Source organism: Pleurodeles waltl, chromosome 4_1, assembly GCF_031143425.1.
Source record: "Pleurodeles waltl isolate 20211129_DDA chromosome 4_1, aPleWal1.hap1.20221129, whole genome shotgun sequence".
In the NCBI taxonomy this organism is placed as follows: Eukaryota; Metazoa; Chordata; class Amphibia; order Caudata; family Salamandridae; genus Pleurodeles; species Pleurodeles waltl.
In genome coordinates this window covers 28,226,253-28,361,806 of record NC_090442.1, presented here as the reverse complement: position 1 = coordinate 28,361,806, position 135,554 = coordinate 28,226,253, and the positions used below count along the sequence as shown (strand labels likewise).

General features: G+C 49.1%; 1 pseudogene; it reads left to right on the top strand.

The window, feature by feature from the left end:
- The first annotated feature begins 35,656 nt into the window (after positions 1-35,656).
- On the top strand, positions 35,657-117,254 carry LOC138286945 (zinc finger protein 845-like; annotated as a pseudogene).
- Positions 117,255-135,554: the final 18,300 nt, after the last annotated feature.

Below are 135,554 nucleotides of genomic sequence, written 5' to 3'. Positions count from 1 at the left end.
ACAAATAACGGGGGAAGAGCACATGCTTCTTGTGTGTAGGACAGAGGCCGTAGCCTAGGACATTTCACCAGTTTCCTTGTCTGGCCAGTCACTGGTGTCACTCAGTCCACTCTATAGAAACAATGTAGTTTTAAGATGGCAAACTTGAACTGGGTGCGCACACAGAATACCATAGACATAGGGCTGATCTTGGTATGTATCTGCTTAGGTTGCAATTATCACGCAGAAACCTAGGTGGAAACAGATACAGAGTAAGGGAAGAAGCTAAGATACCAACCTCCAGCCAAGGGCTAAGATACCAAGCTACAGACTGGTTACAATATGGTCCGAGCTATAGGTTCTAAAGACCTTCTGGCAGCACAGATCGAGGCAACATGCTAAAATAACAATAGAGAACTAGGTGAACAGTAAACCACAAAGCCCCTTTATTTCCTTTAGGGTGCCATTCTGATTTTCTGAAATACATGAAGTAGTTGTCCACAAAACCATGCTTGGTGCCCTTGATAGCCCAACAGGAGTTCTAAGTTGCAATAAGATTCATAATTAGTAGGTAAAGCAGCGCTCTGTATGTACAAACATTTTCTGTGTTTGGGTCTACAGGACTGAAGTGTAGACATGAGTGACACATATAGTCTCCTCCTATGTTGAGGGCACCCCTCGCCATAAGGTTTGTGTTACTGGTGCTCTAAAGTTTACTGCTAAAGGGATATGTTGTGCCGTTACAGATCTAATTGAACCAGACAATGGACTAGGGAATAACTTTTACTATTCAAGTGCCTGGCAAACCCAAAGTGAAGGAGCTTCTAGCTGAACTGAGGGAGGAAACCAATCAATCATTGGTAAAATATTTTGTGGGTGTCATCCAAGATTACTAAAAGACCTGGGCACGGAGAGTCTGGTATCCCGAACTTTTGAGCATGAACATGTGTCCTCCAGACAGGCTGACTTTTTGGGAGGATCTTCTGATGCAACATCAGAGAAGGATCCCGCACCCAAACCTGTGCACCCTCCACCTTCATGTGTGGAGATTGAATGGCAACAGTTGACAGCTTTCGATCTTCCTCCTGAAGCTTGTGATGTTATTCTGGCAGCCAGTTGTCCCTCCACTAAAACTGTATACACCTTTCAGTGGGATAAGTTTATAGTGTGGTGATCATCCAGATATATTGACACTCTGTCTGCACCTCTCTCCCAGGTTCTACTTTTTGTTCTTTCTTTGGCCCACCAGGGCTCCTCTCCCAGCACAGTTACGGTTACCTCTCAGCCACTTCTGCATTCTTGCAGTTGGCAGACCAACCTTTTGTGTTTGTCACCCATTGCGGCTTGGGTCATAAAAGGTATGCAACACGTTTCCTCCTCAATCAATCAGCAGACTTGCAGAGTGCTTCTTATCACCCATGAGGGTATGTGGGCACTGGCAGGATCCAGTTGATTAGCCAGAAAGTCAGGTCTTCAGGGACTTTCTGGTAGAGATGGTGAGATCTGGAGATAAAAGGGTAGCTTGTTCCATTTCTTCACTGCTAGGTAGGAGAAGGAGGGACCTCTGCATCTGCTACATTGGATGCTGGTGGTGAGGGCCAGAGAAGGGTAAGCAGAGTGAAAGTGTCAGGTAGGCTCATGGACGTTCAGCTGGTGGCTCAAATAGGCTTGTCCGAGTTCTATGGGGCAACATATGTGTGGATCAGGAGCTTGAACTGGTATCTTTTGTGTACAGGGAGCCGTTGGTAATGAGTGATGTGGGTTCTTTTATGCAGATCCAGGAATACTCTGGCTGCAGTGTTCTGTAAGGTCTGTTGTCACCGGAGGTGAGCTGCGATCCCTGCATTAAGAGGGTTGCCGTAGTCCAATTGGCTGGAGATGAGAGCCTGGGGGATGGTGTGTCTTGACCTTTGTGGTAGCCATTGAATATTGTACAAAGCATGAGGAGGAAGAAGAAGCAGAAGGCGAGACTGAGTTGACCTGAGTTGTCGTGGTTAGCTTGTCCAGAATGGAGCTAGTTTCTTAGTGTTGGGGTAGGAGTAGGTTCGAGTTTTGAGGTCCACAAAGATGTGTCCTATAGGGAGCATTTGTTTCAGAAAATCAGTACCTTTGTCTTTTCCATATTGAACTTCGAGCAGTTGTCCTTCATCCAGCTGGTGACATCTGTCATACAGTTGTGGAACTTGGTCTTGGTGTTGGTGGTGGCTTCGGAGAGGGATCCATATGAGAGTGACTCCTTTGATGCCTATGTTGTGTAGCCTTGTGATGAGTATGTGGTGAGAGACCAAATCAAAGGCAGCCGAGAGGTCTAGGACAATCAGAGCCGCAGTCTCTCCTCCGGCGAGTAGGGCTCGGATCTCATCTATAGCCGCAAAGGCTGCCTCAGTGCTGTGGTTGCTGCGGAACCCAAATTGGGAGAAGTCATGTAGGAGGTTCTGGTCCAGATGTGAGGCCACTAGTCATGCCTCAATGGGCTTTGAACACTGTACTCACATTTCTGATGTGCATGCCCATTGAGATGCTGCACAACTGCCCTCTCAGGCTGATAACCATCAAGACCGGCCAGGCGTAAGTAATACCTTATTTGTTATAATTAGTTAAAATTGTTACAAAAGTCATGATATGTGAGAGTACAGATAAAACAACATTCATCGGCCAATAGAACAGTAGAATGCTATGCAGTGTTATTTGTCAGTTTGGAGGGGCTCTAAAAGAACAATGAGGAATAAAAGAAAAAATGTGTCTATTCAGCCTAATCCCAGACCGTTAAACCGTCAGCAATAAGCAGAACAACACTGAAGTGAAATGTGCTGGCAGGGCAATCAGAGGTGCTAGTGTGTCAAGAGTGGCAGGCAAGGACGAAAATGACAAAGGAGCCTGCCAGACGGAGCATGTGCACATAACAGTTTTGAGCATCTGAAAGGGATGACAAGTCAAAGGTGCCAATAGTGGAGCCATTAACTTTGTATTTGGATCTTACAATCAAGCAGCAAGGGTGCACAGACACTGCAGTGCTTAGTGCTAATTGTAGACATAGGCCCTCACTATGAATATGGTGGTCTTCGGAATGCCACACTCGTGGTGGTGGTCTTACCACCGCGGGCCTGGTGGTGGAGACCGCCATATTACGAGTGTCGCGGTTTGGCTCCTGCCAAAATGCCACAATGCCTTCGGTACTGCCAGGGCGGTCCGACCACCGGGGCCAGAGGTGAGCAGTGTTTTCACAGCAGTCACACCGCCGCAAAAAACCCTGGCGGAAACGCTGCCGGAGACAGGAAAATCTTTTCCTGTCGCCAGCACACGCACCCTTGCTGAATCCCCTCCCGTTCCAGGGCACCACCCCCCGCTTCCAGTACTCACTCCCTGCACCCCACCTTCCCGTACTCACTTTCCTCACCCCGCCTTCCTGCATACACACGCACCCCCTTCACATTGCATACACTCCCTCTTCAAATACACTCCCCCTTCACCTCGCACACACGTCCCCCTCCACACCTACATGCACGCACACTACTTACACACGCACTCACACCTACATTCACGCACCCCCCTCACACACGCACAAACATACATGCACTTACACATGCACACACACAACACCCCCATCCTCCTCCCCTGTCAGCCGATCACTTACCTCGTCCGTTAAGGGGGTCATGTGGGAGGAGATTGGTCCTGGCACTTCCACTGCCGGCAGGACACCGCCATGTGTATTATTGGTTGGAATACGGCGGGCGGCATCCTTTTGGCAGGCGGTGCCAGCGGTGAAACCGCCAGCACGACTGCTGATGGATTTCTGCCATTGTTTTAGGAGGCTGTAAACGTGCTCATTGCAAGTCTTCCTGTTTTTTTATACTGCCATGCAAACCGTTGTGTAATTTTCTGGCTATTACGCTTTTATGGCGAAGCTCCTCAGTCCCAATTCCTTTGTAGGGGCGAGTGGCCTACCTCAAAGTTCTTTTGCTCTCTTTCACCTATGCACTGTAGGGTTGTCGCATGCAGCACTCCTTTTCCTTGAGAGCCGGATGCGAGCTGGTTGATCTTCTTTGAAGCAGTTGATACAATGCTGCTGCTATTGATGGCCAGTGTGAGAATATGTCCGCACCAGAACGATTGGTGTTTTCTGACTGCCAGTTGCTTTTCCATTCTGCCAAGTGCGAGGTGTCTATTTTGTTCCATTACACTCTTCATGAGAGTGTGCACATTCCTTTTGCGGTAGGAAGGGTACTGGGGCTGAGTGACTGCAGAGATATCACAGTTATTTGTGAAAAATGAGCAGTTCCAAGGCCAGCTCTGACCTGCTGCCGCACTGCTCCCTCCTGTTTGCTGCCTCGTTCTCACTGCCTTCTCCTCCTCTCCCACAGTTTTTTCTTTGTGCTTCCTCCTGCTTTCTGCCTTGTTTTCACTTCTTTCTCGCTCCTTTTCCACCTGTTTGCTCTGAGTGTTTTCTCCTGCTTTCTGTCTCATTTTCACTGCTTTCGCCCCCGTTTTTCTGAGTCCTTTCTCCTGCTATCTGACTTGTTATCACTGTTTATCTGAGTGCTTTCTCATTGTTTTTGCCTTGTTTTCACTTCCCCCTCCTTTCCACTGTTTTTCTGAGTACTTTCTCCCCCTTCTCCCTCCTTTCTTTCTCCGTTCATTCCCTTTTTCCCCCATTGTCGCCCATTGTTGCCCATTTTCACGCCTCCCACTGCCTCCCTGAGCCTCTCCCTTCTCCCAGGACCTGCCGAATGGAGGCTGCAGCGTGGCCATGCATTGTATGCACTCAGCTAGGGCGTCAAATGCAAGCCAATTGGTGCCCTTCCACACCTGGACCACACCCAGTGCCACAAAGATACACCGCCACTAACCTGTGATCCCTGGATATGTTGAACAAGTGGATACAGACACCCCCAGTGACACTTCATCTGTTGCTTCAGAGTAGACCTGCACCCCTACTGTGCCTACAGCCTTCCATTGCAGTGGTTTGAAAGGAGGGATGAGGCGCAATGATGAGTAGGGCCTGTGTGCGTTGAACAGGTCACCACGGAAACAGCTGCCGTGCTGCAGCGTGGAATTTGCTTGATGCATTAGCTGAAAGAGGTCCCCAGCGGTTCAGGCTGTGCCATGACGTGGACATTTTGTTCCAGGAGTAGTTCCCGGGTTAGTACTACTAGGTTGGCCTCTTCATCCGAGATAATTGGTATTTGTTGATTCTTCTGGGTTCTCATGGTGCGTTCCCTGTCTGATGTAGGTGCTTTCATAAAGTATGCTTATGGAGATGGGGCTGGGGCTAAGGCAGTCCCAGGGTCATTTAACTTTTGAATATAGTTGGCAGGTCTTCTTACGGCTGAGCTCTTAGAGGGACTTCTATTAGGCCCGACTCTTTTTTTGATCCTTGCGTTGCCTGTCTCAGACTGCTCAGACTGTACAGGTTGTGCACCAAGTAGGGTAGCTCGTAGTGTAGCTTCCATCTGACTTGAAGGTGCCTGCTTGCCTTACATTGAATATTTGGGTCTTCTCTGGGCCCTCTGAGAGTGTTGGGTGTTGTGCCGGTGGTAGTTAGCATTGAGTTAGGTACCATTGACTGTGGGAGGGGAGACTACGGTGCCTCACTTCCTCCACTCTTTTCCTCACTTGGGCCTTAGCTTTGCCCTGGAACTGAGGTGAAGAGCCGGGTTGAGGGGAATCCACACAGTTTCCTTTTACTCAGGCCGCTCCCTGCAGTGTACTGAGTGTTGCTTATGATGTGCTCCCCCATGGCAAATAACCTGACGTTCGTCTCTCTGGGATAGAGGTGGTAGTTGCAGGGATGAAAAGGCTGTGGTGGAGCAAAGCAAGTACTCGGTATGAGGTTATAGGGGAGCAAATATAGCGTCCCTTAGGTGCTTCTGGGGTGGGTAGTCTGTGCCGGCTGACAGGTCGGCCAAGGCAGGGGAGCAGACCCGGGCCTCAAGCTGCACCAAAACCTAGTTGGGCCACCTCCACGAGCCGGGGCTGTACCCGTGCTCCAGCATCTATTCCCTCATGTGGTCCTTACTGAGGTCCTGATCCTGGTGTTGGTTTGTCCTGCAATGTGTTACAGCACCACACTGCTCCACTCTGGGCTCTGTGCCTAGCCCTGATCTCACAATTGATGTAACAGGGATGGTGTCCGGTGCGGTGGGAGCAGCGCACAGGCAAGTACTCCGTGATGATTGTCCCACTCAGGGGCACCTGAGCCACACCACCAGATACTGCCAGGCCACTTAGCACTCACTCCCTGGCTCAGGCGGATGATTGTCGGGCACAGGGGCTCTGGGGAATGAGTGGCAGCCTGAGTGTCAGGGAAAGCCTGGCCACCACCCCGCCAAACACAGTGAGCCGCGAGACACTTTCATCCAGCACCACCTAGTTGGTCTGCTTCTCCTAGCCACATGCGTGCTGCATCTGCTCCCTTCCTCAGAACATCCGGCAGAAGGGATTGCGAACTGTGATCTCTCTCTGCACCTTTCTAATACCACCTTTTATCCAGACAAGCCCTTTCTTCAAACATGTGCCTCCTTCCTTCTGAAGGTTGTGGCAACCTTCCACATAGGCCAGAGCATCACCCTGTCTACCTTCTGCCTCACCCTTCCAAACAAGAAGGAAGAATCCACCCCCTCAGCCTGAAAAAGAGCATTGTTGTTCTACCATGTTCACACAAAAGGGTGGACGATCAACTCTTTGTAGGGTATGTTGGGTGCCAAGAAAGGGAAGGTTGTGCATAAACAGACCATCTCAAGATGGATAGTGCTCTGTATTAAGATCTGCTGTGCATCAGCTAGTAGCAACGACTTGAGGGTCTATGTGCTCATTCCGCCAGAGCCAAGGCTGTGACCACCTCATCAGCACGCAAAGTCCTCCCCTGTACAGCAATGAAGCAGCAACATGGACATCTTTTGCACATGTGTATGAAGCACTTCTGCCTGGATAGCCCGGACCGTCGCAATGGGCATTTCACCTGTTCGGTTTTGCAGGACTTTTTGGTCTAAACATTCTGTTCCGTGGGCCATTCTCCAGGAAGGATCTTTTCTAAGGTAAGGAGTCCACGACTAGAAGTCTCTATCACATGAACACGTTACTTACATTCGGTAACACCTTTTCTGGTAAAGACTCTATCAAGCTGCATATTTTTTATAGACCCTCCCATCCTCCGTGCTCTGCAAACTGATTTAAGTGTATGGGCCAATCTTCCCTGGGCCTTAGACATGCAAACTAGTCTGTGTTCATCGTGGCTCCACAATTATGACATGGAATGCTGCAACAAGAAACCGATCTCAGCACGCCGGTGTGGCACCTATATAGGTACAGTGCACATCGCTTCCGGCACAAACTACGCCTATGGGGAGCTGAATGATGCCAACTACTGGCGCGCAGGGGTACTGCTAAAAATGGCCAGTTACAGTCTGACGCCTGGGGAAAAAATAGCACATCCAAATCTGTACCCTATTGTCAATTTGATGTACTTTCTGTACTAAACCAGCTACTGAGACAGAGAAAACTTAAAAGCAAACAACAGGGCACACCCAAAATGTGTGTTAATCAGTTAGAAAGTTAATTATTATACATATAGTCATAGTTTTTTCTTAATTTCTCTTTATTCGGTTCCAAAAACATCTTATAAAATTGATACACCCATCCAATGTGTTTCATTCTTTTGAACTTCTTTAGGCTATGACTAATATCACAGAATCTGTGTTTCTCAAGATCTTGGAACCAAAGGTTAAAAGGATGTTATAGGAGTTAGCTGCGATATTGAGGACTCGAATACCAGAGGACCCCAAGTATATCCTGCTTGGAATCTCCAATGATATAGACTTACCCTGCCACAAGCTGATATTCTGCAATCTAGGACTAATATTGGCCACAAGAGACTTAGGGCCTTATTTAAACTTTTTGGGGCAAAACTGCACTAACGCAGACCTTAACTCCATATTTATACTCCCATGTAAAAATGGTGCAAGGGAGGGAGGAGGGGTCAAAAAGAAAGCTTTGCCCCATTTTTTAAAGCCTGTCAGGGCAGGCGTTAGGGGACCTGTGGGCCTATTTCCATGGTGGAACACCATAGAATAAGCCCACAGGTGCCCTCCCCAGTCCCCAGGGGCACCCCAACCCACACCAGAGGGACTACGGAGGATGGGGGAGCCCATCCCAGGTAAGTACAGGTAAGATTGCATTTTATTTTTGAAAGTGCCATATGGGGCCCTGAAATGGGCCCCCATACATGGCACAGGTTGCAATGGCCATGCCCAGGGGACCCTTGTCCTCTGTGCTGGCCATTGGGGTGGTGGGCGTGACTCCTGCCTTTTCTAAGGCAGGAGTCATGTGGCATGCTAGGGTTAGCACCATAAAATGATGCTAATCTGGTTAGAGTCACTTGTTTTACTCAAACCTGCCTAAAGTCATTTTTTGGTGCTAAACCCTCTTCTTCTATACTGCCAGCCCCACCGGACCAAAGTCATTTCTTTTTTACTCTAGCCTACCCTTTGCACCGGCTTGCACCATTCCATAAATATGGTGCCCGGCTGGTGCACAGAAATGGTGCAAGCCGGTGCTAAACTTTTTGGTGCAAAACTGAGTTAGTGCAGTTTTGCAGCAAAAAGTATAAATAAGTGCCAATATTTCGTAAGTTTGCACCAATTTTGCGTCAAAAAATTACGTTAATGCGGCGCAAAAAAAGTATAAATCAGGGCCTTGGTGCTAGACGGGTCTAGCACCAAAGTATAAATATGGAGTTAGTTTTGCACCGAATTAGAGTTAAAAAAAATGACGCTAATTCGGTGCAAACAGAGTATAAATATGCCTCTTAGCGAAGCATTGGATTGCCCCGGAGACACCGACACTGCTGGAATGGGAATGGGAAAGGGGTATGGACCTTTATATGACAGCGGAGAGGGTCATATATAAGATTAGAAGCTGAACACGCAAATGAAAAAAATATGGGGCACCTGGATGGAATATTATGGCCTAGACACGCAAGATGGAACTCAAGAAGAGGGGTCTGATTGGGACACTTGATCGACTAGGTTGGACCCCACACCCGTTCATCCCCCACGACGATGTCAAGTGATTATTTATTGTCAACAGTGTGTAAGACCTCTGATGGTACAAATGTTCTACCGCTGTTTCCGAAATTTTATTATGAACACCTGTTGGTGCACTGTCTGTTACAACTTAAAAAATGCAATAACATATATTTTTTTAAAGGATGTTATAGGATTCGCGCCCCTGCCAGGCACAGAATTGTTGTCAATGATGCCGTTTCATATGTTGCAGTGATGTTATCAATGATGTCATAGAACATGGCAAAGGGGCGGATTACAGTCCCTTTAGGGCACAAGTTATTGTTAATTGTGCTAACAAAAGTCGTGAATTTCAGTGGCTTTCTTAGTATAAAACAGTGGCCCTCATTCTGACCCTGGCGGTCGGCGGAGAGACGGCGGTCGGACCGCGAACAGACCGGCGGTATTAAAAATGGCATTCTGACCGCGGCGGTCCCCGCCGCGACCGACCGCTACTTCTCCACTCCGACCGCCGCGGCGGTCATGACCGCGGGGCTGGAGTTTGCGCACTCCGGCCCGGCGGTCGTCCCAAGACCGCCAAGGGTATTATGACCCTGCCTACCGCCGCGGTTTCTTGCGGGCGGGAACCGCCGTGCGAACCATGGCGGTAAGCACTATCGGGGCCAGGGAATTCCTTCCCTGGCACTGATAGGGGTCTCCCCCACCCCCCACTACCCACCCGAGTCCTCCCCCCACACCCTCCACCCCCCTGCCACCCCCCAGAGGTGGTACGAACCCCCTCCCCACCCCCACCCCGACATGCACATACATGTACCCCGACATGCACACACCCCCAACATGCACATATACACACCCCCTACACACACATACACAACGGGGACACATACCCGCACACATACATGCCGACATGCGCACCTGCCGAACAGCACACATTACCCATAGACACAGCAGCACCCCCCGCCCGCATACACGCACTCACACACCCCCTCTACACACTCACACGCACACCCCCATGCACGCCCACATCACACAACACCCCCCCACCCCCTCCCCTCACGGACGATCAACTTACCTTGTGCGTTGGTCCTCCGGGAGGCGACGGGAGCCATAGGGACGTGACCGCCAACAGAAGACCGCCAACAGAAGACCGCCACACAGAAATGTGGGTCGTAATTCTGTGGGCGGTGTTCTGCTGGCGTGGCGGTGGAGGTTGACCAGTCTCCACTTTCCCGCCGACCGCCAGTGTGGCTGCTGGCGGTTTTCCGGCGGAACGCTCCCAGCGGTCAGAATGCGCACAGCGGCACACCGCCGCGGTCGGCGGTCTTCACCGCGGCGGTAACTCAGCGGTCTTGCGAAAAGACCGCCAAGGTCAGAATGAGGGCCAGTATGTCTTAACTGACGTAATGTAAAGCAGAGTACAGTAAGATATTATTACAATTCCTAACTATAACGTCTATTTTTTTTGCAGTAAATATCAACTTTGTATTTTTACAGAGTAAGATGTCGATCGCCGTTAGCCAGACCCTGGGCCTCACCCCCCGGGGTGCACCGAGGGCGCCGAATCCTCTGCCAAGCACAGCTGACTGTGTCACAGAACTAACAAAAAGTGTAATTTTAAGTCGGGCAGACATACGGGCTTTGTCAAAGGGTCAGCACACCCTAAAAATATAAAGCGGCAGGCCTATTGGCTTTCTCAATAAGATACCAGTCACTATAATGAAATGGATATTTTATAAATCCAACCATTGCAGTGTTTAGTGATTGTATTTTCAATAAAGCATTAAATGAATGTGTCTTTAAGCCTTTTTTAAACATTTTTCAGGCCACAAAGTTTAGGCGTAGAACTAACCACAAGGGGTTCCCACACTCCGGCTGAGGACCACGCAGCTTCAAGTCAGAGTCCTTTAAAACTATGGCGTGCTGTCCTGGGGTCGTGGATTCAATGACCCAGGAGACCTGCTGTGGGCTTTTCTTAATGTTACTGGAGTTTGGGGGGGGTGGGACTGCTTGCGTCCTGCAGCCCTCCAGGACATTACAAACAATGCTTCATGGGGCACTGCCAGGGTCCAGCAGTAGCTGTTGCCGGGCATCATGGTGTGCTTCTTGCCTGGGGCAGTGAATAATAAAATGGTGTCTCCTGCTCCTAAATTATAATATTCTTTTCGAGGGGGAGGTGCCACGGTCCCACCCAAGACACACACACTTTATTTTAACTTTGAGGCCGTGGAGCGCACCCCAAAGCCCCACACTCTCTACTGACTCTCCAGCCAGCACTTATACAGGCATCCCCCCATTATTGTACCGCAGGAGCCCATCCGGTGCCCCCTCACCATTAGTAGGTGTTGGGGGCCCCAGGGAGTGCCCCATGACTCCTGTGGCCCTGCTGATTCCCCGTCCTGGGTACCGATAGGAGACATTTTTCTTTTCCCTGGGTGCCTTTGTGTTGAGGGGGGGCACGCACACCTTTTTTTACACCTGAGGTAGCAGCTCTCTGGTCTTCATGCTCAGCGCGCAGGAAGGCGTCACTCACTGCAGGGCGAGGCAGCAGCTCCCTTCATGCTCAGTGCGCAGGAAGGTGTCACTCACTGCAGGGTGAGGCAGCAGCTCTCTGGTCTTCATACTCAGTGCGCAGGAAGGTGTCACTCACTGCAGGGTGAGGCAGCAGCTCTCTGGTCTTCATGCTCAGCGCGCAGGAAGGTGTCACTCACTGCAAGGCGAGGCAGCAGCTCCCTTCATGCTCAGTGCGCAGGAAGGTGTCACTCACTGCAGGGTGACTCACTGCAGGGTGAGGCAGCAGCTCTGGTCTTCATGCTCAGCGCACAGGAAGGTGTCACTGCAGGGCGCAGGAAGGAGTCACTCGCTGCAGGGTGAGACAGCAGCTCTGGTCTTCATGCTCAGTGCTTAGGAAGGTGTCACTCACTGCAGGGCGAGGCAGCAGCTCTCTGGTCTTCATGCTCAGCGCGCAGGACAAGGTAGCAGCTCTCTGGTCTTCATGCTCAGCGCGCAGGAAGGTGTCACTCACTGCAGGGCGTGGCAGCAGCTCTCTGGTCTTAATGCTCAGCGTGCAGGAAGGTGTCACTCACTGCAGGGTGAGGCAGCAGCTCTCTGGTCTCCATGCTCAGCGCGCAGGAAGGTGTCACTCACTGCAGGGTGAGGCAGCAGCTCTCTGGTCTTCATGCTCAGCGCGCAGGAAGGTGTTACTCACTGCAGGGCGAGGCAGCAGCTCTGGTCTTCATGGTCAGTGCGGAGGAAGGTGTCACTCACTGCAGAGTGAGGCAGCAGCTCTTTGGTCTTCATGCTTAGCGCGCAGGAAGGTGTCACTCACTGCAGGGTGACGTAGCAGCTCTCTGGTCTTCATGCTCAGCGCGCAGGAAGGTGTCACTCACTGCAGGGCGAGGCAGCAGCTCTGGTTTCATGGTCAGTGCGCAGGAAGGTGTCACTCACTGCAGGGCGCAGGAAGGAGTCACTTGCTGCAGGGTGAGACAGCAGCTCTGGTCTTCATGCTCAGTGCTTAGGAAGGTGTCACTCACTGCAGGGTGAGGCAGCAGCTCTGGTCTTCATGCTCAGTCTGGTCTTCCTTCTCAGCGCGCAGGAAGGTGTCACTCACTGCAGGGTGAGGCAGCAGCTCTCTGGTCTTCATGGTCAGTGCGCAGGAAGGTGTCACTCACTGCAGGGTGAGGCAGCAGCTCTCTGGTCTTCATGGTCAGTGCGCAGGAAGGTGTCACTCATTGCAGGGTGAGGCAGCAGCTCTCTGGTCTTCATGGTCAGTGCGCAGGAAGGTGTCACTCACTGCAGGGTGAGGCAGCAGCTCTGGTCTTCATGCTCAGTGCGCAGATAGGTGTCACTCACTGCAGGGTCAGGCAGCAGCTCTCTGGTCTTCATGCTCAGTGCGCAGGAAGTTGTCACTCACTGCAGGGTGAGGCAGCAGCTCTCTGGTCTTCATGGTCAGTGCGCAGGAAGGTGTCACTCACTGCAGGGTGAGGCAGCAGCTCTCTGGTCTTCATGCTCAGTGCGCAGGAATGTGTCACTCACTGCAGGGTGAGGCAGCAGCTCTCTGGTCTTCATGCTCAGTGCGCAGGAAGGTGTCACTCACTGCAGGGTGAGGCAGCAGCTCTCTAGTCTTCATGCTCAGTGCGCAGGAAGGTGTCACTCACTGCAGGTGAGGCAGAAGCTCTCTGGTCTTCATGCTCAGTGCGCAGGAATGTGTCACTGAAGGGCGAGGCAGCAGCTCTCTGGTCTTCATGCTCAGGAAGGTGTCACTCACTGCAGGGTGAGGCAGCAGCTCTCTAGTCTCCATGCTCAGTGCGCAGGAAGGTGTCACTCACTGCAGGGTGAGGCAGCAGCTCTCTAGTCTCCATGCTCAGTGCGCAGGAAGGTGTCACTCACTGCAGGGTGAGGCAGCAGCTCTCTAGTCTCCATGCTCAGTGCGCAGTAAGGTGTCACTCACTGCAGGGTGAGGAAGCAGCTCTCTAGTCTCCAAGGTCAGCGCAGAGGAAGGTGTCACTCACTGCAGGGTGAGGCAGCCGCTCTGGTCTTCATGCTCAGTGCGCAGGAAGGTGTCACTCACTGCAGGGTGAGGCAGCAGCTCTCTGGCCTTCATGCTTAGTGCGCAGGAAGGTGTCACTCACTGCAGGGCGAGGCAGCAGCTCTCTGGTCTTCATGCTCAGCGCGCAGGGCGAGGCAGCAGCTCTCTGGTCTTCATGCTCAGCGCGCAGGAAGGTGTCACTCATTGCAGGGCGAGGCAGCCGCTCTGGTCTTCATGCTCAGTGCGCAGGAAGGTGTCACTCACTGCAGGGCGAGACAGGAGCTCTGGTCTTCATGCTCAGTGCGCAGGAAGGTGTCACTCACTGCAGGGTGAGGTAGCAGCTCTCTGGTCTTCATGTTCAGCGCGCAGGAAGGTGTCACTCACTGCAGGGTGAGGCAGCAGCTCTGGTTTCATGGTCAGTGCGCAGGAAGGTGTCACTCACTGCAGGGTGAGGCAGCAGCTCTTTGGTCTTCATGCTTAGCGCTCAGGAAGGTGTCACTCACTGCAGGGTGAGGTAGCAGCTCTCTGGTCTTCATGTTCAGCGCGCAGGAAGGTGTCACTCACTGCAGGGTGAGGCAGCAGCTCTGGTCTTCATGCTCAGTCTGGTCTTCCTTCTCAGCGCGCAGGAAGGTGTCACTCACTGCAGGGTGAGGCAGCAGCTCTCTGGTCTTCATGGTCAGTGCGCAGGAAGGTGTTACTCACTGCAGGGTGAGGCAGCAGCTCTCTGGTCTTCATGGTCAGTGCGCAGGAAGGTGTCACTCATTGCAGGGTGAGGCAGCAGCTCTCTGGCCTTCATGGTCAGTGCGCAGGAAGGTGTCACTCACTGCAGGGTCAGGCAGCAGCTCTCTGGTCTTCATGCTCAGTGCGCAGGAAGTTGTCACTCACTGCAGGGTGAGGCAGCAGCTCTCTGGTCTTCATGGTCAGTGCGCAGGAAGGTGTCACTCACTGCAGGGTGAGGCAGCAGCTCTCTGGTCTTCATGCTCAGTGCGCAGGAATGTGTCACTCACTGCAGGGTGAGGCAGCAGCTCTCTGGTCTTCATGCTCAGTGCGCAGGAAGGTGTCACTCACTGCAGGGTGAGGCAGCAGCTCTCTAGTCTTCATGCTCAGTGCGCAGGAAGGTGTCACTCACTGCAGGTGAGGCAGAAGCTCTCTGGTCTTCATGCTCAGTGCGCAGGAATGTGTCACTGAAGGGCGAGGCAGCAGCTCTCTGGTCTTCATGCTCAGGAAGGTGTCACTCACTGCAGGGTGAGGCAGCAGCTCTCTAGTCTCCATGCTCAGTGCGCAGGAAGGTGTCACTCACTGCAGGGTGAGGCAGCAGCTCTCTAGTCTCCATGCTCAGTGCGCAGGAAGGTGTCACTCACTACAGGGTGAGGCAGCAGTTCTCTAGTCTCCATGCTCAGTGCGCAGTAAGGTGTCACTCACTGCAGGGTGAGGAAGCAGCTCTCTAGTCTCCAAGGTCAGCGCAGAGGAAGGTGTCACTCACTGCAGGGTGAGGCAGCCGCTCTGGTCTTCATGCTCAGTGCGCAGGAAGGTGTCACTCACTGCAGGGTGAGGCAGCAGCTCTCTGGCCTTCATGCTTAGTGCGCAGGAAGGTGTCACTCACTGCAGGGCGAGGCAGCAGCTCTCTGGTCTTCATGCTCAGCGCGCAGGGCGAGGCAGCAGCTCTCTGGTCTTCATGCTCAGCGCGCAGGAAGGTGTCACTCATTGCAGGGCGAGGCAGCCGCTCTGGTCTTCATGCTCAGCGCACAGGAAGGTGTCACTCACTGCAGGGTGAGACAGCAGCTCTGGTCTTCATGCTAAGTGCGCAGGAAGGTGTCACTCACTGCAGGGCGAGACAGGAGCTCTGGTCTTCATGCTCAGTGCGCAGGAAGGTGTCACTCACTGCAGGATGAGGCAGCAGCTCTCTGGTCTCCATGCTCAGCACACAGGAAGGTGTCACTCACTGCAGGGTGAGGTAGCATCTCTCTGGTCTTCATGCTCAGTGCGCAGGAAGGTGTCCCTCACTGCAGGGTGAGGCAGAAGCTCTGGTCTTCATGCTCCTCTCTGGTCTTCATGCTCAGCGCGCAGGAAGGTGTCACTCACTGCAGGGTCAGGCAGCAGCTGTCTAGTCTCCATGCTCAGTGCGCAGGAAGGTGTCACTTACTGCAGGGTGAGGCAGCAGCTCTCTAGTCTCCATGCTCAGCGCGCAGGAAGATGTCACTCACTGCAGGGTGAGGCAGCCGCTCTCTGGTCTTCATGCTCAGCGCGCAGGAAGGTGTCACTCACTGCAGGGCGAGGCAGCAGCTCCCTTCATGCTCAGTGCGCAGGAAGGTGTCACTCACTGCAGGGTGAGGTAGCAGCTCCCTTCATGCTCAGTGCGCAGGAAGGTGTCACTCACTGCAGGGTGAGGCAGCAGCTCTGGTCTTCATGCTCAGCGCGCAGGAATGTGTCACTCACTGTAGGGTCAGGCAGCAGCTCTCTAGTCTTCATGCTCAGCGCACAGGAAGGTGTCACTCACTGCAGGGTGAGGCAGCAGCTCTCTAGTCTCCATGCTCAGTGCGCAGTAAGGTGTCACTCACTGCAGGGTGAGGAAGCAGCTCTCTAGTCTCCAAGGTCAGCGCAGAGGAAGGTGTCACTCACTGCAGGGTGAGGCAGCCGCTCTGGTCTTCATGCTCAGTGCGCAGGAAGGTGTCACTCACTGCAGGGTGAGGCAGCAGCTCTCTGGCCTTCATGCTTAGTGCGCAGGAAGGTGTCACTCACTGCAGGGCGAGGCAGCAGCTCTCTGGCCTTCATGCTCAGCGCGCAGGGCGAGGCAGCAGCTCTCTGGTCTTCATGCTCAGCGCGCAGGAAGGTGTCACTCATTGCAGGGCGAGGCAGCCGCTCTGGTCTTCATGCTCAGCGCACAGGAAGGTGTCACTCACTGCAGGGTGAGACAGCAGCTCTGGTCTTCATGCTAAGTGCGCAGGAAGGTGTCACTCACTGCAGGGCGAGACAGGAGCTCTGGTCTTCATGCTCAGTGCGCAGGAAGGTGTCACTCACTGCAGGATGAGGCAGCAGCTCTCTCGTCTCCATGCTCAGCACACAGGAAGGTGTCACTCACTGCAGGGTGAGGTAGCAGCTCTCTGGTCTTCATGCTCAGTGCGCCTGAAGGTGTCCCTCACTGCAGGGTGAGGCAGAAGCTCTGGTCTTCGTGCTCCTCTCTGGTCTTCATGCTCAGCGCGCAGGAAGGTGTCACTCACTGCAGGGTCAGGCAGCAGCTCTCTAGTCTCCATGCTCAGTGCGCAGGAAGGTGTCACTTACTGCAGGGTGAGGCAGCAGCTCTCTAGTCTCCATGCTCAGCGCGCAGGAAGGTGTCACTCACTGCAGGGTGAGGCAGCCGCTCTCTGGTCTTCATGCTCAGCGCGCAGGAAGGTGTCACTCACTGCAGGGCGAGGCAGCAGCTCCCTTCATGCTCAGTGCGCAGGAAGGTGTCACTCACTGCAGGGTGAGGCAGCAGCTCTATGGTCTCCATGCTCAGCACACAGGAAGGTGTCACTCAGTGCAGGGTGAGGTAGCAGCTCTCTGGTCTTCATGCTCAGTGCGCAGGAAGGTGTCCCTCACTGCAGGGTGAGGCAGAAGCTCTGGTCTTCATGCTCCTCTCTGGTCTTCATGCTCAGCGCGCAGGAAGGTGTCACTCACTGCAGGGTGAGGCAGCAGCTCTCTAGTCTCCATGCTCAGTGCGCAGTAAGGTGTCACTCACTGCAGGGTGAGGAAGCAGCTCTCTAGTCTCCAAGGTCAGCGCAGAGGAAGGTGTCACTCACTGCAGGGTGAGGCAGCCGCTCTCTGGCCTTCATGCTTAGTGCGCAGGAAGGTGTCACTCACTGCAGGTGAGGCAGAAGCTCTCTGGTCTTCATGCTCAGTGCGCAGGAATGTGTCACTGAAGGGCGAGGCAGCAGCTCTCTGGTCTTCATGCTCAGGAAGGTGTCACTCACTGCAGGGTGAGGCAGCAGCTCTCTAGTCTCCATGCTCAGTGCGCAGGAAGGTGTCACTCACTGCAGGGTGAGGCAGCAGCTCTCTAGTCTCCATGCTCAGTGCGCAGGAAGGTGTCACTCACTGCAGGGTGAGGCAGCAGCTCTCTAGTCTCCATGCTCAGTGCGCAGTAAGGTGTCACTCACTGCAGGGTGAGGAAGCAGCTCTCTAGTCTCCAAGGTTAGCGCAGAGGAAGGTGTCACTCACTGCAGGGTGAGGCAGCCGCTCTGGTCTTCATGCTCAGTGCGCAGGAAGGTGTCACTCACTGCAGGGTGAGGCAGCAGCTCTCTGGCCTTCATGCTTAGTGCGCAGGAAGGTGTCACTCACTGCAGTGCGAGGCAGCAGCTCTCTGGTCTTCATGCTCAGCGCGCAGGGCGAGGCAGCAGCTCTCTACTCTTCATGCTCAGCGCGCAGGAAGGTGTCACTCATTGCAGGGCGAGGCAGCCGCTCTGGTCTTCATGCTCAGCGCACAGGAAGCTGTCACTCAGTGCAGGGTGAGACAGCAGCTCTGGTCTTCATGCTCAGTGCGCAGGAAGGTGTCACTCACTGCAGGGCGAGACAGGAGCTCTGGTCTTCATGCTGAGTGCGCAGGAAGGTGTCACTCACTGCAGGATGAGGCAGCAGCTCTCTGGTCTCCATGCTCAGCACACAGGAAGGTGTCACTCACTGCAGGGTGAGGTAGCAGCTCTCTGGTCTTCATGCTCAGTGCGCAGGAAGGTGTCCCTCACTGCAGGGTGAGGCAGAAGCTCTGGTCTTCATGCTCCTCTCTGGTCTTCATGCTCAGCGCGCAGGAAGGTATCACTCACTGCAGGGTCAGGCAGCAGCTGTCTAGTCTCCATGCTCAGTGCGCAGGAAGGTGTCACTTACTGCAGGGTGATGCAGCAGCTCTCTAGTCTCCATGCTCAGCGCGCAGGAAGGTGTCACTCACTGCAGGGTGAGGCAGCCGCTCTCTGGTCTTCATGCTCAGCGCGCAGGAAGGTGTCACTCACTGCAGGGCGAGGCAGCAGCTCCCTTCATGCTCAGTGCGCAGGAAGGTGTCACTCACTGCAGGGTGAGGTAGCAGCTCCCTTCATGCTCAGTGCGCAGGAAGGTGTCACTCACTGCAGGGTGAGGCAGCAGCTCTGGTCTTCATGCTCAGCGCGCAGGAATGTGTCACTCACTGCAGGGTCAGGCAGCAGCTCTCTAGTCTTCATGCTCAGCGCACAGGAAGGTGTCACTCACTGCAGGGTGAGGCAGCAGCTCTCTGGTCTTCATGCTCAGCGCGCAGGAAGGTGTCACTCACTGCAGGGTGAGGTAGCAGCTCTCTGGTCTTCATGCTCAGCGCACAGGAAGGTGTCACTCGCTGCAGGGTGAGGTAGCAGCTCTCTGGTCTTCATGCTCAGCGCGCAGGAAGGCGTCACTCACTGCAGGGCGAGGCAGCATCTCCCTTCATGCTCAGTGCGCAGGAAGGTGTCACTCACTGCAGGGTGAGGCAGCAGCTCTCTGGTCTTCATGCTCAGTGCGCAGGAAGGTGTCACTCACTGCAGGGTGAGGCAGCAGCTCTCTGGTCTTCATGCTCAGCGCGCAGGAAGGTGTCACTCACTGCAAGGCGAGGCAGCAGCTCCCTTCATGCTCAGTGCGCAGGAAGGTGTCACTCACTGCAGGGTGACTCACTGCAGGGTGAGGCAGCAGCTCTGGTCTTCATGCTCAGGGCGCAGGAAGGTGTCACTGCAGGGCGAGGCAGCAGCTCTCTGGTCTTCATGCTCAGCGCACAGGAAGGTGTCACTCACTGCAGGGCGCAGGAAGGAGTCACTCACTGCAGGGTGACTCACTGCAGGGTGAGACAGCAGCTCTGGTCTTCATGCTCAGTGCTTAGGAAGGTGTCACTCACTGCAGGGCGAGGCAGCAGCTCTCTGGTCTTCATGCTCAGCGCGCAGGACAAGGTAGCAGCTCTCTGGTCTTCAAGCTCAGCGCGTAGGAAGGTGTCACTCACTGCAGGGCGTGGCAGCAGCTCTCTGGTTTTAATGCTCAGTGTGCAGGAAGGTGTCACTCACTGCAGGTTGAGGCAGCAGCTCTCTGGTCTCCATGCTCAGCGCGCAGGAAGGTGTCACTCACTGCAGGGTGAGGCAGCAACTCTCTGGTCTTCATGCTCAGCGCGCAGGAAGGTGTTACTCACTGCAGGGCGAGGCAGCAGCTCTGGTCTTCATGGTCAGTGCGCAGGAAGGTGTCACTCACTGCAGAGTGAGGCAGCAGCTCTTTGGGCTTCATGCTTAGCGCGCAGGAAGGTGTCACTCACTGCAGGGTGAGGCAGCAGCTCTCTAGTCTCCATGCTCAGCGCGCAGGAAGGTGTCACTCACTGCAGGGTGAGGCAGCCGCTCTCTGGTCTTCATGCTCAGCGCGCAGGAAGGTGTCACTCACTGCAGGGTGAGGCAGCAGCTCTCTAGTCTTCATGCTCAGTGTGCAGGAAGGTGTCACTCACTGCAGGTGAGGCAGAAGCTCTCTGGTCTTCATGCTCAGTGCGCAGGAATGTGTCACTGAAGGGCGAGGCAGCAGCTCTCTGGTCTTCATGCTCAGGAAGGTGTCACTCACTGCAGGGTGAGGCAGCAGCTCTCTAGTCTCCATGCTCAGTGCGCAGGAAGGTGTCACTCACTGCAGGGTGAGGCAGCAGCTCTCTAGTCTCCATGCTCAGTGCGCAGGAAGGTGTCACTCACTGCAGGGTGAGGCAGCAGGTCTCTAGTCTCCATGCTCAGTGCGCAGTAAGGTGTCACTCACTGCAGGGTGAGGAAGCAGCTCTCTAGTCTCCAAGGTCAGCGCAGAGGAAGGTGTCACTCACTGCAGGGTGAGGCAGCCGCTCTGGTCTTCATTCTCAGTGCGCAGGAAGGTGTCACTCACTGCAGGGTGAGGCAGCAGCTCTCTGGCCTTCATGCTTAGTGCGCAGGAAGGTGTCACTCACTGCAGTGCGAGGCAGCAGCTCTCTGGTCTTCATGCTCAGCGCGCAGGGCGAGGCAGCAGCTCTCTACTCTTCATGCTCAGCACGCAGGAAGGTGTCACTCATTGCAGGGCGAGGCAGCCGCTCTGGTCTTCATGCTCAGCGCACAGGAAGCTGTCACTCAGTGCAGGGTGAGACAGCAGCTCTGGTCTTCATCCTCAGTGCGCAGGAAGGTGTCACTCACTGCAGGGCGAGACAGGAGCTCTGGTCTTCATGCTGAGTGCGCAGGAAGGTGTCACTCACTGCAGGATGAGGCAGCAGCTCTCTGGTCTCCATGCTCAGCACACAGGAAGGTGTCACTCACTGCAGGGTGAGGTAGCAGCTCTCTGGTCTTCATGCTCAGTGCGCAGGAAGGTGTCCCTCACTGCAGGGTGAGACAGAAGCTCTGGTCTTCATGCTCCTCTCTGGTCTTCATGCTCAGCGCGCAGGAAGGTGTCACTCACTGCAGGGTCAGGCAGCAGCTGTCTAGTCTCCATGCTCAGTGCGCAGGAAGGTGTCACTTACTGCAGGGTGAGGCAGCAGCTCTCTAGTCTCCATGCTCAGCGCGCAGGAAGGTGTCACTCACTGCAGGGTGAGGCAGCCGCTCTCTGGTCTTCATGCTCAGCGCGCAGGAAGGTGTCACTCACTGCAGGGCGAGGCAGCAGCTCCCTTCATGCTCAGTGCGCAGGAAGGTGTCACTCACTGCAGGGTGAGGTAGCAGCTCCCTTCATGCTCAGTGCGCAGGAAGGTGTCACTCACTGCAGGGTGAGGCAGCAGCTCTGGTCTTCATGCTCAGCGCGCAGGAATGTGTCACTCACTGCAGGGTCAGGCAGCAGCTCTCTAGTCTTCATGCTCAGCGCACAGGAAGGTGTCACTCACTGCAGGGTGAGGCAGCAGCTCTCTGGTCTTCATGCTCAGCGCGCAGGAAGGTGTCACTCACTGCAGGGTGAGGTAGCAGCTCTCTGGTCTTCATGCTCAGCGCACAGGAAGGTGTCACTCGCTGCAGGGTGAGGTAGCAGCTCTCTGGTCTTCATGCTCAGCGCGCAGGAAGGCGTCACTCACTGCAGGGCGAGGCAGCAGCTCCCTTCATGCTCAGTGCGCAGGAAGGTGTCACTCACTGCAGGGTGAGGCAGCAGCTCTCTGGTCTTCATGCTCAGTGCGCAGGAAGGTGTCACTCACTGCAGGGTGAGGCAGCAGCTCTCTGGTCTTCATGCTCAGCGCGCAGGAAGGTGTCACTCACTGCAAGGCGAGGCAGCAGCTCCCTTCATGCTCAGTGCGCAGGAAGGTGTCACTCACTGCAGGGTGACTCACTGCAGGGTGAGGCAGCAGCTCTGGTCTTCATGCTCAGGGCGCAGGAAGGTGTCACTGCAGGGCGAGGCAGCAGCTCTCTGGTCTTCATGCTCAGCGCACAGGAAGGTGTCACTCACTGCAGGGCGCAGGAAGGAGTCACTCACTGCAGGGTGACTCACTGCAGGGTGAGACAGCAGCTCTGGTCTTCATGCTCAGTGCTTAGGAAGGTGTCACTCACTGCAGGGCGAGGCAGCAGCTCTCTGGTCTTCATGCTCAGCGCGCAGGACAAGGTAGCAGCTCTCTGGTCTTCATGCTCAGCGCGCAGGAAGGTGTCACTCACTGCAGGGCGTGGCAGCAGCTCTCTGGTCTTAATGCTCAGTGTGCAGGAAGGTGTCACTCACTGCAGGGTGAGGCAGCAGCTCTCTGGTCTCCATGCTCAGCGCGCAGGAAGGTGTCACTCACTGCAGGGTGAGGCAGCAGCTCTCTGGTCTTCATGCTCAGCGCGCAGGAAGGTGTTACTCACTGCAGGGCGAGGCAGCAGCTCTGGTCTTCATGGTCAGTGCGCAGGAAGGTGTCACTCACTGCAGAGTGAGGCAGCAGCTCTTTGGTCTTCATGCTTAGCGCGCAGGAAGGTGTCACTCACTGCAGGGTGAGGCAGCAGCTCTCTAGTCTCCATGCTCAGCGCGCAGGAAGGTGTCACTCACTGCAGGGTGAGGCAGCCGCTCACTGGTCTTCATGCTCAGCGCCCAGGAAGGTGTCACTCACTGCAGGGCGAGGCAGCAGCTCCCTTCATGCTCAGTGCGCAGGAAGGTGTCACTCACTGCAGGGTGAGGTAGCAGCTCCCTTCATGCTCAGCGCGCAGGAAGGTGTCACTCACTGCAGGGTGAGGTAGCAGCTCTCTGGTCTTCATGCTCAGCGCACAGGAAGGTGTCACTCACTGCAGGGTGAGGTAGCAGCTCTCTGGTCTTCATGCTCAGCGCGCAGGAAGGCGTCACTCACTGCAGGGCGAGGCAGCAGCTCTCTGGTCTTCATGGTCAGTGCGCAGGAATGTGTCACTCACTGCAGGGTGAGGCAGCAGCTCTCTGGTCTTCATGCTCAGTGCGCAGGAAGGTGTCACTCACTGCAGGGTGCGGCAGCAGCTCTCTAGTCTTCATGCTCAGCGCGCAGGAAGGTGTCACACTGCAGGTGAGGCAGAAGCTCTCTGGTCTTCATGCTCAGTGCCCACGAATGTGTCACTGCAGGGCGAGGCAGCAGCTCTCTGGTCTTCATGCTCAGGAAGGTGTCACTCACTGCAGGGTGAGGCAGCAGCTCTCTAGTCTCCATGCTCAGTGCGCAGGAAGGTGTCACTCACTGCAGGGTGAGGCAGCAGCTCTCTAGTCTCCATGCTCAGTGCGCAGGAAGGTGTCACTCACTGCAGGGTGATGCAGCAGCTCTCTAGTCTCCATGCTCAATGCGCAGCAAGGTGTCACTCACTGCAGGGTGAGGCAGCAGCTCTCTAGTCTCCATGGTCAGCGCGCAGGAAGGTGTCACTCACTGCAGGGTGAGGCAGCCGCTCTGGTCTTCATGCTCAGTGCGCAGGAAGGTGTCACTCACTGCAGGGTGGGGCAGCAGCTCTCTGGTCTTCATGCTTAGTGCGCAGGAAGGTGTCACTCACTGCAGAGCGAGGCAGCAGCTCTCTGGTCTTCATGCTCAGCGCGCAGGGCGAGGCAGCAGCTCTCTGGTCTTCATGCTCAGTGCGCAGGAAGGTGTCACTCATTGCAGGGCGAGGCAGCAGCTCTCTGGTCTTCATGCTCAGCGCGCAGGGCGAGGCAGCAGCTCTGGTCTTCATGCTCAGTGCGCAGGAAGGTGTCACTCATTGCAGGGCGAGACAGGAGCTCTGGTCTTCTTGCTCAGTTCGCAGGAAGGTGTCACTCACTGCAGGGTGAGGCAGCAGCTCTCTGGTCTCCATGCTCAGCGCACAGGAAGGTGTCACTCACTGCAGGGTGAGGTAGCAGCTCTCTGGTCTTCATGCTCAGTGCGCAAGAAGGTGTCCCTCACTGCAGGGTGAGGCAGAAGCTCTGGTCTTCATGCTCCTCTCTGGTCTTCATGCTCAGCGCGCAGGAAGGTGTCACTCACTGCAGGGTCAGGCAGCAGCTCTCTAGTCTCCATGCTCAGTGCGCAGGAAGGTGTCACTCACTGCATAGTGAGGCAGCAGCTCTCTAGTCTCCATGCTCAGCGCGCAGGAAGGTGTCACTCACTGCAGGGTGAGGCAGCCGCTCTCTGGTCTTCATGCTCAGCGCGCAGGAAGGTGTCACTCACTGCAGGGCGAGGCAGCAGCTCCCTTCATGCTCAGTGCGCAGGAAGGTGTCACTCACTGCAGGGCGAGGCAGCAGCTCTCTGGTCTTCATGCTTAGTGCGCAGGAAGATATCATTCACTGCAGGGCGAGGCAGCAGCTCTCTGGTCTCCATGCTCAGCGCGCAGGAAGGTGTCACTCACTGCAGGGTGAGGCAGCCGCTCTGGTCTTCATGCTTAGAGCGCAGGAAGGTGTCACTCACTGCAGGGCGAGGCAGCAGCTCTCTGGTCTTCATGCTTAGTGCGCAGGAAGGTGTCACTCACTGCAGGGCGAGGCAGCAGCTCTCTGGTCTTCATGCTCAGCGCGCAGGGCGAGGCAGCAGCTCTCTGGTCTTCATGCTCAGCGAGCAGGAAGGTGTCACTCATTGCAGGGCGAGGCAGCTGCTCTGGTCTTCATGCTCAGCGCGCAGGAAGGTGTCACTCACTGCAGGGCGAGACAGCAGCTCTGGTCTTCATGCTCAGTGCGCAGGAAGGTGGCACTCACTGCAGGGTGAGGCAGCAGCTCTCTGGTCTCCATGCTCAGCGCGCATGAAGGTGTCACTCACTGCAGGGTCAGGCAGCAGCTCTCTGGTCTTCATGGTCAGCGCGCAGGAAGCTGTCACTCACTGCAGGTCAGGCAGCAGCTCTCTGGTCTTCATGGTCAGCGCGCAGGAAGGTGTCACTCACTGCAGGGTCAGGCAGCAGCTCTCTGGTCTTCATGCTCAGTGCGCAGGAATGTGTCACTGCAGGGCGAGGCAGGAGCTTTCTGGTCTTCATGCTCAGGAAGGTGTCACTCACTGCAGGGTGAGGCAGCAGCTCTCTAGTCTCCATGGTCAGCGCGCAGGAAGGTGTCACTCACTGCAGGGTGAGGCAGCCGCTCTGGTCTTCATGCTCAGTGCGCAGGAAGGTGTCACTCACTGCAGGGCGAGGCAGCAGCTCTCTGGTCTTCATGCTTAGTGCGCAGGAAGGTGTCACTCACTGCAGTGCGAGGCAGCAGCTCTCTGGTCTTCATGCTCAGCGCGCAGGGCGAGGCAGCAGCTCTCTAGTCTTCATGCTCAGCGCGCAGGAAGGTGTCACTCATTGCAGGGCGAGGCAGCAGCTCTCTGGTCTTCATGCTTAGTGCGCAGGAAGATATCATTCACTGCAGGGCGAGGCAGCAGCTCTCTGGTCTCCATGCTCAGCGCGCAGGAAGGTGTCACTCACTGCAGGGTGAGGCAGCCGCTCTGGTCTTCATGCTTGGAGCGCAGGAAGGTGTCACTCACTGCAGGGCGAGGCAGCAGCTCTCTGGTCTTCATGCTTAGTGCGCAGGAAGGTGTCACTCACTGCAGGGCGAGGCAGCAGCTCTCTGGTCTTCATGCTCAGCGCGCAGGGCGAGGCAGCAGCTCTCTGGTCTTCATGCTCAGCGAGCAGGAAGGTGTCACTCATTGCAGGGCGAGGCAGCTGCTCTGGTCTTCATGCTCAGCGCGCAGGAAGGTGTCACTCACTGCAGGGCGAGACAGCAGCTCTGGTCTTCATGCTCAGTGCGCAGGAAGGTGGCACTCACTGCAGGGTGAGGCAGCAGCTCTCTGGTCTCCATGCTCAGCGCGCATGAAGGTGTCACTCACTGCAGGGTCAGGCAGCAGCTCTCTGGTCTTCATGGTCAGCGCGCAGGAAGCTGTCACTCACTGCAGGTCAGGCAGCAGCTCTCTGGTCTTCATGGTCAGCGCGCAGGAAGGTGTCACTCACTGCAGGGTCAGGCAGCAGCTCTCTGGTCTTCATGCTCAGTGCGCAGGAATGTGTCACTGCAGGGCGAGGCAGGAGCTTTCTGGTCTTCATGCTCAGGAAGGTGTCACTCACTGCAGGGTGAGGCAGCAGCTCTCTAGTCTCCATGGTCAGCGCGCAGGAAGGTGTCACTCACTGCAGGGTGAGGCAGCCGCTCTGGTCTTCATGCTCAGTGCGCAGGAAGGTGTCACTCACTGCAGGGCGAGGCAGCAGCTCTCTGGTCTTCATGCTTAGTGCGCAGGAAGGTGTCACTCACTGCAGGGCGAGGCAGCAGCTCTCTGGTCTTCATGCTCAGCGCGCAGGGCGAGGCAGCAGCTCTCTAGTCTTCATGCTCAGCGCGCAGGAAGGTGTCACTCATTGCAGGGCGAGGCAGCCGCTCTGGTCTTCATGCTCAGCGTGCAGGAAGGTGTCACTCACTGCAGGGTGAGGCAGCAGCTCTCTGGTCTTCATGCTCAGCGCACAGGAAGGTGTCACTCACTGCAGGGTCAGGCAGCAGCTCTCTGGTCTTCATGGTCAGCGCGCAGGAAGGTGTCACTCACTGCAGGGTTAGGCAGCAGCTCTCTAGTCTTCATGCTCAGTGCGCAGGAATGTGTCACTGCAGGGCGAGGCAGCAGCTCTCTGGTCTTCATGCTCAGGAATGTGTCACTCACTGCAGGGTGAGGTAGCAGCTCTCTGGTCTTCATGCTCAGTGCGCAGGAAGCTGTCGCTCACTGCAGGGTCAGGCAGCAGCTCTCTGGTCTTCATGCTCAGCGCGCAGGAAGGTGTCACTCACTGTAGGGTGAGGCAGCAGCTCTCTGGTCTTCATGCTCAGCGCGCAGGAAGGTGTCACTCACTGCAGGGTGAGGCAGCAGCTCTGGTCTTCATGCTCCTCTCTGGTCTTCATGCTCAGTGTGTAGGAAGGTGTCACTCACTGCAGGGTGAGGCAGCAGCTCTCTGGTCTTCATGCTCAGCGCGCAGGAAGGTGTCACTCACTGCAGGGTGAGGCAGCAGCTCTCTGGACTTCATGCTCAGTGCGCAGGAAGGTGTCACTCACTGCAGGGTGAGGCAGCAGCTCAATGGTCTTCATGCTCAGTGCGCAGGAAGGTGTCACTCACTGCAGGGCGAGGCAGCAGTTCTGGTCTTCATGCTCAGTGCGCAGGAAGGTATCACTCACTGCAGGGTCAGGCAGCAGCTGTCTGGTCTTCATGCTCAGCGCGCAGGAAGGTGTCACACACTGCAGGGTGAGGCAGCAGCTCTCTGGTCTTCATGCTCAGCGCGCAGGAAGGCAGTGCGCAGGAAGGTGTCACTCACTGCAGGGTGAGGCAGCAGCTCTCTGGTCTTCATGCTCAGTGCGCAGGAAGGTGTCACTCACTGCAGGGTGAGGCAGCAGCTCTCTGGTCTTTATGCTCAGTGCGCAGGAAGGTGTCTGTCCCCATGTGGTCCAGACCCTGGTTACGTGGAGTGGTGTTCTGTGGGTTGCGCAGAGCACCTTGTTTGAGAGGCAGCAGTCGGGACATGGAAGGTTGCATAGGAAGAAGGATGTCAAGGTGTGTGCATCTGTGAGATGCATGTTCAAAGACCACCTTCTCTCTGAAGATATAGTTGCAGCTAGCCTTATACATACCCCTTCCCAAGATGGTGCCTTTTCCAGGATATATCTCACTTGCCATGATTTCTGTCCCTCATGTTTTTCTCTGCTCTGCAAGTAATTTCATAATACTCTGATCCTGGGAATATACTCTCCTGAATATTAATTATTTGGAGAGTCTGGAACACTGACTCAATCTTATGAAGACCTGAAACCTTTTCATGTATATAAAATATATTGGATCGAGAAAGTCAGGAAGAAACCAAGGAAAAAGCAGCTGTGATAGAAATGGAAAGGAGAATGAAAACCTGAAGTGGACCAGCTCTGGAGCAGGTTTGAAAGGTGGCTGCTGACCCTTGGGTGGGTGATTGCTATTTTGAAGCAGGAGGAGTGAGGAGCAGCTGCCAGGAGCCCAGATGCTGTCGAGAAAGCAGCCCCAGGTGAGAGTGACTCACAGCTTGCACCTGCGGACCTTCGCATGGTCTTCTGAAAGCCAGGAAATGTGGAACCGCAGACACCTCACACTGTTGTCTTCACACCGGCGGTGTCTCCTCCTCCCTGTAAGCTGGTATGCTTACAGGGAAATACACTCTGCTCAGCTCCCCCATCCTGTTCGAGGTGGCCCATCATGCCAACTCCTAGTCCCTCTACTGTGTAGCCGTCTGGGAGGAACACACAAAAGCCAACTGCCAGCTATCATGTCACCCAGGAAACAAGCGGCAGGCACCAAATGGTTAGAACATGAAAATTACTTTCTAAGCGTGTCATTTTCAGAATGGTAACTTAAAATCTAACTTTGCCATTAAAGAGGATTTTAAATTACAACTTCTTAGACACCAAAGATAACATTTCTACCCACTCACAAGCAAAAGTACCACTTATTAAATGTAATAAGGTAACCCTGTATTATCCTACGGGAGAAGAAAGCTCACAAGAGTGAAAAACAAATTTGTGAGTTTTCCACTACCTGGACATGTAAAATTTAAACATACATGCCAAATTCTGAAATACAATGAACCTGCCATATGGGCTGTTTAGGCCATATCCTAGGGGTGATGTTATATCAAATGCAATTTAAGCTTGGAAAAGGGGTTATTTTGCCAAGTTGAATTGGCAGCCCTTTAAATCATCTCTCAGACTTGCAATGGTAGGCCTGAGAGATGTTTTAAAGGGCTACTTTAGTGAGTGGCATAACAAGTGCTACAGGCCCACTAGTACAATTTAATTTACAGGCTCTGAGTACATATAGCACCACTTTAATTGGGACTTATAAGTAAATAAGATGTGCTATTTTGGTATAATCCCCAAAACTGCACAAGCAGTTTGGCACTGGTTAGCCATAGTAAATTGCACAGAGACCTAAGGCCAATAAAAACAAATTCAGAAAACTAGGTGGGATGAAGGCAAAACATTTGCCTTCCATCACTTTCCTTGTTCACCTTGATCCTCCTGCGTTGTTGCGTATCCTGTCCTCCCACTTCACCTTCAGCGTTATGTTGCTTGCCCGGGCCCCATCTGCATTGATGCTTGCTGCATCGTTGTGGCCTGTCATGTTATTGTTGTTTGCCCCTTCCCCCTGCCCTCCTCCTGCATTGTGTTGCTTACCTTGGTATTGCTGTTCGCCTTGTGGAGGCTGCTTGCCCCATAATTGTTGCGTGCCCCATTGTTATTGGTTGCTCCATCATTGTTGCTTGCCCCATGATTGTTGCTTGCCCTGTTGTTTGACCTGCCCCCTGCTCCCCTCCCGTGTTTTGTTGCTTGGCCTGTCCCCCCACTTTGTACTGCTTGCCCAGTCTTCTCACCCTATCTTCTGCATTGTTGTTGCACGCCCCATTGTTGATGTTTGGCCTGTTGCTTTTGCTTGACCCGTTGTTGTGCGTCTATTTGTTGTTGTTTGCCTTGTTCCTCCTGCTCCCGGGTTGTGTTGCTTGCCCCGTCCCCCTGCCCACTCCCTGCATTGCGTAGTTTCCCCCATTCACCTCCTGGCACCTTCCCGCCCCCACCCGCGCTGTTGATGTTTGCCCTGCCCACCTGCATTGTGTTGCTTGGCTGTGTTGTGTCCTTCACGATTTCCCCCTTCCGGTGTTGGGCTGCTTACCTCTCGTTCCCCCGCCAGAAAAAAAGCATGGTGTGTCATGCCACTTTTTCCTTACTTTTAGGTGTGCTGTGCGGCAGCTGTCTGCTGTACAACATAGCTCAAAGATGTTGAGAAAGTCAATGGATCTTGCATAGAAAGAGCTGTTAGCTTTGCCAGTGCTTGTTGACTATTAAGGCTAAAGCCTCATACTTTGCCTAGTTCATTTCTTTTGTTAGGTGGCTCAAAACACCAAGATGTTGTCCGCGGATGGGGCACATTTGTGGTTATTCCTGATAAATGTTATTCCTGTATAGTGAGTGTGGCACCTCACTCTGTCTGCCTTCGGCTCTATATACAGTGTGAAAATGATAGTAGAGAGGGGGCCGCCCTGTTTTACGCCCCGGAGTATGTTTAGTGGTGGCGGCATTGCTCCATGTATGCTCAGTACTGTTTGTGGATTGGCGTAGCTGTTAAAGACCCATCTAACCAAGGTTCGGCCAAATTCAATCAAGTTTTTCTCATGGGCTAGTATGTTTGTGAATATATTGCCATCCACATTCAGGAGATTGCCATTGACAGAAATGCACCATATTTACAAGATACAGCGCAGTTTTGCCCTTTTCCCCTGTGCTGGTGCACAAATTGCTGCCTAGCACCAGCGCAGCAGGCCTCGAAAAATCATAAAAATGTTACTAGACCAGCAGGTCGAGTAAATTGAATAATCTACTTGATGTAACTGTAATGTACTTGACCTATAAACAGGTCTCAAATTGTGTGATCCTGGGCAAATAGTTTACAGAGTTGCCTTTATCTTCATTCTCACACATGGTTGCACCTTCAAATATGTGAGCTCAGCATTCCTGCAGTACAGAAAAACCTCTTTTGTTTGATTAAGTAGACCAAAGAGTTTGCTTCATATTTCACAAGAATCTAGCCCACATATAGGGGACACATGAACCATGATTTGCTTTTAGTTTACTTATAGCATTACCATCAGGGCAGGAGTGTTTCCCAGTTTGTTTAAACACTCACTTAAAAAAAAATATTACTAAACCATGATGTGGTAGCATACTGTCATCTAGTGTTTTGAACCCCTCACAGGTGAGTAGTTGCGCTCTACAAAAACTGACTGACTAACCTACACATAGTGAATTACCAAGAAATGTCCAAAAACCTTTCCACTAACTTGCAGATTTACTGATAAAACTACATACTGTATTAACAATCTGTGAAAATTGGGTTTCAGAAAATATACCCCTTGCACATCAACACTTATGTATTCTGATTTGTTTTCATCCTATTACAATATTTTTTCATCATGCAGAAATACAAAAAAAATTCCTTTCACAACTACTGATATATTTTTTTTAATGTTTGTACAGTTGACTTAGTCATTTTAAATGTTGTGTGTTAAGAAAAACCTGGCACCCTGTAGCCTGTTATTTCACACCCTAAACAGCAGGTCAGACAGATCACCTTTCAAAATCCTGCTACCCTGCAGTCAGAAAGAAAATTAATTACAAGACAAACTGACTCTTGACCTCTGTCTGTGAACACAGAGCAGATGTGAGATGCAAGAACATGATTTAAAAGCTTCTTTTATTGCACCTCTACTGTCCGAAGGAACAGAACACTTGTTCTTTGTCAACTTGCCAGAAGGGGCGAGTAAATCCTAAAAATAGCTCGACCTGATCAAATATGACTCGCCATAGCGAGTGGTCAAGTAGATTTTTTGAGCCCTGTGCAGTACACTTGAAAAGAGGAAACAACGTGGATAATTAAAATAAAAATAAGAGTTATTTCTCCTTGTTGCGCCTGCTGCGCACTGGGAAGTACAGTTTTGACGCATTCCCAGGTTTAGATTCTTGTCAATTTCAGAATGCGTCAATACCCATGAGTCATCAATCAATCAATTCCCTTTTTGTATTGGGCTGCACTGTCACCCCTAGGGGTATCTGGGCACTGAACACTCACGCCACCACCCATGGTACACCTCCCTTACACAGTGTTAGGCAACGCAGCAACTTGTGCTGCACTGCCTTACACAATACCTACAAGGCAATGAGAAGCCACGCAAAGTGGCTTTGCGTGGCCTTGTAGATATGGGTCTGCGCTATGTGCCGCTGGTGCGTCACCAAAAGTGATGTACCAGCGGCATACGGGGCTTGTAAATAAGCCCCTTGGTGTCCAAACTTTGGAACTTCCCTTTCCATTCATCTTAGGAGAAATGGAAACTTATCAAGTTGTAGGAAGCAGCTGAAAACGTATCTCTTCAGTTAAACAGTGTATTTCCTGACCAATTCTGTCAGTGCTGGATTGCCCGACTTGGGTAGCCAAGTGCTCTACAAAACCCTGTTAATAATAATAATTCACGACACATCAATGATCATAGTTTGCGATAACCCGGGGCCTGGTATTGCAATAAAGAACTGAGAGCATTTACATGCCCCAGATCTCGTGGAGACGTACAGATAGTCACAGTGTGAAAATAATTAAGACCTAAGGAATGATACATAAAGGCAGAGCATCAGACAGGAGAACATGAGACTGCGTCTGTCAAGCGGTGAGCAGGGATAATCCTTGGGTAAATAATGCTGTTATTGTGTTAATTGTTTTGAAGTGCAATTTTTAAGAAACTGAACCATAACATTGGGGCTGTAGGGCGATAAAGTGTTCTGTATAACCGTATGGAGGAGCTATCCGAGCCTGGTGCATTATTTATTTATTTGGAGCTTGGCTATACTTGCTATGACTTCCTCTGTCCGTATAGAGCAGTCAGGCTCTTCTGCATGTGACACACTGAGTGATGTTAAATTGGTTGATGCTCAACAGTTGTGTATAAGTTCCAGGGGCTTGGCCTCAGCTGTATACAGCATATGATAGCTCCTGAATGCATTTGAGATGCCCGACCCATCTGTTATTTTGAGTCCTCTCGTCTCCTTCCCCCTAGATTTGCAAGGTATAATCTTGCCTGCTTTATTCCCACCCATTCTTTGGTGCATCATAATTCGTAGTGTGGTTTGTTTGTGTCTATCATTTCCATATGGGCTCTGATGACTAGAACTGTATGCCATTTTTTTAAGCTGCTGGTTCTCTTATGAATTACCTGTAATTCTTCAATTTTTTGTTTCAGTTTGTCTCTTTTGTTGTTGTATAATCTTATTTTGCCTGGTTTCTATCGCAGCCAAGTTGTCCTTTATAACCTCACCTCATGGGTTTTCCAGAAAGTGAAGATGTCCTGGGAGTCGCTGTCCCTGATATAAAGGCTGTCTGTTCTTGGATCTCTTCTCTTATAGGTTTGCTTTGTACCCTGTTATCCCGTAGTCGCTACAGTTCTTGAATGCAGTTATGTAGTGGGATGTTGACGTTATGGGTACTTGCTCTGCCAGAGACATTGGGCCTATCTCTAAGAAGGCCTATGGTGCTGATGTAATAGTCTAGTCATGAGTAGGTTGGATGTAACGCAGAGAAGAAAGTATAATCTCTCTTGGCAGGTGTAATGCTTGATGTAAGTCCACTTCAACGAACCATTGTGCCCCTTCTCGTGTAAATGTGTGTTGGAAACTGACTTCTTTGCAGATGTCTTCCCACTTTTTGCACCCATTTGAAATGCTGATGTTGGTTTTCGACTCTGACAGTGCACTGAAGCCTGCTAAACCAGCTCCTGTGCCAGCGTTCTTTGCCCTAAAACCAACCTACTCAATTATGAAACAATTGGCAGGACTTTAGTACTCCCGTAAGTCCCTAGTAAATGGTGCCCCTGGTACCTAGGGCATGGGTACTAAAGAGGGTCCCTAAGGGCTGCAGCATGTATTGTGCCCCCTAAGCGGCCTCCATAAAAATTACACACAGCCAGCTATTGCCAACTGCGTGTCATGGTGCAAGCCAAGAGTGCAAACACAGCATGGCACGCTCATTGTGTGCCATGCCAAGCGTCACTGCATTTTTATATGTAAGTCACCCCTACAGCAGGCCTTAGGAGCCCTAGGGCAGGGTGCATTATAATACATGTGAAGGCCTGTCTGTGTGAGCAGATCTGACCCTGTGATGTCCAGTTCAATCGCTAGATATTTCAAGTGAACAAGGAAGCCATCTTAAGGTATCTACTGAGCATTGGTCATAATGAGTTACCCAACTATATAATGGCTTCACCGAAACCTATGGTGTTTGGTATCAAACACCTCATCTTAATAAATCCTGACTGATGCCAGTATTGGATTTATTATGACATGCACCCAGAGGCACTTTAGAAGTGCCCCCTGAAACCTTCTGGTCCTCTAGTGTGCTGGTTTCAATCAGCCTGCCACCACTGATGACGTTCTGACCCCCCTGGAGGTGAGAGCCCACATTCTCAGAGGCCAGAAACAATGCCTGCTCCATAGGAAGGTGCTATCACCTCCTCCAGCATGATGGCTGTTAAAGCTGCATACCAAGGCCAGGGACTTCAAAGTACCTGCCGCCATTGCTATGCGATCCCGGCTTCCTGCAGACCTGGGAGAGGGAACCCTCTTCTGTGAAGCCCATTTGGCACCAGAGGCCCATTTGGCACCAGGACAGGCAGTAAATTAGCTCTGCAGGTAGGCTTGTTGCACTACCAGGCTAGTCACACCCCTAGGTGAGCTGCCTGATGTGGTCCACGAAGGAAGGGTTCCACCAACTTGTTTTTGGTAGAGCTAGGAATTCTAGAACAGTTCTGTAGTGTAGGGAATACCCACACACAGTTCCATAATTAGTGGTAGACATAAATTTAGTTGTTGGTAGGGAACCAGATCATTGTTTTCTGTACTTCCCCCTTTTTATTCTAACTTTGGTAGGGGTGCCATGTTGTATTAAAGATAGTTTTCTTGGGCACCTTGAGACACTTTTAGCAGTTTTGCCTGCCCCGCTCACATCCGCTTAAAAAAAGATCTCTGGCAAAGAGCCCTCTAGTAGGGACCGTCAGTCATTGCAGTGCCACCTGGACGAGGAGCATGGTCCGATAATGAAGCATGTCACCCAGTGGTGATTGAGGGCTACTGTTCCTGTAAGACTAATGCATGTGGTCCCTGAAAAGTACCCCTACCCTAATTGGCGGAATGGAGTCCATTCTTTTGGAACACTGTACCTCATAAGCACCACCTATGCACTGCCTCTGTTTGTACCTCATAAGCACCTACCTGTGCACCGCCTCTGTTTGTACCTTTCAGACGAGCTTCTAAAAATAAAGCTTGTGATCCCCGATCTGCCAGCCATGGCCATTTGATTATCAGGCTGTTACCTGTTTTCTGCTATGTACATGTTCCAGTTGCTCCCCATGTTTTGACTAACAATGAGCTCTGTAGAGTGAGTATGCAGATATAGGGGCGTGGGAGGCAGGTGATGAAAAGGAAATGAAGTAAACCTAGCAATAAGAAATTCCCAAAGGTAGAAATGCTCCATTGACCTGCGGCCAACAGACGCCTCCTCCAGCTCAGCCAAAGGCCCATCTGGCTGCAAAGTAGCCTCCTCGGCACCACACAGACAACACTGAGTCAGATACCCTTGAAAGGAACAAAAAGCAACAGTAGTTTAATATGAACACATCTGTTGGCTGCAGGGACATGTCAGGTCAATTACTGATTGTGATGGATTCACTCTATTAACAGCTAAATGACTGATATTGCTGCTGTTTGTGTGCCTTGTCTGCGCGTATGATGTCTAGGTAGGTATTCCAATGAATCCCTCATTCTGTTTTACAAAAATCCCTGGAAGAAGCTGAAAGTGCAACAGAATCTGAACTTTATCTGCTTTAGGAGGAACTAAAGAAACTCTTGTTTGTGTAAAGTGTCAGGGCCAGAACAAGGTTGTGTCAGCTGCACTAGTTTCAGGGAGATGGAGGGATATTATGGTGATAGAAAATCCACCTCAACTCACGATAATGCTTTAATCTTCCAGGTTTGGAGAAACCAGAAATGCTTGATCCACCCCCAGGGGGCTATGGAAGTGGCAAAGATAACTTAACAAACAACAAGGTAAAGACCGGAGTTGGCAACCTAAAACGACATCAGCGCAAACACACAGGGGAAAAACCAACATTAAGGAAACTTCAAAGAACACACACGGGAAAAACCATTCAAATGTAGCGAATGTGTGTTGCGGTATTGTTCTTTATCGAGCCTAAAACAACATCAGCGAAGGCATACAGGGGAAAAACCTTTCAAGTGCAGTGAATGTATGAAGAGCTTCAGTTTTTTATCAAAACTAAAATGGCATCAGTGCAAACACACAGGGGAAAAACCATTCAAGTGCAGTGAACAGGGGAAGCGCTTTAGTTTTTTATCAAAACTAAAACAACATCAAAGCAAACACATAGGAGAAAAACCATTCAAGTGCAGTGAATGTATCAAGAGCTTTTATCAATCATCAGAGCTCCAAAAACATCTGCGAAAACACACAGGGGAAAAACCGTACCACTGCAGTGAATGCACAAGTAGTTTTAATTGTTCCTCAACATTAAGGAAACTTCAAAGAACACACACATGGGAAAAACCATTCAAATGTAGCGAATGTGTGTTGCGGTATAGTTCTTTATCGAGCCTAAAACATCAGTGAAGGCATACAGGGGAAAAACCTTTCAAGTGCAGTGAATGTATGAAGAGCTTCAGTTTTTTATCAAAACTAAAACGACATCAACACAAACACATAGAAGAAAAACCATTCAAGTGCAGTGAATGTATCAAGAGCTTTTGTCAATCATCAGAGCTCCAAAGACATCAGCGAACACACACAGGGGAAAAACCATACCATTGTAGTGAATGTGTGAAGAGCTTCAGTCAGTTATCAAACCTCCAAAAACATCTGCGAACACACACAGGGGGAAAAACCATTTAGCTGCAGTGAATGTGTGAAGAGCTTTAGTCAGTTACCAGCCCTAAAAACACATCAGCGATCACACACAGGAAAAAAAAACATTCAAATGTGCAATTCTCCAACCTACAAACAGCAGCTAACACACACCATCACTAAACAAACAGAAATAATTATAGAAATGCAGCACATTTGGCAGTAATGTAAGTATTACAATAATACTAACCCATCTGTGAACACACACAGGTGCAAAAAAGTGCAGTTACTGTGAGATGAAGGAATTACCGAAAAAGATACAATTACAAATATGTGGAACTTTCAAATACCAGATGATAAAAAGCAGATGATGGAAACCCTGACTAGTCTGAGTGAAGAAAAGAAGAGATATTTGTAGGATTATAAAAGTGTCTGTATGAAACTGGATTATTGGTTGAAGGGAGTGAGAACCCTGTTCGAATATTAATCACAGTCCTTGTCAGGGTGAACTACAAATGTCACTAAATAAACTTGAGATTAACCCTCTGGTTAAGCAGTCAGGCTTAACGTATGGGCAATGTGTAAAGTATTCCAGTAGCACTCTATAAGTAATAAAGTGAAACACAACACAAAAAGAATAAGAGTCCCAAACCAATTAGAAAAATAGAAGATATTTCAATAAATAAAGTGGAACCATGACAACAAAAATCCAATCAGTAGAATCGGTTTTATGTTTTTACAGTTTTAGTAAAAATAGCATCAAATGGCGCGAAGCACCAATTATGGGTATCGGATTGCACAGGAACAGGACACCCTCAGGGTGACCGCAGTGAAGCACGGGTGGATCATGGACCAGGTTTAATTAGTGCCTTTGGTGCGAAGACGCTGTGTTGGACCTGGTGAAGCCACCGTTAAAGGGTTGTGTGGTGCTGTCATGTGAGATTGCATCACCCCGCACCGGGTCTGGTGAAGCGCCGATCGGGAGTGGCGTAGTGCTGCTATGTGAAGCGCTGCGTCTGGCCCGGTGGAGCTCAAGATTGGGAGCTGCAGGGTTCTGCGATGCAAGTCTCTGCGTCAGGTCCGATAAATCTGCTGACCAGGAGCTGGGTGGTGCTGTTCTGTGAGGCGCTGTGCCATTGTGCGCTGCGTTCAGTGAAACCTTCAGTTGAGCAGTTAGAAGTACACTCTGGCTCTAGCCAAGGGTCCATGATGTGGAGGACAACACTTGGGGGAGGTCAGGACTCGGTCCCACAGAGGGCAGCAGTGTTTAATCTATGGCCAGTGGGGCTATTGCTTCTTTTCCACTTTTGATACTTGATCCTTCCCCCATGAGTCTGAACACAATCAAATCCCATCTAATGTAAAAACTTGCTAAACGTGCCACTTTCAAAATAGTAAGCTGAAATATCATTTTACTATTAAAGAAGATTTTAAATTACAATTCAAATGAGTGGAAGAAGTATTTCTCTATCTGTTCTCAAACTGAAGTTATCACTTATTAAATGTAATAATGTAACCCAATGTTAATATAGGGAAGGCGAGCCTTGCCACAGCGGAAAACGACTTTGGGGGGTTTCGCTGCCAAGACATGGAAGCCATAAGTACCCATGTCCTACTTTTTACATATCATGCTCCCGGCCCTATGAAACGTTATTTTGCCAGGTTGAAATGGCCGTTTAAAACTGCATTACAGGCTGCAGTGTCGGGCCAGAGACAGGTTTATTGGCCTACTTTAGAGAATGTCACAATGAGTGCTCCTGCCCGCTAGTAGTATTTCATTTACAAGCCCTGGGGATATGCAGCACCATTTACTAGGAACCTATAAGTAATTTACATTTGCTAATTAGGTATATACCAATTTTACCATGTTTGTAAGGAAGAGCATAAGCACTTTATCACTAGGTAGAAGGAGTAAAGTCCTAAGGCCTCCAAAATGGGTTCAGAAAAAATCCCAGGGATGCCTTGCAAAAGATGGACATTTCCAACAGTGTCTTCTTCCACATTGCAGGAAGAAACGCGAAAACCAGGACAATACGTTTCGCCAATGCAATTTCTAATGACTTTGTCAATGTTTTTTTTTTACATATTGCAGAACATTTGAGCTGCTGTGCAATATCGCTTAAAGCTAAGAAAAGCGCTGTGACACAGACAGTGCTGGCTGCTTCACAGTGCTTTTTTTATTTTAAGCCTTGTTGCACAGCAGCTCAACTGCTGTGAGACATGTAAAAAAACATTGACAAAGCCAATAGATTTTCCATAGGTGAAACTTATTGACTTTGCAAATGCTTGTTCTATTCTTTAATGAGCTTTTGGTTTGCCTGGCAATAGTTAGTTTGTTGGAATGTTGGTAGCATAATTATATGCATGCGACAAGATATAGATAGTTTAGAAGTATCCATTTCTTGTCTTAAATGACCATAGTTTATAAAGAGTTGATTTGTATTTCTGATGTCCTTGGCCCCTTCTGATATCTAATGAAGATCCCTCTCTGCTGGGGTACAGGGGTTGGGAAAGAAGGTTGGTAAAATAATGGTCTGAAAGATGTGAAATCCTGAGACAACTTTGGTCAGGAATAAAGGGAGCGTTCCTAAAACCACCTTATTCAATTGAAAAACAATGAATGTTTTATTGAAGATAAAACATGGAACTCATTGACTCTTCTAGCTGAAGTAACAGATATTCAAAGGCAGTTTTCCATTAAAGATGCTACAAAGTAGCTCTATGAATATGTTCAAAAGTAGAAGCCATTAATTCTGACAGTACCAGATTTAGCTCCCAAGTTGGAGATGCAATTTTATTAGGAGGGAACACTTTTTTAAGTGCCTAGAAAAAGGTTTATGATGGGTTAATTTAAAGACTGAAGTTTGTTGAAGTTTGTTGTGGTGATTTTCTGTATGCGGTTATAGTTGAAGGATGCACTTTTATGGAAGAGATTTGTAACTTGGCTTTCGGTCAATGAAGTGGATAAGGAATCAAAACTTTGTCCTGACATGAAATGGGGTTATGTCCTTTAGTGTGGCACCGTACCCAAACTCTTTTCCATTTTAGAGCATAATAAGATCTTGTGAATGGGCATTTCACATACTTTAGTATGTCCATACAAACCTGAGGTGGGTTAAGGTATCCATATGGTCGGGCCTCAGGAGCCAGACGGCCAAATTCAAGGATTGGAGTTTTGACTGTTGGACTTGCCCTTGGAGTCTGGTCAGCAGGTCTGGTCTGCAGTAGAGTCTATTGTGCCATCCTAGTGATATGTTTGTGAGGTCCAGGAACCACCATTGGCTCAGCCAAAACGGTGCAATTAGAATCATCTTGATATTCGATTTGCTAAGTTTCACAATCACTGTTGGGATTGGTAGCATTAAAGGAAATGCATAAACAAATGCTGTTGACTGATTGATCAAAAGGGCATTGCCCACTGTGTTCTGGTGCCCAGAACATAGTACATGTTGCTATGGCGATCAAATATAACATTTGGGATCCCTAATTTCAAAAGATGTTTCTTATTACTTCATTGTCTAGGTCCCATTTGTGATTTTCCTTGTGGTGTAAACTGAGGAAATCCGCTTATAGGTTCTGATTTCCTTGAGTGTGATTTGCTGATAGAGGGATCTCTCTGGTTAGATCCCAACGCTACATCGCATGAGCCTGCCTTTATTTTGTTTTTTCTTGCTTGTTCGTGTAATGCATGCCGGTGGGGTTGTCTGTCTGAATCATGGTTTTGTCTGATTTTAGAAAAGGTAGGAAAGCTTTTAGGGTTAGAAGAACAAAATTCAATTGTGAATGATTGATATGGAGCATTTGTTTCTCAAGCTCCAAACATTCCTTTGATCAGATGTGATTTTTTTCTTCCAAATGGTACATTTTTTCTTTTTTTACTTCGGTCTATTCTCACTCCCAACTAAGTTAGACTTTAGACTGGTTTTGGAACCAATTACTCTGGGTTAATACTTAGGCCTAGTTTTTGCAGGAGATTTACTGTGAACTGAAAATCACGTGCTGTGTGTTTTGGAGAGAAAAGCCAATCGTCTATATATGGGTAAACATAAATCTTGCTTTTTCTGAGATGGGCTGCAATGACTGTCATGCATTTTGAGAATGTTCTTGGGACAGATTTTAGTCTTAAGAGCCAAGACGACACACTGATAGGTATTTTTCCTATGGGGAATAACAGGTATTTCCAATCGTGTTTTGCTGTGGGAATGTGACTATACACATCTTCAAGGTCTATAGAACAGACCAGTGGTTTCTTTTGTGATGTGGACAAAATTGGTGAAGTGCAACATTCTGAATGTTTTCTTTTTTAATGTATTTGTTGAGAAAATACAGATCTAATACTGGAAGATGTTGAGTTGTTCAGCCATTTTTGAGGACTAGGAAACACCGGAAGTAAACTCCTTTGTTTCGTTGATGTAGTGGGTCTATTGTGACGGATTTATTTGGTCCATAGAGTATGGTATTGTTGCTTTAAGAGTAAAAAATTGAGTAGGAGTGTGGACTATCGGTGGCGGTGTTAGAGGATCATTGGTGACTTCCAGATGAGCTTCTCCCTCTAGAATGTGAGTTTCTGGGAGGTGGTGGTTTCTTCTTTTGATACCGACGTTGGTATTGCTGTTCCTGTCCTTGTTTTTGTTGCTAAGGCCATTTTTGATGTTGCACTCTCTGCTGGAAAAACCAACGTTATTTTCGACTGTACTGTTTACAGAATGTTTTGTGTTCTTTCAGCCCGACAGACTTTAGAGATTCCACTTCATGTTTCACACAAAGCATCTTTTTGTCCCTATGTTGGCTACTGAAAAAGGGGAGGTTAGGGAACTTGAGTTGCACCTCTGAATTCAGGGCTCTATGTTGCAGCACTAATTACAAATCACCCAATCATCTCTCTAAGGTTTTTCCCAAGAAGTGTTGTGACACTTGTGTTTTTCCAATGTGTTGATGCTGTTCCTCACATTTGTTTCCTAGTGATACCAATTCTCTTGCTTGCCCTCTCAGGAGCAGCAGTTGATTCAGGGTATGAAGGATGTTTTCGTCTCACAGCTCTGACAATGACTGAATCAGGCTTTGGGACTATTTTTAGTTTTTCTGGATCTTTTTGCCGTGGTTTGTATTTCTTCAGTAGGTGTGGAATTGAGTGAGAAACTTGTCCTCTGGTGTTTCCAAAAGTCCTGACACTAATTGTAAGAGGGTGGGGTTCTGCTCTAGATTGTAATGTTTCCAAAATTACAGATATCGATGACTGAGGTGCCTTGCGGCGTATGTTAAACTTAGCTGCTCTTTGGCCTGTACTTCATGGAAGGTAATAATGTCATCTATTGGTGACACACTGGAAGGCGATTGAGCTGGTGATGTACGAGTGTATTAAGACAAATCAGATATGTACATGGCGATCTGGACCAGGTGTGAGATCTTGAACTTTTTGAAGGCTCTTGGAGATGTACTTTTAGGTGTTTGTGGAGAAGGTGGTTTCCACTTGCGTATCAGTGTCATTGAAGTGGCCTTTGGCATATTTCTTGTAGGTGATAAGCCCAAAGGTCTATGACTAGATTGTATTGGATCCTCAAATGGTATTATTGGGGTGATTGAGCTGTACGGCAAGGGTGCTGGGTCCAGAGACAGTGTGTCTGCATCCAGGACAGACAGACAGATGTTGTTTCTTCCCTATATCTCTTTCGTATTGTGGAGTGCCTCCTACAGGTGAAGAGATTTTTACTTGAGAAGCTGAAGAATATATAGATTTTACCATTGATGGTGATATGGCTCAGACCTTAGACACTTGGGAGCATTAGGTGGACAATTTTCAGCTCTTCTATGTTGAAAGTGATCCTGTAGATGGTGAGTGGTGGTCTTTCAACATTGACATTGGTCTCATCGACGGTGGGTGATGACACTTTGATGTCAACAGTGTTCTTTCTGATGTTGACAGTGACTTAGCTGGTGTATGACTTTGAACCAAGGGTGATCTTTGCACTCTTGACATCAATGGCGGTGTATGGTGTTGTCGTCTAAATATTGAATATGGTCAGTGTCTGGGCGGCAAACAGGTCGGTCCTGATGGGATTGATGTCTCTGTTGGTGATCTTGACATCGATCTATGGTGACTGACCACTGTGCCTTTTGAGAATGTTATGCAGATTGTGGAGCTGATCTGTCTAGTTCATTCTTTTCTTTCTGTCTTCCTCAACCCTCATATCTTGTAACATGCCTCTCAGTCTTATTCCTTCTCTGTCCTTTGGTTTTCTTTTTGACATCTTTTTACAGGTATCACATTCTGGGACAGAATGAGAGGCAAGCAAACTACACACATTTAAGTGCATCAGTTACAGCCTTCTGCCTTCCACATGAAGGCCACTTTGATAAAAGAGAAGTCATTATGTCTGGGAAACAAGTTAGAATCTCAGAAAAATGAGTTCACAAATCAGTAGATGATAAAAGACGTTGATTGAATCTTAGAAAATTGAATTCCTGACAGGAAAATATCTGGTTTGATAAGCAAAATAGACTCGGAGATGTGCTGGGATCCTACTCTCATAAGCCGGAAAAACGAACGTGTCAGAAAGGCAGCTGCCAGTAGAGTGTATTGTGGGAAGGGGCGCCTCCAAGGCTCTTAAAGAGACAGGCTTGTTTTTTCAGCTTTGCTATCTGTGGTTAATGTAGGCCAAAGAGACTGCATTTTACCGGCATGTTTTGTTTTTAAAAAACATGCTTTGCTTCAAACGTGCAGAAGAACAAAGATGTTTTATGAATATGGATTAAAAAGATTTATCAGAACATTCAGGACAAATGAAGTCTCTGATGGTCTCCATCCCAAAGATATCTGTATAAGACTCATGGACAAAATAATTTCTTCAGATGCAGTTTTATTCCATGGAAGTAACATATAAAAAGATTTTCTGGGATCTGTGCACACAGTGGGAAATTAGTCTAGTTCTTATGTGCTTATGATTATCAGTAAAGAACCTACGATGCAAAAGGGTATTTTCTGATAACTTCGGGGACAGTGATAAAGCCCATAAACTCAACACACTCTGACTGAAGCAGGAAGCCTGTCATGGTCGTCACCAAAAATACACCTGACTTTGAGACAGTTACTCTGCAAGAAGAACAAGTTTAACAATTTCACACTGGAGAGTATTCACAGCTGATTGTGGTGTTTGGTCATTTTGTGCAGCACTGATGATTCAGTGACAGCGGCCAGAGACCAGTTTCCAAAAGCATGAGAAGTGACAGCAGGAAAATGTGACATGTAATTCTGGGTTAATGCTTGCAGTGCACAACAGTTACCCCTCCAAGCACTGATATGGGAGAAGTGATGCTCAATTCCATCATCACATGCATCTGTAAATGCACTCACCAAAGTGGCACTTCCTCAGAAGCATCCAACATCAAGCTGGATTGTTGTGGGATTTGCTGTCTCACCACTGATTACGTAAGTGATTCACAGTTAGATTAATTGTATGTAAATATATTAAATGAGTTTTTAATTTACAGATCATCATTCAACTAAATCCTAACTAGTGAAAAGATAGAATCAGTACATGATGGCAAAATTATTGGTAGGAGAAAAAGGTGTAGAAAATGTTAGTTCACATTAGGTTTCTGAAAGCTTGACAGTTAAGTAAAGATTGAATCTTCAGCAGTAAAGAATTCCAGCTCTTAGAAGGTAGAATCCTGAACTGTCGACTCCCTGCTATACATTTCTGGAACCTTGGCACTGGAAACGAAATCTGGCTTCAGAAGAGAAGGAACACAAATGATATTGAGGTTTGTGTTTACAAGCAAAAAGGAACCCTCATTTTATAAACTTTGCTGGAGAAGGCAAGGACCTAGAAGCATGTGCTGCCTCGCGAGTGAATAGTGAAACTTAGTGATCCCGTTGTGACTTCTCAGACCACAAATAATATCAACCACAGCATTCTGATGATCTAAAATGTGCTTTGTGTTGCTGGAGCCGCCATATATACAGTGCTCTTATAGTCCAGGCTTTTGTAGAGGAAGGAGCTCATTAATAAAACATGTAAGTCAGAAGAAAGGAAAGGACACATCTTCAGTAGCCAGAGATGGCAGAAACTAAAGCCTTTCACTGAGTTTGTTTTAACAAAGTGCTGAGTCCCTGATGCTGACCATCATCGCCACCACCTAGTAGTGGAAGTGCATTCACTGGATTCATTTTAACAAAGTGCTGAGTCCCTGCTGCTGTCCATCATCGCCACCACCTAGTAGTGGAAGTGCATTCACTGGATTCATTTTAACAAAGTGCTGAGTCCCTGCTGCTGACCATCATCGCCACCACCTGGTAGTGGAAGTGCATTCACTGGATTCATTTTAACAAAGTGCTGAGTCCCTGCTGCTGTCCATCATCGCCACCACCTGGTAGTGGAAGTGCATTCACTGGATTCATTTTAACAAAGTGCTGAGTCCCTGCTGCTGTCCATCATCACCACCACCTGGTAGTGGAAGTGCATCCACTGAATGCATTTTAACCTGGTGCAGAATCCGTGGCATTGGAGGGGTCGAGCCTCGATAGCGCAAGCGCTCTCAGAAGGGCGGCTCGTTGCTTGTCTTTAGGAATGAAAAGAGGGTCTTTGATTGAGATGGTAACAGCTCTCCTTCCATGATGATGGAGAGAGAGGTGCAGCCAGTAATGTTGAGATCAGAGCTTCACTCCTGTTTTGGTATTTTAATTCGTCCATTTTACCCAATCAATACCAGATTTATTTAGGAAAACTAAAAATATGGCTGTGTCCTGGTTCTCCTATTTTTAATAACCCATATAAATGCCACCGAATGTAGAGTACTTGAATCATTCTGTCACAAGACTGACTTAAATATAGATTTGTCAGATTCTAAAGTATTTTTATATTTTTTTCATTCTTTTAAGGTTCTTATGTAGTGATACTTTTTCTGCTAGGTGTTAGATCGTGTTACATCTGTAACAACAGTACCTGTGATGGGTGTGGGATTGTAGGAGGCTGGACTGGCTTGTAGTGAGTACCAAGGGGTACTTGCACCTTGCACCAGGCCCAGTTATCCCTTATTAGTGTATAGGGTGTCTAGCAGCTTAGGCTGATAGATAATGGTAGCTTAGCAGAGCAGCTTAGGCTGAACTAGAGACGGGTGAAGCTACTACAGTACCACTTAGTGTCATATGCACAATATCATAAGAAAACACAATACACAGTTATACTAAAAATAAAGGTACTTTATTTTTATGACAATATGCCAAAGTATCTTAGAGTGTACCCTCAGTGAGAGGATAGCAAGTATACACAAGATATATATACACAATAGCAAAAATATGCAGTATAGTCTTAGAAAACAGTGCAAACAATGTATAGTTACAATAGGATGCAATGGGGAAACATAGGGATAGGGGCAACACAAACCATATACTCCAAAAGTGGAATGCGAACCACGAATGGACCCCAAACCTATGTGACCTTGTAGAGGGTCGCTGGGACTATTAGAAAATAGTGAGAGTTAGAAAAATAACCCTCCCCAAGACCCTGAAAAGTGAGTGCAAAGTGCACTAAAGTTCCCCTAAGGACAAAGAAGTCGTGTTAGAGGAATAATGCAGGAAAGACACACACCAACAATGCAACAACTGTGGATTTCCAATCTAGGGTACCTGTGGAACAAGGGGACCAAGTCCAAAAGTCACAAGCAAGTCGGAGATGGGCATATGCCCAGGAAATGCCAGCTGTGGATGCAAAGAAGCTTCTACTGGACAGAAAAAGCTGAGGTTTCTGCAGGAACAAAAAGGGCTAGAGACTTCCCCTTTGGTGGACGGATCCCACTCGCCGTGGAGAGTCGTGCAGAAGTGTTTTCCCGCCGAAAGAACGCCAACAAGCCTTGCTAGCTGCAAATCGTGTGGTTAGCGTTTTTGGACGCGGCTGTGGCCCTGGAGGGACCAGGAGGTCGCAAATTGGACCAGGAGAGAGAGGGGACGTCGAGCAAGACAAGGAGCCCTCTCAGCAGCAGGTAGCACCCGGAGAAGTGCCAGAAACAGGCACTACAAGGATGCGTGAAACAGTGCTCACCCGAAGTCGCACAAAGGAGTCCCGCGTCGCCGGAAACCAACTTAGAAAGTCGTGCAATGCAGGTTAGAGTGCCGTGGACCCAGGCTTGGCTGTGCACAAAGGATTTCCGCCGGAAGTGCACAGGGGCCGCAGTAGCTGCAAAAGTCGCGGTTCCCAGCAATGCAGCCCAGCGAGGTAAGGCAAGGACTTACCTCCACCAAACTTGGACTGAAGAGTCACTGGACTGTGGGGGTCACTTGGACAGAGTCGCTGGATTCGAGGGACCTCGCTCGTCGTGCTGAGAGGAGACCCAAGGGACCGGTAATGCAGCTTTTTGGTGCCTGCGGTTGCAGGGGGAAGATTCCATCGACCCACGGGAGATTTCTTCGGAGCTTCTGGTGCAGAAAGGAAGCAGACTACCCCCACAGCATGCACAAGCAGGAAAACAGTCGAGAAGGCGGCAGGATCAGCATTACAGAGTTGCAGTAGTCGTCTTTGCTACTATGTTGCAGGTTTGCAGGCTTCCAGCGCGGTCAGCAGTCGAAGCCTTGGCAGAAGGTGAAGAGAGAGATGCAGAGGAACTCGGATGAGCTCTTGCATTCGTTATCTAAAGTTTCCCCAGAGAAAGAGACCCTAAATAGCCAGAAAAGAGGGTTTGGCTACCTAGGAGAGAGGATAGGCTACTAACACCTGAAGGAGCCTATCAGAAGGAGTCTCTGACGTCACCTGGTGGCACTGGCCACTCAGAGCAGTCCAGTGTGCCAGCAGCACCTCTGTTTCCAAGATGGCAGAGGTCTGGAGCACACTGGAGGAGCTCTGGACACCTCCCAGGGGAGGTGCAGGTCAGGGGAGTGGTCACTCCCCTTTCCTTTGTCCAGTTTCGCGCCAGAGCAGGGCTAAGGGGTCCCCTGAACCGGTGTAGACTGGCTTATGCAGAATTGGGCACATCTGTGCCCAAGAAAGCATTTCCAGAGGCTGGGGGAGGCTACTCCTCCCCTGCCTTCACACCATTTTCCAAAGGGAGAGGGTGTAACACCCTCTCTCAGAGGAAGTTCTTTGTTCTGCCATCCTGGGCCAGGCCTGGCTGGACCCCAGGAGGGCAGATGCCTGTCTGAGGGGTTGGCAGCAGCAGCAGCTGCAGTGAGACCCCAGGAAGGGCAGTTTGGCAGTACCAGGGTCTGTGCTACAGACCACTGGGATCATGGGATTGTGCCAACTATGGCATAGAGGGGGCAATTCCATGATCATAGACATGTTACATGGCCATATTCGGAGTTACCATTGTGAAGCTACATATAGGTAGTGACCTATATGTAGTGCACGCGTGTAATGGTGTCCCCGCACTCACAAAGTTCAGGGAATTGGCTCTGAACAATGTGGGGCACCTTGGCTAGTGCCAAGGTGCCCTCACACTTAGTAACTTTGCACCTAACCTTCACCAGGTAAAGGTTAGACATATAGGTGACTTATAAGTTACTTAAGTGCAGTGTAAAATGGCTGTGAAATAACGTGGACGTTATTTCACTCAGGCTGCAGTGGCAGGCCTGTGTAAGAATTGTCAGAGCTCCCTATGGGTGGCAAAAGAAATGCTGCAGCCCATAGGGATCTCCTGGAACCCCAATACCGTGGGTACCTCAGTACCATATGCTAGGGAATTATAAGGGTGTTGCAGTAAGCCAAAGTAAATTGGTAAAAATGGTCACTAGCTTGTTAGTGACAATTTGGAAAGAAATGAGAGAGCATAACCACTGAGGTTCTGATTAGCAGAGCCTCAGTGAGACAGTTAGTCACTACACAGGTAACACATTCAGGCACACTTATGAGCACTGGGGCCCTGGTGAACAGGGTCCCAGTGACACATACAACTAAAACAACATATATACAGTGAAAAATGGGGGTAACATGCCAGGCAAGATGGTACTTTCCTACACAACCCCCCCCCCCCCCCCAAACGAAGGACAATAAGACTAGCCATGACCTGATGAGTCTTCATTGTCTAAGTGGAAATATCTGGAGAGTCCATCTGCATTGGAGTGGCTACTCCCAGGTCTATGTTCCACTGTATAGTCCATTCCCTGTAGGGATATGGACCACCTCAACAATTTAGGATTTTCACCTTTCATTTGTTTTAGCCAAAGTAGAGGTTTGTGGTCTGTCTGAACAATGAAGTGAGTGCCAAACAGGTATGGCCTCAACTTCTTCAGTGCCCAGACCACAGCAAAGGCCTCCCTCTCAATGGCAGACCAACGCTTTTCTCTAGGGGTCAACCTCCTACTAATAAAAGCAACAGGTTGATCCTGGCCCTCAGAATTAAGTTGTGATAGGACTGCCCCTACTCCTAATTCAGATGCATCAGTTTGGACATAGAATTTTTTAGAGTAACAAGGGCTTTTCAGGACAGGTGCAGAGCACATGGCCTGCTTCAGCTCCTCAAAAGCTTTCTGACAGTTTGCTGTCCATAATACCTTTTTAGGCATCTTTTTGGAAGTGAGGTCATTAAGAGGAGCTGCAATGGAGCCATAGTTCTTAATGAACCTCCTGTAATACCCAGTGAGGCCTAGGAAGGCGCTCACCTGAGTCTGAGTGGTAGGGGGAACCCAATCAATAATTGTTTGGATTTTCCCCTGAAGTGGTGCAATCTGTTCCCCACCAACAAGGTGTCCCAGATAAACCACCTTACCCTGCCCTATCTGGCACTTTGAAGCCTTGATAGTGAGGCCTGCCTTTTGCAGGGCCTCCAAAACTTTCCATAGGTGGACCAGGTGATAGAAAAAGAGAAAAAAGTTTGTCAGAGCTTTTAGAAAGACTGGAAAAAAAACTTTTTAGAACTTTTTAGAAAGTTAGAAGTACTTTTCAGCACTTAGAAAAGTGAAAAGAGGAAATGCAAAACTTTTTGGCTATGTGTATATACACTGAGCTTGTTTTGTATATTTTTCTCTTATGAAAAGTACAATGACAAGAGTGGTAAGTAGTCTCAAAGCACTTATCCCACCGCTGCACAACCAATGTAGGAGGCTGGACTGGCTTGTAGTGAGTACCAAGGGGTACTTGCACCTTGCACCAGGCCCAGTTATCCCTTATTAGTGTATAGGGTGTCTAGCAGCTTAGGCTGATAGATAACGGTAGCTTAGCAGAGCAGCTTAGGCTGAACTAGGAGACGCGTGAAGCTACTACAGTACCACTTAGTGTCATATGCACAATATCATAAGAAAACACAATACACAGTTATACTAAAAATAAAGGTACTTTATTTTTATGACAATATGCCAAAGTATATTAGAGTGTACCCTCAGTGAGAGGATAGGAAATATACACAAGATATATATACACAATAGCAAAAATATGCAGTATAGTCTTAGAAAACAGTGCAAACAATGTATAGTTACAATAGGATGCAATGGGGAAACATAGGGATAGGGGCAACACAAACCATATACTCCAAAAGTGGAATGCGAACCACAAATGGACCCCAAACCTATGTGACCTTGTAGAGGGTCGCTGGGACTATTAGAAAATAGTGAGAGTTAGAAAAATAACCCTCCCCAAGACCCTGAAAAGTGAGTGCAAAGTGCACTAAAGTTCCCCTAAGGACAAAGAAGTCGTGTTAGAGGAATAATGCAGGAAAGACACAAACCAACAATGCAACAACGCTGGATTTCCAATCTGGGGTACCTGTGGAACAAGGGGACCAAGTCCAAAAGTCACAAGCAAGTCGGAGATGGGCAGATGCCCAGGAAATGCCAGCTGCGGGTGCAAAGAAGCTTCGACTGGACAGAAGAAGCTGCGGTTTCTGCAGGAACGCAAAGGGCTAGAGACTTCTCCTTTGGAGGACGGATCCCTCTCGCCTTGTAGAGTCGTGCAGAAGTGTTTTCCCGCCAAAAGAACGCCAACAAGCCTTGCTAGCTGCAAATCGTGCGGTTAGCATTTCTGGATGCTGCTGTGACCCAGGAGAGACCAGGAGGTCGCAAATTGGACCAGGAGGGAGAGGGGACGTCGAGCAAGACAAGGAGCCCTCTTAGCAGCAGGTAGCTCCCGGAGAAGTGCCAGAAACAGGCACTACAAGGATGCGTGAAATGGTGCTCACCCAAAGTCGCACAAAGAAGTCCCACGTCGCCGGAGAACAACTTAGGAGGTCGTGCAAGGCAGGTTAGAGTGCCGTGGACCCAGGCTGGACTGTGCACAAAGGATTTCCGCCGGAAGTGCACGGAGGCCAGAGTTGCTGCAAAAGTCGTGGTTCCCAGCAATGCAGTCTAGCGAGGTGAGGCAAGGACTTACCTCCACCAAACTTGGACTGAAGAGTCACTGGACTGTGGGAGTCACTTGGACAGAGTTGCTGGATTCGAGGGACCTCGCTCGTCGTGCTGAGAGGAGACACAAGGGCCCGGTAATGCAGCTTTTTGGTGCCTGCGGTTGCAGGGGGAAGATTCCGTCGACCCACAGGAGATTTCTTCGGAGCTTCTAGTGCAGAGAGGAGGCAGACTACCCCCACAGCATGCACCACCAGGAAAACAGTCGAGAAGGCGGCAGGATCAGCGTTACAGAGTTGCAGTAGTCGTCTTTGCTACTTTGTTGCAGTGTTGCAGGCTTCCAGCGCGGTCAGCAGTCGATTCCTTGGCAGAAGGTGAAGAGAGAGATGCAGAGGAACTCGGATGAGCTCTTGCATTCGTTATCTGAAGTTTCCCCAGAGACAGAGACCCTAAATAGCCAGAAAAGAGGGTTTGGCTACATAGGAGAGAGGATAGGCTAGCAACACCTGAAGGAGCCTATCACAAGGAGTCTCTGACGTCACCTGGTGGCACTGGCCACTCCAGCAGTCCAGTGTGCCAGCAGCACCTCTGTTTCCAAGATGGCAGAGGTCTGGAGCACACTGGAGGAGCTCTGGGCACCTCCCAGGGGAGGTGCAGGTCAGGGGAGTGGTCACTCCCCTTTCCTTTGTCCAGTTTCGCGCCAGAGCAGGGCTAAGGGTTCCCCTGAACCGGTGTAGACTGGCTTATGCAGAATTGGGCACATCTGTGCCCAAGAAAGCATTTCCAGAGGCTGGGGGAGGCTACTCCTCCCCTGCCTTCACACCATTTTCCAAAGGGAGAGGGTGTAACACCCTCTCTCAGAGGAAGTCCCTTGTTCTGCCATCCTGGGCCAGGCCTGGCTGGACCCCAGGAGGGCAGCTGCCTGTCTGAGGGGTTGGCAGCAGCAGCAGCTGCAGTGAAACCCCAGGAAGGGCAGTTTGGCAGTACCAGGGTCTGTGCTACAGACCACTGGGATCATGGGATTGTGCCAACTATGCCAGGATGGCATAGAGGGGGCAATTCCATGATCATAGACATGTTACATGGCCATATTCGGAGTTACCATTGTGAAGCTACATATAGGTATTGACCTATATGTAGTGCACGCGTGTAATGGTGTCCACGCACTCACAAAGTTCAGGGAATTGGCTCTGAACAATGTGGGGGCACCTTGGCTAGTGCCTGGGTGCCCTCACACTAAGTAACTTTGCACCTAACCTTTACCAGGTAAAGGTTAGACATATAGGTGACTTATAAGTTACTTAGGTGCAGTGTAAAATGGCTGTGAAATAACGTGGACGTTATTTCACTCAGGCTGCAGTGGCAGGCCTGTGTAAGAATTGTCAGAGCTCCCTATGGGTGGCAAAAGAAATGCTGCATCCCATAGGGATCTCCTGGAACCCCAATACCCTGGGTACCTCAGTACCATATACTAGGGAATTATAAGGGTGTTCCAGTAAGCCAATGTAAATTGGTAAAATGGTCACTAGCCTGTTAGTGACAATTTGGAAAGAAATGAGAGAGCATAACCACTGAGGTTCTGATTAGCAGAGCCTCAGTGAGACAGTTAGTCACTACACAGGTAACACATTCAGGCACACTTATGAGCACTGGGGCCCTGGTGAACAGGGTCTCAGTGACACATACAACTAAAACAACATATATACAGTGAAAAATGGGGGTAACATGCCAGGCAAGATGGTACTTTCCTACAAGCAGTACCTCATTTCCCTGCCAGTGTTTGTGAATGGATTAGTTAATGTTAAAATACATTTTGGATATTGATGTATTCTTCTGTACTATTTACGTATTGGTTTCATGGAATATATAGGAATTCTAAAATAAATCTTGAGGGAGTCATTCACTCATTCTGCAGTTTTCTTATTTTCTTATTTATATATGTCTACGGTCTTTCTCATCCGGAGGTGTGAGGGACCTGACTTAACACTGTCGGTCTGGCAAAACGTCAATTGGAAGTCACGGACACTCAAAGCCAGAGGAGTTCAGTCTGTTGATCGCCACTCACTCATCCTCGCTGATCAAAATAAGTGTACTGGACCAGGTTCCGTCCTCCCAGGTCCAGATGGATGGCTAGCTGGCTGAGTTCAGCACACATCTGAAAATCAAGATGTCATGGAGAAGAAGAATAAAGGAAAGGCAATCATGTACGTATTAAAAATGGGGGGAGAGGTGATGCCAAGTCATGTCTGACTCTGCCAAGTAAGTACTGCAAACAGGGGTGCAGCTGCCTTTATATGAAAGAGGTGAGCCACTCCTTGACTCTCTTTCTCTCTCTGTCACACTCACCCTAATCTACACACTCTCCAGTGTCACCTGCAGACGGCTGATGTGTGGACAGCAGACACCATTCAAACCCAGCCTGTTACACACCCTCCCGGCAGGAGCTGCAGGAGACCTTAGGCAGCATATACAACAAAACTAGGGCTGCTGATGTACCCCACCCCTTGCCAAGAATGACTTCTAGAAATCCACCAGGGCTCGCCTGGTCCCACGTGTGGACAGAAATGATGTACTGGTTGCACTGCTGCAACACCGAGCAAGGCCCTCCCCGTGCACTACTTTCTGATCTTTTGAAAGAGTCTACTCATTGGGATAATATGTTGTACCCAGAACTTTGTGTGTTCTTCATGGGTAAATCATCACTTTTCTCTGGGAATCATATCTGCTAAATCTGTTTTATTTGTGTTGTACAATATAAATACCCATCCTCGTGTCGTTGTTGGGTTCTTCCTTCCATGGACATGAAAGCGCATTCAACCTTCCCAATGCATCCCGGGCCGCAGCCCTTCTTCAGGGGAAATTATCCTACAAATAAATACATGATTCGTGGTATGAGAAAAGGCGCCTGGAAGCGTCACGATGAAATGATCTCTATGCTCCCTTCAGCGTGGTGAAACACCACTGTAAACTTGGGTGAGGTGAACAGGAAAGGAGCTGCACTAAGTAAGGAGCTCACACTAAGTAACTTTGCATCTAACCTTTACCAGGTAAAGGTTAGACATATAGGTGACTTATAAGTTACTTAGGTGCAGTGTAAAATGGCTGTGAAATAACGTGGACGTTATTTCACTCAGGCTGCAGTGGCAGGCCTGTGTAAGAATTGTCAGAGCTCCCTATGGGTGGCAAAAGAAATGCTGCATCCCATAGGGATCTCCTGGAACCCCAATACCCTGGGTACCTCAGTACCATATACTAGGGAATTATAAGGGTGTTCCAGTAAGCCAATGTAAATTGGTAAAATGGTCACTAGCCTGTTAGTGACAATTTGGAAAGAAATGAGAGAGCATAACCACTGAGGTTCTGATTAGCAGAGCCTCAGTGAGACAGTTAGTCACTACACAGGTAACACATTCAGGCACACTTATGAGCACTGGGGCCCTGGTGAACAGGGTCTCAGTGACACATACAACTAAAACAACATATATACAGTGAAAAATGGGGGTAACATGCCAGGCAAGATGGTACTTTCCTACAAGCAGTACCTCATTTCCCTGCCAGTGTTTGTGAATGGATTAGTTAATGTTAAAATACATTTTGGATATTGATGTATTCTTCTGTACTATTTACGTATTGGTTTCATGGAATATATAGGAATTCTAAAATAAATCTTGAGGGAGTCATTCACTCATTCTGCAGTTTTCTTATTTTCTTATTTATATATGTCTACGGTCTTTCTCATCCGGAGGTGTGAGGGACCTGACTTAACACTGTCGGTCTGGCAAAACGTCAATTGGAAGTCACGGACACTCAAAGCCAGAGGAGTTCAGTCTGTTGATCGCCACTCACTCATCCTCGCTGATCAAAATAAGTGTACTGGACCAGGTTCCGTCCTCCCAGGTCCAGATGGATGGCTAGCTGGCTGAGTTCAGCACACATCTGAAAATCAAGATGTCATGGAGAAGAAGAATAAAGGAAAGGCAATCATGTACGTATTAAAAATGGGGGGAGAGGTGATGCCAAGTCATGTCTGACTCTGCCAAGTAAGTACTGCAAACAGGGGTGCAGCTGCCTTTATATGAAAGAGGTGAGCCACTCCTTGACTCTCTTTCTCTCTCTGTCACACTCACCCTAATCTACACACTCTCCAGTGTCACCTGCAGACGGCTGATGTGTGGACAGCAGACACCATTCAAACCCAGCCTGTTACACACCCTCCCGGCAGGAGCTGCAGGAGACCTTAGGCAGCATATACAACAAAACTAGGGCTGCTGATGTACCCCACCCCTTGCCAAGAATGACTTCTAGAAATCCACCAGGGCTCGCCTGGTCCCACGTGTGGACAGAAATGATGTACTGGTTGCACTGCTGCAACACCGAGCAAGGCCCTCCCCGTGCACTACTTTCTGATCTTTTGAAAGAGTCTACTCATTGGGATAATATGTTGTACCCAGAACTTTGTGTGTTCTTCATGGGTAAATCATCACTTTTCTCTGGGAATCATATCTGCTAAATCTGTTTTATTTGTGTTGTACAATATAAATACCCATCCTCGTGTCGTTGTTGGGTTCTTCCTTCCATGGACATGAAAGCGCATTCAACCTTCCCAATGCATCCCGGGCCGCAGCCCTTCTTCAGGGGAAATTATCCTACAAATAAATACATGATTCGTGGTATGAGAAAAGGCGCCTGGAAGCGTCACGATGAAATGATCTCTATGCTCCCTTCAGCGTGGTGAAACACCACTGTAAACTTGGGTGAGGTGAACAGGAAAGGAGCTGCAAACGGTGACCACGCGCTTCCCGGTCAGTTTCATGAATTGTGGCATCAAAGGTTGTGCAGTTAACAACTGAGGGAATGTATGTGAGCGGTAGTTAGATCTTAAGAACAGTGCTCAAGCTGTTAACGAACATCAAGTGTTGGATGGTGTCAAGCAGTGAGTAGCCGCCGATGTCAGAGCCAGTGCTGGTGAGCGGTGAACTCGTAAAGAGCATTAAAGTGCTCCGGCTGTTAAACAAGCATCCAGTTGGAATAGTGTCCCAGTGACGTGCATCCGCCGGTGTCAGACCCGCGCTGATATACGGGTACACAAAAGCCTTCCGTCCAGCCGAGAAGTGTCCACAAACCCGTGCGCAATGCCCCAGTGGCGGTGACGAGCGCAGACACGGGGCCCTCTCCAGAGCCCGGAGGTGCAGTTATTAGAGTGATCCCATCCGTGGGCATTTAAACCCCACGTGTTCACCATGTAAATGTGCACCCCTTGGTGCAGCCGAGGTACCGGTAATATTACCATTCAGCCTGGATTAGGACATTGAGACACTGTGTTAATCCTAATCCCGCTATGGCGTATCAACCCCACGCTAAACCCCAAGACGGTGCTGATGAAGCAGAAAATGAAGGTTTTGATTTATTAACGCTTAAACGTAGTGCTGAAATAATCATGTGTGACATTAATCGAACTAATAAAGATTGTACGGGGACAAAATGTGCCCTCAGAGTAGTTTGCCATCATTTATACGCGTGCTTTATATAACGTGGTGAATTAGAATTGCACTAATCCGACATAATCATAAATGTGTGCTACGATTTGCTTGTTTGAAATGCTTTAGCTTAGCATTACTTTAGCAGAGGCTTTGGCCTAGTTGCCTGGTCTCACGGTTTAGATGCTCGTATTTTTCCACTGTGCTATTAAACGTGTATTTTTGCTTGAAGCTGTACTTTTCCACAGAAACTGTTCACATGCTTATCTTAAAGTTGGTGCCAGCCTGGCATATTTTCTCTTTAATTCAAGGTCGACTTGCAGGTGCGGACAATGGAGACTCTGAGAGTAAGCTAATTAGGAGACAATGTTGCGATCCGCGTACCCATCTCCAAGGATAATGTATGCTTAAGTAAAAGCTTGAGAACTGTCGTTTTTGATTGGTCAATTTGAAGCTAACCTATGAACCCTCCAATGGAGACCCTACTGGATTTGGACTGTTGTCTATAAAACCCAGGTGTACGAGAAGAAGGTAGCCATTATGCGCTATGATTGCCAGAGATCTTTGCTCTCTATCATCGGACATCCCACCATTTTGACTTCGTAGCTATTATGGCCCACTTTGCTGCGACGCCATCTTGAGAGACTTTGATTCTTTCTCTAATCGAGAGAAAGAGACTTTAAATGATTCTTGCCCTAGAGACTGTAACTTTGATTTGATCCCTTTGCATGAAGTAATAGTTTTGCCTTGCCGCCGTGAGGCATTTGCCCCGTCCACCCCTGCCCCTTTGTCCCGTCCCATGCTGATCGAGTAACGGTACCCATGCTGACCGAAGAACGGTACCTGTGAGACGAAGACTTCCTTGTATGCTGATCGTAATTGGTAAATATGAAAAGAAATTGTAAAATTGCATTGTGTTTCTTTTAGGTAACCAACTGCTGATTTTTGGTAAGATCCCTAGTTAAGAGTTTTTTCTAAATTAATGTTGCTAAATTGTTTTTGCATGAAGTCCCACATGCCGATGCTAATTTGAGGTTAGGCGAGGATTCCATATGTTGCACGATGCAATTTGAGATCTTGTTATGCTGACTAAATGTATGCCATTAGTTCGTTACAGATTATCGTATTAGTGCTTTGCATTGCCATTATCGAATGCCTTGTGATTCAAATGCTTCATAGTTTACACTTGTTTCGACGTTATGGACAGCTATTAATGTTCATTTATGTTTATCATTTGGTGTTGAGACACATTTATATTGTGCTAGCTTTGTTAATATAGGGAAATAAATTCACTAACTTTGCAATAAACTGGTGTGGTTATTCCTGACTGAAAGGTCAGAGTTCGCCGAAATGTATTCTGGATTAATTGTAAAGTGTTATGTTGTTCAAGGTGTTGCTTATGTTCGTTATTGATTATTGATTTGATGCGACTGATCGATATAAGAGTACAGAGAGTTCCCACTAAGTCAAAAGATTCATCGGCCTAAAGAGCACCCAAACGTAGGTAAATTTGTTACCACGTTCCGCTCTATCAGTAGATGGTAGCAGAGGACGGTTTCGTCTTTTGGGACCCTGTACTATTAAAGTACATGGTGTTGAATTAACGGTTACGCATTTTGAGACCCCATTCGAGAGGTTGAATTAGATTTTTCTTGGATAAAACGATTGACAAAATGATGATGGGCTAGGTCCACCGCGACTTTCCCGGGATCTCGGAGCTTGCGAATGGAAAGAACGGAGGTGTGGAATCAGCGCTGGCGGTACTAGTGATGGTATGAGTGGAGTTAGGGTTTTGCGCTTGCACAGCTTATTGCCGCAGGGGGTGTGAAAAGGTTGCGAGGATTTTTTCTTGAGGATAGCGGAGGTGCGACTCCGAGTGTAGAAGTAGAGATGTCGTCGAACTTCATAGAAATAACGGAGGTGCGGCTCCGAGTGTGAGAGTAGGGAAGTCGTCGAACTTCATGTGCGTGTGGCGCTTTGTGCATAAAAAGGTCCACGTGGTTGTTGTTGTTGAGACGGGCCCTGCGAGGTCAAGAGACTCCGGAGTATGTTGATCCATGTTGTGGTCTGGGCGGTTTAGTAGGTTGATCGGGCGTGGTCAACGAGTCGGTACGTGTGTTAGGGAGTGAAAGAAACTTCGACTTCGGGCTTTGACAAGATTCTAAGTGCACTAGAACAGATCATTGACAAGTTGAGAGTAGGTCTGCGGGTCAGATTTGCTTGCGAATGTGGGGACTGAGAAAGACCGAATAGCGGCCGAGGCTGGTGAAAGAGATCGAATAGTGGTCACGGTTGGTGAAAAGTCCCTAAGGTCCTGAAGCGACTGTGTTATCCTTCCTGTAGTAAACCGACAGATCTGTTTATTTTTTTTGGTAGCTCGCAATATATGCAAGAAGTTGTTACGAAAAGAGGTGAGTGAAGGAAGACTAGCCGCGAGGCTTTGTCAGCGCAGTGTGTGTGAGTGTGACATCACTAAGAGCCGCGCTGGGATAGGTTGGTTGAAGAGAAGGGTCGCGCACGGATTGGACGCAGTCCGTGGGACTCGGTTGGAAGGGGAAAGGCAGGTGAAGAGTATTCCGGGAATTAAAGTCACCTATTGATTACAAATTTGTGCAATTAAAGGTTACCTATTGGTTAAAGTTTTGCGGGATTGAAGTCAAATATTGGTTATAAACTTTGTGAAAATAGAAGACGAGAAAAATGAAATTCTTTAAAGCATTTAGGAGCGCAATGAAGGGGGAGTCTTACATTAAAGCGAACGTAGGAGAGGAGACGCCGCCTGAGGGTACACCAGCTTACATTGTAATGGAAGAAAAGGGGGTAGCTCCGTGCCTTTGGCTAAAGCAATGGCACAAGTTGACAGAGAAACATGGGAGCGTAGCGTTTCCGATATACGGGACATTCAATATAAAGATTTTAGAAAATTTGAGATTCACGATGTACGACATGAAGGTGCCTCCAAGGCCAGCACAGTTTGAGGCTCTAGCAATTTGGGAACTAATGGCCAGACAGCAACAGCAAAAGAAGTTTGAGACCAGAATGAGGAAGGTAGAAAAGACACTAGCGGATGCTAGATGGGATAATGCACAGAAGGTGTGGAGATCAGATGTATTGCAGGGGATAAAATTGTTCCCCGCAATTACTAAGGAAGGAGAGGAGACAGGTAAGAAAGCCACCTGTAAGACAGACAGAAAGTGTTCCAAGGATAGAGAGGACGAGGAAAAGTTGAGAAGAGAAGAGGAGTTAGAGGATGAGGAGCTGATAATGCAATTGCTGAACGACCGTCCACCGCCTTATGCAGAGAATGGACAAGGTCCAAGTACCAGTTCTGCCCCTCCAGCACCGGTACAGAGCAACGAAACACAGAGTCCAGGAGCGTCATCGGGATCTAAGGACCCGAGTCTATTGCTCACCCCGCAGATACCACAGGTTAGGAGAATATATCCAGATGTGCCCGTGTTGAAACCAGCAGAAAATGATCAGCCGCAGATGCCAGGGTACTACAACAGTGACAACAGTGCAGGAATGATTCTAGATCCAACAGTAAGGGGAGTACAGAATGGTTACAACCCAACAATGGCACAAGCTGACTCAACTCAGTTTATGATGCCTCAAAAGCAGATGCAGGGAGGAAACGCACACGTTCAAATGGCGGGAAGCCAGATGGGCATGCCGGCAATGATGTCTCATGGTGTGGGAATGAACATGCCTCAGAACATGGGGAATGGACAGAACCCAGATGCGATATCCTTACCCATTACCGTAGGTCCAGTGGTACCTCTGTATAGTCAGCCTAATTCGGGTCTGAACAGTCAGGGATCAATGCTGCAGAATGGGACAGAAAGAAGGTGCATAGAAAACACTCCAGGGATAACTCCGATAGCGGCTCAGCCAACTGGGTCTGGATCCTTGATGGAGTTTAGTCCCATATGTGCTCAGTCAACACTGGTGAGGTCGAGCCCCCCACTGATAATACCTCTCACATCGAACACTGAAAAGCTGCCGCAGCCATCGATGGCAGTCGATGTAAACGCTACCCTGATGGGGGTGAATGCGCAACAGTTGACACAGTGGTTCAACAGTCTGAATTCCACACAAAGTCCAGCTAGTGGGAAAGGAGAAGACTACATGAATAGGGTCAGGTTGAACATGGAAGCACAAGAATTGGTGGAAGGGACTATGGGTGTGAACAGGTTAGAGTCCTACACGGAAGAAGAGCTGAGGTATCTATGTCCCAGGATTACGAAGGAAGTGAACAAGATACATAAGAGCTTGCAGGAAGCAGCTGACAGAAACGGGGTTGACATAGACAAGACGAAACACTTGAGCAGGAGCTACAGGTTAGATTTTGGGACCACAGATTTTGAACACATGAGGTCAGCAGGCATGAAGACACACCTTAGAGAATTGCTGCAGAGTGCACAAGTGTGGAGGTGTTTAGACAAGTGGGAAAGCAGGTGGGTAAAGAGGAAGGACAAGAGGAGGGACAGTGCTATAGAGCACAATGAGAAAAGACCGCAGAGTGGTGATACAGTAACAATGTTACCAATGAGGGAAACAGCAGGAGGAAAATTAGTACATGTACCATGGCACAGAAGCGACATTCAGTCCTTTACGGACGATTATCCCAAACTGAGAGAGAAACCAATTGAATGGTATCAGCAGACTGATAGGTTTGTGAAACTTGCAAAATGTCTCTGGGAAGACCTGAATACTCTCTTTGAGATTGTGGTTCCGGCAGATTTGTGGGAGGATTGCAAAAGAGCTGTAGGTTGGCCGACAAGTGAACCAGAGAGACACAGGGAAACGGGCGCACCATCGCCTATGGTGATGAGCTTGTACTATAAGGTGATTGAGCATTTGAAAACGAAGGTACCCGCGAAGAACGTGGATTGGCAGAAGATTGATCGAACTGCCCAAGAGACTAAAGAATCAATTCATAGTTACTATGAGAGGTTGTTGAAGGCGTTCAAGAATTACAGTGGCACGGAAACAATAGAGGCGAAGGACATGCTCCATTTTGTGTTCAGATTTGTGGAAGGGCTGAGGCCAGAGATAAGTCAGATGATAAAGTCGCATTTGATTTGTTGGCAGTCTAAACCGATTGACGAGGTCTTGACTTATGCGAAATACTGTAGCGACGAAATTGAAGTGAAACAGAAAAGGTTGAAAGAGAAGGTGATGATGATGCAGCTTAAGGCAGCTCAAACAGGCTTGCAAGGTTTGCAAGGGATGCAAGGGTTCCAACAGCAGATACCGCAACAGCAGTTGCAGTTGCAGGGAAACATGGCGTTTCAGCCACAGGCCAGAGGCAGAGGTCGAGGAGGTTTTGTGAATAATGGTCCGGATTTGAACACCGTTGTGACGGGTGTACAGGCAATGAAGAAGGTGATGCCGTGTCACGTGTGCGGGATCGTCGGTCATTGGAAACGCGAGTGCCCGATGGTGGTGCAGGAAGGTGCAGGTGTGGGTGCAGGTGCAGGTGCAGGTGTTGGTCAGCAAAACAATGATGTCAATGCATTTCAGACAATGAGAGGACCGAAAATGAGAGGTCCAAACGCAAATTTTCAGACTGTAAATCAATTGCAGGGATTACAACCTATGCAGCCGCAGCAGATGCAGATGCCTCGTATGCAGATGACGCAAATGCAGCCACTGCAACAGCAGTTACCTATGGTACCTAATCAGCAAATGCAAATACCATTGGCACCAATGAGTCAGCAGCAAGTGATGGTTCCTCCGCAGGTAACGGGTCAGGTAATGAGTACAAATGGCACAGTACAACAGTTCCCCTTACACAGTGAGAGTGGAATAAACAACGTATGGGAGAGTGAAAGTTCAGGAGAAGAAGGAGATTGTGTGCTTGCGGCATCCTTGGAGGTTGATCAAAGGGGTCCGTACGTAGAGGGAAGAGTAATGGGTCATCGTGTTTCATTCTTGGTTGACACGGGAGCCACACGTTCAACAGTTAAGAGCAGTGAAGTTCCAAATTTGCCACTCTCAGGGAGGACAGTTCAAGTGGTGGGAGTAGCAAACAGACATCTGACGAACCCGATAACAGATCCGGTTCCAGTCAGCATCGGTAACTACCAAGGGGTACATCAGTTTGTGGTGTGTGACTCAAGTCCGATAGCACTGTTAGGGAGAGACCTATTGTGCAAATTGGGTTGTTCGATAATGTGTTCAAACGAAGGAATAACAATAGAAACGAGCAATGATGGGGAGGAAGAGGACAGTGTAGACGGGGATGAAATGGAAACAGTCGACGAAGAGTATCCTCTGATTTGTCTCTTCCCGATGATAACTGAAGAAGAAATCCCAGCTGAATTACGAGAGACAGTCGGAAAGGAAGTGTGGGACATGACAGGGAAAGAGGTGGGATTGATGAAAGGAGTGGAACCAGTAAAAGTGATGGTAAAGCCCAATGCGATCTTTCCCCAGACCCCACAATACCACATGCCACAAGACACCCTCATGAAAGTTGCCCAACTCATTGACGAATTTGTAAAGCAGGGGGTACTGAAAGAAGTGCTAAGCAGTCCATGTAATTCACCAATAATGGGACTAATAAAGCCAAGTGGAAAGGTCCGACTCGTGCAGGATTTGAGGAAAATAAATGACATCATAATAAAGTGCTGCCCTGTCGTACCGAATCCAGCTGTGATAATGTTTCAAGTTCCTTGCGATGCTGAATGGTTCTCAGTCATCGATTTGTCACAGGCATTCTTTTCTGTGCCTCTTCATGAGGACAGCCAATTCCTCTTTTGTTTCAAATTCCTAGACAGGGTGTATAGTTGGTGTCGAATTCCTCAAGGGTTTTCTGAGTCACCGTCAATATTCAATCAGGTTCTAAAGAAAGATCTGGAAGCACTAGAACTGCCATTCGAGTCAACCCTAGTACAGTACATTGATGACTTACTGGTTGCATCAAAGACAGAAAGCAACTGCACAGCCGATACCATTGCTCTGTTGAACCATTTGGGAAGGAATGGACATAAGGTGTCTCCTTCCAAATTACAGTTCTGTCAGAAGAAAGTGAAATACTTGGGTCACCAAATAGAGAAAGGGTCACGGAGAATAATGAAGGAAAGAGTTACAAGCATACTTCAAATGAGTCCACCAAAGACAAGGAAGGAGGTGAGGAAGTTTTTGGGAATGGTGGGATATTGTCGCCAGTGGATCCCCAACTTTTCGTCTCTAGCGAAGCCCCTACTGAAATTGACCCAAAAGGATGCTTTGGATGAAATTGAGCTGAAAGGAGACGAGATGGATGCTTTTGTTGAACTGAAAGAATGCATGTGCAGGGCTCCAGCTTTAGGTATGCCTGACTACACGAAGCCTTTCACATTGTTTTGCCATGAACGTGATGCATGTTCTTTGTCTGTCTTGACTCAAGCCCATGGTGGCGTAAACAGACCAGTAGCGTATTTTTCAGCTACTTTGGATCCGGTTGCAGCAGCACTCCCAGGGTGTTTGCGCGCCGTAGCAGCAGTTGGTATCAGCCTCACTCAGAGTGAAGGAATAGTGATGGGACACCCAGTAACAGTCATGGTCCCTCACTCAGTTGAGATACTTTTGACCCGCTCCCGAACACAACACATGACTGGAGCAAGACTCACAAGGTATGAAACGATAATTCTGGGCTCACCGAATGTGCAGCTGAAAAGGTGCACTACGTTGAATCCAGCTACCTTGCTTCCTGGAGAAAATGCTGAAATTGAGAACGCTGAAGACGTCGAGCATGACTGCCTTCAGGTGACTGAATTTTGCACAAAACCCCGACCGGACATCAAGGATACTAAGCTTGATGTAAATGACCAAATTCTTTTTGTTGATGGTTCATGTCTAAGAGATGGGATGGGGATTTTGAAAGCAGGATATGCTGTATGTACTGTGACAGGTGTTTTGGAAGCGGGATGGCTTCAAGGAGTCTATTCTGCACAAGTAGCAGAACTTGTTGCCCTTACAAGAGCATGTCAATTGTCTGCATTGATGAAAGTCACCATTTACACTGATAGTCAATATGGGTTTGGGATTGTGCATGACTTTGGACAACTATGGTCACAGAGAGGTTTCCTGACTTCTTCAGGATCCCCAGTGAAGAACGGGGAGAGGATAAGGGAATTGTTACATGCCATTCAAGTGCCAGCTGAAGTTGCAGTGGTAAAGTGTAGTGCTCATACGAAAGGACAGGACTATGTGTCTCTAGGAAATGCATATGCGGATCAAGTCGCAAGATTTTGTGCCTTGAACTGTATATTACTGAGAGATGATTGGAATACGATAAATGAACCAGAACTCGAACCAGCTGAAGCATTTGCCTTGAAGGTTGTAGATACAATAGAGGAACTAAAAGCACTACAGAATAATGTCAGGGAGGATGAAAGAGATTCCTGGGTCAAATCACAGTGTATAAAAAGACAAGATGAGTTATGGGTTTCACATGAGGGAAAAAATTTTTGCCAAATAGTCTCTTATCACAGCTTGCGCGGTTCTATCATGGGCAAGCTCACCTAGGGAGAGATGCCATGATAAGATTGTTCAAAACTGATTGGTTTAACCCCAGATTTCGCCAAGCTGCAGAAGCAGTTTGCCATCGATGTGTCACTTGCCAGCAGATGAACCCAGGAAAGGGAACAGTTGTGAGCGCGAGTCACATTGGTAGAGTAAGCGGTCCTTTTAGCCGCATGCAGATGGACTTCATTGAAATGCCTGTGCATGGGGGTCTGAAATATGTGTTGGTGATTGTGTGCATTTTTAGTCACTGGATTGAGGCATACCCCACACGTAGAAATGACAGCCTTACAGTTGCCAAACTATTGTTGAGGGAGTTGATACCACGTTTCGGATTCCCGATCTCTTTAGAATCAGATAGGGGAAGTCACTTCAATAACGAGGTGATGAAGTTACTTTGCGAAGCACTGAACATTGAGCAAAAGCTGCACTGTAGCTATCGCCCTGAAGCATCAGGACTGGTGGAGCAGATGAATGGTACACTGAAATCGAGAATGGCAAAAATATGTGCATCGACAAATTTGAAATGGCCTGACGCATTGCCCTTAGTGCTAATGTCAATGAGAAACACTCCCGATAGAAAGACTGGATTGTCTCCACATGAAATACTCATGGGCAGGTCTATGAGACTTCCTGCAGTTCCCGCAAACATGCTTTTGAATATTACAGATGATATGGTGTTAGACTACTGCAAAGGACTGGCTGACGTGGTTCGCTCTTTCTCTCACCAGGTGGAAGCGACCACCTTGCCACCGATCCAAGGTCCAGGACACGCACTGAAAGCAGGTGACTGGGTCGTGGTAAAGAAGCACGTGAGAAAATCGTGTCTGGAACCCCGTTGGAAAGGCCCTTTCCAAGTGATCCTGACGACAACTACCGCTGTGAAGTGTGCGGGGGTTCCCAACTGGATTCACGCCAGTCACACAAAGAAGGTGTTGTGTCCCACAGATGAGGAAGTTGAAGCGCTGAAAGTACCAGTGCCTGATAAAGCAGTGCCGAGTGCTGAGACAGAACAAAAGCGAACTGAAAGCGAAAAGGCAGAAGCAGGAGAAAAAGAGATATTCTCCGACGACGAAGACACCAACTCGCTTGGGGGAGACCAAGGAGAAAGTTCAGACAGCGACGAAGAAGCTGCAGGTGACAAAGAGCCTGAAGCAGCTGAGGGTAGCAAAAAGCCTGAAGCAGCTGAAGGTGACAAGGAGCCTGAAGCAGCTGAAAGTGATAAAGAGCCTGAAGAAAGTAACAGTGACGAAGAGCTCGGAAAAGGTGAAGAGGCAGGAGAGCCTGATCAGAGGAGGGCTTTCCCAGAAGCAGACGATACAGAAAAAGAAAAGGAGAACGTGATCGATTCCCCGGAAGAGGGGGATAAGACAGAACGGAGCGAAAAGGTTCAAGCCTCTACAGAAAAGATCGCAGGTCCATCAAATGGACATGGTGCAAAGAGAAGATTAAGTATCTCACCAATAAAAGAAAAGGGTAAAGAAAGTTTGAACGAAGGAGGAAGGCCGAAAGTGAAAGAGAAAAGAAAAGAAGTGACTGTTGTGGATCAATCGTCAAGTGAAGAAAAAGACTTGACAAAAGAGGAAAGTACCAGCGAAGCAGAATCGAAAAGGGAAGCTAAATTGAAAAGGAAAAGAATACCAAACAGGAGGTATTCCGGTCCTGAATGGGCATATGCAGTCAATGATGATTGGACTGACGAGTTTGTATCTCTAAGCATCGAGAACGAAGAAGAAGAAGAGATACCAATAGAAAAGAAAAGTTTCATAGACTCTGTCGATTGAAAGAGTAAATGATATTGCTCGCTACAATATAACGTGAAAGAAACAACGAGCTGAGACATTGTTAAACCGGATGAGACATTTGCTAAGCTGATAAAGACTGAGTTATTGCCGAATTGAGACAAATGCTGCTAACCGATAAGTGACTGGCCTTTTGAAGAAGACGGTGTGAACATTGCGCTTGTTCAGCTTTGTAACTGAATTGCTAAATAGTTTCATTTATAAGTGCTTCTAGCTCTCTGATTCTATACAGATCATGGCGCCAAACAATAGAAAGAAATTTTGTAAATATGTGTGTATAGGCTTGGTAATTACATGTGTAATAATAATAATGGCAATTGTGTTTGGAATGCATGGAAAGGGTGAGAATGCGACTATTACTGCTTCTACTATTGCTCCTGTTACTGTCACTGAACTAACACCATTGAAAAGATTAGCAATGGACGAGAGGCTCTTGCACGATAAGAAAGAGCTTTCGTATAACGTTTTCTATCGCTTGCTAACAGAGTATGTTGAGACTATGGATGCGAAGGATTGTTATGTGTGTACACAGATACCGACATCAGTAAAAGAAGGGGTAACATCACCACATGCCCCTTACATATGGGATTACGTGTAGTATAATAATGTCTAGGTTTTATGGTCAAACTAACATACAGTATTTTTACTCGAATTATGATGTTACCTTTGCTTATGTTCCTATAATAGTGCAGCTAAGCGAAACTGCAAGATATTGGGATTACAAAATTATGAGGGACTTTTTCGAGCCAATGCAACCTTTTGAAACGGCTCATGCTCATAGGGAAAACCTTACCTGCTCAGTCTCTGCTGTAGAAATAAGCTTTTTAGATCGCACAGATGATAGAAGGGCTCAAATGAAAGCGAAATTAGAAAAGGAGCTACATAAGAGGACTTCAGTAGATAATTATGATTTTGCTGCTATAAAGACACAAGGGAAAATAGCTTTAGATGCTTGGCATGTAGGGAAATTTTGTATATATCGAGGTGAATCTTATTATGACAATATTTTTGTAGGAGCGAGTGAATGCAAACATACGTTTATTTTTAAGGCCAAATGGACATTCATGATGGACGGACTTGACCCTGTCATTCCAGGGGTGTATTACATTTGCGGACATAATGCTTATTATCGTCTTCCCAAGGGATGGTGGGGGAGATGTTATTTGGGTATAGTGTTCCCAAAGGTTTATCAACTGGATGACGTATCGATGATTCAAAAGACATCTGGATCTCATAGTATCCAGAAAAGAGAGACCGCAGCTGCTGTGGTAGGTGACATATTTGGAGCCATGATTCCTTCATTGGGAGTTGTGCTGAATTCCATCAAGATACGAAAGTTGTCTACTATAGTGGATAACATGCTGACAAAGTTTTCAGGTGCTATAATCCTGATAGATGCTGAGCTTGCAGCGGAAAGAGCTATGACTCTTCAAAATAGGCTTGCTTTAGACATTCTTTTAGCAAAGGATGGAGGCGTTTGCAAAATGATTGGTGCACGTCACTGTTGCACCTATATACCGGATAATAGTGTGAAGATTAAAACTATGCTTGCTAATCTAACAAAAGAAAGTGCAGATTTGAAGGAATTGAAAGAACCAGGAGTGTGGGAGAAGGTTGGAAAGGGAATAGCTTCAGTGGGACATTGGATTGGGGGAATTTGGAATGGAATATTATTGAAAATAATAGAAGGAATATTAATAGTAATAATTTGTGTATTTGGAATTTGGGGAATAAAAAGGGGAATAATAATGGTTATGGAAAGAATTAAAAGAAGAAAAGAAGAGAAAATTATGAAAAGAATGGCAGAAGAATACAAAGCGCAAACTAGGGGAATTAAAAGGAAAAGGGAACTGACAGAATTTTAATAGAATAAAATTTGTGGGCTAAATTTGTGTGATGACTAGTAGTCATCAGAGGAGGGATTGATGAAGCAGAAAATGAAGGTTTTGATTTATTAACGCTTAAACGTAGTGCTGAAATAATCATGTGTGACATTAATCGAACTAATAAAGATTGTACGGGGACAAAATGTGCCCTCAGAGTAGTTTGCCATCATTTATACGCGTGCTTTATATAACGTGGTGAATTAGAATTGCACTAATCCGACATAATCATAAACGTGTGCTACGATTTGCTTGTTTGAAATGCTTTAGCTTAGCATTACTTTAGCAGAGGCTTTGGCCTAGTTGCCTGGTCTCACGGTTTAGATGCTCGTATTTTTCCACTGTGCTATTAAACGTGTATTTTTGCTTGAAGCTGTACTTTTCCACAGAAATTGTTCACATGCTTATCTTAAAGTTGGTGCCAGCCTGGCATATTTTCTCTTTAATTCAAGGTCGACTTGCAGGTGCGGACAATGGAGACTCTGAGAGTAAGCTAATTAGGAGACAATGTTGCGATCCGCGTACCCATCTCCAAGGATAATGTATGCTTAAGTAAAAGCTTGAGAACTGTCGTTTTTGATTGGTCAATTTGAAGCTAACCTATGAACCCTCCAATGGAGACCCTACTGGATTTGGACTGTTGTCTATAAAACCCAGGTGTACGAGAAGAAGGTAGCCATTATGCGCTATGATTGCCAGAGATCTTTGCTCTCTATCATCGGACATCCCGCCATTTTGACTTCGTAGCTATTATGGCCCACTTTGCTGCGACGCCATCTTGAGAGACTTTGATTCTTTCTCTAATCGAGAGAAAGAGACTTTAAATGATTCTTGCCCTAGAGACTGTAACTTTGATTTGATCCCTTTGCATGAAGTAATAGTTTTGCCTTGCCGCCGTGAGGCATTTGCCCCGTCCACCCCTGCCCCTTTGTCCCGTCCCATGCTGATCGAGTAACGGTACCCATGCTGACCGAAGAACGGTACCTGTGAGACGAAGACTTCCTTGTATGCTGATCGTAATTGGTAAATATGAAAAGAAATTGTAAAATTGCATTGTGTTTCTTTTAGGTAACCAACTGCTGATTTTTGGTAAGATCCCTAGTTAAGAGTTTTTTCTAAATTAATGTTGCTAAATTGTTTTTGCATGAAGTCCCACATGCCGATGCTAATTTGAGGTTAGGCGAGGATTCCATATGTTGCACGATGCAATTTGAGATCTTGTTATGCTGACTAAATGTATGCCATTAGTTTGTTACAGATTATCGTATTAGTGCTGTGCATTGCCATTATCGAATGCCTTGTGATTCAAATGCTTCATAGATTACACTTGTTTCGACGTTATGGACAGCTATTAATGTTCATTTATGTTTATCATTTGGTGTTGAGACACATTTATATTGTGCTAGCTTTGTTAATATAGGGAAATAAATTCACTAACTTTGCAATAAACTGGTGTGGTTATTCCTGACTGAAAGGTCAGAGTTCGCCGAAATGTATTCTGGATTAATTGTAAAGTGTTATGTTGTTCAAGGTGTTGCTTATGTTCGTTATTGATTATTGATTTGATGCGACTGATCGATATAAGAGTACAGAGAGTTCCCACTAAGTCAAAAGATTCATCGGCCTAAAGAGCACCCAAACGTAGGTAAATTTGTTACCACGTTCCGCTCTATCAGTGCAACTAACGGGGGTCTCAAAACAAATAAAGCACGTGATATTGTCGAGTCGTCCCTGTCAATCGGTACACTTCATACTAGAATGGGGAACAAGTGAACTCTCTAAGGGGGTGGCGCCTCTAAACCTTGTTAAAATGTAAATAATATCTAGATTAAATAAATAAAAGTAAATACAACACAATTCGCCATGTATCCCTGGCTAAGCTGCCTAATTTACACCTTCACTCCGAGTCTGGCGGTCAGTCTACTGACCCCCAGACTCACGGTGGCAGTCCCACCACCGACGGGCCGGCGGTGAAGACCGTCAGATTACGAGTGTGCAAGTTTGGCCTGTGCCAAACCGCCACTTACCCGTTCCTACCACTAGGGCGGGCGGACCGCCGGGCTGGAGATAAGCATCTCTGACCCCGCGGTCCACCAAAGACCGCTGGCTGTATCACGAGTCCCCTTCCCGCCAGGGATTTCATGACGGTAGCACCGCCACGAAATCCCTGGCGGGAAGGCTACCGGCAACAGGAATTTAAATTCCTGTTGCCAGTAGACGACCCCCCCACGCCCCCTGCAATCCCAACACCCCCAGCCCCCTTCCATACCAGAACCCCCACCACCCTTCCACACCAGACCCACTTCCCCCACACCAGACCCTCCTCCCCCACCCCCTTGCATACCATACCCCCCTCTCCCCACCCCCCTTCCATACTAGACCCCTCTCCCCTGCATACACGCACACACACCCACCCCGCATTCACTCACATGCATCCATACATGCATTCACTCACACGCATCCATACACGCATTCACACAGACAGTCCAACACACATTCACACAAACATTCCAACACGCACTCACTTCAACAATCATACACGCATTCATACACACACGTATGCAGACACAGACACCACCCACTCGCACACGCACACACAACACCCATACCACCCCCCCCTGTCGAACGCTCAACTTACCTTGTCTGGTGAGGAGGTCGTCCGGCAGGAACAGGCGCTTCCACTGCCAGCAGCGCCTCGCCTTCAGGACACCACCAGGCCGTATTACAGGTCATAAAACAGGAGGTGGAGTTCTTTTTGGGGGGTGGGGCCAAACTGCCCATCCGCCTCCGACCGCCAGAACTACTACTGGAGGATTTCCACCCAAATTGTGGCGGAAATCCCTCAGTACTCGTAATATGGTGGTTGGAAGACCGCCAGCACCGGGGGTCTTCTGGTGCCCGCGGCTTCGCTGTCTGTGTCAAAGACCACCGAAGTCGTAATGAGGGCCTTAATGTTGATGATGCTTAAGTGAGCACCATCCATGATGTCTACATGATTGTTATATCATGTGAAAGAATTAAAGTGCATACACCCCAATTAGATCTGAATCCTCTGATTATGCTTATTTAGAGGTTTTCCACTGAAGCAACATCTAGCATTGGCTTGTAATCGAAAGAATTACATTTGGAGTCTGAAATGTCAGGGTCTATAGCAGCATCTGTGTCTTTCGCTTGGACAGCCTTTTCCAGAATTTTGCAGAGAGGACCTGCAACATCTAGGACCTTTGATTCCCTTCTTAGGGTCTTTGGAGGAGCGATAGAGAAAGGTTGCTATATTTGGGTCCAGTTCTGGGGTTTCTGTTACTTTATAGGGAATGTCTGCACTGGGGCATTCCAAGCATAGACCGTTACAGATGTTTTCTCTTTCATAATTCTTACACAGTCGTGCATTGGTGTAGTCTGAGATGGGAGAGATTAGGGCTCAGTCAGCAGAACAGGGGGATTTCAGGGTCTGTTGGTTGGTCAGAAGGCAGGGAGCCCGATAGGCTCGGGGAACTTTGTTTCCAACGTTTATGACGACTATAGTAGGACGTTGAATTGTCGGAGTTGGATATATTTGTGGATGTTTTGTCGGAGTCTCCCAGAGGAGGTGTGGTAAGCAGGAGGGTTCCAGCACTGAATATGCGTGGTCAGGGATTTGCAGTCCATGGTGACCACATGTGGCCACTCAAAAGAATTTTCTTTGGCCTTGCTGCTCGTAAGCGGGGTGTCTTTGACAGGGTGTGAAGGTTCTACAGAGGGAACCACCAGTGGCATATGCATGGTGTATTTTCATAACCTGCGAGTAAATGGTTAACAGGCCACTGCTAGGGTCCTGTTAACTGACTGGGTGACAGAGTCATCTTAGGGCTAAGGAAATAGTTGTTACCAATACGCTGCCCATAGGCATCTTCTGCAGTGGGTTTGTTCTCAAACCTGTTAGGATATGAAGGCGCCCAGAACTGAACCCTGTGCAGAATTGTAACATTTTTGTAAGGGGCAGGTGCATGGGAGTTCAAGGCTCCATTGGGTGGGGCAATCTCACATCAAAGTAGAACACAAGAATTGCTTTCAGCCCTTGAGGTGTAACCTGTATAATGACTGTTCTTGCCTAATCATGTTGGGCGAAGGAGAAGTGTTTGGGAGCTTCTGAACACTTTTCACTTTGTTGTGCCACCTGGAATGTTGAGGCAGCTCTGTGCTTGCTGAGGGGTGCGGTGTGGTCTTGCTGCCCGGTGCTACCGGGCTTACTGTGGCGTGTGAGCTCAGGCTGCAAGAGAGAAGAGGCCTGGTGGTCAGTCTGTTGGGCAGCAGCGCACGCTTCACTTCCCCACCTCCTGAGCACCTCCTTCAGGTGTGAGGGAGAGGGAGCACACCTCCTGAGCACCTCCTTCAGGTGTGAGGGAGAGGCAGCACACCTCCTGAGCACCTCCTTCAGTTGTGAGGGAGAGGCAGCACACCTCCCGAGCACCTCCTTCAGGTGTGAGGGAGAGGCAGCACACCTCCCGAGCACCTCCTTCAGGTGTGAGGGAGAGGCAGCGCACCTCCCGAGCTCCTCCTTCAGGTGTGAGTGAGAGGCAGCACACCTCCCGAACACCTCCTTCAGGTGTGAGTGAGAGGCAGCGCACCTCCTGAGCACCTCCTTCAGGTGTGAGGGAGAGGCGGCACACCTCCTGAGCACTTCCTTCAGGTGTGAGGGAGAGGCAGCGCACCTCCCGAGCACCTCTTTCAGGTGTGAGGGAGAGGCAGCACACCTTCTGAGCACCTCCTTCAGGTATGAGGGAGAGGCAGTGCACCTCCTGAGCACCTCCTTCAGGTGTGAGTGAGAGGCACCACACCTCCTGAGCACCTCCTTCAGTTGTGAGGGAGAGGCAGCACACCTCCCGAGCACCTCCTTCAGGTATGAGGGAGAGGCAGCACACCATGAGCACCTTCTTCAGGTGTGAGGGAGAGGCACCACACCTCCCGAGCACCTCCTTCAGGTGTGAGGGAGAGGCAGCACACCTTCTGAGCACCTCCTTCAGGTATGAGGGAGAGGCAGTGCACCTCCTGAGCACCTCCTTCAGGTGTGAGTGAGAGGCACCACACCTCCTGAGCACCTCCTTCAGTTGTGAGGGAGAGGCAGCACACCTCCCGAGCACCTCCTTCAGGTGTGAGGGAGAGGCAGCACACCATGAGCACCTTCTTCAGGTGTGAGGGAGAGGCACCACACCTCCTGAGCACCTCCTTCAGGTGTGAGTGAGAGGCAGCACACCTCCTGAACACCTCCTTCAGGTGTGAGGGAGAGGCAGCACACCATGAGCACCTTCTTCAGGTGTGAGGGAGAGGCACCACACCTCCTGAGCACCTCCTTCAGGTGTGAGTGAGAGGCACCACACCTCCTGAGCACCTCCTTCAGGTGTGAGGAAGAGGCAGCACACCATGAGCACCTCCTTCAGGTGTGAGGGAGAGGCAGCACACCTCCTGAGCACCTCCTTCAGGTGTGAGGGAGAGGCAGCACACCTCCTGAGCGAATATGTGACAGAACAACTAGGTCCTAAACAACTATAGCCTAAACCACTACTGCTAAACAACTAAAAAGTCTCTACAACTAAGTACTGAACAACTACTGTCTGAACAACTACTGTGTCTGAATAACAATTGCCTGAACAACTAATATATATATATATTCTATACAACTAATAAACCATAAAAACCAAAAGGAAAACCTTACCTTAAAATTAGTTGTTCAGGCAATTGTTATTCAGACACAGTAGTTGTTCAGACAGTAGTTGTTCAGTACTTAGTTGTAGAGACTTTTTAGTTGTTTAGCAGTAGTGGTTCAGGCAAGTAGTGGTTTAGACCTAGTTGTTCAGGATGTTTCCCCTCCTGAGCACCTCCTTCAGGTGTGAGGGAGAGGCAGCGCACCTCCTGAGCACCTGAGGAGCGGCAGCACACCTCCTGAGCACCTCCTTCAGGTGTGAGGGAGAGGCACCACACCTCCTGAGCACCTCCTTCAGTTGTGAGGGAGAGGCAGCACACCTCCCGAGCACCTCCTTCAGGTGTGAGGGAGAGGCATCACACCTTGAGCACCTCCTTTAGGTGTGAGTGAGAAGCAGCACACCTCCCGAGCACCTCCTTCAGGTGTGAGGGAGAGGCAGCACACCTCCCGAGCACCTCCTTCAGGTGTGAGGGAGAGGAAGCGCACCTCTTGAGCACCTCCTTCAGGAGTGAGTGAGAGGCAGCACACCTCCTGAGCACCTCCTTCAGGTGTGAGGGAGAGGCAGCACACCATGAGCACCTCCTTCAGGTGTGAGTGAGAGGCAGCACACCTCCTGAGCACCTCCTTCAGGTGTGAGTGAGAGGCAGCACACCTCCTGAACACAGCAGCACACCTCCTGAGTACCTCCTTCGGGTGTGAGGGAGAGGCAGCGCACCTCCTGGGCACCTCCTTCAGGTGTGAGGGAGAGGCAGCACACCTCCCGAGCACCTCCTTCAGGTGTGAGTGAGAGGCAGCACACCTCCTGAGCACCTCCTTCAGGTGTAAGGGAGAGGCAGCACACCTCCTGAACACAGCAGCACACCTCCCGAGTACCTCCTTCGGGTGTGAGGGAGAGGCAGCACACCTCCTGAGCACCTCCTTCAGGTGTGAGGGAGAGGCAGCACACCTCCTGAACACAGCAGCACACCTCCTGAGCACCTCCTTCAGGTGTGAGGGAGAGGCAGCACACCTCCCGAGCACCTCCTTCAGGTGTGAGGGAGAGGCAGCATCAGCACATCAAGGGCAAGAGGCACTAAAATGATGTTGATTACTTTTACAGCATCAAGGACACGCTGATTGATGTGAAGTACACAATGTGACACAAGAGTTATGGGAAATGTTGTTTGGTTATAAACATTTTTAATGTGATTAGCTGTTGAGAAAACAATTTTAATAAACAGCCAAGGAGGAGAAGCACAGTCCAAAGCCTCTGGTCCTGACATAGAATCAACTCTCAAGACAGTTATGCAGAACACAACAGATTATATGCGGGTGTCAACGATACCCTGTGGTGACCTCCTCTGAAACTCCAGATCTAATTACAGGATGGACACATACCAGCCCAAGTAAGCTTCAGTGCGAGTGTGAGTGCGAGTGCTCCTCTACTTGAGAATACACTTTCGCTTGACTTGATGACTACAACTTCCCCCTTATTCCGGAGATCTTGTTCCCATTTCAGGGACCCTCGTAACATTGACGTTCTTTCTTCACTTCCTGTCTGCATCCACTACTAGTTCCTTCAGTAACTGGGTCTATACTTTAAATACTATGGGGAAGGTCTATGAAAAGTGGCGCTAATCCTGCAAAGCACCTAGAGGCCCATGGAAAACAATGGGCACCTCCCTTTGACGCCTGCTCTTAGCAGGCATTAAAAATGCGGATAAAAATGACACCAAGAAACATGTGCGCCATTTTTTCAGCCCCGTCTAGCGCCGGAACTCCCCTCTTGCATACATTGTGCCTGGTGGAGGCATAATGTGGCGCAAGGGGTTACAAAGTGGCGCAATGTAACCATTGCACCACTTTGTAAATATGGCGCGGTGCTTCTGCCCTTCCAACGCCACACTAGCATGAAAAAAATGATGCTATTAAGGCGCTGGAATGGCGCTAGGCGCTCTTTAATCTGGGCCTATATTTATATGGTTTCTTCCTTCCCCCTAGGATTGCTTTTCTCGCTACCCTCATCATATATTGTGTGGTTTAACGGATGACATTGTTATTATTTATGTGAATATACCTCAGCCTTGAGAAAGCTCTGTGCCTGCGCCCGCCATAGAGGCTGAAACCAGGGCCGACTGGTCGTACATCCCACCAGGCAGGTCCCCGGAGGGCGGGACCCTAGGACGCCCCCCGGTGCTTCCGTCTCCTCCCAAACGATGGGGGTCACTGCAGCAGGCAGGGGGCGGGCTTCAGGAGAGGTAGTGAAGAGTTTAAGAAGAGATGGTGGAAGCAGAGAGAGAGAAAGAGAGGGAATAGGTGGAGGTAGAGAGAAAGCGATCAGAGATGAAGGGGAGAGAGAGAAAAGAGAGAGGAAGGGAGGAGGGGGTAGAAAGGGAGGGAAGAACGAGTGAGCGATGGATGCATGGAAAGAAAGAAAGAAAGGAGGAGGAGGAGGAGAAAAAGCGATCAGAGAGGGACGAGGGCGTAGCGAGGGAGGGTAGAAGGGGGTGGATGGACGGAAAGAGAGGGAGGGAAGAGATGGAGGTAGGTGGGAGAGAGATGGCGGAAGCAGAGAGGGGGAGGAGGGTGGTAGTGAGGGAGGGGAGAAGGGGGTGGATGATGGAAAGAGAGGGAGGGAAGAGGGAGAGGTAGGTGGGAGAGAGATGGCGGAAGCAGAGAGAGAGGGAGGAGGGGTAGGGAGGGAGGGGAGAAGGGGTGGATGGATGGAAAGAGAGAGGGAGGGAGGGAAGAGATGGAGGTAGGTGGGAGAGAGATGGTGGAAGCAGAGAGGGGGAGGAGGGTGGTAGTGAGGGAGGGGAGAAGGGGTGGATGGACGGAAAGAGAGGGAGGGAAGAGATGGAGGTAGGTGGGAGAGAGATAGCGGAAGCAGAGAGAGGGAGGAGGGGTAGGGGGGGAGGGGAGAAGGGGTGGATGGATGGAAAGAGAGAGGGAGGGAGGGAAGAGATGGAGGTAGGTGGGAGAGAGATGGTGGAAGCAGAGAGGGGGAGGAGGGTGGTAGTGAGGGAGGGGAGAAGGGGTGGATGGACGGAAAGAGAGGGAGGGAAGAGATGGAGGTAGGTGGGAGAGAGATAGCGGAAGCAGAGAGAGGGAGGAGGGGTAGGGAGGGAGGGGAGAAGGGGTGGATGGATGGAAAGAGAGAGGGAGGGAGGGAAGAGATGGAGGTAGGTGGGAGAGAGATGGTGGAAGCAGAGAGGGGGAGGAGGGTGGTAGTGAGGGAGGGGAGAAGGGGTGGATGGACGGAAAGAGAGGGAGGGAAGAGATGGAGGTAGGTGGGAGAGAGATAGCGGAAGCAGAGAGAGGGAGGAGGGGTGGTAGCGTGGGGGTGGATGGATGGAAAGAGAGAGGGAGGGAAGAGATGGAGGTAGGTGGGAGAGAGATAGCGGAAGCAGAGAGAGGGAGGAGGGGTGGTAGCGTGGGGGTGGATGGATGGAAAGAGAGAGGGAGGGAAGAGATGGAGGTAGGTGGGAGAGAGATGGTGGAAGCAGAGAGAGGGAGGAGGGGTGGTAGCGTGGGGGTGGATGGATGGAAAGAGAGAGGGAGGGAAGAGATGGAGGTAGGTGGGAGAGAGATAGCGGAAGCAGAGAGAGGGAGGAGGGGTGGTAGCGTGGGGGTGGATGGATGGAAAGAGAGAGGGAGGGAAGAGATGGAGGTAGGTGGGAGAGAGATGGTGGAAGCAGAGAGAGGGAGGAGGGGTGGTAGTGAGGGAGGGGAGAAGGGGGGTGGATGGATGGAAAGAGAGAGGGAGGGAAGAGAGGGAGGTAGGTGGGAGAGAGATGGTAGAAGCAAAGAGGGGGAGGGGGAGAGAGAGCGATCAGAGATAGAAGAGAGAAGGGGAGATACAATTGTGTGGAAGGATGGAAAGAGATAAGGAGAGGAAGGGATGGTGGACGGAGGGAGGCGGTAGAGAGGGAGGTGAGAAGGAAGGACAGATATGGATGGATAATGAAAAGAGAGAGGGATAGGAAGGTAGGGAGGAGGGGAGGAAGAGAGGAAGCGATCAGAGAGGGAGGAGAGAATGTAAGACAGTAATGGAACGAGAGAGAGAGAGGGAGGATAGAAGAGGTAAAGAGAAAGCGATGAGAGGGAGGAAAGAAGGGAAAAGTGATGGTTGGATGTAAAGATAGAAAGGGGGGAGCAGAGATAAAGCGATCAGATAAGAGGTGAGAGAGATGGATGAATGAATGGATGGACGGACGGATGGACAGATGGATTGATGGATGGGTAGGTGGGTGGATGGGTGGACGGATGGGTGGATACATCGATGGACGGATGGACAGATGGATTGATGGATGGGTAGGTGGGTGGATGGATGGACAGATGGATTGATGGATGGATGGACGGATGGACAGATGGATTGATGGATGGGTAGGTGGATGGATGGATGGACAGATGGATTGAAGGATGAGTAGGTGGGTGGATGGATGGACGGATGGACAGATGGATTGATGGATGCGTAGGTGGGTGGATGGATGGACGGATGGATAGATGGATGCGTAGGTGGGTGGATGGATGGACGGATGGACAGATGGATGGGTAGGTGGATGGACGGATGACAGATGGATTGATGGATGGGTAGGTGGGTGGATGGATGGACGGATGGACAGATGGATGGGTAGGTGGGTGGATGGATGGACGGATGGACTGATGGATGGGTAGGTGGGTGGATGGATGGACAGATGGATTGATGGATGGGTAGGTGGGCGGATGGATGGACAGATGGATGGAAAGACAGAGACTGCACGAGGAGGTGAAGATAGCGGGGCTGGTTTGAACATTTTTGCCAGGGCTGCTCTTGGGTCCCAGTCCGGCCCTGGCTGAAACACCTGTTGGTGGACGATTCAAAGAATAAATGAGTCTAAAAAAATCAGATCTAGGGAAAGCATATGTCAAAATGGCAATGAAACTATTAATTCTCTTATTATTATTTGTATATGAACTTACATACTTTCATAACAACATCGCATTACACTGAAAGATTTTGGTCACAGTATCTATCATAAAATAAATTACTGAAAAAACTAGCTTTGGGGCCAAAACCGAGATTGGAAGCACAACTAAACACCACTTCTATCAGTTAACAGGCGTGTATCAGGTGTGTGTAGCCCTCTTCTGTTCACCTCTTGTACGGAGAAGCATGTCAGGAGGTGAGGGGCTACAGGTGGCACGCAGGCTCATCTACACACAAGACTGGTGGTTCCTGGGTACAGCGCGTAGCTAGGGATCAGGGATATGACCCTTTACATATGAGGGAGATGTGAGCATGGTGGTGCCTGGTTACAGACGATGCAAGGAGCTTTTAAAAGGGGAGATGGATTTCAAGTCAACCTTCAAAGGTCCCAGATTCTTAATCTGAAGGTGCTTCCACTCCACGAAACACAACTTTGCAACTATTTCCCAATTTTGTGGTCGGCTTTGGATGTTCCCTATCTGGGAGTTCAGACGGCGCCCACCATGCATCACACCGCTGAGATACACTATGCTGCGCACCTTACATCTGTAGCGACATGGCATTGTAGTGGATTCTATTTAGGTTTAATGGGAATCAGTTTAGTTTAGCTTTCTGGTTTGCAGGCCTGTGCACCCGTCACCCAGCGACTTTTAACCTACTTAGCTTACTCTGGTTTAGCACATATATTTAATTATTCCTTCCAAGATGGCTGCCATATTTATAGTTAGGAAGATGTTTTAGTTTCATGTTATCAGTGCCACTCTGTCAAGGCGTCACTACCAGCGTCAAAAATAAATGAAATACGTAGGTATTTACATCATGTACTTTCCCACTTTTGAATGACAGTAACATAATGTACCTTTCCAGGGAATTGTTTATATAATTGCCGCCCCAAGCATGCCTTCTTACCTATTGTTTGGGAACATACCTGCGTTAGGTATCCTACAAGATCTGTATAAATACATCTCACGCAGACATGGTTATCAGAAGGATTCCTACCGGATGCCATTGATGCCATGTATGCTACACGTCGCCTTAATGCAGATCCAGCCTTCGTGTCCCCATGGAGACTGACCTAGAGGCCTCATTCCAAGGTAACGAGGGTTGGGGGGCTCTTCTCATGGACATGGTACTGGCAGATTAGGTTTATCACACCTAGCTCTCTTTAGGTTAGAGATTAGGCTCAGCACGCCAGGGGATTAGGGTTTATTTCACACCTGCTTTACATCTTATGTTATTGCAAGATGGTGGGGGTCTTTGTATTTATGACTCTTGTTTTTACCATTCTGTTTCTTGCACTGTTCATTATCCAAATCATTGCAGCCCATGCAATTTACAGTAGCTTGCAGTCTTGTTAATAAAACCTATTGAAAACTTCACTGCATCTCTTTCATTGCCTGTGTGTGACTGAGAAATGTTGCTCATGTGAGAAAAGGGTAATCTCCGTTTAACCACGACTCCCCTGAGATGTCGCACTCTTGATTCCATGCGTAAAGGCTGCCACAAATCACTTTTTACTGTTTGGGTTTTTGGTGAGGTACTTACTGCTCGTGAGACGGGAGGGTTGGGTCGACAGTTGCGACTTGTTGTCGGATTGGCCTTGTCGCCTACAAACAAAAGTGCTGTCATCCCTAAACCTGCAGCCTTGCCTATAGCAAGAGTCCAACTACGACAGCATCGACTTCACCTTTCTCTCTTAGGCCAGGTGGCAGCGCTTAAAGTGACAATCCTCCCCAAGATTCTGCTTATTTTACAGGCTCTCCCCCTGACACGTCCAAACAATGCGTTAAACTCCATGCTGCTTGGAATCAACAGGTATGCCTGGGTTGGCAAGCGACCCTGTATGCAGAAGCAATCTGCCTACAAACCTGTGGAGGAGGAAGGTTTGGGCATTCTTCATATCCATCAATACTTCCAAGCCGCACAACTTTAATTCATGGTAGAGTGGGGCTGCGACGCTACAGAAAAGCACTGGTGCTTCATGGACCAGGCTATGGAGGGGACACACTTTTGGAGGGCCTCATGGTTTCCCCGAAAACATAGAACTTGGGGACTATACTCCTCCCCCATCACATCCCAGGCCTGCACCTGAACAGTATTACCAGTGGCAGAACAGTGGTTTCAACGAATAGGCTGTTTCTTTGGTGCGGCCTGCATTATTCCCTTAGAACTTATAAAGACCGACCATCACCTCTCAAAAACAGACTGTATACTCTATTTGCAGACCCGGCACTGGGTGACTGTAAAATGTATGCCAGGCACGACTCAACTCTGGACAGGGTGAGGTGTAAACCCTTTTTATTAACTTTAGGGAGACTTAGGTATTAAGTGCCGAAGAGGTATAAGAGCAACCCAAGCTAACAAGACGTAAAGGAGATCTGTTCGTCCAGCTTGGAAACAATAGTTCCATTAACTGGCCCAAGTCTCCTGCTCTTTGTGATGCTCCTCAGCTGGTAAAACAAAGAAAGAAGAATCCTGAGTTATCTCCTCAATTTAATGTGACTTGATCCCACCACAGTCACCAAAGTGAGTTTGCCTCTGTTCATTGTCTCATAAGATTGTGTTTTAACCCTCCAGTGGCCCAACAACAACAAGCACAGGAAAGGGGGGGGGAAGTGCCCATAATGTTCCCCTCGTAGTGGGCACCCGCCTCCTAACTACTCACAGTCCGTTACCAGCCCCTGAGGCATGCCAACACAGATGAAGTCAGTCCTGCCTCAAGCCATGGCTCTGAGACCGAGCCATGGCTGTCAGGACCTTAGCGCCCTTCTCCCACAGTTGCTCCTGTGTCTCGATTGTGCTCTCTCTCCCTTGGGATGTCTGTAGCTTGGTCACGCCACCCTCATCCCACTGGCTGTCAAACAGGCCTCGTCTGACTTCACAGCTGTACCACAAATATGTTCTTGCTCTCGTCGGAGTACTCCTTCCTCCACGTTCCTTGTGATCTCCCCTTGTCATACCACATTCAGCATCCCTTTCAGATGTGACGCTACACCCCTTGACCTCAGCCGCATCGCTCTGCTGGTGTACGTCATCCTGCCCAACTAGCGCTCTACCTGAGTATAGAAACTGCCTGATCTCTCAGTGGCTGAGCAGGAACCATTGTTACACTACCCCCTTTCCCCTATCCACATGGTATAGCAGGCGTCTGTCCTGGTGCTGTGCCTGAAATGAGAATGTTTGAAGGGATAAAAACCAATGCAGAACTTGCTGGTGTCTTTATGCCTGGTCAACCAGACCAAAGGGGCATGATAGTCCAGGTATATCAAAATGGGATCCCTGCATAAAACATTTTTCAGTTCATCAAAACACTTCAAGTGCTTGTGGTTCCAATTGTCAATGGTAGTGGATTGAGACTTCTTCAAGACATCAGTCAGACGAGAGGCTAGCTGTGAGAATTGAGGGATGAAACATCTGTAATACTCCACAAGCCCCAAAAATAAGCGTACTGCTTTCTATGAAGAGGGACGAGGAATTTCTCTGATAGCCTGTACCTTGTTGAGTTGTGGATGCACCTTGCCATTCTGGATAGAGTACCCCAAGTACTGGATGGAGTCAGTAGCGAGTACACATTTCTTTTGGTTGGCGGACAATTTTGTGTTGCGAAGTCTATAGAATACTGCTTTTAGATGTTGTAGATGTAAAGGAGGAACTATAAATGATGATATCATCTACGTATATATGGCAGCACACCGTTGATGTGGGCATAGGACTCTGTCCATTGGTCGCTGAAATGTTGCTGGAGTTTGGTGTAAACCAAATGGCAAAATCTTAAAATGATATATGTTGGAAAGTGGGTTATCAGTAGTGATAAGGAGGGACCTACTACTAGTACTACTAATAATGAGGCCACTGTCACAATGTAAGTTTTAGTTAGGGTCCCAATAAATTAATCCCTTGCTCAACTCCTGGTGGCTAGCAAAGAGCAGGGAGACTTAACTCAGGAGACAGCTGTGCAAAGCATTTAAAAGGACCAATACATTAAATACAACACAACACACAATAAAACTCTAACACCAATTTATAAAAATAGGAACTATGTTCATCTTTAAAATGACAACAAAATGAATGAAATTCAATCTAGGGAACCGGAGATATTAATTTTAAAAGAATAAATCAAAATATGTGCTTTCTAGTGCTTAAAAACCTATCGTGCCAACCGAGGACATCTGGTCACATTTGACCGGGGACAAGTCACAATTTAAAGCTGGCCATGATGGAGCCCTGCTCAGATACACTGAGCGGGAGGCATTGTCAAAGTTTTACCTTTGGACTTGTTAGTTTTTCTGGACCTTTCTCTCTCGTTGTTGGCAGAGGCTCTTAGTCACACCGGGATTTGATGCAACATTGTGAGCTTGGCTCAGCACAGGCTCCCAGTCAACTCCTGGAAGTCTTGTTGACAGGGAAAAGCTCCAGAGCTTCAGGGGGACAAAGCTGAAATTTAGGGTAGATCACGGTTCGACATCAGCAGCTTGACTCTCATCGATGGATCGGTCACTTTATGAAGTTTTTTTCAAAAGTTCTCCAATCTTCTGCAAACTCCAGGATCTCCTTCCAGAAGTCCTCCTTTGGGTCTCCAGTTATCCACAACACCAATTCTAGAGTCTAGAAGTTCTGAGATGGTCCTTGAGATGTTGGGACAATGCTTCCCAGAATGCACCTGGTAAATCCTCAAAAGTCCAGCTGAAAGTAGTCAGCTGGGTCCTTCTTGGTGCGGATGTTAACCTGTTGCTGTCAGGGAGTCCACTCCTTCACTGTCTTGAAACCAGGCAAAGTCCTTAGTGCTGTCGTTCCTCAGTGTGCAGCAGGTGCAGTCATGCAGAGTGCAGTCCTTTGGGGTGCAGGCCAGGGTTACAGCAGGCTGTCCTTATTCTCCTTGTAATTCAGGCAGTGTTCTGAGTTGCTGGGCAACTCTTCCATATGGTTCATGGGCTAACAAGCACGAACTGGTACAAATAAAGAAGCATCACAGGCTGACAAACTGGCCTGAAGAATCTTAGTTTGAACAAAGCAAATAAATCAATAAACTCAATAGTTAGAACACAAATCAATAACATTAATACTTGGGCAAGAGAGATAAGATACATTTGATTCAGAAATAAAACTATGTCAAATCATAGGCATAGAGAAAAACACCTCACTAACCTCAAATTAGCATTAGCATGTTGGGCTTCATGCAAAAGTTTAAGTAACACTAATTTAGAAAACATCTAGCTATGGCACTATCAAAAATAGCAGCAGTGTTAAAACAGTAGCAGTTGGTGCCTGTAAAACAAAAGTCAAATAATATTATACAGATCTGCTATATTTACCCATCCTAAGGTAATCAGCAACGACTTCTACTTCATCAAGAGGACATCTGCATCAGCATCAGGACAGGAACAGGGTACGGTTTAGAATTTGGACTATAAGATTACTAAACCATCAGAGCATTACTTCAGTATTGAACAGAGATAGTAAACTCAGAAAATAATAAAACACCAGAATGTCGGTAGACTGACTGGCAAAGCATGAAATGCCAAAATGACAGATCATACTGAGTATACGAAGTGAAGTCTCTGGACACCAGGGAAGAAGAGTCTCTAGCTCCAAACAGAATGAATCCAAAAGTCTGATTCTCAAACATTAAATTAAACTTGCTAAACCCTTGTGATTGGCTAAAAACATAAGGCGAGGAAAATACATCCAATTAGAAAGCTAACAGATATCACAATTATATAAAATGTTAGCTCCAGAAACGTCTATCCGCTGCTGCTCCTCTTGCGTCGTTCAGGTTTATACTAAATGTATCTTGCAAATTTCCTCCTCCGGCTGCATCTGTCGACCCTTGTGTTTTGGCATCTTCCGGATTTGCTTCTACTAGACAGTGGTTACAAATATATGGAAAAAATTTTCTTCGTACCGTTTTCCTCGAGAGAAACACATTTCATTAATAAAATGCACAGAACAAGTTTGTAAGTCAAACAACAGACGTTTGTTATAGAGCGTCCATGGGCACATACAAATGTATCAGAAAAAAAGAACACTAGGAAATTAGATAACTTTCACCGTGGCCTTGTCCGCTTGAGGCACCGCAGAAAACCAAGAAATACTCATATTATTTCAGCATTTTAGTCGTACAGAAGACATTTTAACCCCTACACTACATTGAATGTGAGCCCTACATGAGAACTAACTGGAAAATGTGTTAATGTAGTGTAGGGGTTAAAATGTTCTCGTTCCGTGTATCCCTAACACAGGGACTGGTGCTCGATATGTAGGGCCAAATTCATTTTTTACTGCGACCTTTTCACGCACAAGATCCCCAACTTTGGGAATCCAACCGGTAGATGTTACTGGCACATCCTTAATTCCTGTGGAGGCAGCACTTTCAGAAGAGTTATCTTAACGGAACTGTTGTAATTCCTGCAAAACAGTGACACAATCATTTATGTCAAAAGGCGTTTCCGCCGCCTCCACACCAGGACCATCTAGATCCGGAACAAACATTCGTGTCCCGAACAGGCACTCATATGAAGTACGACCCCCCCAGGGACCTTCTAGGCAAGTTATTCAGTGCTCTCTGTACTCCAAATAGGTGGGTTAGCCAACTACGACCTGTACCTAATACTCTAGCCGTTAAGGATTGCTTTAAATCACTATTTAAACGCTCCATGACAGAATTTCCCTCAGATGAAATGGAGACGAGAATTGGAGCTGGACCCCCAACGAAGCCATGGCGTCCCTGAATGCCCTTGAGGCAAAAGCAGGGCCCTGGTCCGAATGGAACGCCGCAACTGCATATGTATAGACAAAGATACGCAAATCTTTAATGACAGTTTGAGCGTCAGCCGAGCGTTGTGGCCATACCCACACAAATCTGGAGCAAGAATCAACAGCCACCAGGATATATCTGTATGCACTATCCGGTGTCAGTGGACCGCAATGATCCAAGTACACACATTGAAATGGTCTGTTTGATATTAAGAGGGGCGTCTGCAGCGGGCGCTTAGCCGCTGAAACTTTAATTTGTTGACAGATGTCACAACAAAGGACATGCTGCTTAGCCTCCTTATAGAGACCAGGCCACCAGTAACGGGCCTGTAATAGTGAAATTGTGGCCTCCACGCCAGCATGTGCAGATGCCACCTCCTCATGCGCTGCATTAATCAATTGAGGTCTTACAACTTTATTGGGGATTTTGCGTACGCCTACACCGGGAATCTTAACCTCAGCATTCAGCATACTTCCCATAAAGTATTGATATTTGGTAGGAAATCCTTTAGGATAAGGCTTGCCATCAGCCGTAGCTTTTATGGCAGCCAAAATCTCTGTGTCTGGTTTGGAACTCAAACGAGTAACTGCGGCCACAGTGGCAACCGCCACAGCCGATTTTGCGGCTTCATCAGCCAAAGTATTTCCAGCAACGTGTATTCCAACGCGCTGGTGTCCAAGAGTATGTACAACATGGACTTTGGGTAGCGACTCCTTCAGGTCCGCTACTTTCCCCCACAATAGTCTGTGTTTTATGTTGTTGCCCTTTGAATCTCTGAACCCATTCAACTGCCAGTAATGTAGGTATTCATTAAAAGACTGGACACAGTAATATGAATCACAAACTATTAGTGTAAACTGTACCGGATCCGTATGCTCAGTGCCAGCAACAGAGCTTTTAGCTCAGCCAACTTTGCCGTACAGTCCCCTAATGTTTGTGTATAGGTATGTTGGGGGCAGAATTTCTCCCCCTCCATATGTCCGCTCACTACTGCACATGCAGCTGAATATTGGTGTTTTTTCCCCACCGCTGGTTGCGCAGAGCCATCGGTGTACATGACTACTTGATATTGATCAATAGGCAACGTATCAGCAGGGACTGGATATTCACAAACCATATACTCCAAAAGTGGAATGCGAACCACGAATGGACCCCAAACCTATGTGAGCTTGTAGAGGGTCGCTGGGACTGTAAGAAAACAGGGAGGGTTAGAAAAATAGCCCACCCAAGACCCTGTAAGGTAGGTGTAAAGTGCACCTACAACCCCCAGAGAGCACAGAAGTCGTGATAGTGGGATTCTGCAAGGAAGACCAACACCAGCAATGCAACAACAGTGGATTTCCGGACCTGAGTACCTGTAAGACAAGGGGACCAAGTCCAAGAGTCGCGACAGTGTCGAGAGTGGGCAGATGCCCAGGAAATGCCAGCTGAGGATGCAAGAAAGCTGCCACTGGGTGGAAGAAGCTTGGTGTTCTGCAAGAACGAAGAGGACTAGGAACTTCCCCTTTGGAGGATGGATGTCCCACGTTGTGAAGAAGCTTGCAGAGGTGTTCCCATGCGGAAAGACCGCAAACAAGCCTTACTAGCTGCAAGGGTCGCGGTTAGGGTTTTTGGATGCTGCTGTGGCCCAGGAGGGACCAGGATGTCGCCACTTGGATGAGGAGACAGAGGGGGCGCCCAGCAACTCAGGTAGCCCTCACAGAAGCAGGCAGCACCCGCAGAAGTACCGGAACAGGCACTTAGAAGAGGAGTGAACCGGAGTCCACCCAAAGTCAGAAAAGGGAATCCCACGACGCTGAAGGACAACTCAGAAGGTTGTGCACTGCAGGTATGCACCACCAGGAAACAGGCGAGAAAGCCGGCAGGATGAAGCGATACAAGGTTGCAGTAGTCGTCTTTGCTACTTTGTTGTGGTTTTGCAGGCGGCCTGAGCACTCAGCGGTTGATCCTTTGGCAGAAGGTGAAGATGGAAATGCAGAGGAACTCTGGTGAGCTCTTGCATTCGGTATCTGAAGAATTCCCCAAAGCAGAGACCCTAAATAGCCAGAAAAGGAGGTTTGGCTACTAAGGAAGGAGGATAGGCTAGTAAGAAAGGTAAGAGCCTATCAAAAGGAGTCTCTGACGTCACCTGCTGGCCCTGGCCACTCAGAGCAGTCCAGTGTGCCAGCACACCTCTGAATCCAAGATGGCAGAGGTCTGGGGCACGCTGGAGGAGCTCTGGGCACCTCCCCTGGGAAGTGCAGGTCAGGGGAGTGGTCACTCCCCTTTCCTTTGTCCAGTTTCGCACCAGAGCAGGGCTGGGGGATCCCTAAACCGGTGTAGACTGGCTTATGTGCCCATCAAAGCATTTCCAGAGGCTAGGGGAGGCTACTCCTCCCCAGCCCTGACACCTATTTCCAAAGGAAGAGGGTGTAACACCCTCTCTCTGAGGAAGTCCTTTGTTCTGCCTTCCTGGGCCAGGCCTGGCTGGACCCCAGGAGGGCAGAAACCTGTCTGAGGGGTTGGCAGCAACAGCAGCTGCAGTGAAACCCTGGGAAAGGCAGTTTGGCAGTACCCGGGTTCTGTGCTAGAGACCCGGGGGATCATGGAATTGTCCCCCCAATGCCAAAATGGCATTGGGGTGACAATTCCATGATCCTAGACATATTACATGGCCATGTTCGGAGTTACCATTGTGACGCTGTACATAGGTAGAGACCTATGTACAGTGCACACGTGTAATGGTGTCCCCGCACTCACAAAGTCCGGGGAATTTGCCCTGAACGATGTGGGGGCACCTTGGCTAGTGCCAGGGTGCCCTCACACTAAGTAACTTTGCACCCAACCTTCACCAGGTGAAGGTTAAACATATAGGTGACTTATAAGTTACTTAAGTGCAGTGGTAAATGGCTGTGAAATAACGTGGACGTTATTTCACTCAGGCTGCACTGGCAGGCCTGTGTAAGAATTGTCAGATCTCCCTATGGGTGGCAAAAGAAATGCTGCAGCCCACAGGGATATCCTGGAACCCCAATACCATGGGTACCTAGGTACCATATACTAGGGAATTACAAGGGTGTTCCAGTATGCCAATGTGAATTGGTGAAATTGGTCACTAGCCTGTTAGTGACAATTTGGAAAGCAAAGAGAGAGCATAACCACTGAGGTTCTGGTTAGCAGAGCCTCAGTGAAACAGTTAGTCATCACACAGGGAACACATACATATAGGCCACAAACTTATGAGCACTGGGGTCCTGACTAGCAGGGTCCCAGTGACACATAACAAACATACTGACAACATAGGGTTTTCACTATGAGCACTGGGCCCTGGCTAACAGAATCCCAGTGAGACAGTGAAAACACCCTGACATACACTCACAAACAGGCCAAAGGTGGGGGTGACAAGGCTAGAAAGAGGCTACTTTCTCACAGTGACCTAAAGATGGTAACCCTAATAAGAGCCCGTAGGAAGGAGTCCAACAATTTCTAGTGGTGAAATAACTCTTCCATCCTTCAGACCAGGCACCGTTCTCTCATGTTCATGATACCATCCGCTGAGAAATCCCTGTGTGGGTCAAACCTGATGGGTCTGTCTTATGAGTTTAGAGTGACTGCCATCTATTTATTTCTTTTTTTTAATAAGAGAACCTTTGTAGTGAGAGCGGTGGCAGCAAAGCAGCAGCCAAATGCAAAATGTAATTTGGGGCAAGTGTGGGAATGTTGTTTGTGAATGCACAGCCCTGTTCAACTATTACCCACTGAAACAGGAACACAAAAAAAACGCTATCCAGTTTAATTGCTGCAGCTGCTACATTTTTATATATTTAATTAAATACAAGTCGTAATTTCACCCAAAGTCTGAACAACATCCATGTCTGTGACGTGTGAACACCCAGGCCTTTCTGCCACAAAATGCTTCTTTGTGTGAAATGTTTTCCCTGCTGGAGCCTGGAGGCGGCGGTTCCGTCAGCGGCCACCAGAGGGCGCTCCTTGTCTACTGGTGAAATCCACTGAGCACATTGCATGAAAGGGAGAGGGGTTTCCTCTTCCGGGTCAGCGGCGGTAGAGACAGCACCAGCAGCGGATGCTGACATCACTTCCGGCCTCTCCCTCTGTGTCCAGCCTGTTGCAGAGGAGGAAGGACCCCCCGTCTGTCTGTGCAGTTATCTTAATCTTCAGACCCTCACATACCCTCCTCAGACCCCAAATCTGCACCTGCCCCCCCCCCCCCCAGGAGGAGGAGAGAGCCTGGAAATGTCTGCACAGGTTCCTGCTCAGGTAGGAGATTGTCAGCACCTTCTGCTGTGTTTGTAGAAATAGACTGAATAATCCTGGAGGAAATCTCTGCCAGGAGCCGGGCTGAGCTGGGCTCTTCTATCCGGGGACCTCTGGGGGCTTTCCTTCCGGCCCTGGGGGTGTTTGTGGTCTTCATTTGTGTCAGAGAGGGGATCTGTGCACTGCACTGCATCTTACTGCACTGTGAGGAATGTTTGCACACTGCACTGCATCTTACTGCACTGAGGGATCTGTGCACTGACTGCATCGTGCTGCACTGTGAGGGATCTGTGCACTGCACTGCATCTTACTACAATGTGAGTAATCTTTGCACACAGCCCTATATCTTACTGCACTGTGAGGAATCTGTGCACTGCATCTTACTGCATTGTGAGGAATCTCTGTCAGGAGCTGGGCTGAGCCCGGCTCTTTTATCTGGGGGGCTTTCCTTCTGGCCCTGGGGGTGCTTGTGGTCATCATTTGTGTTAAAGAGGGGGTCTGTGCAGTGCACTGCATCTTACTGCACTGTGATGAATCAGTGTGATGCACTGCATCTTACTGCACTGTGAGGAATCAGTGCACTGCACTGCATCTTACTGCACTATGCACTGTGATTGATCGGTCTGATGCACTGCATCTTACTGCACTGTGAGGAATCAGTGCACTTTACTGCACTAGGAGGAATCTCTGCCAGGAGCTGGGCTGAGCTGGGCTCTTCTATCCGGGGACCTCTGGGGGCTTTCCTTCCAGCCCTGGGGGATGGATGGATCTGTGCACTGCAGCCTACTTCACTATGAGGAATGTGTGCACTGTACTGCATCTTACTGCACTGAGGAATCTATGCACTGCATCTTACTGTACTATGAGGAATCTGCATGCTGCACTCATCTTACTGCACTGGGGAAGCTGTGCTCTGCACTGCTTCTTAATGCACTGTGAGGAGTCTGTGTACACTGCACCGCATCTTATTGAGCTATGAGGTATCTGTGCACCTGCACTCCATCTTACTTCACTGTGAGGAATCTGTACACTGCATCTTACTGAACTGTGAGGAGTCTGTGCACACTGCACTGCATTTTACTGCACTGTGAGGTATCTGTCCACTGCATCTTACTGCACTTTGAGGAATATGTGATACTGCACCTTACTGCACTGTAAGGTATCTGTTCACACTGCATCTTAGTGCGCAATGAGGTATCTGTGCACTGCATCTTACTGCACTGTGACGAATCTGTACACTGCATCCTACTGCAGTATGACAAATCTGTGCACACTGCACTGCATCTTACTGCACTGTGAGGAATAAGTGCCACTACACTACATGTTACTGCACTGTAACAATCTGCATGCTGTAGTGCATCATACTGCACTATGAGGAATCTGTGCACACTGCACCGCATCTTACTGCACTATGAGGAATCTGTGACACTGCATCTGCACTGTGAGGAATCTGCACACTGCACTGTATTTTACTGCACTATGAGGAATATGTGCACACTGCGTTGCAGCTCAGTGCAGTATGAGGAATATCTCCACTGCATTTTACTGCGCTGTGATGAATCTGTGCATGCTGCACTTCATCTTACTGTGACAGATCTGTGCACACTGCCTTGTTTTTTACTGCATTATGCCATCTTACTGCACTTTGAGGAATCTGCACTAAACAGCATCTTGTTGAGCTATGGGAATATGTGCACTGCATTGCATCTTACTGAATTATGAGGAATCTGTGCACTGCATCTCACTGCATCTTACTGCACTTTGAGGAATCTGTTCACTCTGCACTGAATCTTACTGCATTATGAGGAATTTGTGCACTTTCCGCTATGAGAAATCTGTGTACACTGCATAGCATCTTTCTGCGCTATGAGAAATTAGTGTACACGGCATCACATCTTAAAGCACTGTGAAAATTCTGTGCACACTGCACTATATCTTACTGCAGTATGAAGAATCTGTGCACATGTCTCTATTTTATACTGAACTATACAAAATCTGTGCTCACTGCATTGCTTTTTACTGTACTAATCTGTATGTTGCAATGCATTTTACTACACTCTGAGAGCCATTGATAGAGACAAAATCTGTCCAAACTGGTCTTTTTTGTTAAATTATTTGTGGTGTTTACAAAAGTATAAATCTGTGCACTCTGCACAGTTGTTTGCTTCTTTAGGAGGGATGTTTACAAAAGTATAAATCTGTGCACACTGCACAGTTGTTTGCTTCTATATGAGGGATGTTTATAAAGAAGTCTTTCTATGCCCCCTGCTTTGCCTTTTACTACATTAGCAAGGGTATTTACAGATCTGTAAGGTGCACAGATTATTACTCACACAAAGAGAGGTGTTTAGATTATAAGAAATCTGAACACTCTGCAGTGCTTTTTGCTCCTGCTAAGAGGGTTATTTACTGTGTAAACGTGTACGCCCTGCACCACTCAACTAAATGAGCGAATCTGTGCACATTGCACTGCATCTGACTCACACTGTAAGGATGATAAGAGAGGAAGACATCTCTACACTGTACAACTATTTACTACACTGTGAGGAGGCATTTGCAGAAGAAGCAACCTTTTCACCAGGCGCTGCTTTTCCAGTCTTTCTTTTACATGACCTATACCTCCACATTACCAAAGTCAAGGGAAGATTTTCCCCATTTTTCTTCTGTATTTTACTTTGGGACTGCTTGTTTCTAGAGATCCAGTTTGTCTTTACCCTAAAAAACGAAGTAGGCTGGATCACTGTAATCCTACAGATCAATTGGCACTGAACTCTACAATTTCTAAATCAGTGAGACCCTAAAGGTCAGCGACTGTGGATATAGCCTGCTTCACATAGCAACCCCTGGTGTCTTTCCTGAGATAACCCCTATTGTTTACTAGATGTCCATCATAGGATGTCGAATACACATCCCCCCTACTGTGACCCTGCCTTCACTTCCATGAACAAAGCCCAACAGAGACAAATCTAAAACATTCTCTAATATAATTGTCTGACTCCTCCAAATTCCAAAAAAGGCTCCATTGCTGATTCAAACTGATTGGAAGGCTCTCTGGTTGAACATATTGTAGATCCCACCTGTTGTCCTGGGTGAAGGAGGGTGTGGTAGATATAGGACCTCATCACAACCCTGGCGGTTGGTGTTAAAGTGGCGGTAATACCGCCACCAGGCTGGCGGTAACTACAGCCAAATTATGACCATGGTGGAAAGATCTCCGATAGACAGCCAATGTACCACACCGACTGCCGGGGCGGAAACAACAGCCACCGCGGCGGGAGCCGCCTACAGCCAGGCGTAAGACAAAGTTCCACCCACCATATTAAGACACTGCAATCCACCACCTTTTCTGGGGCGGTACCAATGACATCAAAAGCCTGGTGAAAACTGAGCTCAGAAGGGAAAAGACTCACCATTGGAGACACAGGGAACAACCACGCCGCCATGGAGCCTGAACAGCATGTCTTCCCCATGATCTTCTACGTGCTGCTCCACCACGAACACCTGTGAAGACGACGACGGTGAGTAGAGCTGCCTACCACACAAGGGAGGGAGAGAGGAAAAAGAGAGTCACACACACATGCACCACACCCCCCTTCCCCAACACCATACACTCAATTAGATGCATTACTAAAACATTTTTACCCCGTAACTCGGATGAGTAATGCAAGGACAAAACGATTGCGAAAAAGTGTATATAATGAGAGCAACACATCAAGAAAAATAAGTTAGGCAAGATAATAGATATATACATATGTACAGAAAAAGGGACAAGGCCCTGTTCACAATGTTCGTAGGCCACATGGCCACAGGCCAAATTCCTAGGCCACACATGTCACCTGCATCAACACGGAGAGAACACTGCAGGGGCATCAGTTGATAAATAGGCAGGCACCTCAGGGGGAGAGGGGATGGGGGGGCACCTCAGCCGGGAGATGGAACAAGACCACTGGTTCTGGAGGGGGCAACATGCCCTGTGCTTGGTCCTGGGGAGTGCAAGGGCACAGTCTCTCGAGTGGGTGACTTGCCCACTGTTTCTGGAGGGGGCAACATGCCTTGTGCTTGGCCCTGGGGGTTTCAAGGCCACAGTCTCTCAAGTGGGTGACTTGCCCACTTGCTCTGGGGGGGGGGGCAACATGCCCTGTGCTTGGTCCTGGGGAGTGCAAGGCCACAGTCTCTCGAGTGGGTGTCTTACCCACTTGCTCTGGAGGGGGCAACATGCCCTGTGCTTGGTACTGGGGAGTGCAAGGCCACAGTCTCTCAGGTGGGTGACTTGCCCACTGGTTCTGGAGGGGGCAACATGACCTGTGCTTTGTCATGGGGAGTGATAGGCCTCAGTCTCTCGAATGGGTGACTTTCCCACTGGTTCTGGAGGGGGCCTCGTGCCCTGTGCTCTTGATCCTGGAGAGTCTTGGGTATGTGGGTGTCTTACCCACTGGTTCTGGAGGGGCATCGTGCCCTGTTCTCTTGATCCTGGGGAGTGCAAGTTCACAGTCTCTCAGGTGAGTGTCATACCCACTGGAGTTGAAGGGGGCAGGCCGCACAGCAGCCCATAGAGGCAGGATTAGATACCATCCGCCGTCGGTGACGGCTTCTCCCTGGAGGTGGTAATGCTGCTGGTGGGGGGAGGCTCCTGCCCATCCCCTGCAACCTCGGACGGCTGCTCACTGGAGGTGGTGGTTCTGCTGGTGGGGGGAGCCTCCTGCCCATCCCCTACAACCTCAGACGGCTGCATAACCATGGTTGTTGGTGGGGGCTCCGTCACAGTTCCTGCCCCAGGCCCTTTGCTCTTCCTGCCTGCTGGTGCAGGCTCCTTTGTCTTCCTGGCAGCTGGGGCAGGCTTCTTTCCCTTCTTAGCAGCTGCTGCAGGCTCTTTTGTCTTCCTGGCAGCTGGGGCAGGCTCCTTTCCCTTCTTAGCAGCTGCTGCAGGCTCCTTTGTCTTCCTGGCCACTGGGGCAGGCTTCTTACCCTTCTTGCCTGCTGGGGCAGGCTCCTTGCTCTTTCTGGCAGCTGGGGGAGGCTCCTTTCCCTTGAGGCTGCCTGGTGCAGGCTCCTTCACCTTCAGGACATGTGGCCTGGATCCTTTTCCACCACGAGTGGGTGTGGTGACGACTGGGCCGGTGGACTGGGTGGCTGAGGTGCTAGGCTGGATTCTTCCTACTCTGCCCATACGTGCAGGATGGGGGTAGGAGTAGGGAAGAGGTCAATGGTGGATAGGAACAGTTTTTTAGGGACATTGGAGCGGGAAGAGGGAGAAGGAATGGGAGTGGAGGAAGAGGGAGTGGTTGTTGGAGGCGTCTGTCTGCTGATTTTGGGTGCTGGTGCATGGGCTGGATGCTGTTGTCAGGTGGATGGCTGTTGGGTGTCTGAGTGCTTGCGTTTGTGTACCTTGGGGGGGGGACACAGACACAGGGGGAGAGGACACAGGTGACGTGGGCATGGCTGTTGTTGAGGTGTCTGCCAGTGAGGTATGTGTTCTGCTTCGTGTGGTGATGATGCTGGTAGTGGATGATGATGTAGTGAATGCAGGTGTGAGTGTAGACGGAACAGGGAGGGAGGTGGAGGAGGAGTAGGCGGAGAGATAGTGGAAATAGAGGATGTTGGTGTGTCTGCATTTGGATGGTGTTTGTGTGAGTGCCTGTGGGATGAAGTGTGGTGCTTGTGTTTGCCTGTACCACTCTTGTGTGTTGTCTTGTGTGCATGCTCGTCTGCCTGTATGCTTGGGATGGGTTGGGGTTGAGGAGAATGGGACTGGGAAGAGGAAGTTGGAGGGGGGAGGGTGGAAACAGGGACGATGGCTGCCATCAGAGAGGAGGCCAGAGCATGGATCGATCTCTGTTGGGCCGTGAAGCCAGTGTGAATGCCCTCCAGCAATGCATTAGTCTGTTGCATCTGGGCTGCCAACCCCTGGATGGCATTCACAATGGTTAGCTGCCCTACAGAGATGGATCTCAGGAGGTCAATAGCCTCCTCACTCAGGGCAGCAGGGCTCACTTGGTCAAGGCCTGAGGTACCTGGGGCAATGGAGATGCCCACCCTCCTGGGTGAGCAGGCACAGGCAACTCAATGAGGGGCTGCTGGGAGTGCAGTTCTAGTATGGGGGTGGTGGCTTTACCTGTAGGTGGGGTGGTCACAGAGGTGCCCACCACCACCAGGGAGCTGGTGCCCTCAGCGTCGGTGGACTCTGCCTCCTGGGTCCTGTGGAATGCCGCTCCCTCCGTCACCGGTGCCACTGCTCCTCCGCCAGATGATGCTAATGCACATAAGGACAGGGTGACAAAACAAAAAGGGGGGAGAGGCAACGGATATACTTGGTCAGTGGCTGCACCAACACCACCGTTGGTGTACACAGCACCCTCACACACAAGGAACAGCCCTACGCACTCTGCCATAGCATTACCATAGAAATAGTTAGCAACCAAGGCATGGGGAGGGGCACATACCGCCAAATGCAGCACACCTGGAACCCACGCAGCTCTGACCAGTAGTGAATGCCTATGCGTTTCAATGTCGGGCCTGGACTAGGGGCACCCACTGACACACATCCCCCACCCAGACACCACCCTACCATGCGTAAGTTGTAATGATGGACACTGTACTCACCCCCTTGTGGCTGCTGTGATGCCCTCAATCACCCATCCAGCTCAAGATAGGCCACTGCCAGTATGCGGGCCATCAGGGGGGTCAAGGTTCGACAGGCACCCATTCCTCGTTGGGAGACCATCCCCAGCTGGGCCTCCACTGTCTTCCGTGCCCAGCGTCTCAGGTCCTCCCACCGTTTCCAGCAGTGGGTGCTCCGCCTGCCATAGACCCCCAGGGTCCGCACATCCTTGGCGATGGCATGCCATACACCCTTCTTTTGATGTGCGCTGACCTGCAGAGGCAATACACACAGGAAAATGGTATTAGTCAAACAGTCCTGCCTGTTACACTTATGGCCCACCATACTCTTTCACATCACCATTGCACACACCGTGTACGCCGCCTAGAGGACATCCATCCACCCCCCTTACACGAGGCCTTCACACACACCACTCCATGCATTTATGCCACATGCATTGTGCTCACAGTGTACTCACCTGTTGGTCTGCAGGCCCATACAGCAGTCCGTACTAGGGTAGGACCCGATACACCAGTCTCTCCAAACTCCGCTGAAGTGCAGATTGGTGCCCTTTTCCGAGTCACATGGGCCATGGTAGGTTCCAGACACCGGTCACAGCAGCACATGCAGTGTAGTTCCTCTCCTGTTGCAGATCAGGTAGCAAGTGAGGGATGAGATAGAAAATGGCTGTCACGTCCACGGAGGTGCATAGTCACCACCCGCGTAGATCACCATTGGCCACTGTAACCCATAGGGCCCAGTGTTAACTGATGAGGAGTTGCCCAGCGATTCCTGACCACCTCCCTCAACGGCGCACAAAGTAGTGGAATTACCCCGGATTTACCTCACTTCCACCTGCCCCCCAACACAGGACAGGAAGACGCCATTTCAGGAGGGGGGCAGGCCCTGGAAACTTGCTGCGTCACTGGTGAAATTAGGACATCCTGGACAAATAACGCCTACCAACTACAAGTTAACAGCATGCAAAGTTCTGTTGTATAACCATTGTTCAGTTTGGGACTGCCTCCTCACTCTTTAGATAGATTGCTACTGCTGCGGATGTATAGGAGATGGAGACATACCCCCGTTTACCTGGTGGACTTGGCAACACTGGAGGACAGGCACATTATCCTCACCTATAGACTTGACAGGGCCACAGTCACAGAGCTGTGTGCCCAATTGGAGCCTGACCTGATATCTGCTATCCGTCACCCCACTGGGATCCCCCCTATTGTGAAAGTTCTATCAGTACTCCATTTCCTGGCAACTGGTTCTTTCCAAGTGACACTGGGCTTGGCAGAAGGAATGTCACAGCCAATGTTCTCAATAGTGCTAACAAGAGTGTTGGCTGCCCTGAATAAACACATGTGCAGCTACATTGTATTTCCCCCGGTTGAAGATTTTGCCACAGTGAAGTGTGCTTGGCGGACCAGTACATCTCCCACGTCAATGCTAAGTATCCTGGGTCGGTGCATGATGCATTTGTCCTAAGAAATAGCAGCATCCCAAATGTGATGGCCCATCTACAGAGCCATAGGGTGTGGCTAATAGGTGAGGCCTGGTTCCCACCCAGTATATGTTGGTGTATGGGTATGGTGTGGGCCATATGGGATAGTGTGTGGCTAAATATTGTCCCTCAAAATTTGCAGGTGACTCTGGTTACCCCAACCTGTCATGGCTGCTGACCCCTGTGAGGAATGCCAGGACAAGGGCAGAAGAACATTATAATGAGGCCCATTGGCAAACCAGAAGGATAATAGAAAGGACCTTTGGCCTCCTGAAGGCTAGGTTCCGGTGCCTCCATCTAACAGGTGGATCCCTGTGCTACTCACCCACGAAGGTCTGCCAGATAGTAGTGGCATGCTGCATGTTGCACAACCTTGCCCTGAAACACCCTTGTGCCTTTTCTGCAGGAGGAGGAGGCTGGAGATGCCCATGTACCAGCAGTGGACCCTGTGGACAATGAGGATGTAGAGGCAGAGGATGAGGATGAGGACAACAGAACATCAGTGATCAGACAATACTTCCAATGACACACAGGTAAGACAGTGTTACTTCACATTTCATTTACATTTGTTTGAATTTCTGTGGCACTGGCATGCTGTTATTTCCCACTTCTATGCCCACTTACGGTACCCTGTGGCAATTCATTTTGCAGAGGTTGGTGACCTGACATACACTCCTGCTGTGATCACTGCAGCCAGCTACAGGTCATTAATCTATGCTCATTTTCTGTACAGTTGAATTGCAATGTTTGTACCTGTTTAAATAAATACTTGAAAAATTTGACTTACTCCAAACTTCTTTTTTTTCCGAAGGGTGTTTATTGAAGTGCTAAAACATTGAGGGGCCAGTGCAATGGGCTGGGGTGATGATGGAGGAAAGTCCAGGGTATTGTTCCAGTCTGTTTGTAGCACAGGTGCATTGTCCAAGGTGACATAGGAAGGGGATCAATGGCAGTTCAAGGTGGACAGGGTGACAGAGTGGGACACAAGGGTGACAAATTGGGAGAGTCTCATTTCCTGGCTGGGGTCTTGGCAAGTGTCTTTGGCTTCTGTCTGGGTCGCAGGGAACGTTTGCTGGGTGGTTCTCCTTCTGCAGAGGGAGGGGTGCTGGTGGCCTGTGAGTCCTGTTGCGGGGCCTCCCGGCCACTAGCGGCAGCAGAGGTGGAAGGCTGTTCAGATGTCTGGCTAGTGGCAAGGGCCCGCTGTTGTGTGACTGCCTTCTTCACTACATTTGACATGTCTGCCCAGCACCCATGGTCTGGAGATCAGGGTGATCCCCTGGTACTGTCCCTCCTGCAGCCTCCTGTTCTCCTGCACATTGTCCACGATCTGGCCCATCGTGTCCTGGGAATGTTGATATGCTCCCAGGATCTTCGCAAGTGCCTCCTGGAGAGTCAGTTCCCTGGGCCTGTCCACCCCCTGGTGCACTGCAGTCCTTCCCGTGTCCCTGGTGGCCTGTGTCTCTGTCCCTTGAACCGTGTGCCCACTGACCCCAGGTCCCTGATTGTCTTGGATATGAGGTGTGGCCTGGGGTCCCTGTAGAGGTCGACACACTGCTGATTGACGTGTCCTGGGGACAGAGGTATGGGTACGCTGGGTCTGTGCTGTGGTGGTGTTTCCTGATGGGGGAGGCTCTTTGGTGGTGTGTGACTGGGCCTGGGTATCCCTGATGGGCCAGGTTGGTCATCCAGATCCTGAAGACCAGAGTTGCTGTCATCACTGTGGGCATCTTCAGTTGTGGGACTGGATATTGCTGGCTCCTCCTCTCCGGTGATATTGGCTGGGGTACCTGTGGGGATGTAAATGATGTATTATGGTTTATGTGTCAGACATATTGAACATCTGTGGCTTCCCTTATATGGTTGGATTTGCCCTGCCAGCTTTCACTTGTGTATGTTAGTGTATGGTGGGATGGTTAGTTCTCTATGGTGTGCATGCTTTAGTGATGAGTGTCCATGCAGGGCTGTGAGTGGTGTCCATGCATTGTTAGAGCATGCAGGACTTGGCATTGGGATGAGTGAGATGTGATGGTGGGGATTGTGAGAAGTGGTGTGATGGGCGTGAGGTTGGAGGTATGTGATGGCATGCAGGTAGGGGGTGATAGTAGTAGAGAGCTGACTTACCAGAGTCCAGTCCTCCTCCTACTCTGGCCAGGCCCTCAGGATGCAGGATTGCCAAGACTTGATCCTCCCATGCTGTTAGTTGTGGGGGAGGAGGTGGGGGGGTTCACTGCCAGTCTTCTGTACAGCGAGCTAGTGCCTTGCTGCAATGGAACGTACATTCCCCCGTAGGTCATTCCACCTCTTCTTGATGTCATCCTTAGTTCTTGGGTGCTGTCCCATGGCTTTGACCCTGTCCACGATTCTCTGCCATAGCTCCATCTCCCTAGATATCGATATCTGCTGCACCTGTGCTCCAATAGCTGTGGCTCTACCCTGATGATTTCCTCCACCATGACCCTTAGCTCCTTTTCTGTAAAGTGGGGGTACCTTTGTGGTGCCATTGGTGTTGTGTGAGGTGTGTAGGTGAGGGTGTGTTGGGTAATGTGTTGGGGTGTGTGATGTGGGGTGTGTGAGTGGTGTATTGGTTTGTATAGTGTGTGGCTCTGGTTGTGTCTGTGGTCTTGATGTCTCTGGTGGTAATGGTTTGTATTCGTAAAGGGTTGTGGGTAATGCAGGTGTGTGTTTTATAGTGGTGTGGGTGCGGTGTGTGTATGAGTATCAGGTGTGTGTTGTTTGAATTGTCCAATGTGGTGTTGTTTTGTTTGTGTGTGTCCATTTAGGCGCAGCTGTATGTACCGCCAATGGTTTACCGGCGTCGAATGTCCACAGTGGTGATTCGTGGGTCATAATGTGATGGGCTAGTTCTGTTGACGTAACGGTATGGGTTTTGATTCCGCCAGTTTATCACTGACCTTTGGTGTGGTGGATTTGTGGCTGAATACGGACAGACTGGTGTATGTGTGTCATAATATGGTGAACGGATATCCGCGGCGGTAAGTTGGCGGCAGTCAGTGTGGCGGTAAGTGGGATTTACTGCCAATGTCATAATGAGGGCCATAGTCTCACAGAACTGCTCTGGTGGGCAGTTTCAGTGCTGGGAAGCCGAAGAATTAATTTGGCCCCTTAGCAGTGGCATCTTCTTTGACCTTGAAACCTTGTTGGCCAAAGCTATGGAAAGATACGAAGACTTAAGGCCTGATCCACAAAGCTAAAGTAAGACTAAAAGTCTAACTTTACTACTTTTCGATATTCACAAAGGTAAGTTACTACTACTAACTAGCAATTGTGGTAGTAGTAACTTTACTCCTAATAACCTTACTACTAGTAAGAGGGGTATTCGATGTACAAGAACAAGGCACTATAATGCCTTGCTATTCAGCTGATCCAAGATAACTTTTATGTTGTGTTTTGCTTCTAGCTTCAGATAATATTGAGACTGAATTTGGATCTCAGCAATGACATGTAAAACAGTCTTTCTCCCACCCTACTTGTTTTCTATATAGCGCTGGAGCTTGCTTTAAAGCTCACAAATCTGCATGCTTTTCCCTGAGGTCCTCATGTTTGTGGGAGGAAAATGCTAACAATTTTTCCTCCTCTCCTGAGGGCGCATCCCTTAAAAAAGGATGGAGGACAGTGATCCTTTGCAAGATTGGTATTGTAGGCATCTGATAAATTTGTGCTTTAAATTTGTGTGGTATATCCCCCTCATTAGTAGTTTTACAATCTAAGCACTGTCTGGAGAATGTACATGTCCATCTGGATCAACCTTTATGTAGTCTTCAGTCTAATTCACCAACAGAAGTTCTCAAAGAGCCTGCACACTATTATCACTCAACTGGGCTGTCCACTAGCAATGTCACCTAAGTCCTGTTCTGCAAAAGTATCTGAAGTGTGCAGGGCATTTTTTTAGTTAAGCAAGTTAGTTTTTTTTCTTTGTAGGTTGAAGCCTGCCCCAGGAATGTGTTCAGCTTGTTGCTTACCATTGGCTTTGTAGCTCACATTCTTTGGCTTTCTATTTACTGGCTTTATTTGCTTTAGGCTGTCCAGCTTGAATTTGTCCCTCCTGTTGCCCAAACCTTGTTTATTGTGTTCTTCCACAAACTTGCTTTCTGTAAACGGGGCTTTAAATCTTGTTTCTGCCTTGTCACAATTGCTGTGCATTCAAAGACCGAGGCCAAATGTTCATCTCTGTCTTCCAGGGAGCTTGGTGTTTATTTTTGTTTCTCTGACTGCTGAGTATCCATGCAAGAGGTGAGGTTGTGGGATGTATTCTTCCTAGCATAGAAATAAAAAAGAACTGTGCTGATGTAGTATATTTCAGAATGAGTACAGATGAAGCACTTTTGTTTTGTAATTCTGAAGCATGGCGGAAACAAATATTTGGATACAGTCAACTACACCAATACACTTGGTGGTGACATTTGCACACATTATTGTTTTTGTGCAGTAAAACCATATTTAGGTGCAAATGTAATGGTCATTTGAACTGAAAATGTGTTGTCTATAATGGCAGTGTGGTATCAAACCATGCATACTCCACACTACACCACTCCACTCTATGCCCTTCCACTCCATTCTATGACCTGCCACTCCACTCTAAGTCCCTCCACTCTAAGACACTCTATGACACGCCACGCACCTGACTCAAATCCACGTCATTCTAATCTATGCCACTCACTCCACGACACAACACTCCACTCTATCCCACTCCAATCCAATTCACACACTCCACTTCTCTACAATCTACTCCACTCCCATCTACCCCACTCCACTCCACCCAATCTACCCCACTGCACTCCACTCTACCTCACCCAAATGTTTCCACTCCACTTCACCCCAGCCTAATCTATCCCACTTTAGTCTATCACACTCTACTCTTCTATAATCCAATTTACCCTACTGTAGGAGGCTGGCCGGGCTTATAGTGGGTACCTGATGGTAGTTACACCTTGTGCCAGGTCCAATTATCCCTTATTAGTAGATTAGAAGTTTTCTAGAAGCTTAGGCTGATAGAGGTAGCTATAGCAGAGCAGCTTAGGCTGAACTAGGAGACATGCAAAGCTCAAAAAATAAAGGTACTTTATTTTAGTGACAATATGCCAAAAGTATCTCAGAGGATATAATCCCTTAGGAGGTAAGTAAAATACACAAAATATACACACAGACCAAAATCAGGTACGCAGAACACTTTAAAAAGTAGTGCAAACACTGTAGAACACAATAGAATGCAATTGGGAAAAATAGGCCTAGGGGCAACACAAACCATATGCTCCAAAAGTGGAATGTGAACCACAAATGGTCCCCAGGCCTAGTGTAGTGTGTAGAGGTTTGGTGGGAGTGTAAGAAAACACTAAGGGTGTCCAAGATACCCACCCCAAGACCCTGAAAAGTAGGAGTAAAGTTACCCTACTACCCCAGAAAGACAGTAAAGTCGAGATAGGGGATTCTGCAAAGACAACAACTGACTGCAAAGCACTGAAGATGGATTCCTGGACCTGAGGACCTGTAAAGGAAGGGGACCAAGTCCAAGAGTCACGCAAGTGTCCAGGGAGGGCAGGAGCCCACTAAACCCCGGATGAAGGTGCAAAAGGGCTGCCTCCGGGTGGAAGAAGCCGAAGATTCTGCAACAACGGAAGGGGCCAGGAACTTCTCCTTTGGTCAGAAGATGTCCCACAGCGTGCTAGAGGATGCAGAGTTGTTTCCACGCAGAAAGACTGCAAAGAAGCCTTGCTAGCTGCAAGAGTCGCGGTTGAGGATTTTGTGTGCTGCCAGGGCCCAGGAAGGACCAGGAGGTCGCCCCTTGAAGGAGGAGACAGAGAGGGCGCTCAGCAAAACAGAGAGCCCACACAGAAGCAGGCAGCACCCGCAGAAGCACCTGAACAGGCGTTCAGAAGATCTGAGCATGACAGTCGTCTCAGCACAACAAAAGAGGGTCCCACGAAGTCGGAGTCTAACTCAGCGAGTTGGGCAATGCAGGAAAGAGTGCTGGGGACCTGGGCTGTGCTGTGCGCAAAAAAAGTCTTGCAGAAGTGCACAGAAGCCCTAGCAGCTGCAGTTCACGCAGTACACAGGATTACTGTCTGGCTTGGGGAGGCAAGGAGTTACCTCCACCAAATTTGGACAGAAGGACCACTGGACCGTCGGGGACACTTGGATCCAGCTCCTGTGTTCCAGGGACCACGCTCGTCAAGATGAGAGGGCACCCAGAGGACCAGTGATGCAGAAGTTTGGTGCCTGCGTTGGCAGGGGGAAGATTCCGTCGACCCACTGGAGATTTCTTCTTGGCTTCCAGTGCAGGGTGAAGGCAGGCAGCCCTCAGAGCATGCACCACAAGGAAACAGTCGAGAAAGCCGTCAGAATGAGGCGCTACAATCTTGCTGGTAGTCTTCTTGCTACTTTGTTGCAGTTTTGCAGGTGTCCTGGGGCAGTCAGCGGTTGATCCTTGGCAGAAGTCGAAGAGAGAAGTGCAGAGGAACTCTGGTGAGCTCTTGAATTCGTTATCTGGTGAGAAACCCACAGAACCCCCTTTTCCTTTGTCCAGTTTTGCGCCAGAGCAGGACTGGGGGGATCCCTGAATCGGTGTAGACTGGCTTATGCAAGGAGGGCACCATCTGTGCCCTTCAAAGCATTTCCAGAGGCCAGGAGAGGCTACTCCTCTCAGGCCCTTAACACCTATTTCCAAAGGGAGAGGGTATAACACCCTCTCTCAGAGGAAATCCTTTGTTCTGCCTTCCTGGGATTGGGCTGCCCAGACCCCAGGGGGGCAGAAACCTGTCTGAGGGTTGGCAGCAGCGGTAGCTGTAGAGAAAACCCCAGAGAGTTCGTTTGGCAGTACCCAGGCTCTATGCTGGAGCCCCAGGGATACATGGAATTGTCCCCCCAATACCAGAATGGTATTGGGGGGACAATTCCATGATCCTAGACATGTTACATGGCCCTGTTCGGAGTTACAATTTTGACGCTACATATAGGTATTGACCTATATGTAGTTCACGCGTGTAATGGTGTCCCCGAACTCACAAAGTCGGGGGAATTTACCCTGAACAATGTGGGGGCACCTTGGCTAGTGCCAGGGTGCCCTCACACTAAGTAACTTTGCACCTAACCTTCACTAAGTGAGGGTTAGACATATAGGTGACTTATACATTACTTAAGTGCAGTGTAAAATGGTTGTGAAATAACGTGGACGTTATTTCACTCAGGCTGCAGTGGCAGTCCTGTGTAAGAATTATCTGAGCTCCCTATGGGTGGCAAAAGAAATGCTGCAGCCCATAGGGATCTCCTGGAACCACAATACCCTGGGTACCTAGGTACCATATACTAGGGAATTATAAGGGTGTTCCAGTGTGCCAATAAGAATTGGTAAAATTAGTCACTAGCCTGCAGTGACAATTTTAAAAGCAGAGAGAGCATAAACACTGAGGTCCTGGTTAGCAGAGCCTCAGTGATACAATTGGGCACCACACAGGGAACACATACAGGGCACACTTTATGAGCAGTGGGGTCCTGGCTAGCAGGATCCCAGTGACACAGGCAAAAACAAACATACATACAGTAAAAATGGGGGTAACATGCCAGGCAAGATGGTACTTTCCTACAACTACTCAACTCCAATCTACCCCACTCCACTCCAGTCTACTCCACTACGATCTACTACACTTCAACCCACTCCATGTACCCCAATCAAACCCACTCTACTCTACCCCACTCCGAACTCCACTGCAATCTACCCCAATCCACTACACTCCAGTCTACTCCCCTCAACTTCACTCTGCCCTACTCCACTGTAATCTACCTCACTCCATTCTACTCCCCGCTACTCCAGTTTACCCCACTCCGCTCTAATCTACCCCAAACCACTACACTCCAAAGTACCCCATTCCACCCCAGTCTATCGGACTCCACTCATTTGACTTCAATATATTCCATTCTAATCTAGCCCAATCTCCCCCGCTACAATCCGCCCACTCTACTCCAATCCACTCTACTCCAGACTACCACACTCCATTCTATTCTTCCCAATCTGCCCCACTCCTCATCACTCCATACTACCACATTCCACTCAAATCTACCCCACTCCAGTCCAGCCTAACCCACTCTACCACAATCCGCCCCACTCCAGTCTACTTTACTCCGCTCTAATCTACCCCACCCTAATCCAATCTACCCCACCCTGTCCCAAACTAGCCTACTATCATACGCCTAATCTATCCTACTCCAATCTACCCCACTCCAATATTCTTCTCTCCACTCAACCCCAATCTCCACTCAATCTACCCCAGTATATCCCACTCCAATCTACTCCACTCCATTCTACCCCACCTTGGCTCAATCTACCCTACTCCAATCTACCCCACAACACTTTATCCCACTCAACTCCAATCTACCCCACATCACTGCTAGCTACTCGAATCTACCCCACTCCAATCCACCCACTCTACCCCAATCTACTCTACTTCCATCTGCCACACTCCATTCTACTCTTTCCAATCTACCTCACTCCACATCCCTCCATACTGCCACACTCCACGCAAATCTACACCACCCCAGTCCAGTCTAAAGCACTCCACCCCTATCTGCTCCACTCCAGTCTATTACACTCTGCTCCTGTCTGCCCCACCTGAACCCAATTTATCCCACACCGATCCACCCCAAATCTACTCCCCTGCAATCTACCCCACCCTAACCCAATCTGCCCCACCCATCGCAATGTACCCCACACCCCTTTATACCACTCAACTCCAATCTACCTCACTCCTATTTATCTCACTCCAGTCTACTCCACTCCACTCCAATCAATCCCACTTCAATTCAGTCAACCCTACCATATTCCACCTAATCTATCTCACTCCACTCTACCCCTCTCCACCCTAATCTACCCATCTCAACTCTAATCTAGCCCACTTTACTCCAGTCTGCCCTACCATAATCCACTCAGTCTATCACATTCCAATCTACTCGACCCTGATCTTCCCACGCCACTCCAATCTGCCCCACTCCACTCCAGTGTACCCCAATTTACTGCACTCCACTTTTCCCCAATCTATCCCACCCACTTCACACCAATCTCCCCCAATATAATCCACTCCACTCTACCCTATTCCGACCTACCCCACTCCACCCCAATCTACTCCACCCCAATCTACCCCACTTCTCTACTGCAATCTACCCCACTGTGCCCAGTCCCCTAATCTGCCCCACTCTACTCTACCATACTCCACTCTACCCAAATCTACCCTACTCTACTTTACTCCAGTCTGTCCCACACCACTCTTCCCCAATCTCTCACTCCACTCCAATCTCAATTCCACTCTAATCTATCCAATTCCATTCCACTCCACCCAATCGACTCCACTCTAGTCTTCCCCACTCTACCGCAGTCTACCCCACTGTACCCTAATCTACCACACCTACTCTACCCCTCTTCACTACACTCCAATCTACCCCACTCATCTCTCTCCAATCCGCTCCTCTCCAATCTAGCCCACATTCTCTCCCACTACCCCAGTCTACCCAACTCCACTCCAGTTTACCCCAATCCACTGCACTCCAATGTACCCCATTCCAACCCACTACAGTCTATATGACTCCACTCAATCTACCCTAATATATCCCACTCCTATCTACTCCACTCCAATCTACCCCAGTCCACTGTACTCCAGTGTTTCCCATTCCAACCAAGTCCAATCTATCAGACTCCACTCAATGTACCCCAATATATCCCACTCCAATCTACTCCACTGTACTCTACTCAAATCTTTCGTCTGTTGTTCCTTTCCTAGAGCATCACACAATTACTTGTCGCCTTAGACTTTTGTACGTTTACATTTATTTTTGGACACTATTTTTTCCTTTACTTTCTGCACGTGTTTCTAAAAGGTACCCTTTGTTTGTTAGTCTGTTATTGTTAAAGCTGTCAAACCTCATGGAATTTATTGACTTTTGTTTTGTAACTGCAAGCCTGCAAGCCTGCAAGCTTGTTGTCTATGGTTGGTAAAGCTTACAAACGTTTTTGTACATGTTTATTTCCTTTTGCTTGGAAGGCTTTTTCTTGTGTCATTGTTGAAGCTTCAAAAGATCATGTTCGTGTTATTTATGTGCTTCTGTGGCAGCCTGTGTTTCATTACCTAATTGTTAGAAATGGGGTCTCTGCTTGGTAGTCAGTTTGCACTCTTGTAGGAGGCTGGACTGGCTTGTAGTGAGTACCAAGGGGTACTTGCACCTTGCACCAGGCCCAGTTATCCCTTATTAGTGTATAGGGTGTCTAGCAGCTTAGGCTGATAGATAATGGTAGCTTAGCAGAGCAGCTTAGGCTGAACTAGGAGACATGTGAAGCTACTACAGTACCACCTAGTGTCATATGCACAATATCATAAGAAAACACAATACACAGTTATACTAAAAATAAAGGTACTTTATTTTTATGACAATATGCCAAAGTATCTTAGAGTGTACCCTCAGTGAGAGGATAGGAAATATACCCAAGATATATATACACAATAGCAAAAATATGCAGTATAATCCTAGAAAACAGTGCAAACAATGTATAGTTACAATAGGATGCAATGGGGAAACATAGGGATAGGGGCAACACAAACCATATACTCCAAAAGTGGAATGCGAACCACGAATGGACCCCAAACCTATCTGACCTTGTAGAGGGTCGCTGGGACTATTAGAAAATAGTGAGAGTTAGAAAAATAACCCTCCCCAAGACCCTGAAAAGTGAGTGCAAAGTGCACTAAAGTTCCCCTAAGAGTCGTGTTAGAGGAATAATGCATGAAAGACACAAACCAGCAATGCAACAACTGTGGATTTCCAATCTAGGGTACCTGTGGAACAAGGGGACCAAGTCCAAAAGTCACAAGCAAGTCGGAGATGGGCAGATGCCCAGGAAATGCCAGCTGCGGGTGCAAAGAAGCTTCGACTGGACAGAAGAAGCTGAGGTTTCTGCAGGAACAAAAAGGGCTAGAGACTTCCCCTTTGGTGGACGGATCCCTCTCGCCTTGGAGAGTCGTGCAGAAGTGTTTTCCCGCCGGAAGGACGCCAACCAGCCTTGCTACACGCAAATCGTGCTTTTGGCGTTTTTGGACGCTGCTGGGGCCCAGGAGGGACCAGGAGGTCGCAAATTGGACCTAAAGAGAGAAGGGACGTCGAGCAAGACAAAGAGCCCTCACTGAAGCAGGTAGCACCCGGAGAAGTGCCAGAAACAGGCACTACAAGGATTCGTGAAACGGTGCTCGCCGAAGTTGCACAAAGGAGTCCCACGTCGCCGGAGACCAACTTAGAAAGTCGTGCAATGCAGGTTAGAGTGCCGTGGACCCAGGCTTGGCTGTGCACGAAGGATTTCTGCCGGAAGTGCACAGGGGCCGGAGTAGCTGCAAAGTCGCGGTTCCCAGCAATGCAGCCCAGCGAGGTGAGGCAAGGACTTACCTCCACCAAACTTGGGCTGAAGAGTCACTGGACTGTGGGGGTCACTTGGACAGAGTCGCTGGATTCGAGGGACCTCGCTCGTCGTGCTGAGAGGAGACCCAAGGGACCGGTGATGCAGCTTTTTGGTGCCTGCGGTTGCAGGGGGAAGATTCCGTCGACCCACAGGAGATTTCTTCGGAGCTTCTGGTGCAGAGAGGAGGCAGGCTACCCCCACAGCATGCACAAGCAGGAAAACAGTCGAGAAGGCGGCAGGATCAGCGTTACAGAGTTGCAGTAGTCGTCTTTGCTACTATGTTGCAGGTTTGCAGGCTTCCAGCGCGGTCAGCGGTCGTTTCCTTATCAGAAGGTGAAGAGAGAGATGCAGAGGAACTCGGCTGAGCTCATGCATTCGTTATCTAAAGTTTCCCCAGAGACAGAGACCCTAAATAGCCAGAAAAGAGGGTTTGGCTACCTAGGAGAGAGGATAGGCTACTAACACCTGAAGGAGCCTATCAGCAGGAGTCTCTGACGTCACCTGGTGGCACTGGCCACTCAGAGCAGTCCAGTGTGCCAGCAGCACCTCTGTTTCCAAGATGGCAGAGGTCTGGAGCACACTGGAGGAGCTCTGGACACCTCCCAGGGGAGGTGCAGGTCAGGGGAGTGGTCACTCCCCTTTCCTTTGTCCAGTTTCGCGCCAGAGCAGGGGCTAAGGGGTCCCTGAACCGGTGTAGATTGGCTTATGCAGAATTGGGCACCTCTGTGCCCAACAAAGCATTTCCAGAGGCTGGGGAGGCTACTCCTCCCCTGCCTTCACACCATTTGCCAAAGGGAGAGGGTGTCACACCCTCTCTCAGAGGAAGTTCTTTGTTCTGCCATCCTGGGCCAGGCCTGGCTGGACCCCAGGAGGGCAGCTGCCTGTCTGAGGGGTTGGCAGCAGCAGCAGCTGCAGTGAAACCCCAGGAAGGGCAGTTTGGCAGTACCAGGGTCTGTGCTACAGACCACTGGGATCATGGGATTGTGCCAACTATGCCAGGATGGCATAGAGGGGGCAATTCCATGATCATAGACATGTTACATGGCCATATTCGGAGTTACCATGGTGAAGCTACATATAGGTAGTGACCTATATGTAGTGCACGCGTGTAATGGTGTCCCCGCACTCACAAAGTTCAGGGAATTGGCTCTGAACAATGTGGGGGCACCTTGGCTAGTGCCAGGGTGCCCTCACACTAAGTAACTTTGCACCCAACCTTTACCAGGTAAAGGTTAGACATATAGGTGACTTATAAGTTACTTAAGTGCAGTGTAAAATGGCTGTGAAATAACGTGGACGTTATTTCACTCAGGCTGCAGTGGCAGGCCTGTGTAAGAATTGTCAGAGCTCCCTATGGGTGGCAAAAGAAATGCTGCAGCCCATAGGGATCTCCTGGAACCCCAATACCCTGGGTACCTCAGTACCATATACTAGGGAATTATAAGGGTGTTCCAGTAAGCCAATGTAAATTGGTAAAAATGGTCACTAGCCTGTTAGTGACAATTTGGAAGTAATGAGAGAGCATAACCACTGAGGTTCTGGTTAGCAGAGCCTCAGTGAGACAGTTAGGCACCACACAGGGAACATACACATGCACACCTATGAGCACTGGGGCCCTGTGTGACAGGGTCCCAATGACACATACATATAGGCCCCAAACCTATGAGCACTGGGGTCCTGACCAGCAGGATCCCAGTGACACATAACAACCATACTGAAAACATGGTGTTTTCACTATGAGCACTGAGGCCTGGCTATCAGGATCCCAGTGAGACAGTGAAAACAGTGACAAACACCCTGACATACACTCACAAACAGGCCAAAAGTGGGGGTAACAAGGCTAGAAAGAGGCTACCTTCTCACAACTCTGTCCAAGCAGGGACCCTAAATCTAGTCAGGGCAATGGTGATACACCCTCAAGATAACCCCTGATCACCCCCTTGGTAGCTTGGCACAAGCAGTCAGGCTTATCTCAGAGGCAATGTGTAAAGAATTTGTACCAACACACACAATAATACAGTGAAAACAGTACAAAATGGACACCACACCAGTTTTGAAAAATAGGGAATATTTATCTAAATCAAACAATACCAAAGCAACAAAAAACCAACATACACAAGTCAAGATATGAATTTTCAAAGTAAAAAGAGTCTTACTCCATAGAAAACAATAGCAATGTTGATTTTACACAAAGTACCTGGTTTGTGTCAAAAATAAAGCCGCACGGGCGAGCGTGCGTTGGAAATGTCAGCGATGCAGCAATTCCTTACTCGCAAGTGAGGCCTTGTGTCGTTTGACTGTGATCTGGCCTGGCTTGAAAGACTTGTGCAGTCCTCACCCTGGTATTGCACTGTAGTGGGGGGGAAGAACCTGTCTAATGTGGTGGTGTGCACTGCACGTGTGTAGAGTAATGCTATGTGTCCACGGACAAAAACATAAAACAATTACCCCAACTTCCAGTCCCTGGTTGTGTCTCAAACTTGGCCATGACCAAAGGAAAGATGAAAAGGAAATCAGACAACAGAGGAACATGTTCTATCTGGATCTAGGGAATTACAGTCTCTTGGTTTGTCTAAGAGAGATATGGACAATACGTACTGTAATGGTGGTGCCCATTTTTCCTCTCCCTACGCCCCAGCCGAGGCAGGAGGGATACAGCCTTCTCAATCTGTGCTCTGAGAGGTCCCCCAGTCCAAAACACGGCACAGTTTTTGGTGTCATATCACTTGGTTAGACATCATTGGCATTAATTGCAGGCCTGTGTGCAATTCTGCCAGAATGAGGTCCAAACCAAAGATCACTTCTTGGTACGGGGGATTGACTGGGACCTAGGGAAGCCTGTTGTTTGACTGTGGCAGGTTTTAGCCTATGCCCCAACCATGGCATGTTCTTGCTCCGCCTGCTTGCTGGAGGGCCTGTGCTGATGCCACTGTGATCTGGAAGGTTTCCAGTCTGTATCCCATTGATTGTCCTGGGGCACTGGCGACACCCCATTTGTCTCCCACCAGCCTCAGGCATCTGCTGGTGTTGTGAAAATTGTGTGGCTTGAGACTCCACCATGCGCAATTTGGCTGTGTGTATATGAGAGTATTTCAGGCTGAGTTGCTAGGGCTTCTGTTTGACCACCAAGAATGAGTCTCTATACTTCTGTAGTGTAGTCTGGATACATTTTTTTTGAGGCCTTAGAGATTTACCAGGAATCCGTGGACCTGGCAACTTGCAGTAAGTGGTTGCGGTCTCAGTAGTTAAAGAGACACCCCTCGCTTGGGTAGAGCCCCTGGGGGGGGGTCTGGCCTGGGTCCCTGTGGGCTCATTCCAGCAAGAAGACATGGCCCCTTTTATCACCAAGGATGGTATGAAGTAGCTAATCCTCAAGTAAAAGTTCCATATTTGGGTCTTCTGTGCTTTGTAGGAGGCCCACCACTCGTATATTGGTCTGGTGAGATTAGTCTTCGGCGTCCTCCACCCTGGTACATAGTTGTGATACCTCCATCTGGAGAGCCTTCATGTGGGACTGCGTTTCCATCAGCAAAGGATGTGTTCTGGACAGTGCCTGTTCTGTCCCTGAGGTGGCCTGGCTTGCTAGTAGGAGCCCCATATCAATCACTAACGAGTCCAGTTTAGTTTCCAGAGTAGTTTTCACATCCCTGGTGGCCGGGAAAGACAAGGTAAAGACAGGAGTTGGCACTTGAGCTGATCCAATGTGAACAGGAAAGCATTGAAGTAAGAGAATGCAGTTACCTTTGTTACATACTGCTAGGGGAGTTAACTTTGTTATACACTCCTGAAACTGAAGGAACAGCAGTACCTCCTGATCCCTGTTTTTTCCACAATCTGTTTTTGTTTAAATTAAATCTTGTCCGTGTGCATCTACATAAAACTGTACCTGTAGCAAGTGGTGCTCCGTGCTCGCCTTTTCTTTAATACTCCACTATGTGAACACGGGTAAATCACCTCCTTGTCCATGTGCATCTCCCTAAACCTGTACCTGTAGCACGAGGTGCTGCGTGACCGCCCTTTCTTTACTACTCCACTATGTGAACACGGGTAAATCACCTCTTTCAGGAGACAATAAGACATGACATGTTCAACAGAACCTTTAGTTAAATATCTGTGTATGGTGAAATAACACTTGCTAAGTTTCAAATATGGTAAATAAGAGATGGTGTTTTTAGCCAGTTAAATATTGTGTTCACATTCTGTTATATTTGCATTTCATAATTTTAAATGTCTTTACATCCAACAGAAAACGGGCCTTGAAAGTATGAAATGCTTATGAATAACGACACACTGGTTCTGTAAATCAACTCCAGTATTCAGGAAAATATCAGTGCAGTCAGAGACTGAGGACCCTGAACATAGACTGACAGATGCTGGAAGAAGCTCTGAAGGACAATTCAGTGAACCAGGAGTCTGAGCTGTGCAACTTCACACCACAAGACTAAGAAATGACCTCTAGAAAGTTAAGGAAACAACACTGACAAACCACCTCCTGAATAAACATGCAACCAACACCAGCTGTGATCATGGGATCTCTACGATGTGACAACCACAGTGCTCTGATTCTAAAATGATAACAGACCATCAGTCAGTGCTCTAGGTGTATTGTAAACTCTTCCTACCTACACCACAGCAAGCAGAGAGAAGCACAACGGAGTGGAGAAAACAACCGAAGGGTAAAGAAAAGAGGAGTTCTGCTGTCTACAATACAACGGACTGTCCCAGTTTGCACCGACCAAAAGGAGGAGGATTAATCTTTACCCACAAGCATGGAAAACTGTTATCCAATCTAATCTCTCGTAAGGAAGCCTTGCTCATATTATGAGTGTGGCAAGTTTTTAGTTGCCATTGTATTTTACCTTTAAATGGGAAATCAAATGTCCTAAATACCAACAAATACAGGAAATATGAGAATAATACAAGTGCTTTACAACCATGCTGGTCTGCCAGGAAAAACAGTCATGGGATGTAGACAACTATAGACCAGACCCAGAGACACTAACCAAGAAAGAAGAACCGTACACATGCAGTGAGAGCTTTGGTTTGTCATCACTATTAAAGCACCAGCAGCAAACACAGTTATCATACCAGCAAAGACATCAGCAAACACAGACTAGGGAGAAACCATACCATTGCAGTGAATGTGTGAAGAGCTTCAGACGGTTATCATTCCTACAAATACATCAACAAACACACACAGGGGAGAAACCATACCATTGCAGTGAATGTGTGAAGAGCTTCAGTCGTTTATCACAACTACAAATACATCAGCGAACGCACACCGGGGAAAAACCATACCATTGCAGTGAGTGTGGAAAGAGCTTTAGTGTGTTATCATACCTCCAACGGCATCAGCAAACACACACAGGAGAAAAGCCATTTAAATGCAATGAATGTATGAAATGTTTTAGTCAGTTATCATACCAGCAAAGACATCAACAAACACACACACAGGAGAGACCATACCATTGTATTGAATGTGTGAAAAGCTTCAGTCGGTTATCATACCTACGAATACATCAGCGAACACACACAGGAGAGAAACCATACCATTGCGCTGAATGTGAGAAGAGCTATAGCCAATTACCAACCCTACTACAACATCAGCGAACACACACCGGGGAAAAACCATTCCATTGCAGTGAGTGTGGTAAGAGCTTTAGCCTGTTATCACGCCTCCAAAGACATCAGCAAACACACACTGGAGAAAAGCCATTCAGATGCAGTGAATGTATGAAAAGATTTAGTCGATTATCAAATCTACATATACATCAGCGAACACACACTGGGGAAAAACCATACCATTGTAGTGAATGTGTGAAGAGCTTTAGTCAATTTTCAGCTCTCCAAAGCCATCAGCGAATACACACAGGCGAAAAACCATACCATTGCAGTGAATGTGTGAAGAGCTTTAGTCAATTATCAACTCTCCAAAGCCATCAGCGTACCCACACAGGTGAAAAACCATACCATTGCAGTGAATGTGGAAGTAGTTTTAGAGACTCTTCAACATTAAGGAAACATCAGCAAACACACAGGGGAAAAGCGATTCACATGCACTGAATGTGTGAAGAGCTTTAGTCGATAATCAGCTCTCCAAAGCCGTCAGCAAACACACACTGGGTAAAACCACTCACGTGCAGTGAATATGTGAAGAGTTACAGTCGCTTAGCACACCTCCAAAGACATTAGCGGACACACAAAGGGGAAAAACCATACAACTGCAATGAACGTGTGAAGAGCTTTAGTTGATTATCACACCTCCAAAGACATCAGCAAAAACACACAGGGAAAGACCATACCAGTGCAATGAATAAGAGAAGAGCTTTAGTCAATTACCAAGCCTACATAGCCATCAGCGAATTACAGAAGATGATAAAATGTTAATTATGGGACATTAAAATGGCAGATGTTAAAAAGGTTGTTGATAGAAGCCCGACCAGTCAGAAAATAAAAAACACACACATATTTGTAGAATTATAAAAGTGTCTGTTTTCAGTGATGGCTCATTTCATTTCTCTACATATAAGAAAAAGAAAAGAAGTCGCAAGCAACACATTAAGACATCAGCAGAGTGCGGACTAAAAGAGAAGAAACAGTGTTTTTTTTCATTGAAGTACCATTATAAACAACAACATCCAAGCACACCTGCAAAAGCAGCATTATGTACAGTGCTTGGACTAGCAAGTGAATTTTCAGCTAACCTTAGGTATTAGTCCTAAAACCTGAAAACCCAACACACTTTAACCGATACCATACCATACAAGCACAAACTGGAGTATAGTCATAGCTGATTGTGATGTTTGGGCGCCTAGTGCAACATTGATGATTCTGTGACTGTGGCCAGAGAACAGTTTTTAAAAGCACAAGAAGTGAAAGTAAGAAATGTGAGCTTCGAGTCCCAGGGTTAGTGCTTGTAATGTACAACATTTACCTCCCAAGACCTGACGCAGGAGAAGCGATGCTCATTTCCATCATCGCATGCATCTGTAACTGCATCCCCCATAGTGGCACTTTCACAGAGGAGTCCAACATCGGGAGACTTGTTGGCTCATCTCTGACTATATAAATGTTTCATGGTTAGGTTAATTGAATGTAAATATATTTTATGAGTTTATTTGCAGAGAATCATTCAGCCAAATCCTGTCTGCTGCAATGAGCGAATCAGTGTATGATGGCAAACTCATTGATTGGAGAAAAAGATGTTGAAAGTTTGGTTCTTAATTGGTTTCTAAAAGCTTGACGTTTAATTAAAAAATGAATCTTTAGCAATAAAGAATTCCTGCTCTTAGAAGCTAGAATCCAGAACGATAGACTCCCTGCTATACATTTCTGGAACCTTGGCATGGGAAATGAAATCTGGATTGAGCAGAAAAGAAACACAAATTATATTCAGGTTTGTGCAAAAAGGAACCCTCATTTTATAATCTCTGCAGGTAAATGCAAGGACCTTGTGAGTAAAGAATGAACATTTGTGATGCAGTTAATACTTTCTCAGACCACAAATAAGATGGACTGCAGCTTTCCGAATCATCTGAAATTTGATTCTGTGTTGCTGGAGCTGCCTAACTTTCATGTCATTCCATAGGTTGGAGGAAGGTGCTGGCACATACTTCTGGAAGTTTAAATTAACCATTGGTGTTTTAAACTATGGATTTCTTCAAGTTAGTTTTTAGACATTAGATGTACATTATGCTTTTGGTGTAGCAGTTCCTTGTTTCCTTACTACTGTCTTGATTAGCTAATGGTAATAAGTATTTTTGTCATTGATGTATTCTTCTGGACTGTTGATATAAGAATTTTAAGGAATATACATGACTGTGCATTAATTCTAAAATAAATCTTGATTGAGTCATTCACTCACATTCTGTCAGCTCTTTGGCAATTTTCTTATTTATGAATAGGGAATACTTGAATTGCATGACTAGAGTCTTCCTCATTGGTATGAATAGCCTTTTGTAACATTGTTGGTCAGTCAGGCCAAGGTCAGTCAGCCCCTAAGACCAAAACCCCCTAATACCGCCACAAGACTCCTGAAGACGAATCCCCTTCTGGTCTCAGGTTGAGCATAACTACATAGCTGCCTCCACAGCTCCAGTGGTTCTGTTGCCTGCAGGGAGGCCTGATGGGGTACCTTTGCCTGTTGGGGCTCCCGGAGCTGGTAGAGCGGCAGAGCAAAATATCATGGGATGGCACGGGACCCTGCTTGCTGCTGGCAGTCTCAGCAGGGCCCTTCCTCTTGAGCCTGCAGCTGTGTGACAACGGGTGGAGTTGTTCTCTCCTATCCCTGACCTAACAATGAGGTGAGAAGCCTTTACATCTGTCCAAGAGCCCACAGCTCCCCCAGGTGGCACAGTGGTTGGCCCCAACAGGGTCCCTACACCACTTCTGCAGATGTAGGGTGTATTGCAAACGTGTGTCCCCAAAGTTTATTTTTTTTACTCCACCCAGCTTCTTGATGTTGAAACCCCAACCCGGGCCCAAGAAGCCACCACAGGGAGAGTAGGCTATAATTTCCACACAGCAGGAAGCAGTCACACTGTACCAGTTGTAAGATGATCAGAACTCCACAGAGGAACAAATCGACCAAAAACACCTGGAATGGAGACAACAACAGACGAAGAAGGCAAGACAACATGAGACACACAGGAGCAAAAGTGAGTGGCAACTCCTTGCCTAGAGACGACTCTCACCCACAGAACTATTGATCTGCTGCTAGCTGGGAAACATTGACCTTGTCAATGCCAAAGCTCCCAACATAATTTAGTGACTTCTGAGGTGGTCTTGCTCCACCTGTTGAGGTTCATGATGAGTAAAATGGGGTGCAGCTATGAGGGGCTGAGATACCCCCCCCCCCGGCTCAGAGGAGTTATCCCCACCATAGAGGACGTTAGGATATGTGTGTAACCTTTTATTTCTGTTGCCTTCCTTTCTCCTGTTAGAAAAGACGATCATATATTTGAGAGTGGCTTTTGGTTTATCCGAGTTCTCTCATTATGTTTTATGTTTGTTGTTCTGTTATTTCTTTTTCCCCAGGCTTGGCACTAATTCTGTATTCAATAGTGCAGAGTTGCAGGTAGATCCCCACATCACATCTGCTGTCACTTTGCAAGGGGGCGTACCCCAGGTCAGATTTTGGATCACAAATCTTACAGCAGGGTACCCTACAGATGTTGAATATTCTTACCCTAAATGTGTAGGGTCTGAACCAACCAGTCAAGAGAAACTCCTTTCTTAACTGGCTCCACTTTAAGAGGGCAGATGTCGTACTCTTACTGTGCACACACTTCCAGGTAGATGATGTTAAATGATGCTCATTATGGTACTTTTTACTGCCTTCACTAAACAAAAGAGGTAGCGATTCTCATGGAGGCAGAGGACTCTTTTTGAGTTGACTCAGCACGTAGAGACCAGATTGGGAGGCAGGTCATGATAACGAGGGCCGTTGGGGTGAAAAGGTAACAATTGCCTAGGTCTATGGCCCTAACAATAATAAAGAACAGATTTGTGCCTAGTTATTCCTCTACATGATACAACACTCCTGTAACAGGCTCGTGGGTGCGGGAGGTTTTAGCGTGGCTCTGAAGCTCTGTGTTGAAAGATCACACTCCACTTGGCAAACATTAAATGCCCCGCCTTCCCTAACCCTGGGCCAAGATGATTTGAGATACATAGACATCTTGCATGCTCAAAATATGGGGAAAGGGATTATACTTCATATCCTAACATTCACAGGTTGCATTCCAGTATCAACTATATTTTTTTGTTTTCCCAATTGTCTACCGTTGCTTTAGCTCTTTGGGCAATCAGCACCCAGGTTTAGTCAGACCATGCATCGGCGTCAGTATCCGTACATATACTACTTGACTAAAGGGTACAACTCCTTCCTGGAAGGTGACTCCAACGATGATGGAATCTCCTGATTGCACTCCTCAAAATTGGCGTAAAGATTTCCACTGAAGTACTGCCTTTTTGGCTGAGAGGTGTCTAACCTCGGTTGGTTTCTCCCTACTAATTGGAAGTAGTAGAATAGACATATGGGTGATTTGCCCTAATGTGGTCGACAAGCCCACCTCTATGACACTCAACTTCTTTTTCTTCTCTCACTTGATGCAGAGAAGACTTTTGATCTCATGGACTGGTCGTGTCTGGCCAAAACACTTGACAAGAGCACTTTGGGCCTTGTATGAAATCATTTACATTAGGGAACTAAGTAGGGCAATCCAAGCCTATTCGACTGACCTGGGGTAACTTAACCATAAGTCAGTGGTATATGGTACCCAGTGTTCCAGGGACATGTAAGGTAGGGAGTGACTCCAGGGACTGCAGGACTGGTTTGCCACCCTGAGAGTGGCAAAGGTAAAACGAGTCTCCCAGTCTGCTATTGCAAATTGGAACGGCACTTTCGAACTGCTAGCCTGGCTTTGCCATTTAAAGACATGGCAAACTCAAAACATTCCCCTGAAACATGTGTAAGTCCCCCCTGTGGCAAGCATACCGAGCCCTATGGCAGGATGCAACATATTTCATGGGCTGAGCATGTACTTTACGTATTCTATGAGTAAAAGCTCTAAACAGTTGGTTTACTGTGGAAAGGCTTTGTCACATCACGGCGAGTACAGGGTTACACGCTGAATCCTCAGCTCTGCTAACTCCTGCACAGTGTGGCCAAAGTTGATACTCGTTGCATTAAGCTTCATTTCATTCCAAAGTCAAAATGAATGTAACAAGTTACAGTGAGCAACCTGTATAAAGTTTCCACTTTGTAGCCTTCAATCTCCTGAGCCCTTAGCAGTTGCACATGGAGCTTGAGCCTGAGACAGCCCTTGTGGGGGGACATTCTAATTACAGCAAGGAAGGGAGACAACAGGGGCCTGCACTGGAGAGAGGTATCACCTCCCTCCTGCAGGAAGCCACGCTGGTCTTGGCAAAAAATGTCAGCTTCATAGCTGAAGCCGCTTTTAAAGAGCAAATGGGGAACACTTGGGAGAGGGGCAGCCCCATTGTTTAGGCCAACTAGCTGGCACCAAGAAGGAGAGGGGAAGACTGTTTTCAAACCATTTTTCAGGCGTGTAGCCCCCTTTCTCACCACAACTCTAGGTTGGACAGGGGGCACTGGACCCGAAAGAGGGGTTCTGCCATCTTGGGAGGGGGTAGAATGGTGTATCCTGGGATGGCCAGATGCCACTCTTCCTAATAGTGGTCATCAGGAGGGAGAGAACCTGGTAGCCCATTGGCTCCAACCGCATCATACTGAGCTCTCATCTGCACTGGAAGAAAGCCTGAAGAAGGACTGTCTGCTGTCCTGTGGAACCGGCAAAGAGAGGTTGCACCGGCATGGATTGCAGCTGCAGAACCTTGTGGCAAGCAGAGAAGAGGGGCTATGCCTGCTATTGCTTGATGAGAAGCCATCTCCAGAACCTAGCCAAATTAGCTTTGTTAGACAGCAAGCACAGCAAGTTAGACAGCTGACCTCCTGTTCACAGCACAAGTAACAACAGCTGAGAAGCCTGCTGGGGCAAGATGATAGCACAAAATCTTCAGACTGCCACCAAGCGCTGCCGTGCACCACCGGAGACCTGACATCACACTCAATTTTGCATCTCATTTTACTGAGCCCGGGAGAGTCATCAGCATGTAAATTGGTTACCCAGGCAAGGATTTGGCTTTGACTGCGCTACCGGGTGACAGGTAACCCAGTGGCGACTGGACTTCTACCAGCACAAGAGGACTTCTAGGGATGTGGACCCTGTGACCAGGAACACATCACTCCCTTCGTGGACTGAGGAGTAGCTCCAGGAAAACTCCCATCAACCGTATTGTATCCACAGCATCCTTGAGCATCTTCAGCATCCTTTGCATCAGGGCGACTTCCATAGCAATCCATTGCAAACCTTCAGCATCCTTCATCCCTTGCATTAGGACGACTTCCATAGCCATCCATTGCAAACCTTGAGAATCCATCCCTTGCATCAGGGCGACTTCCATAGGAATCCATTGCAAACCTTGAGCATCTTCAGCATCCTTCATCCCTTGCATCAGGACAACATCCATAGGAATCCATTGCAAACCTTGAGCATCTTCAGCATCCTTCATCCCTTGCATCAGGACGTCTTCTGTAGGAATCCATTGCAAACCTTGAGCATGTTCAGCATCCTTCATCCCTTGCATCGGGATGTCTTCTGTAGGAATCTATTGCAAACCTTGAGCATCTTCAGCATCCTTCAAATCTTGCATCAAGAAGACTTCCATAGCAGTCCAGTGCAAACCTTGAGCATCTTCAGCATCCTTCATCCTTTGCATCAGGAAGACTTCCATAGCAATCCACTGCAAAGAGGATAATGTGTCTGGAACTGTCTGAAGACTGTCTGAAGACTGCCTCATCTGTAAAGGTAACTAACTCTGAGGACTTTGCTGGGCCCCATGACTGCCTTTCTACTGGAGTTGGTCATCTAAAGTGACTTTAAGTGCCCGCAATACAACTAGTCCAACTTTTTGCTGAAAAGGTTTCTTAGTATCAAATTTGTCGAATTTACCAGTACTTGTTTGACCCTGTCACCAGGCAGGTCGCTCCCCCTATCTGCCATGCAGCCCCCTGTGGGTTGAACCTCCGTTGCCGCTTTTGCCGCTTGACACTCGCTCCCTTTTCTCTGTACCCCTGCACTTGGCTTCTGTGCCACTTCGTTTTTTCATTCTGTGCCCCTGTGTTTTGCTTTCTGTACCCCTGTGCTCTGTTGTCCCTCTCCAGCTTTTTTTTCCCTGGGTTTTCCCCCTGGTTTTTCCCTTGCTGCTGAGCCCCTGCTGCCCCGCCCCCTTCACTCCCATTGGCCGCCCCCCTCCCTCCTCCCAGCTGCTCCTCCCTCCCTCTGCCCTCATATGGAGGCCGCGAAGCGGTGGTAGAGAGCGACCTTTGACCCTGTCACCAGGCAGGTCGCTCCCCCCATCTGCCACGCACCCCCAGTGGGTTAAACCTCCGTTGCCCCTTTTGCCGCCTGACTACTCGCTCCCTTTTTTCTGTACCCCTGCGCTTGGCTTCTGTGCCACTTCTTTTTTTTCATTCTGTGCCCCTGTGTTTTGCTTTCTGTACCCCTGTGCTCTGTTGTCCCTCTCCCTCCGTCTTTTCTCGCAATTTTTTCCCCGGGTTTTTCCCTTGCTGCTGAGCCCCTGCTGCCCCGCCCCCTTCACTCCCATTGGCCGCCCGCTCCCACCTCCCAGCTGCTCCTCCTTCCCTCTGCCCTCATCTGGAGGCTGCGAAGCGCGCGCGCAGGGTGCGCACCAAAGGCGCACCTAAGGCAAGCCCGTCTGCGCCCGTCCGCGCCTGGACCGCACCCAGCACCAGAACCCCTGGAACCCGCACCCCCCGCAACGCCAGACTGCACTACGACGCAAGCACCCTCCACGCACTCAACACCAGACGAGGCCACCCCTGCTACCGGGCCACCCCGAAAAGCGCCCAGGGGCCTTTCACCTGCCGGAACTGCAGATTCACCAGCATCCAACCCTCCACACCACCAGCCAGAGAACCCAACCACCTCTGCTGCATCCTCCTCAACACCCGCTCCGCTCGCAAGCACGCCATCGAACTTTGGGACCTCCTAGACTCCACCGCCCCCGACGTCGCCTTCCTGACGGAGACCTGGCTGAACGCCACCTCAGCACCAGACATCGCCATAGCCATCCCACAGGGCTACAAGATCTCACGCAGAGACCGCACCAACGGAGTGGGAGGAGGAATCGCCATCATCCACAAAGACTCCATCAAAATCTCAACCAACACCGATGACACCCTCACCACCGCCGAGCACATGCACTTCCAGATGCACACCGACCCCAACACCACCCTCAGAGGAACTCTCATCTACAGACCTCCCGGACCCCGCCCACAGTTCAGTGACACCATCGCCGACCTCATCAGCATCCACGCCCTCGCTTCCACGGACTACATCCTCCTCGGGGACCTGAACTTCCACCTCGAGAACAACAACAATGCCAACTCCACCGCCCTGATAGACAACCTTGCCAACCTCGGACTCAAACAGCTCATAACGACACCCACTCACGCCGCTGGACACACGCTCAACCCCATCTTCTCCGCAAGCCCCCACGTCTCCTTCAACCACACCACCGAACCACACTGGACCGACCACAGATGCGTCCACTTCACCTTCAGAAAACCCACCACACACCACTGCACCCAACAGCTACCACGCCGTTGCTGGGGCAAGGTCACCGAGGACCAACTGACTACCGCCCTCGCCCTGAGACCACCCACCGACCCCACTGACCCAGACACCGCCGCGACCAACCTCACACAGTGGATCAACGACTGCACCAACACCCTCGCCCCTCTCAAGACCTTTACAACCAAGCACACCAATAAGAAAGCCGCCTGGTTCACCGAGGACCTCCGGATCTCCAAGCACACCTGTCGGAAACTGGAGAAGAAATGGCTCCATGACCGAACACCAGACAACCAAACAGTCCTCAAGAGCGCCACCCGCAGACATCACCAACTCATTAGGACCGCCAAGAAGACCGCCTTCAAGGACCGCCTAGACAACAACGCACACAACACCATAGAGCTCTTCAGCATCGTGAAAGAACTCTCCAACCCCAGCTCCATCACCAACGACATCCCGCCATCTCAAGACCTGTGCGACTCCCTGGCAACCTTCTTCCACCGCAAGATCACCGACATTCACGACAGATTCAACCCCGACCCCCCCTCACCCACCACCGAGTCCACTACCCCTGCAACTACCACTCGCACCAGTCGCCTGACGGTCTGGTCCAGCGTCAGCGACGAAGACACCATCAAAACCATGAACTCAATCCACTCCGGATCCCCATCGGACCCATGCCCTCACCACGTCTTCAACAAAGCCAGCGCAGCCATCGCGCCCCACCTCCGGAAAACAATCAACTGTTCCTTCGAGACAGCAACCTTCCCAGAAAGCTGGAAGCACGCCGAGATCAACGCCCTTCTGAAGAAGCCCAAGGCGGACCCCAAGCACCTCAAGAACTTCCAGCCCATCTCCCTGCTCCCTTTCCCGGCAAGAAGATTGTCAACAAACAGCTGACCCGCTACCTCGAAGTCAACAACATCCTGGACCCTTCCCAATCCGGTTTTCGCAGTAACCACAGCACTGAGACCGCCCTCATCGATGCCACTGACGACATCCGTACCCTGATGGACAAAGGTGAAACACCCGCCCTCATCCTCCTAGACCTATCAGTAGCCTTTGACACGGTCTGCCACCGCACCCTATCAGCACGCCTCCATGACGCCGGTATCCAAGAGAAGGCCCTGGCCTGGACCACATCCTTCCTCTCCGGCAGAACCCAGAGCGTCCGCCTCCCACCCTTCCGCTCCAAAACCACCAAGATCATCTGTGGCGTCCCACAGGGATCCTCCCTCAGCCCGACACTGTTCAATATCTACATGGCCCCCCTCACCCACGTCGCACGACAGCACAACCTCAACATCATCTCCTACGCCGACGACACCCAGCTGATCATATCCCTCACCGAAGATCCCCACACCGCCAAAGCTAACCTCCACCGAGGAATGAAGGCCGTAGCCGACTGGATGAAGGACAGCAGACTGAAGCTGAACTCAGACAAGACTGAGGTCCTCATTCTCGGACCCACCCCATCAGCCTGGGACGACTCTTGGTGGCCCAAGTACCTAGGCACAGCCCCAGAACCCACGGACCACGCACGCAACCTGGGGGTCATCCTCGACTCCACTCTCTCCATGACCAGGCAAGTCAACGCCGTCTCCGCATCCTGCTTCAACACCCTCTGTATGCTCCGCAGGATCTTCAAATGGATCCCCCTCGACACGAGAAAAACCTTTACCCAGGCGCTCATCACCAACAGACTCGACTACGGGAACGCCCTCTACTCAGGAATTACAAACAAGCTCCTGAGACGACTCCAACGCATCCAGAACGCCTCTGCCCGACTCATCCTCGATGTCTACCGCCGCAGCCACATCACACTCGACCTGAGAGGCCTGCACTGGCTCCCCGTCAACAAAAGGATCACCTTCAAGCTCCTGATCCACGCACACAAAGCACTGCACAACACCGGACCCACCTACCTCAACAACCGACTCAGCTTCCACACCCCCACCCGAAGCCTCCGCTCAGCCAACCTCGCCCTCGCCACAGTCAACCGCATCCGAAAAAACAACGCCGGAGGCAGATCCTTCTCCTATCTCGCCGCCAAGACCTGGAACACTCTCCCCACCATCCTACGACAGACCCAGGACCTGCTGGCCTTCAGAAGACTCCTCAAGACCTGGCTCTTCGACCAGTAGCACCCCCCCTCCCCAGCGCCTTGAGACCCTCGCGGGTATGTAGCGCGCTTTACAAATGCAGTGATGGATTGATTGATTGTTTGCGGTCGAGTGAAATGCTTTGAATTGCCATACCTTGTAAATTCTACATCTTTGGATCCCTCCGGTGGATCTTTTTAGTTGTGGTATCTAAAAATACATAAAAACGCAGTCTATTTTTATAAATTTGTGTCAGATTAGTTTCTTGTCCATTTCATCTTGTTGGCGCTGTTTAAATGTTGTATGCTTGTTCCTGTGTAAGCCTTGGTGCTCTGACCCACAGCTACTCAGGGCTCAGCTAAAGGTTTGACAAACGTAACCTACTGGTTTTAAAGGGGTTGGTAAGTGTTTTATAAAGTGAGGTTACACAACCATTCTATATAGTGCACCCCATTTCCTCACAACCATGCACTCCTGATCACCTCACATATTACATCACTCATGACAACTTCTATGAAATGCAATGAAATTCTTTGCAATGAAATTATTGATAAGAAAACTGTGCATGGTGGGGGCGCAAGTTACAGTTACCTCATGGGACGAGTTACTGTTACTTGAGATCAATAAAACGGGTGCATTTCATTGTTTTGTACATTTAAAGGGCGCACTGCTGCAGAAGATTTCACCTTCCTGTAACATTAATTTAACCTTTGTCTTTTTCAGTTAATAATATATATAAAAAAATATATCTAGTGGCGGTCACCACTGGGTAGTTATAGTTAGGACCAGGTCTCCATAGGGAATGGATTTTTTGGTTTGCTGATTATTTTGCTGCCGTTTGATACATTTTCATGAAACTTAAAAAAAAAGTCATCCACCTCGGCTCCTTCCTGGAAAGTTTCAGGGCGATCCATCAAGCGGGTGCCTAGAAATGCAATTTTACATAGGAATATTTAACAGTGATTCAGAAAAAACAGCTCAATGTAATTACGCCAAATTTCCGTTGCTGTTCCCACATAGAGGGCTTAAGGGCTTCGACCCACCAACAAATGGCGCAGTGGCCAAGGCCTGCCTCGTGCCAGCCAGCTGCTGATATAATGTTGCACTGTCCAAATAAAAGTGACACATCACATCCACAACTGAGGGGGCACCACTGTTCCTTTCGACCTGCGCATGTGCCAGACGGGGGGGTTCTACAGTCCTCCTCGCACATTCAGAGTAGAAAGCCGACATGAGGAGTGTTGTTTTCTCTAATATTACCACAAACGTTGCCTGCACCCTGCACTTTCCCATACCTTACCGAGCACCTGATTCACTTATAGGGGCCACTTTAATTTTAGCAGGCTTAGCGCCATTATTTAGGCCCGCCTCCCTCCCGTGCACCATTTTTGCACGGGAGGATAAACAAGGTGCCTGGGCCTTAGAGTAATGTTTTGCCCAGGAACGCCTACCTTGCATCTCATTGACACAAGGTAGTTTTGCGCTAGCAAAAAGTTACTTTAACTCCAATACTTTGTCCCTAGACGGGTCTAGTGCCAAAGTATAAATATGGAGTTAAGTTTGCGCTGAATTAGCGTAAAAGAAAATGACGCTAATTCAGGCAAACATAGTATAAATCTTCACTGGTATGTAGGACAGGTACTCACTGCGCACTGGTGTGTAGGACAGGCAGCCACTGTGCCCTGGTGTGTAGGACAGGCAGCCACTGTGCCCTGGTGTGTAGGGCAGGTACTGACTGTGCACTGGTGTGTAGGACAGGCAGCCACTGTGCCCTGGTGTGTAGGGCAGGCACCTAGTGTGCCCTGGTGTATAGGACAGGTACTCAGCATGAATTGGTGTGTAGGGCTGGCATTCACTGTGCACTGGTGTGTAGGGCAGGTACTGGCTGTGCACTGGTATATAGAGAAGGCACTCACTGTGTACTGGTGTGTAGGGAAGGCAATCAGTGTGCATTGGTGTGTAGGGCAGGCACGCACTGTGCACTGGTGTGTAGGGAAGGCACTCATTGTGCACTGGTGTGTAGGGCAGGTATTCACTGTGGCTGATGTGGAAAGGCAACCACTTGCTGCTGGCTTGTGTGGAAGCAGCCACTGACTGGAGGCTGGTCAGGAGAAGAAGAATCCACTCATTGTGCACTGGTGCATTGAGGCAGGCACTCAGTGTAAGCTGGTGCATAGAGGCAAGCAATCACTGTGGGCTTTGTGAAGAGGCAGTCACAAACTGAGGGCTGGGTGGAGAGGTAGTCACTTGCAGTGGGCTGTGTGGAGAGGCAGTCACTCACTGTGGGATGTGCGGAAAGACAGTCACTAATTGTGTGCTGTGTGGAGAGGCAGTCACTCACTGTGGGTTGGTGTGTAAAAGCAGCCACTCACTGTGACTTTGTTAAGAAGCAGCCACACACTGTGGGCTGTGTGGCAAGCAGACAATTACTGTGGGCTGGTAGTGAAACCTGGCACTTCACTGCAGACTAGGGGAGGGGAAGCAGGCCCTAACTGTGGGCTGTTGTGCAGAAGCAGCCACTCACTGTGGCTTGTGTGTAGACGCAGCCGCTCACTGTGGGCCATGTGGCAAGCACGCACACATTGTGGGCTGTGTGGACAGGCAGTCACTCACCGTGGCTATGTGGTGAGGCAGGCACTCACTGAAGGCTATATGGAGGGGCAGTCACTCACTGGGCTATGTGGGGAGGCAGGCACTCACCGTGGGCTGTGTTTAGAGGCAGTCACTCACTGTGGGCTGTGTGGAGAGGCAGTCACTCACTGTGAGCTGTGTGGAGAGGCAGCCACTCACTGTAGGCTGTGTGTGAGGCAGTCACTCACAGTGGGCTGTGTTTAGAGTGAGTCACTCACTGTGGGCTGTGTAGAGAGCCAGTCACTCGCTGTGAGGGGAGGCAGTCACTCACCGTGGCTATGTGGTGAGGCAGGCACTCACTGAAGGCTATATGGAGAGGCAGTCACTCACTGGGCCCTGTGGAGAGGCAGTCATTCACCGTGAGCTGTGTGTAGAGGCAGCCTCTCACTGTGGGCCATGTGGAGAGGCAGTCACTCACTGTGGGCTGTGTAGAGAGGCAGTCGCTCACTGTGGGCCCTGTGGAGAGGCAGTCACTCACTGTGAGCTGTGTGTAGAGGTAGCCTCTCACTGTGGGCCATGTGAAGAGGCAGTCACTCACTGTGGGCTGTGTAGAGAGGCAGTCACTCACTGTGAGGGCAGGCAGTCACTCACTGTGGGCCCTGTGGAGAGGCAGTTATTCACCGTGAGCTGTGTGTAGAGGCAACCTCTCACTGTGGGCCATGTGGAGAGGCAGTCACTCACTGTGGGCTGTGTAGAGAGGCAGTCACTCACTGTGAGCTGTGTGGCTAACCAGTCACTCACTCTCAGCTCATGGTGAAAGGCAGCCACTCACTGTGATACTGGAGCCCTACTCACATCAGTGAATCTCCTGCTGAAGGGCCATTTCCCATTTAAAAGACATTATTCACAAGTAATATCTCTGTGAGACTTTTTTAGATTAATATTAGAATCAAGTTTGCTTGTAGACACTACATGCTAAACATATATGGCTAGATTTTTTATATATCACATACATTCCAGTTATGGCACAAAAGTGAGCGTAGGCTCAGGATTTTTAGTGCTTTCCTCCCAAAAAAGGTTTGGATGGATCCAGCAGATGTGATTAAGACACGTTTGTGGCAAATAATCAACAACAATGAGTAGTTTACCAATAAACCTTTATTTAGTCCTTAAATACTCCCAGAATATGAAATATTTGAAATGAAATCAGGGTCTGTAGGCATTAAAAGATGTGTTCTTAGAGGCTATAATTATAGTTTTCACAGAAACTTTCACTCGGGACAGGACAGTCTTGAGCGTAAACTGACACAAAAAAGGTTCCCAGGGTTGCTGCTGAGAGAAAAGCAGGGGATATGGGTAGCTCGTCTCTCTCCCCTCGTGGAAAGAACCCCCCGTAGGTAAGAGGTGCTGGACCTAGAACCGAAGCTCCCTAATACGATGCCCAGAAGGTGACAGGCTCAAGAGTTTGGCCCTCAGAGCCATGCGCAGTCTTTCTTCAGAGGCATCCTGAGCTCTACTAGATGTGTGCCACACACAAGGACTCCTCAGAGCCGAGCCGTGTCCTGCCTCTCTTCAGGGGTATCCTGAGCTCTACTAGATCTGTGCCACACACAAGGACTTCTCAGAGCCGTGCCCTGTGTCTCTTCAGGGGCATCCTGAGCTCTACTAGATGTGTGCCACACACAAGGACTTCTCAGAGCCGTGTCCTGCCTCTCTTCAGGGGCATCCTGAGCTCTACTAGATGTGTGCCACACACAAGGACTTCTCAGAGCCGTGTCCTGCCTCTCTTCAGGGGCATCCTGAGCTCTACTAGATATGTGCCACACACAAGGACTCCTCAGCCTGCAGTAGGACAAATATTTATTTTGTGGAGAGTATTATAGAGCGCTACCTATTTCTTTTCAGTGACTTCATAGCCCCATAGCTGGATATTTGGAGATGGCAAACAGGATTGACAGAGGGAAGAAGGAGCAAGGCCCGAAGAAATGAACAAAAGTGAATGTGGCAGGAGAGCAAAAGTGGTTAGAGCAGCAAATGAACACGTCATGAAACAAATATGTCAAAGATTGGGAAAGCACACCAAAGGTTCCGAATTCACAATTCGTTCTGGGAAAGTTGGAATACAGCAGAGAACTGTTTGAGACTTGCAGGGGAAAGTGTGAAACTACCTTGTGGGTTTCAGTTTCATTAATATCTGTCCATAGTTTTATGAAAACAGAATTGTTACCTGGCACACGCTGCAGATGCACCCAGTGTCTTGTGCACCAGAACCGGTTCAGGGTGGTCCTCCTTCTCAGGGGTCTTCTCCAGGCCGCTCTCCAGACACAGCCTCAGTGATGTCCTTCTCTGCAGGGTGGTCCTCCTTCTCAGGTGTCTTCTCCAGGCCGCTCTCCAGACACAGCCTCAGTGATGTCCCTCTCTGCAGCGTGGTCCTCCTTCTCAGGGGGCTTCTCCAGGCCACTCTCCAGGCACAGCCTCAGTGATGTCCCTCACAGCCGGGTTGTCTCTGACCTGGAGCACCCACAGCAGAGGCACAAGGAGGTAGGATGTTTCTGCATGAGCCCAACTAAAAGTGTGTTCTGGAAAGTCGAAAGGCTTGGCAAAACCGAATCACCATTTCCACCCTCAACCTTTCTACCTACCAAAGGACAGCGCTTCAGGGCGTCTCGTCAGCAGCCCCTGCTGACAAAGCATTCATTTCGTTTCTAAAGGAAGCTCAGTCATCACCTGCCACATCTCAGTGTCTGGATCTCCACCCTCCAGACACAGAAGTGCAGGCGATACACTGCGACTGTCAGCGGAAGGTGTTCTGGCCTCCAGCGTGTACCTGTACTGTGAAACACCCAGATAAATCACAGTTTGCTTTTATAATTAACTCTGAGAGCCACATGGGAGGATGAACATCACCAGACACCCCCTCCAGCATTTTCAATGTTTGCATTTCTTACCCATATATTTTTTTTACTGTCTGGTCTCTCCGCACCCTATAGCCATAAAGTATTGTCCAATATTAATTCAAACTTGTCCATACTTTTGTAAAACATAGTAGATCAGTCTTGTTTGTTTGTACATTCCATTATTAAAGATTTTCTTTATAAAAACATCTTTTGATTGTAGCGGTAGCGAACAAATTTCGTCCCACCTGGGACTTCTTCAGGGCTTAGGGCCTGATTTAGAACTCGATGGGCTGTGTACTCTGTCACAACGGTGACAGCCACCCATCCGCTGAAAGCCAACTCCCATAGAAGGTAATGGGGTTTAGATTTCAGTGGACGTGATATCCTTCACAATTGTGACAGAGTAACCAGTCCTCCGAGTTCTGAACCAGGCTGTTAGTCTAGTTCCATTTACATTTGTGTGTTCTCCCCCATAACCCCTGTGATATGTTAATGTGCGCTCCCATAATCTGGGAACTTTAATCATTCTCATGTGGCGTTCTACGATGCATTAAATCCTGTTAATTTAATCCACTGCAAGAGTGGAGTGAATGCATTGATGGCTTCCTTGGACCCACACAGCTAATCACAATAGCCAACAATGAACTATAATACTGGACTAACCACGAACCCCGGGTGCCTGAGTAGGGCGCTGCCTGGCGTAAATGCTGTGATGCCTCTTCAGGGGTGGCAAGCACCATATTAATGAATTTCGTCCATGGAATCCAATGTGAATAGCACCAGATCACTTTCATTTTCAGTGTGTCATCTGTTTAAAACTCTAAAAGTTTTGACTTTCACTCCACAGTCATTTTTTAGGGGCCATTCAAACACTGAGCGCAACAGAGAGGTCAACTCTGTGCAAGTAATAACCTTTGTACAATAGCCAGAGAAACAGAGGTGGGTTGCATAAGAATTGTGTTCATGTAATTCTTCATGCTTAGTTTCATTTGAAGTGCTATTTTAACTGGTGGCCTGTGGCCCAAGTCAGAGGTTCCAGAAGAGGCGCTACATGCAATATCAGGGTAGGACACTTCACACATAAAGCTGATAGCTACACAGATATGGCATTCAGAAGGACATCCTTCTAGGAGAGTGAGTAGTAATGGGTTTGGAGGCCGACAGCGTATGGTGGAGCGCGGTTAGAGCCCGGATTGAACACACGTCCGGCACCTGCCTACAGCTCACAGGCCCCAGTCCCAGCCGGGCTACAGGGACTCCCTACAGCTCACAGGTCCCAGTCCCAGCCGGGCTACAGGGACACTCTACAGCTCACAGGCCCCAGTCCCAGCCGGGCTGAGTAACCCCGAGAAGCCGGGAGTGATGTTTACAGGGACTCCCTACAGCTCACAGGTCCCAGTCCCAGCCGGGCTGAGTAACCCCCTAGAAGCCGGGAGTGATGTTTACAGGGACTCCCTACAGCTCACAGGTCCCAGTCCCAGCCGGGCTGAGTAACCCCCTAGAAGCCGGGAGTGATGTTTACAGGGACACCCTACAGCTCACAGATCCAGATGAGTAACCCCTAGAAGCCGGGAGTGATGTTTACAGGGACACCCTACAGCTCACAGGTCCCAGTCCCAGCCGGGCTACAGGGACACCCTACAGCTCACAGGCCCCAGTCCCAGCCGGGCTGAGTAACCCCGAGAAGCCGGGAGTGATGTTTACAGGGACTCCCTACAGCTCACAGGTCCCAGTCCCAGCCGGGCTACAGGGACACCCTACAGCTCACAGGCCCCAGTCCCAGCCGGGCTGAGTAACCCCGAGAAGCCGGGAGTGATGTTTACAGGGACTCCCTACAGCTCATAGGCCCCAGTCCCAGCCAGGCTGAGTAACCCCTAGAAGCCGGGAGTGATGTTTACAGGGACACCCTACAGCTCACAGGCCCCAGTCCCAGCCGGGCTGAGTAACCCCTAGAAGCCGGGAGTGATGTTTACAGGAACTCCCTACAGCTCCCAGTCCCAGCCGGGCTGAGTAACCCCTAGAAGCCGGGAGTGATGTTTACAGGGACACCCTACAGCTCACAGGCCCCAGTCCCAGCCGGGCTGAGTAACCCCTAGAAGCCAGGAGTGCTGTTTACAGGAACTCCCTACAGCTCACAGGTCCCAGTCCCAGCCGGGCTGAGTAACCCCTAGAAGCCGGGAGTGATGTTTACAGGGACACCCTACAGCTCACAGGTCCAGATGAGTAACCCCTAGAAGCCGGGAGGGATGTTTACAGGGACACCCTACAGCTCACAGGTCCCAGTCCCAGCCGGGCTGAGTAACCCCTTAAAGCCGGGAGTGATGTTTACAGGGACACCCTACAGCTCACAGGTCCAGATGAGTAACCCCTAGAAGCCAGGAGTGATGTTTACAGAGACACCCTACAGCTCACAGGCCCGTGTCCCAGCCGGGCTGAGTAACCCCTAGAAGCCGGGAGTGATGTTTATGTTTACAGGGACACCCTACAGCTCACAGGCCCCAGTCCCAGCCGGGCTGAGTAACCCCTAGAAGCCGGGAGTGATGTTTATGTTTACAGGGACACCCTACAGCTCACAGGTCCCAGTCCCAGCCGGGCTGAGTAACCCCTAGAAGCCGGGAGTGATGTTTACAGGGACACCCTACAGCTCACAGGTCCCAGTCCCAGCCGGGCTGAGTAACCCCTAGAAGCCGGGAGTGATGTTTACAGGGACACCCTACAGCTCCCAGGTCCCAGTCCCAGCCGAGCTACAGAGACTCCCTACAGCTCACAGGCCCCAGTCCCAGCCGGGCTACAAGGACACCCTACAGCTCACAGGCCCCAGGCCCAGCCGGGCTGAGTAACCCCTAGAAGCCTGGAGTGATGTTTACAGGGACACCCTACAGCTCCCAGGTCCCAGTCCCAGCCGGCCTACAGAGACTCCCTACAGCTCACAGGCCCCAGTCCCAGCTGGGCTACAGGGACACCCTACAGCTCACAGGCCCCAGTCCCAGCCGGGCTGAGTAACCCCTAGAAGCCGGGAGTGATGTTTACAGGGACACCCTACAGCTCACAGGTCCCAGTCCCACCCGGGCTACAGGGACACCCTACAGCTCACAGGCCCCAGTCCCAGCTGGGCTACAGGGACACCCTACAGCTCACAGGTCCCAGTCCCAGCCGGGCGGAGTAACCCCTAAAAGCCGGGAGTGATGTTTACAGGGACACCCTACAGCTCACAGGCCCCAGTCCCAGCCGGGCTACAGGGACACCCTACAGCTCACAGGTCCCAGTCCCAGCCGGGCTGAGTAACCCCTAGAAGCCGGGAGTGATGTTTACAGACAGTCCCTACAGCTCACAGGCCCCAGTCCCAGCCGGGCTACAGGGACACCCTACAGCTCACCGGTCCCAGTCCCAGCTGGGCTGAGTAACCCCTAGAAGCCAGGAGTGATGTCTTTAGGGACACCCTACAGCTCACAGGTCCCAGTCCCTAGAAGCCAGGAGTGATGTTTACAGGGACACCCTACAGCTCACAGGTCCCAGTCCCAGCCGGGCTGAGTAACCCCTTGAAGCCGGGAGTGATGTTTACAGGGACTCCGGCCCCCTCTCCAGTCCCCAGTAATTGTCCCTTTCTTCCCCTTTCTTGAAGGTTCTCTCACATTCTCCTCATGTGTCTCCCATTCCTGTTTCTCCTGCTGCTCTGTTTCTCACACTCCTTTACTGTGCTGGCCCCCCTCGCTCTCCCACTCTTTGTTACAGACTCTTCTCACCCCTCCTGTCTTCTTCTCTCCCCACTTTCATCTATTTCTCGCTTATAGTGAAACCGTCTCTCTACAGTCACCCCGTGAAAAGAGACTGGCGCCCGCCCCAGAACTGACCCCCCATAGTAAGAGCCCACAGCATGTGCAGTGCAGGGTGGACAGGGCACACAGGGAGCGTGAGAACATGTAACATGTGATGATGGAGAGAAAAGACAGCACGACAGTAGGAGAGACCATGTAACATGATGATGGAGCAGGTGAAACTGGTGTACATGTACACAACAGAAATGCAAAAAGGGGATAAACCAGAGTGAAAGGCTTACAGACAAGGCTGCCTGCGCTCTAGCACAGCCTATCCCATGACCCTCACATTCCACCACCAAGAAAAACCTATTCTATTGTGGCAGAAATGGTGATCAGACATAACAAGGACTTCATGAGAGTTAAACTATCACTTGCCTCAAGCAACAAGAACATTAGGAGTTCTACCACCTTAAGTGAAGGAACCAGTGCTTGTTCCCACCTGTCCGGGTCTCAGGTAAGTACTTCAGAGTACTCCAGAGAGCCCATGTTTTTGAGATTCTTAGGATACTAAACATATTAGCCTATTGATGACCTCACAGGAAGTGATGTCACATAGCCTTTGCCTTTGATAATGTCAGAGGAAGAGACATTAGTG